General features: G+C 40.9%; 14 protein-coding genes across 28 annotated transcripts in view; 8 read left to right on the top strand and 6 right to left on the bottom strand.

Moving 5' to 3' along the window:
• Nucleotides 1-4068: 4068 nt before the first annotated feature.
• Nucleotides 4069-7432, bottom strand: dnajc12 (DnaJ (Hsp40) homolog, subfamily C, member 12). The gene is made up of 5 exons (XM_010734568.3): nucleotides 7097-7432; nucleotides 6381-6459; nucleotides 5905-6044; nucleotides 5674-5818; nucleotides 4069-4480 (listed from the first exon to the last, which is right to left on the bottom strand). The coding sequence occupies exons 1-5, from the start codon at nucleotides 7172-7174 to the stop codon at nucleotides 4398-4400; spliced, it is 525 nt and encodes a 174-aa protein (XP_010732870.3). The 5' UTR covers nucleotides 7175-7432; the 3' UTR covers nucleotides 4069-4397.
• A 454-nt stretch (nucleotides 7433-7886) lies between these two features.
• Nucleotides 7887-12709, top strand: sirt1 (sirtuin 1). The gene is made up of 9 exons (XM_010734566.3): nucleotides 7887-8323; nucleotides 8777-8899; nucleotides 9063-9298; nucleotides 9428-9580; nucleotides 9862-10009; nucleotides 10104-10183; nucleotides 11104-11287; nucleotides 11405-11932; nucleotides 12107-12709. Exons 1-9 carry the CDS (start codon nucleotides 7978-7980, stop codon nucleotides 12394-12396), a joined length of 2088 nt encoding a protein of 695 aa, XP_010732868.1. The 5' UTR covers nucleotides 7887-7977; the 3' UTR covers nucleotides 12397-12709.
• Nucleotides 12710-13678: 969 nt separating this feature from the next.
• Nucleotides 13679-16654, top strand: cacul1 (CDK2 associated cullin domain 1). The gene is made up of 8 exons (XM_010734565.3): nucleotides 13679-14588; nucleotides 14796-14922; nucleotides 15052-15154; nucleotides 15242-15337; nucleotides 15503-15605; nucleotides 15780-15869; nucleotides 15979-16117; nucleotides 16213-16654. Exons 1-8 carry the CDS (start codon nucleotides 14264-14266, stop codon nucleotides 16250-16252), a joined length of 1023 nt encoding a protein of 340 aa, XP_010732867.2. The 5' UTR covers nucleotides 13679-14263; the 3' UTR covers nucleotides 16253-16654.
• Nucleotides 16655-18387: 1733 nt separating this feature from the next.
• mypn (myopalladin) lies at nucleotides 18388-34970 on the top strand. 2 transcript variants are annotated; one of them, XM_010734575.3, is made up of 21 exons: nucleotides 18389-18700; nucleotides 20421-21524; nucleotides 25008-25183; nucleotides 25273-25324; nucleotides 25424-25874; nucleotides 25955-26029; nucleotides 26108-26249; nucleotides 26726-26749; nucleotides 27139-27255; nucleotides 27349-28105; nucleotides 28799-29920; nucleotides 30007-30139; nucleotides 30809-30886; nucleotides 31816-32037; nucleotides 32117-32266; nucleotides 32361-32440; nucleotides 32637-32763; nucleotides 32853-33060; nucleotides 33178-33343; nucleotides 33454-33587; nucleotides 33685-34970. In XM_010734575.3, the coding sequence occupies exons 2-21, from the start codon at nucleotides 20422-20424 to the stop codon at nucleotides 33861-33863; spliced, it is 5496 nt and encodes a 1831-aa protein (XP_010732877.3). In that variant the 5' UTR covers nucleotides 18389-18700; nucleotide 20421; the 3' UTR covers nucleotides 33864-34970. The 2 variants fall into 2 exon arrangements, with proteins under 2 accessions (XP_027131824.1, XP_010732877.3); XM_027276023.1 differs by lacking the exon at nucleotides 30809-30886 and having other exon boundaries at nucleotides 18388-18700.
• Nucleotides 34971-38191: 3221 nt separating this feature from the next.
• On the top strand, nucleotides 38192-39223 carry atoh7 (atonal bHLH transcription factor 7). The gene has a single exon (XM_010734574.2). The coding sequence runs from the start codon at nucleotides 38522-38524 to the stop codon at nucleotides 38951-38953; it is 432 nt and encodes a 143-aa protein (XP_010732876.1). The 5' UTR covers nucleotides 38192-38521; the 3' UTR covers nucleotides 38954-39223.
• Nucleotides 39224-41519: 2296 nt separating this feature from the next.
• On the top strand, nucleotides 41520-48677 carry pkd2l1 (polycystic kidney disease 2-like 1). The gene is made up of 15 exons (XM_010734564.3): nucleotides 41520-41852; nucleotides 42395-42508; nucleotides 43361-43488; nucleotides 43615-43868; nucleotides 43955-44179; nucleotides 44266-44494; nucleotides 44576-44746; nucleotides 44847-45028; nucleotides 45119-45239; nucleotides 45324-45422; nucleotides 45504-45625; nucleotides 45705-45822; nucleotides 45937-46070; nucleotides 46186-46297; nucleotides 46526-48677. Exons 1-15 carry the CDS (start codon nucleotides 41573-41575, stop codon nucleotides 46643-46645), a joined length of 2409 nt encoding a protein of 802 aa, XP_010732866.1. The 5' UTR covers nucleotides 41520-41572; the 3' UTR covers nucleotides 46646-48677.
• Nucleotides 48678-48679: 2 nt separating this feature from the next.
• Nucleotides 48680-56888, bottom strand: tial1 (TIA1 cytotoxic granule-associated RNA binding protein-like 1). Of its 3 annotated transcripts, XM_010734560.3 has the most exons (13): nucleotides 56611-56888; nucleotides 56108-56204; nucleotides 55800-55898; nucleotides 55608-55662; nucleotides 55429-55516; nucleotides 53437-53512; nucleotides 53039-53147; nucleotides 52168-52263; nucleotides 51971-52055; nucleotides 51624-51747; nucleotides 51335-51477; nucleotides 51026-51145; nucleotides 48680-49335 (listed from the first exon to the last, which is right to left on the bottom strand). In XM_010734560.3, the coding sequence occupies exons 1-13, from the start codon at nucleotides 56637-56639 to the stop codon at nucleotides 49332-49334; spliced, it is 1125 nt and encodes a 374-aa protein (XP_010732862.1). In that variant the 5' UTR covers nucleotides 56640-56888; the 3' UTR covers nucleotides 48680-49331. The 3 variants fall into 3 exon arrangements, with proteins under 3 accessions (XP_010732862.1, XP_019113616.1, XP_027131808.1); XM_019258071.2 differs by lacking the exons at nucleotides 55429-55516; nucleotides 55608-55662; nucleotides 55800-55898; nucleotides 56108-56204; nucleotides 56611-56888 and adding an exon at nucleotides 53959-54266 and having other exon boundaries at nucleotides 48680-51145; XM_027276007.1 differs by lacking the exons at nucleotides 55429-55516; nucleotides 55608-55662; nucleotides 55800-55898; nucleotides 56108-56204; nucleotides 56611-56888 and adding an exon at nucleotides 53867-54265 and having other exon boundaries at nucleotides 48680-51145.
• A 1943-nt stretch (nucleotides 56889-58831) lies between these two features.
• bag3 (BCL2 associated athanogene 3) lies at nucleotides 58832-64228 on the top strand. 4 transcript variants are annotated; one of them, XM_027276022.1, is made up of 4 exons: nucleotides 58832-59206; nucleotides 61223-61558; nucleotides 61704-62048; nucleotides 62154-64228. In XM_027276022.1, the coding sequence occupies exons 1-4, from the start codon at nucleotides 59009-59011 to the stop codon at nucleotides 62997-62999; spliced, it is 1725 nt and encodes a 574-aa protein (XP_027131823.1). In that variant the 5' UTR covers nucleotides 58832-59008; the 3' UTR covers nucleotides 63000-64228. The 4 variants fall into 4 exon arrangements, with proteins under 4 accessions (XP_027131823.1, XP_019113596.1, XP_019113595.1 ...); XM_019258051.2 differs by having other exon boundaries at nucleotides 58833-59206; nucleotides 62166-64228; XM_019258050.2 differs by having other exon boundaries at nucleotides 58835-59206; nucleotides 62160-64228.
• A 930-nt stretch (nucleotides 64229-65158) lies between these two features.
• Nucleotides 65159-77458, top strand: inpp5f (inositol polyphosphate-5-phosphatase F). Of its 2 annotated transcripts, none has more exons than XM_027276017.1 (20): nucleotides 65159-65670; nucleotides 67315-67395; nucleotides 67914-68050; nucleotides 68735-68863; nucleotides 69028-69195; nucleotides 69285-69341; nucleotides 69628-69826; nucleotides 69957-70136; nucleotides 70412-70479; nucleotides 70718-70842; nucleotides 70960-71037; nucleotides 71154-71274; nucleotides 71958-72086; nucleotides 72267-72384; nucleotides 72484-72682; nucleotides 72815-72886; nucleotides 72985-73058; nucleotides 73241-73369; nucleotides 73452-73539; nucleotides 73632-77458. In XM_027276017.1, the coding sequence occupies exons 1-20, from the start codon at nucleotides 65574-65576 to the stop codon at nucleotides 74791-74793; spliced, it is 3411 nt and encodes a 1136-aa protein (XP_027131818.1). In that variant the 5' UTR covers nucleotides 65159-65573; the 3' UTR covers nucleotides 74794-77458. The 2 variants fall into 2 exon arrangements, with proteins under 2 accessions (XP_027131818.1, XP_027131817.1); XM_027276016.1 differs by having other exon boundaries at nucleotides 69010-69195.
• Nucleotides 77459-77868: 410 nt separating this feature from the next.
• On the bottom strand, nucleotides 77869-84128 carry mcmbp (minichromosome maintenance complex binding protein). The gene is made up of 16 exons (XM_010734557.3): nucleotides 83932-84128; nucleotides 83116-83207; nucleotides 82890-83030; nucleotides 82739-82780; nucleotides 82558-82647; nucleotides 82314-82446; nucleotides 81981-82126; nucleotides 81706-81803; nucleotides 81456-81628; nucleotides 80243-80366; nucleotides 80032-80149; nucleotides 79784-79949; nucleotides 79488-79621; nucleotides 78602-78769; nucleotides 78325-78413; nucleotides 77869-78096 (listed from the first exon to the last, which is right to left on the bottom strand). The coding sequence occupies exons 1-16, from the start codon at nucleotides 83990-83992 to the stop codon at nucleotides 77970-77972; spliced, it is 1902 nt and encodes a 633-aa protein (XP_010732859.2). The 5' UTR covers nucleotides 83993-84128; the 3' UTR covers nucleotides 77869-77969.
• A 341-nt stretch (nucleotides 84129-84469) lies between these two features.
• sec23ip (SEC23 interacting protein) lies at nucleotides 84470-92159 on the top strand. Of its 3 annotated transcripts, none has more exons than XM_027276019.1 (18): nucleotides 84470-84587; nucleotides 85561-86066; nucleotides 86233-86440; nucleotides 86515-86708; nucleotides 86868-86957; nucleotides 87047-87167; nucleotides 87541-87630; nucleotides 87721-87862; nucleotides 88404-88612; nucleotides 88699-88790; nucleotides 88933-89094; nucleotides 89268-89363; nucleotides 89449-89625; nucleotides 89714-89869; nucleotides 90246-90348; nucleotides 90926-91108; nucleotides 91186-91354; nucleotides 91536-92159. In XM_027276019.1, the coding sequence occupies exons 2-18, from the start codon at nucleotides 85767-85769 to the stop codon at nucleotides 91615-91617; spliced, it is 2574 nt and encodes an 857-aa protein (XP_027131820.1). In that variant the 5' UTR covers nucleotides 84470-84587; nucleotides 85561-85766; the 3' UTR covers nucleotides 91618-92159. The 3 variants fall into 3 exon arrangements, with proteins under 3 accessions (XP_027131820.1, XP_010732857.2, XP_010732858.2); XM_010734555.3 differs by lacking the exon at nucleotides 84470-84587 and adding an exon at nucleotides 84594-84749; XM_010734556.3 differs by lacking the exon at nucleotides 84470-84587 and adding an exon at nucleotides 84617-84749 and having other exon boundaries at nucleotides 91192-91354.
• csgalnact2 (chondroitin sulfate N-acetylgalactosaminyltransferase 2) lies at nucleotides 91906-98296 on the bottom strand. 5 transcript variants are annotated; one of them, XM_010734553.3, is made up of 8 exons: nucleotides 98164-98296; nucleotides 95104-95946; nucleotides 94800-95016; nucleotides 94527-94628; nucleotides 94260-94438; nucleotides 94069-94163; nucleotides 93729-93810; nucleotides 91906-93645 (listed from the first exon to the last, which is right to left on the bottom strand). In XM_010734553.3, exons 2-8 carry the CDS (start codon nucleotides 95753-95755, stop codon nucleotides 93353-93355), a joined length of 1620 nt encoding a protein of 539 aa, XP_010732855.2. In that variant the 5' UTR covers nucleotides 95756-95946; nucleotides 98164-98296; the 3' UTR covers nucleotides 91906-93352. The 5 variants fall into 5 exon arrangements, with proteins under 5 accessions (XP_010732855.2, XP_019113613.2, XP_027131821.1 ...); XM_019258068.2 differs by lacking the exon at nucleotides 98164-98296 and adding an exon at nucleotides 96712-97103; XM_027276020.1 differs by lacking the exon at nucleotides 98164-98296 and adding an exon at nucleotides 96723-97103.
• A 1583-nt stretch (nucleotides 98297-99879) lies between these two features.
• ret (ret proto-oncogene receptor tyrosine kinase) lies at nucleotides 99880-120348 on the bottom strand. 2 transcript variants are annotated; one of them, XM_010734552.3, is made up of 20 exons: nucleotides 120067-120348; nucleotides 110000-110242; nucleotides 109474-109767; nucleotides 109090-109328; nucleotides 108776-108971; nucleotides 108487-108686; nucleotides 106989-107271; nucleotides 106560-106691; nucleotides 105816-105926; nucleotides 105553-105666; nucleotides 104603-104847; nucleotides 104369-104516; nucleotides 104143-104250; nucleotides 103845-104059; nucleotides 103232-103354; nucleotides 103076-103146; nucleotides 102645-102782; nucleotides 102394-102493; nucleotides 101640-101787; nucleotides 99880-100762 (listed from the first exon to the last, which is right to left on the bottom strand). In XM_010734552.3, exons 1-20 carry the CDS (start codon nucleotides 120134-120136, stop codon nucleotides 100605-100607), a joined length of 3336 nt encoding a protein of 1111 aa, XP_010732854.2. In that variant the 5' UTR covers nucleotides 120137-120348; the 3' UTR covers nucleotides 99880-100604. The 2 variants fall into 2 exon arrangements, with proteins under 2 accessions (XP_010732854.2, XP_027131798.1); XM_027275997.1 differs by having other exon boundaries at nucleotides 100655-101787.
• Nucleotides 120349-123275: 2927 nt separating this feature from the next.
• si:dkey-192p21.6 (heparan-alpha-glucosaminide N-acetyltransferase) overlaps nucleotides 123276-138711 on the bottom strand; it is an 18934-nt gene continuing 3498 nt past the window's right edge. The window contains exons 5-15 of the mRNA XM_027275999.1: nucleotides 136636-136712; nucleotides 135376-135406; nucleotides 135117-135277; nucleotides 131968-132080; nucleotides 131676-131797; nucleotides 130898-131021; nucleotides 130732-130818; nucleotides 129020-129097; nucleotides 125634-125704; nucleotides 124439-124551; nucleotides 123276-123457 (exon numbers count right to left, since the gene is read on the bottom strand). Of these exons, the coding sequence (XP_027131800.1) occupies nucleotides 123276-123457; nucleotides 124439-124551; nucleotides 125634-125704; nucleotides 129020-129097; nucleotides 130732-130818; nucleotides 130898-131021; nucleotides 131676-131797; nucleotides 131968-132080; nucleotides 135117-135277; nucleotides 135376-135406; nucleotides 136636-136712 (1159 nt within the window). The remainder of the gene's footprint in view (nucleotides 123458-124438; nucleotides 124552-125633; nucleotides 125705-129019; nucleotides 129098-130731; nucleotides 130819-130897; nucleotides 131022-131675; nucleotides 131798-131967; nucleotides 132081-135116; nucleotides 135278-135375; nucleotides 135407-136635; nucleotides 136713-138711) is intronic.

Raw genomic sequence — 138711 nt, 5'->3', positions numbered from 1 at the left:
TTTTGTGAATTTGGGCTATACAAATAAAATTTGATTCGATTTGATTTGTTTTGATTTATTCTTTAAATCTCACCTAGTGTAGCTATAATTTTCACAATTAAATGTCTACTTTCTTTTACTAAATTATGTCACACCGTGGTGAGGTCAAGCTGGGTTTTTGTTATGTCTTGTCATTTCCTGTTTTATTTTGAAAGATAACTCTCGTTTCAGGTCACTTGCCCTTCCTCGTGTGTCACCGGTCTGATTGTCTTCCCCGCCCTGATTGTTTCCACCTGTTCCCCATTACCTTGTGTATATATTGTCTGCGTCTCCCTTTGTCCAGTGCCAAAGTGTTTCGTCCTTCATAGCGTACACCAAAGCCTTTTTTCCATAGCCCCATAGTCACAGCGTTATAGCTCTAGTGTTCTTTTGTTTTCTCCTCGAAAGAGTGATTTTCTGTTCTTCTTAGTCTAGCCTTTTTGTTTCTTTGTTTCTAGCCTTGTGTGTTTTCAGCCTCGTTTTGAGCGCTTTTAGTTAATGTTTCATAGCCTTTTTGTTTTTCCTCGTTGAGAGTGATTTTGATTTCGTCCTGAATAAAACAGCTGTCCGCCTAACTCTGCATCTGAGTCCTCTTTTGAGTCCCGGCCTGACAAATTACTAATTTGATTATCTATTTTTTTTTTCACAAAAACCTACTGATCTTTAGACTGCTCTAATCCCTGCACCACCATCACAACCAGATATCTTTGTCACCCATGTTTTAGCGCATTGACATCAACATAAGGAGGGAGTGCATCCTGAGAAGCCTTGTCTATGTCAGTGAAGACCCAGATGTGTAAGTTTATTACAGTTCTTTCTCGTGTAGTATAATTGTAAACAACATAACGTTTGTGTTGTTTAGCGTTTTACCTATATTTGTTTGCTGTGTTGTTCAGTCCTCTGCAGCTGAGGATGCAGAGAGGGACATCGCCACCACAGTCATGGGGATTTACACAATCCAAAGAGATGGGTGTGAGGAGCCAGAGGACGTGGCAGTTGTGATTGAGGGCATTGAAGTCCTTAACAATGTTAGCAGTGTCATCATGGGGTTCATCATGCTGTTTGGGCTTTTTCATGATCTAGCCTTTACCGAAAAACTCAAGTACACCTTTGAGTTTTTCCAGAAGATCATTAAGAACTTGGATGGACACAAGCTGAATGCAAAGATACAGCAGCTGAAAACCAAGCTGTTTTCATAAGAGGCAAACACTCTGTCCACACAGTCAGCGACAGTCAGCATGGATGGTTTTCTTCTTCTCTATTTATATATGTATATATTTATATGAGTGAGTTTTTATTCATTTTAAATAAAACCACATGAACCTAATTAGTGTTCTATGTATCTGAAATAGGGGTCAAATGAAGTAATGAAAGAATTTTATTTTAGACCAACTATATTAGTTTGAGTTGTACAAATGTAAATCAGTTTAGGCCAGTTAATGTACTTATTTTATTTGGGCTGTGTTTGATAAAGATGAGTTAACCAATACAATTAAATCATATTACAAGGAGGTACTTAGTTCAAGTTGTCCTACATTATGAAAGTCTTAGAGAGACTGGTTTTGGTACATCTCGGACCTCATCTCACTAGACCCGCTGTAGTTTGCCTACCGCCCCATGGCATGTGGTGTGGTGTGGGGTCAACCACCTTATCTTGAATGTGGCCAAAACAAAAGAGGTGGTCGTGGACTTTAGGAGAACCAAGACTGCCCTGACCACAGTTTCCATCCAGGGTGTGGAGGTGAAGGTGGTGGAGGACTATAAATACTTAGGTGTGCACTGAGACAACAGGCTGGACTGGAGGTGTAACACTGAGGCTGTCTACAAGAAGGGGCAGACTAGACTCTACTTCCTGAGGAAACTCAGGTCCTTCAATGTGTGCAGCAAGATGTTGCAGATGTTCTGCCAGTCTGTTGTTGCAAGTTCCATCTTCTTTGCAGCCATCTGTTGGGGCAGCAGCATCAGAGCTAGCAACACCAAGAAACTTAATAAACTGATTAAGAAGGCTGGCTCTGTATACACACCTCAACAATCAACTGCAGTAAGAGCTCATAGTGTGCCATAACAGTCCAAGCAGTGTCATATCATTGTTTGTGCTAAGTAAAGTACACTTTGAAGCATCTATAATAACAGTATGTGTCTGTGTGTACAAGCTATATAGTACTGGTAGTACTGGCAACAGAATAATGATAGCTGCATTCCACACAGGGGAGGTCCTGCTATTGTTCTTGCTGGTTCACTGTTACTGGGACAATCAATGAAACTGAGCCATCAATGTTGTTATTAAGTCCACCTGTGCTTGTCCTGCTTTGACAAGTCAAAACGTCTGCTGTGCTGTGTGTGGGGTTAATAATGGATGGGTGGATGGCTCATGCAATATATTTTGTGAGAATCCTCTACAACTCATAACAGAAATAGTACAAACATGATCAGCAGAAATCAACAGTACATATGTGATTACACGTCATGCAAAAAACATTCATCTTCTGAACATAAACTGAACATTTCGACTTATTGAAATCTTTGTATCTTTGAAAATAATCCTGTTGAGCCTGCTCTCCTCCAGGTGGAGGCGCTGTAGGACAAACACACACAGCTGTTTTTTCATGGCAACAAGAAAAGAAATGTGCAGTGATGAAGCTGTTGAACGTAGACAGAGCTTGTTGTTGTCCCAGCTGTTTGTTGAACAGTACAAAGAGTGTAAAAAGACTGGGTCCCGCTGTGTTACTCAGGCTGCACTACAGCGTCTATTCACAGGCGCGATCCCACTACTGAGCGGCACGGGGGCTTTGACCTGCTCCGTTTCCGACCTGGACCGGTGCACCCCTCCTTAGACGACCTGGTGGTCCCGGGCTCCCCCGGGAGCACCATATCGATACCGAACTTAGTGCGGACACCCGATCGACATAGTCCGCTGTAGCTCAGAGCTCCTGAGCTCAAACGATCCGCCAGCCTCAGCCTCCCGGTAGCTTGGATTACAGGCGCGCGCCACCGCACCCGGCGAAGAAGACACGAGCTCATGGTCCATTCAGCCTGTAAAAACGTGACGTCACAAAAACGCACAGCGTCATCTAGCGGCGGAGAATTGTTGCTGCACTGTTGCCGTACACTCAATGCAAGTTATTATACTGGTGAAGATTGTAGAATGTTTGTGTGTAGAGCCTTTGAGAAATTATTCCTTTGATCAAGTATGATGCATTATTACTCATTCACCTACAACAAACTGCACAATGAGTACATTTGTTATTTTAAGGGGTTTTTTTTGGTAATACTGCAGGACTTTAACGTGTAACAGAGTATTTTTTACACTCTATTACATTTACGTAAGTGAAGCATCTGATTATTCTTCCACCTCTTCTATGTTTTGCCTCTGCATTTGGAAAATGTGTAGGGCAAGTGTAGCAAGAAAAATTAAGAAAAGGTCGTAGATCACCATGAAAAATTAAATAGCTTTTTGTCCACTTTACAAGTGTTATAAATGAAGATGACATAGAAATATAATGTGTAAATCAGGATTGGTAGAAATTGGTACACTGCAATCTATTTCAAATTTAATGAACAGACTCCAGCAGTTTCTATTAAGTTGTTGTGTTGGATTAAATCTCTACAATCATTACAAACATTATTTATGTCATCTGGTTTTCTCTTCTTCATCAGGCTTTCATCACTCTGAAAACAAAAGCTTCCTCCTCCACTTCTTAAGTAAGCAGGCTTCTCTGCCTTAGATGTTAGAGATTAAATTCCTAGCAGCCACTTTTTGCTTCGATGACAGCTCTGCACACTCTTGGCATTCTCTCAATTAGCTTTATGAGGCAGTCACCTGAAATTCTTCCGCTTTGAAGGAGTTCCCATATGTGCTGAATACTTGTTGGCTGCTTTTTCTTCCCTCTGCGGGATTTAAATTCTCTTCTTGTTGGTCTCCCTCATAGTTTCCCCATGAATCTATTTGTATAATTATATGTCACCATTAAACTGAATTGAAAATACTGAACTGAATTGACATTGAAAACAATAAATAGTACACATATTCATGACAAGTTTCTGTTTTATTTTTCCAACATTATAAACTTGGCAACACAAAAAGACACATTACAACATTAAAGGTACTCCAGCATCAAGTATGCTTATATCACCGCTGTGTGGTCATGAACAGAATTAACAAATGAGCAGGACCTATAACAAAATTAATTATACACATAATCTAATATGCAACTGTGTTTCACACTAGCAGCAGATACATTTAACAATATCCAGTTTATAGAACAAGTTTAGAGGAGGTATAGGTAAGACATATTCATAAGAACTGACTCCACAGTTGACAAGGACAACAAGAAGACACTGAACAGTATGATTTAAAGAAAATAAAACTGTTGATATATTTATATTTCATAATTTCTAAACCTCTGCAGCAATGTAGATGGTGAGTCAGCAGCCCAACGGAAACGTCGGTGGCAGTAATCACCTAAGCGATGATGATAAAAAGTCAGTGTTAATGTTATCGAATTCAATACTGTGTATACTTATGGTGGTACATAATAAACAATTAATGGGATAAAAACAGTTCAAACCTGCTAATGGAATACAGTGAGCAATGTAAATTATCATATTGTTCAGTTGTATATATACACATGCTCATAAAGAAGAGATGTATGATGTAACCAAAAATCATACACATGTCTGGAGAGGAATGGTAGAAGAAGCAGTCATGGTGAGTTAGTTAGATGAAGAGTTACAGGTGATATCCTGACACTATGGAAATGCAGAATTCTGAAATTGTCATATGTGCACATAGTGTCTGTTAACTAAAACAGAAAAGCAGCAGGTACACCAATGGCCCTCTGGACTAAGGCTGGAAACTAGATGAATTTCGAATGACAGCAAACCCTCAAAGAGGCCAGTTTGGAGCAAAAGCTGAAGATCATTCAATACAATAAATGTGTGACATACAGTATGCCTTATGTATTGAACAGAAAAGATGCTTTTTGTTCAATTCTCAAACTCCAGACTACTATGGCGGCTGCCTAAAGTGCAAAACACAACATTACACAAAAAAGGGAGTGGGCACACAGCCCTTTTTAATGAGTACCACAGTGCTCCTTTTTAAATATTCAATGGCACTAATGTCAAAGCACAGATGCACTTTAGTGGCCCACGTTCTTCCCCTAGTCATCTAGAGTGCTCCTCTAAATATTATGTTTCTGTTGTGATCTTAAGGGGATAGTTCAGTCTTTTTTGAAGGAAGGACGTATGTGGTACTCTTGCATACAGTGGACTGTGGTCAGTGCACTCCCAGTTTGAAGATGCGGACACAAGTCTCGGTATGGAAGTAGAGTAAAACATTGTTCTGGACAAGGCAAGCAGAAAAATGTGTTTTAGCCATATAAAAAAAAACAAAATCTATATCCATTTAAGTGTCTGCTATAGTGAGCACATTTTCACCACTTAACCTTGCATTCAGACAGCCCTAAAACATCACTATGTGAATAGAAGTTGCAAAAACTAATAAATTCTTGAATCCTCAAGCCACAAACACAAAGATGCTTGAGGCACTGTTAAAAACCAGGATTTCTATACCCTAATTGGTGATTTTCTTTTGTTCAATTTTTGTAAATTGGGTCTCTACACTATCCATTATTTTGATAACATTCTGCTTACTTGAGGATGGCATGGCATCATGTGATTCGATCCGTGGTGTTCCTTGCTCAGCATGAAGGTCCTCTCCTTGGGAGGTGACAGGGATTTCTGCTTTTGATGCCTCCAGCATTGGTTCCTTCTTATTTCTCACAGCCCAGTGCATTGACTGCAAACAGATGAATATATCACTAGGCTTTCTAAATTCTACAGATTACACTATTCTGAAAAATCTGTAACAAAGACATTACATACAGTTTTTACCGAGTCGTTCAAGCCTTGCCAGTCATGAAATGAAATAGTAACTCCACTTCTTTTCCAAAGGTCATAATATTTTCTTTTGGTTTCATTGCACAAAACTTCTTTGGCTTCCTGCAGTTTTTGGAAATCTTCCACTGTCAAAAAGAGAGAAGAGATCAGGGTCTACGATGGAGCATGATGCTTACCAAATTAGGTGAAATAAATTCTATCTACTTTGTATGCACTTGTAAGAAGCTCTTCAATTAACATAATTTGCTTTGAAGTAAAAACATCACAAAGAGGCATTACTATTTGGGGGATAAGTAAGAAAATTGAATTACAATGGCAAGAATATCATTTAAAAAGGTCATTCAATAAAAAGCTGACCTCAAATCACACTTCTGGATAAAATATTTCATAAAATATTTGTCAGAATTGGAACATTCATTTTAAATATACTTATGTGCCACAGCAATGGTCCACAAATGTACCTGCTCTTGGGTTGTCTAGGTGTTTGTCTGGGTGACATGCCAAGGCTCGGATCTTGTATTCGTTGAGAATCTGTTCAGTCTGCACAGTAAAAATATAGATAAGAAAATAATAAATATAAGGTGTGTTTGCCAATCTTAATATTCTAAATTCAGAAGTCAGCCACTATGGTAAGATGCATTATCTACCAGTCCACAAAACAAATCCAATACCACATTTCCATACAAAACCTAAGGGGAAAATTAGCCAGTGATTTCCTCAACATGGTCTATTTGATTAAATGAATTGTATTGGTCCGTTTATTTTGAGGCCTTTAAATTAATTCCGATAACAAATGTTGCTGTTGTCAGACTCTGTAATGACATGAATGTATTTTTTTCTGCTTTAGTCTTGAATATGTGGACATATTCAAGACTAAATTATTAAGGACAAATGCCGTAACAACCTAGTGGCACTGGATGACGCACGACTAGTCCCTCTGACATCTTTAGCTGAAGCATCAACAGGTCTCTGCTGGTTCAGACTAACCTCTGGAGTAATCCATGCATCTTTTAGTGGGGGTAATTTACAGGTTACTGTTTGTTAGCGTACATCCAGCATTTTATGTTATCTTCTACTTCTGAGCTCTAAAACCAATATGTTTTGATTTACAGATCTAGATAACCATTATGTCACCCAGTAAATAGGCTGATCCTCAGATACAGTGGCCAGAACTTACCGACGACAATTCATCACATCCTAATAACCCGTAGTAATCCTCCAAGTCCTCTGGTTTGCAGTTCAAAAAAGCCTCCATAAATATCGCTTATTAAATGTCTATGATTACTTGTAACGGAGCAGCTTCAGTATCCGCGATCCTGGATCACAGCTGTTCGGTCGCAGTCAGGTTACTTACTGATAGTATTCTCAAAGTTTACTTTATTATTTTGTAGGCTACCTTTGTACAATTAATGAAAAAAACAACTGCCAACTGGTTAAGGGAGATCTCTCCTGAGTTGTGGGGAGAAAAGTCAACGCTCCTTTCTGCCTGTTTCACCACATGACGTGTGCTGCATTCACGTGTTTAACTGCTGAGCTCCCACTCAGCTCGAAATTTCGAGTCTTCGCAGGGGTATGAACATAAGTGCAAAGGTAGGTTTACGTAATTAGAAAACATAACAAACATGTGTTTGTTTGTTTTGTTTTTTTAAATACATTTTTGATAACTGGGCTATCTATTATCGTGCATGTGTGGCTAAAACAAAAAAATACACTTGCATGAGGCGTGTAAATGAAGTTATAAATGAAATATCACCGTATATATGTTATACAAAAGTTACAAAAGATGTTCATTGACATGGCTTACATTCTATTACCGGGAAAAAAATGCCGTCTACATTTTATTCATGGCTGTTTGCAGTCATTAATGAGCGCTCACTTTTGCTCAAAATGAATCTGACAGCGTTTGAACGCATCAATATTTTGTTATGGTTTTATGTCATCGGCGTAAAAAGGGGAACTTCCGGCCGTGACTACTGGCGGAGAACGAGTCACGTGCTTTATGCAAATGAGCCAGCTGTCCGAGAGGAAGGATCTGCTCAGCGGCTCTGCGGGCTGAAGATGGCGGACGGAGAGAGCAGTCTCGGAGCGGCCTTTTCAGGCGCCTCCGAAATGGAAGAACCTGCCGCGAAAAGGTCGAAAATCAGCCCGTTGACTAACCACGGAGTTAAAGTCGCCAACCTAAAGCAAACATCATGCGTCGCTGGGGCCGCCGAGAGTCTGGAGGCGGCGGTGAATTGTGCGCAGCCAGCGGAGAAGGAAGCAAAGCCGGTGATGGCGGTAGAGCAGGCCCCAGCAGCGTTAGGCGGAGACAACAATGGACTGGGACTGCTGGTCTCTGAGCCGCACAAACCAGTTGTGAAACTAGACGACAGCGCTGTATTCGGGACAACCGAGGAGGCTGCTGGTAAGGAAACAGGCCGACATTTAACAACGCTCAGTGTATTTATGGGACTTAAAGTGAGCCGGCAGTGCTTGTTTGACCAACTTAACCGGCGAGTTTGTAACAGAAAATAAGTTAATGTTCGTTAGCTAATGTTAAACACAGTGAAGGTGCGTGAGTGTTAAGAGGTGTGTACTTCTCGAAATGGCAACTTTCGTTTTTCTTTAGTTCGCTAACAAGGAAAGCGATAACTGTCATTCAAGCAGCTTGTGTGAGTTTCACTATTGAACTCGTTTCTTCACGGTGTTGAACTTTACCGGTTTCTTTCCCACTAACTAACGTTCACTTAACGTCACCACACTGAGGTTGTTGTCATGGATAGTGGTTGTTATTGGTGATTGTAGTTCTGAGAGACAGACTCCACTGATCTCTAGTTTTATGTGTTAATTTTTTTTTTTTTTACTTTTCTGTCCTCAGATTTTTTTGGACATGACGATCTGCCCTCCAACGGTCTGGCTGTCACACCGGACCACATCAACGAGGAAGATGACAGATCCTCACATGCAAGCTCCAGCGACTGGACTCCTCAACCACAAATAGGTAACTATCGCTGGGTGAATTTCAGTAGCATTCAGCTAGAATCATGCCTCCAGCTGTTTTTATTACTTTCCCTCTGTTTAACAAGTAGAAATAAATGCACACAGTGGCACAGCATACACTGCACATTTTAGACAACGAGTCAAGATGGTGTGTTCTCGGACAGGGTCCTACAGCTTCATCCAACAGCACATCAGAGAGACAGATCCGAGGACCATTCTGAGGGATTTGCTGCCTGAGACTGTGCTCCCTCCGGACTTGGATGACATGACATTGTGGCAGATCATCATCAACATCTCAGAACCTCCGAAAAGAAAGAAGAGGAAGGATATAAACACCTTAGAAGACGTGGTCAGACTACTCCATGAAAGCAAAAGGATCCTGGTGCTGACTGGCGCAGGGGTATAAACTCTCAGTAGTAATATGTAGCCATTTTACCATTGTGCAGTTTTAATTACTTTTCGTTTGAGTGAGGACATTGTACGTTCATGTTATTAAGTCAGAATACGTGTATGCTTTTTTTCTTTGTAGGTGTCAGTTTCATGCGGAATACCAGACTTTCGCTCCAGAGATGGAATTTATGCTCGGCTTGCAGTAGATTTTCCGGATCTTCCAGACCCTCAAGCCATGTTTGACATTGAATACTTCAGACGTGACCCTAGACCCTTTTTCAAGTTTGCTAAGGTTTGTCCACTGTGTCCATTTGCTTTTGGGCATATCAGAATTGACGGTGTAATCATTTCAAACCAAGATCCTGGTGCCTGGTGTACACTCACATACACCTTCAGTTGGAAATTAAAGATCCAGTCTACGTGCTTATCCAGGCTTTAAATGTTAACATTCAAGAAACTGTTCTAAAGTTTCCGAGATCAAGGGTGCAGAGAAGCTAATACAAGGGTGATATGCATGATTATACAAGTTTTGGCTTTAGTCCAGAAGTGTTGAATGCATCCTCTTTGTTACAGGAGATCTACCCTGGTCAGTTCCAGCCCTCACCCTGTCACAAGTTTATATCTATGCTGGATAAGCAGGGGAAACTGCTGCGCAATTACACACAAAACATTGATACATTAGAACAAGTGGCTGGAGTTCAGCGGATTATCCAGTGTCATGGTAAGTGATATAGCTAATAAATAGGTCTTGCTTCTTTTATGTAGGCCTGTCTGTGGTGGTCAGTAAAAATTATTTTTATTTTATATTATTTCAGGTTCGTTTGCAACTGCATCCTGTCTCGTTTGTAAACACAAAGTGGATTGTGAAGCTATACGGGAAGACATCTTCAACCAGGTATTTATGCATAACAAACAGATAAAACATTTACACACATTCTTGAACATTGCACTGCAGTATTATTAAATTATTCCCTATAGCTCCTGAGGCCTAGTTAGATACATGTTTGGATGTATTAAGTAACAGTGTAAATGAAAGTGCACTTGTTGTCCTACAGCAACAGCCGACTTTCCTGGTTATTGAATGTCACAAATCTTGTGTGCTTTACACCTGTCAGCACTGGTTCCAAAACTGGAGCATTACAGAGCTGTTCCAGGAGTGGCAATCAACATAAACAAGTAAAGACAAACAGCAGATTCATATAATTTGTCATTCAATATAGTGTACACATTTCCTCCATGACAACTTTTCAAGCTCACAAATCTTTGGAGCATGGAAGCCTGACAGAAAAAGTCCTTTCTATGTTGTTACTCCCAGGACTACAATGTATTGTAAATCTGTATTAATATCATTAGTGTTACTGCAGTTAAAACATTGTGATTCAAAGCATCAACCAGTGTCATTAATTCTACAGCCAATTTTGAGCTCATAGTGGTGGAGTCACATTAATTATAATGGAAGGGTCTGTCTATTCTCATTATCATACTGTAAATAATGCTTGTAAAGTGTGCTCCTTCATTCAAATGAGCAGCAGGATATCTTAAATCCTTTGTATTCAACACCAAACACATTTGCTAAAGTGGATTCTATCAGGGGCAAGAATGTTTAAATGTGATGTGTGGTTTTCAGCTTCAGCACAAACAGACTGTATGGCAGAGAGAATAGAATGAAGTATGTTCCCCAAAGATTTGTTTGACAGTACAGTTTCCTATTTCGACTACCTAGTATTGCAGATATAACAGACCTGTAACTCCTATTGAAATATTCCTTTAACACAATAATTGTTATAATGCTAATAACATAAATTAATTCTGCAGGTTGTCCCGCATTGTCCACGGTGTCCAGATATTCCCTTGGCAATCATGAAACCTGACATTGTCTTCTTTGGAGAGAATCTTCCAGAAATGTTCCACAGAGCCATGAAGCAGGATAAAGATGAGGTGGACCTCTTGATTGTCATTGGCTCTTCACTTAAAGTCCGACCAGTTGCCCTCATCCCAAGTATGTATTTTTTTTTTCTTTTTCTGTAAGATTCATGCATTTACCAATATGTTTCCGTTGAGCTCACAGTAAATCCAAACACACAGTACTTAACCTTTTATTCCTCATCCCGTCCAGACTCCATTCCTCATGAAGTGCCTCAGGTCCTGATCAATAGGGAGCAGCTGCCTCACCTTAACTTTGACGTAGAGCTACTCGGGGACTGTGATGTCATAGTCAATGAGCTCTGTCATCGGCTGGGTGGAGACTTTGAGCAGCTCTGCTACAATACTGTAAGACTCACTGAGATCACAGAGAAACCCCCTCGGTTACCAGAACAGCTACCAAGCGACGCCTTGCCTGCTTCCAGCGATGCAGCTCAGGAGGAGCTGACGCAGCACAGTACAGACTCAGTATCTAAGCCTTCAGAAGAGAGGGAAAGTCCGAATGTCACAGAGACCGCTGGTAATAATGTTACACCTCCAGAGCCTTGTCCAAATGCTCAGTGTCCCAGTGAAGAAACGGCTGAGCCTTCAGAGTTATCTGCAGAAGACACACCAAAAGAGGAGGCCGCTGAAGTAAAGAGCCAAACCTCCAACCTTGAATTACGTAGACGATGCTGGATGAGTCGAATCAACAGGAGTCCAATCAGCAAACGCCTTGAGAGTAAGCTTTAGACCAACCTGCCAACCCTTTTAATGCTTTCCTAAACAGTATTGTTTTTTCTCTCTTATAGCAGGCGAATACACGATAATCCGAATGACCAGAAGCACATAGACAGACAATGATTCTCCTGATATTGATTCCATCACTGTAAGTTGTTTGTATTGTTTCCCACAGCAGGCCAGTACCTGTTTCAAGCACCAAATCACTATGTCTTCCATGGGGCCGAGGTTTACTCCGACTCTGAAGATGAGACGTCGAGCTCCTGCGGGAGCGACAGCGATGAGTCTGAATGCAGCGTGGAGGGGGGAGAAGAAGACAGCGAGCCGGAGGAAGCCGCCACACTTGCAGTGGAAGGAGAGACATGCCTCAGAGACACAATACAACACACTTTAGCCAACGAGGCCACATCAAGTGTGCAGACAGACAATACTTCTGAAAAGACTCAGAGCACCACACACCTTTAAATGTAAAAGTACCCAGTCGACAAAGCACTAATTGTCTTTTTTATATATATATATATATGTTTCGTATATTTTTGACTCATCAACCTTACTATTATTTTTCATAAAGTTGAAATTGCTTGACGACTTTGTGTGAATATGCAGCAAGTTTTTTTGATTTTTCTTTTTTTTCTGTGCCCATTTTGGTCACATGCATTGTGTCTGAAACGTCATACTGTATACTACTTACTAAATAGAAAGCAGTAGTAGCAGTTAGTTTTTTTTTTGTATTTCTTCCCATGTGCTCATCTCATTTTTCATTCACGTTTCTAGAAATGTAGCCGATGCTCTCATCCTCATCCACTGCGACGCACCACAAATGCAACACTAGATTAAGCTTTAATTCCTGGATTTCTGTCATTACAAGCAGACATCAAATGTCTCAAGTCCATGGTGTGATGTCAGCTGTGGTCTAATGATGTGTTTAGAGTTCTTTCATGTTACCATAAGGAAACATGTAAATATGTAAGCCTACTGCCTGCTAAATAGTGGGTACTATGAGTTTCAGACACATACATAAATCTTCAGATGGTTTACTTGAACGCATTGTCTAACTTGCAATATAAAAAGTTCAGCTCCGCCCTTTCATGAGGGTTAATGCTAGAAATAAGAAACAGTACTCTTTAATTTTAGACCAAAGAACACTTGATCAACACGCTCCTATGTTGTCATAAGCTTTGTATGTTTAACCTGTCATTTAAATCTTGGAAAAAATATAACTATTGACAAAGTGTTCCTCTGACATGTGGCAGCTACTTTTTATGGTCAAGCCTCTTATTTTTATACTCTGATGTGAGACATACTCATCAAAGGGTAGATGATAGGTTTTGTTTCTCTGTACAAAGTTATACTACGTTGTAATATTAAGCCTTAGGGATATATTCAATGAGTTCACATTGAAAATGGCACTTTTTTTCCATCTTCCAAGACCGGTTGTTGTTGCCCATGTCACTTTTCATAGAATTCTAAAGTTAAAACGGTTTGTTTATTATACAGAGGAGTCTGCTGCCTGTAAAGATTAAGTGTTGGTAGACATATTTGAGCCAATGTGATGGATAATGTCTACACCAACATTATTCACATACTGTTCAAGGTAATGTTTTGTTTACGGTTAAAGACATTTTTTTTTTTTACATCATTATAGTTATCTCTTCTGGGGTTCTCAGTAAAAAACAAAACAATGAACAACACTGACCATTTTTTCTCTTATTTGATACACAGTTCAGCCAGGTGTTCAAGTCAACAGCCTGAATGTGATGCTGCAGACGTGAGTGGTGCGCCACCTAGCGCTCACCATGATAGTTCCTCTTACTGGGCTTTCAAAAAGTGTAACTAGACTGGGGGTTTATACGAGAGGCGACAAAATCTACAGTTTATTATCGTGTGAGAAAGTGTCTGTAATAACAATACAGCACAATATGACTGGATTTAACGTGAGTAAGTTAGGACAAGAAGTGTGAAATACTGTTGTTATGCGCATGCGTAGCGTCTCTATCCTTAATTTAACTATAATGTCAAGCTAATAAACCCGTTACCCGTGGGTTCGTCAACATTAAGTGTTTAGACAGCTGTCAATAGTCGGACTGAATACGGTTTACGTAAATAAGGCTGAGGAACATTCGTAGTTTAGCCTGTAGTCTGTAGAACTACATTTCCCTGTTTTCTCTCGGCTGTCCTGTGATACGGCATGTCGTAAAAACTCAGTTAACAACAGCTAAACCGAGATGGACACCACCAAAGACGCCTGACAGTTTCTGTTTTTATCCTTATTTGTTCTCTGAAATGTTTTTGTAGCGACTCCACGTCTCAGCGTACAGTCTCGGTTGTGAACATGGAGGCCATGGAAGATGACGGTGGGAACATAAAAGACGACCATAACCACAACTATTGTGCGAGCAGCAGCAGCAGCAAAGTCCGCACGTATCTGAGCAGCCAGCTGTCGGATGCAGCGGCGGTCCCGCAGCCCGTCTGTCTACCGGTGCCGGGAGGAGAACCGGCGAGTCGACGGGGTAAAGTGTGGTCTGGGAGCTCCGGAGGGTCAAAGTTCATGGACTCGGATTCAGGCAGCGAGAGCAGCGAAGTGAGCGAGACGGACTGCACGGCTCCGTCAGCCGCGGTCGAAGGAAAATTCACCCTCGATTCTACTTCCAAGTTCCGTAAGTTCACTTAAAGCAGGCACCGTGACAGCAGGGCCTGACGTCCTGTAGTCCGTGAGCAGCCCGGCCCGCTGCAGTGTGACCGATATCTGCAGACTGATGATCTCTGCACCGACTGTCGCTAGTCTGTCTGTTAGACCTGAAGGTTTAACCCGGATTAAGTAGCCGGTACAATAAAACCTGACCTGTTCACCTCTTTTCACTCAGTTCTGAATGCAATGGCTGTAGAAGACTACCGGAAAAACCACTGGCCAAACCTGGAGAAGGCTATTGACCGCCTGCTGATTCAGAATCCCACAGACCACATCTCTGTTTCTTATGCACAGATATACAGGTAAGACAGCAGAGGTAAAAAGAGTGTGTTTAAAAACACACACCTGAGCCTGAGGAGCCTCACAAAGCATCATTGGTCAGTTAACTTGAAATGTTTCACTGAGTTTCTCCTTTTGCTTTGTTTCTCTAGTTACGTCTACAAGTGTGTTTGTCAGCAGCACTCTGAGCTGCTCTACAGTGATTTAACGTTAAAAATTATAAGCCATCTGCAGCAGGTTTCCACCCATCTACAAGTAAGCAAATCCAAACACAGTGAATGATTATGTACAGCACACACAGAAGGTCTAAAAGTTACTCACACTTGTGTTATTATTTTCCAGGCCAGTCCACCTGAGAACTTCATTGAAAACTTCAATGTTGCACTGACGCAATACACAGCGTCTCTTCAATGTATAGTTCCTGTATTCATGTACTTGGTAGGCATCTCTTTGTTAAATATCGACGGCACAAACTTGGGCTATGGAGTTAACTTTTTAGCACATTCCTTGCATGGCGTTACGCTGCTAGGGTGTCACTTGTATTCACGTTGGTGCATGCTTTTAAGACTCCCCCCCCCCCCCCCCCCTTTTTAATGTTTTCAGAACAAGTTCTACATCGAGTCAAAGCTGAACAGAGACCTGAGAGAGGATCTGATGAAGCTGTTTGCTGATCACGTTGCAGAGAAACATGTGAACACACTGATGCGTAAGTGTGCTGCTTCATTTGGAGCTTCCTGGTGGCTGTTTTGACATTCGACAACTGTGAACTAACTAAAACAATTGTTCCTTTGTCCAAATCAAGAGTAGATTTTGATTCAGGATGGGGGAAGGCAAATGACTTCTTAATATACGTGTTTTAATAATTTTTTTCCTTGCTCAGCTCTTCTCATCAAAGCTCATTCCATGCCCTTCCAAGTGCAGCCATCTACAATGGCAAGTGTTGTTAAAGGACTCTACAGCCTCCGACCAGGTGAGCTATGTTTCTGTTACCTGTTCTTCTACCAGAACCGTCCTGCATGTATTATCAGTTTTAACGTCATTTAGCTAATAAGCCAAACTACTCACGTTTCCTCTTTCAGAGTGGGCCCAGTTAGCCCCGGCTCTCTTCTCTGGGTTTATTCCCCAAATCAACCCTCCTGCTGTGGAGTCTCTGCTACCTGACTATGCCGCTCACGACCAGAAGTTACAGATGGAGCTCTCCATGAACGGATTTCCACGGTCAGTTTTCTGAGTCGCAGTCAAATCTAAATATAAACAACGCTTTGCACTGCACATTACTTAAAAATCACTGATTTGACGTTTTTGTCTTCCAGAGGTGACCAGTCTCGTAAACGGGCCAGCGAAGACTCCTGATAGCAGAGCCATCACCGCCGTTACCAGACCCCATTGCAGAACTATTACTGTGCCTCCCACATCTTTATCACAAAGTTGGCTCACCGCACTAGGTACAATGTTGGCGATATGTCAGTTTCATCTCCCTCGACCCAAGGTCACAAAACACTGTGAACAACAAAGAGAACCGGTTGTTGGGCAGAAGCTTACTCTCACTGCACTAAAAAAGCACAGACTTTCATTACGGTGCTTTCCTCTGTGCTTCAGTATTTGTGGGATGCTTCTGCGTGCGCTGAGATGATTTCCTTCACGTTCCCGTCACTTGAAGAGTGCCTTCACGGTGTCTGTTCTGATCGGATATCCCAATGGGGGATAGGCTGATGACGGTGTATTTCATTCCTAACCTTTAACATGGAAGTGTCTTTTTTTTTGATAGACTGGGCTAATCAAGACTTTCTATTGCTGCTAATAATACTGTCCATGTGATATTACTACAAATCCTACAGTTTCACCCACTGTGTCTGTAACCCACCCCTTCACTCAACACATGAAGTCATTGACCTCAACTATGATTCTCTTCATGTTGCCTTTACTGTGTTGGTAAACCGGATGGTAATTTCCTGTTACGCCAAAGAAGATTTGCAGTACGTGTTTATGTTTTCTCTTTTACATATAATTCATTGGATTCAAGTTGTCATTGTTTTGTTGTATGCTGTCTGAGTCACTGAGCCATTTAATTTTTTTTATACTAACAAGTTTTGAGCTTTGGTTGACCTGTTTTTGAGGCTCAGATTGGCAGGGATTGCCATGTGACACTGTTTGCCAGAAAGCTCAGACAACCACAGAGTAGTGTTTGACAGTGTCCTAATTCTACTTAAGTTTGTTTGACAACTTACATAAATCACACATTAACTGTAAATATATCAAGTTTGATGTTTTGCGGATTTTACAATACAAATATTATGCAAATATTGTTTTTGCCCGAGTCCGGCGTACTTCTCGGTGGTGCAGTGGTTACCTCAAAGCTAGAAGGGTTTGGGTTTGAACGTGCCATGCGGATGAGGCCTTTGTGTGTAGAATTTGCACGTCCTCCTCGTGTCTGCATGGGTTCTCTCCATCTTCCACCCACAGTCCAAGACATGCAGGTTAATTGGTGACTTTAAATTGCCCATAGGTGAATGAATGAATGAATGAATGAATGTTTGTCTCTGTGTGAGCCCTTTGATGAACTGATGCCCTGTTCAGAGTGCACCCTCCCTTTCACTCTAATGTCAGCTGGGATCTACTCCAGCACCCAGCAACCCTGCAAAGGATAAGAGGTTATAAGATAATGGACGGATGAACTGGCTTACTTTTGCATTAAAGGTTCCTAACATGTATAACCTGTTCATGATGTAAATGTTTTTTGTCTTTTTTTTTGTTGTTGTTGGATAGTGGTCCGTGTACACTAGCTTTTGTCACAGATGCATTTTTGTTAAACGATTCACTTGAATAGAAGTATTTGATACAAGGTCTTACACTGTTTTAAGTGTACCTAGATGCTCAGGCTTGCTTTTCGTTTCCATCGGCGGGTCTTGGAAATTGTTCTCGTCGTCTTTCAAATAAACTAAATTCATTAATCATGGGACACATGTGATTTTGTTTTTCATTAATGAAGATTTAAATTTGGACCTTGAGAAATGTTCTCTTCAATAAGTAGGGATTATTTTAAACCTAATGAAGTAAAAGGAAATCAGTCATTGCAGATGCCAAATACTGGATGTACTGTGTTTATTTGCTGAGATTAAATAACTTTTTTTTTTTTCCCTAATAAGCTGCAAAAAATATCCATGTTAAAACAACTGTGAATAAAATTCCACTTGGCTCAAATGCTGTTTCAGAACTGTTGCAAACAATTTTTTTTTTTCTAAAACCAATAAAACTCTTGAATCCAGTCCAGATGTTTTACCACCTGCATTTTCTGTAGTGTATCACACACACACACACACACACACACACACACACACACACACTCTAGTGCTATGACATTGATTATTGCTGTTGCTCTGCTGTGTTAACATTAGTGTGCGAGAGGCTCAATGAGGTGCTTCTAATTCTGTAGGATGGAGGTCTCTGGTGGACCACTGGAGGAGGAATCCCTTTACAGCATGCTCCCCCTGGCCAATGAGGAGGGACGCCACCCAAGCACATGGGCCAGGCCTCCCCAAAATAACCTGCGACTACTGCACTGAGAAATGTTGCTACTTGTACTGGTGACAAGTTACCCTAGCTACACGGCTCCATATTTTCCTGTAAACTCCAAGGTTAACTCTGTGCGATTAAAACTGGGAAGGCTGGGCAGCTGCCTGTGCCCAACGTTTCCCCAGGTGGCAGCAACCAGAAGACCGGAATCACCCCCTTTTGAGCACAGGTGCACTCTGAGGAGGATTTACCAGTCCTTCACAGGGGCCAGCTGGGTTTACACTGAAGGTAAAACACACCACCCCCTAATTTAATTGTTGTTCACAGTGTCCTGTTGATTGTCTTTTGGCACCAGCCTCTCGTGATGTATATAGCCTCAGACAGGCTTTGAATCTATTTCTGTTTGAATGTTTAATTGAATTATGTTAACCTGCCTGGATGTGTGGTGCTGTGTTTAGCTGGGGGCCTGTTCATCTGAGTGGGCTGTGACTCTGCGTCATTTCACTCACCAGTGGGCCGTTTATGATAATTATAGTTGTGTTTGTGTAATTTGATTAATGATTGTTATGGCTGTTAAAAATCACGATAACAAGGACACACAGTATGAGGGGGGCTTTGTTTTATTTATTTTCTTGTTGATTTTCTTCATGTAAACTGACCCCTCGCTATTATTAGATATGACTTGGTGAGCTTGGAGCCTGTTTGCAAAGGATTAATGTACACAACAGCTGCAGCCTCAGGTCTGTTGAAAGGGCATTACTGCGTCTCTTAATTGCGCTGATTTGAGTGTCAGTAGCATATGTGTACCCTATCTCGTGTCTGTATTCAATAACTTGACCATGCCGAGTGTCAAAAAGTTGAGCAAAGACTAAACGTCATATACGTGCTGGTCTGAGATGGACAGGCTAAAAAGCCTGCCGGTATCCCATCAGATCTGGTATCAGTGCATGAACCTGATACCCTGCCGAGGCTGAAATTAGGCTAAAATAAAAAGCTATTTTTACCACACATCCTCTGCTTTTAACTGCAGTCTCTGTATTCATGTTCTATCTTTGCACCGAATATTTCACAAGAGATTGTTTTAACAACACTGACAGCAATATTAATGAGTTATAACTAAGATATATCAGTACATGTTTTCATGAAGTCTTTATTTATCAGATCAAAACAAGATCTCAGTTGTTCCTTCTTTAGTTACCATAGTCATTTAAAGGTCTGTTAGACATGACTTAAAGGACTCTGTATGTTTGATCATACTGACTGCAAGTTGTGTAGACTTTACATTACTGCTTCTCAGGGCTGCAGTAAGCAATTAGAGATTAATCTCCGGATTAGTTTCTGATTCATTGATGAATGATCTCTTCTGTAAAATATTAGAAAACAGTGAAAAACTCCCTTGACACAGACCTAGAGACCAAGCAGACATCTTGATGTTTGCTTGACCATCTGAAAAGCAGTGCAAAACACACAGATATTGTTTTTTTTTTGTTTCCTTGAAGAAGCAGTAAATCTTCACATTTATGAAGGTGGAAACTGCAGTTTAGCCAATGTCTAAAAGACTTTGTTGCACTCAACTGTTAATTGGCTGATCGCTTCAGTTCTACTGCTTGTCATACTATTCTTTTAAATGTTCAATCCTCCAAACAGCCATTGGTTTCGATGGTTTACAGCGCAGTATGAAAATGTGCTTACAGAGAGCTTGGAATATGCGCTAGACAACTCCATCTATCACAGTGAACACTGAGTTATCATTTTGTTGTAATGCATTGATAATGGACTGTTGTGGGAAATTCAAGAAACTAAATTCACATCTTCCTTTTAATATATCTGTTTGGCCTCAAGATTTTGCTTTCCAGAAAGGGTTTTCCTTTCAACTTCCGAATGCTTGATCTCACCGCCAGAAATCGTTTGCTATAGCTATAGACACACCAGAAAGTCTAATGTAAAAGAAGTAGAGATTATTCTTCTTGATTGTTTGTGTCAAATACAATTGTGATTATTTCCACAGCATGCAGGAGAACACTGACCAGCCACCGTCACTGTCTCAGCTCTTAAGAGAGAGCTACCTGGCAGAAGCCAGGGCCCAGCAGCGCCACAGTGAGATGAGCCGCTCAGACGCGTCTTCCTCACGCCTTCAGATCTATGGGTCACTCAAAGGCAAGGCCGAGGACTCTGCAGGCCACAATGATCCCCAATTCCCAGATCTCTCTGCCTTCCTCAGCCAAGAAGAGTTGGATAAGAGTGTGAATCTGGCCCGCCAGGCCATCGGACATGAGTCTCGTGAGGAGAGGGCAGAGGTCAAGGCTTCTGTCACACCATTAACCCCCTCCAACATTTCCTCATCCTCCGTTTCTTCCTCTGAACCCATATCTGTTCCCTTGGCTAACCCCTCTCCTGCTCCTTTTGCTGCCCCCTCCACTTTGACCTTCACACAGCCAGCTCCTGAATTCAAAGAACTGCCAGCAACACACAACACAGCATTCACACCAGACAGAAAGATACACAAAGCACCCACACGTCAGGAAAACATGATCAGAAACAGCAGGGACTCCAGTGAAGGATTCAATGACTTTAACAGGTCAGGGAGGAACCCCCCATATGGTCTGGAGACCCAGTCCAAGAAGGAATTTCTCAACAAGGCAGCAGACTTCATTGAGGAGCTTTCCTCTCTCTTCAAGGCCAACAGCTCCAAACGGGTGCGACCAAGAGCATGCAAAACCCACAGGAGTAGGACCCAGAACAAGACCCAGAGCGATGGGACGGTTTATACCCTTAGCCCGGACAACAGGGAGCGCACTACCATGCCTGTGGAGGATGAGAAAGAGAGACCCAGCCCTGCTGTTAGTCACCAACCAGAGGTCCAGCTGGACTCTGGGATTGGGCATGTGGAGTTTCAGGACTGCAGGATTACTGAGGAGCAGCAGTACGACTCAGTTATCCAGGAGGCGAAGGAGGAGGCTAAAAGCTGTGCCTTGACAGAATCTCCTTACCCAGTGGAGCCTGTGTGTGAGCCTCCTCATTTCATCCAGAAACTGAAAAGCAGGGAGGTTGCAGAGGGCAGCAAGGTGCAGCTAGACTGCATCGTAAGAGGACTCCCTGTGCCTGAAGTCAGGTAAGGCAAACACAAACAAGTGCTGATATTAGTTGATTTCTTAGTTTTCTGGAGATGCAGTAAGACATTCTGCTTCCATGCTCTTTCAAAATGAGTCCACTTCTGTGTCACTGTAATGTAAAAGAGCAGAAAGAACAGTGTGGTTCTGTGTATGGAGCTTTTGTAGTGCACTGAAGAGTCCTGGACCTTTTATGAATTGTTCCAAGAACCAGAGTTTAGTTCAAGGTGTCAGAGCAGGGAATAATGACATGATATACCCTTTAAATTCTCTAAATTTATTTGACAGCTTTAGTTACTAGTTAAATTCAAATTTTACATTAAAAAAATATATTATAATATATAATACGTTATATTAACAATGCCATCTGGCAGGAGCAGAACAGTATGGTCCATACTTTAAATACAGAAATCTATATTTCTGTACAGAAATATAGGCTATAGATATTTTGTCCACCAGAGAGCACCAATGATTAAAAACCTGTTTTGGTGTTTGGTGTATATATATATATATATATATATTTGAGTTTTAACTCAAATAATGATGTGGATATTGGCCTCAAAATCTACTAATAATCAAACTCTAGTGTCTACATTTTTGTAAAGGTCAGTCCATGTGTGTACTGAATAATTATAAAGTGTTTGGAGAGGTGTGAGATAAATGCTGCTTTTTTCTTGTCACTACCAGACAGAAGTGACATGTGATGATAGCCAACAGCTGATTCTGAATGGCACGAGTGTGTGTGTGTGTGTGTGTGTGTGTGTGTGTGTGTGTGTAGGTGTGTGTGTGTTTGTGTAGGTGTGTGTTTATTGGTGGTCAGCCAGGGTCATGTCTGGGACAAAAGATAATCACATTAGGCTTTCTGTCATTCTGAAGAATAACAGCGGTCAGATTGTTACGAGGATGGTCGTTCTAATTAATGCCATAACCATCTACAATCACTATGTGCCAAAATATGGGAGGAATTTACACCTCTTATTAAAATCAGTTAACTGCCTTTGGCATCAGACTAAAGCAGAATTCATTCTGGAAACTAACAAGACAGTACTTACCAATTCACACTCTTCTGAATGTCAGGGTTTTTTTTGCTTTTTTATGAAAGTTTTGTTAGACTTGTTTGAAAACTCTGGCTGGACTTTACCTCCCAGGACAACAAAGCCTTGAACTGAAGTGAAGCTGGGGTGTCAGACTATAGTGGGCATGGGCTTGTTAGTCTTGCTGAACATTGTTGAGCCACTAACATATACTTGTCCGGGGAGAATGTAGCTCTCTGCCATTTTTAGACTGCACTGGCACAGCAAGCTGTAGTCTGATAATGGAGCACACGCTGAGCTCTTGACAGTGAAGAGTTTGGTAAGATACAGTTATTGCTTGGTTGATATCTTTATATGGTTTGTTTTTGTTCTAAGTACAGAAGTCTCAAGCTTTGGACTGTGTTTCTTACTTAATACGTTAGTTACTTAACATTGTATGACTTATTTTGTTTATTCTCTCGACATTAAGCTCTTTTGACTGAGTTTAGTGTGATGTCTGTGCTTGCCTCTCCCTGCCCATGCAGCTACAATGTGACTATGACTTAAAGGAGTCGAAATAGAGTTGTCAGGTTCATATTTCCCATCAGTCTGCAGTGGTGTACTGTCTCTAGTGTGTCAGGCTATAGCATTGTGTGTATTCTAGGTCTATGTTTAGCATTTTGCGTATGTGATTGGGTCAGCCAGTCAGAGCTCCCAGGCTCCAGAGGGAATCTCCTCTCTGGTTCTGAAATCCAGAGGGAAAATAGCCCTGACAGGTGCAGCGAGTGAGGTCTCTGCCTCACTGACCAGTCAGCTCCTCTACTACTCATGCTTTCAATTTAGACCCTTACTCATTAGAAATGATATATCTCACCTCCAGCTGAACATTGACAGCATATTCTAGCCTGTGTTGCCTGTGTTGTATCCAAGGAACAGATCTTCAGGGTCGCGTCATGTTTTCACTGGAAGCCGCACCAGGATTTTGTTTAAAATACCAGAGCTCAAATGAATTCCTCTCCATAAATCAGGCTCGTTGAAGAGCTACAGGGAGCCTAGTTTGTATTTTGAGAAATAGTTTCTTGTGTGAGTTGTTGACGTATGGAGTTTGGGAAATCCTCCGCTAGTGGTATAATTGCCTGCATATTTACTTGACAAAGCGTTCCATAGAGGTGATCCATAAACCTGGTGACAGGACTGTAAATGATATATGACTTTATGATGACGTCTTGCCAGATAGTAACACATCACCTCATTCCTGTTTGTTTATTGGCTGGCGTTTATAAAGTATCAAGCCTCATCTGCTCAAAATAGATGTACTTTGATGTAGAGGCTGCTGCATAAATTGCTGGTCAGGACAGGGAAAGTTAAAGGTTTATTCTTATATTTTCACAATGAATAGATATATGGTTGCCAACTGCAACGCCAATGTACTAGATGTTACTAAGTAGAACTAATGGCAGGTAAGTGATAGTAGGTAGTTTTTATTATAAATCACAATATTGATTATTATTATTGTCACCTGATTTGAGTCCAAAAGGAACATTTGTTCATTTATAAAGGCAAAAACTAATAAAAAGATAATAAAGTGCATACACATGTTTACTTCTAGGTGTCTTAAATCAATTGTTCGTGCTCATCTTCATAACATCAACAGCGCATAAAAGCCAGCCTCTAAACTGGTATGGCATGCTGCTGTTGCTTCTTGTCTTACAGGGAAAGGGATAGGGCTTGCTCATCAGAACGTTTTCCTCACGGCCTGCGTGATTCTACTGAATGGCACTAAGCCAGAGGCACCATTAGGGAACTGGGAAAGGCACCACATGGTACCGGCCTCATAGAAACAGTGTCAGAAAGTTAATAGAAGGAAAAAGAGAACTGAAAATGAAATAATATCACATAACTGTACTGTCACTAAAGTGGAAAAAGAAATAGAGACAGTTAACAAATAAAAGAAACTTACTGAATAAATATGCTGAGCTTAAGGGTTGCTTAAGGAGTGAGTGAGTATGAAAATGATTTGAATCATACGCTTTGGCTATCACAGTTAGCACATCTTTACCCAAGCAAACTCCAATTCAGTGACGTATTATGTTTGGGAGATTTTGACCAAGACCAAGACACTCATTTCTATACGTGGTCAGGGTGAAAAAGTGACATCCTGAATTTAACCATTTCATACAAAGACACACCATGTCCAGTTGCACTGACGCTCACTAAGACTGTCCCATAATATAGGATACTCTAATTCTTGTATTTCTGGAACTAGAGGAAAGTACATGAAAAAGCTACTCAGTTGGTGATCCAGTATGTTTATATTGCACCTAAATTAAAAATGGGGAAAGACATGGATCGATGGTGGAGCTGAGGCGGGCTTAATGGAGCCTAGGTGCTCAAACAAGCTGCCTGTAACAGCACCCACCTCTTAATCAAAGTGGCCACACTGTTAATTATACTGTATATTTTTAATTACAGGTGGTTTTGTGAGGGGAAGGAGCTGGAGAATAGTCCTGACATCCAGATCATCACCAACGGCGAGCTGCACTCTCTGATTATCGCAGAGGCGTTCGAGGAAGATACTGGACGCTACTCTTGCTTCGCATCTAATTTCTATGGCACTGACTCCACCTCAGCTGAGATCTATGTTGAAGGTGACGTTTCTTTCTTTCTTACTGACACTTCTACAGTCAAGTTAAACACTGTTAGTGATGGAGCGTGTGCACTTTGTACAAATCAACAGGTGCCTCCTCTTCTGAGTCTGAGGGAGAGCAACGCTTTGAACATGTAGCCCAGTGAGTTTGTACCACACTGTCATTTCAAAGAATTATTGTGGACCTTTAATAACAACAATAAATGAGATAAATCCTTCTTCCTTTTTGTAATTCTTCAAGGCTTCAGAAAAAATCTCAACCTACATCGTCAAGTCAAACTCTCTCTGCAAAAGAGGAAGACTCTCTGTCATCTCAACCTGCAGCAGCCACTGAGGAACCAGCAGAGCAGCTCTCCTCTCCACCAACTAACCAAATAATCCCAGAACCTCCTCTACCAGTCCAGACGTCAGCCACCATACTTCCAGTTCCTGAGCTCTTTAAAACACCTGTGGCACCCACAGCGCAGCCTGCTCAGGAGGAGACAACAGTGTTGCCCGTGCAGGTGTTTCCTACATTGTCACCTGGGGATACAGAACTTCCAGAAGCCCAGGAGGTGTCAACATCTGTCTCAGCCATATCCACACCACTGGCAACACAGACAGCCACTGCGACAACTACTTCATTGCCTTTGAACTCAGTGGTCTCTGTGCTGCCTGTCCTGTCAGCTCCAATACAAACATCCCAACCTGAGGTAGAAGAGGTGTTTCTTCACACTAATGATTAGTTTTGTATGTTTTTAACCAACATGTCTGCTGTGTGTTGTTTTTTCAGACTCAAACCTCCAACCACAACTATCTACAAGGGTTGAACGGGCAACCTATCATGGCTGCCCCCGTATTTACAAAGGTAGAGTCCTTCACATAAGGATGCATACTGCTACTGTCTATCATGTGTTTACTGATACAGCCTGTCTTGTCCCACCAGAGCCTACAGGACCTCCATGCGTCAGAAGGCCAGCTGGTGGTGCTAGAGTGCCGCATGAAAGGGGTGCCTTCACCTCGAGTAGACTGGTACAGAGACGGAAAAGTCATAGAAGACTCTCCTGAATTCAGGATCCTGCAGAAAAGTAAGCTCCACTTCTTCCACTACAGTCATGTTGGAAGTTTAAATGAGCTTTATGTTTTTTTTAGAGAGTTGTGTTTCCTTTGTTTATCCTGCAGCCACATTTGACATGCCTTATGTCATAAAGAGTATGGAGTGTTTGCAAATGCATGATTTAAAGACTCGGTTGCATCTTAAATTTAACTGAATTTATATCAAATCAATTTATTTACTATGATAGTGTCTTAAAGTCCTTGGCATGCAGATTTTGGAAAGCTGGAAATGTTGAAGTTGTAAAAGATTTGAAGGTTAAGGATGTGTTTCCATACATTTATACAATTTTTAATCTGTAAAAAGTATCATATTATAAAACAGAGTGAGTGTTTTTACAAATAAAAGTAATCTTGCATCAAATGATTGTGGTGTATGAACATTGATGACAATGATAAGAATTCTTAAATTTTATTGCCCTTTCTAATGATTTTGGTACTTCTCTTTCAGAGCCCAGATCTCCAGCTGAATCAGGTAAATCCTCATCAGTCATGAAAAGTGTTGACTGCACCAAAGCAGCTGCTTGCCTGTATATGATGCCGCACCGTGTACATATTACTCTACTGAAGTGTTTATAGCCCTTGGGAAAGGCTTCTGCTCATCTTCGCTACATAAGCCAGAGCTGCTTTTTCCCTGAGTCTGGACCATATAAGGTAGTCTCTCATCCTGTAGCAAACCACCATGGCAGATCACTTCAACCTGCCTTAGCTGCAGATAGACTCGGTGACACAAAGAAACATCACTGCGAGCATCTGAACAGTCATGTAACTTCCTCACTGTATTAAGTTTGTCTCTAGTTGTGGCATGAATATGACTCAGCTATACCAAACCAACTTATGTGAGTATCACTTTTTTAACTCTAGAGGAAATATGCACTCTGGTCATTGCTGAGGTCTTTCCTGAAGATTCAGGGATGTTTACTTGTTCAGCGAGCAACAAGTATGGAACTGTGTCCAGCACTGCTGCACTAAGGGTCAAAGGTAACACCTCGGCTTTTCTTTACAAACACAGCAGCTATTGTGTGTTCTTATTAAAATACACTGAAATGACTGTCATCTATCTCTGATTCTCAGGCAATGGCAGCAACAGCACCCACATGAGGCCTTTCACCAGTTTACCAGTGGAGCCCAGTCGAGTCCAAGAACCTTCTCCATCAGCTCCCACTGTAGAGGTTACTGTGACCAACAGCATCAAGCCCCACTCCAGCACTATTCGCCTAGACCCTCTTGTCTCTAGCACTTTACGACTGGACCCCTTAAGCACCAGCACCCTCCGTCTGGACCCTCAGAGCTCTAGCATGTTGCGTCCAGACCCTCTCCGCACCAGTCTACCCAGTCTGGAACCCTCCAGCCTGAGCAGCAGCTCCTTCCTCAACTCTTTCAGCACCAGTACCCCAAACTTAGATCCGTTCTCCTTCCACCAGGGTTTTCATGGATCAAGTGGACCACGTCCAGAACCACAGAGCAGTGTACCGGTGTTCTCACACCCAAAACCCTTCACTTCTCCTTCTGAGATTGAGACTTCAGCTGAGCAGGAAGTGTCCAGATCTCCAGTAACATCGCCTGACACGAGCCCCAAAGTTAAGGGGGCCTCAAATCATCAGAATGGGAGCCTTGTTGTGGTACCCCTACCTGATCCCCCTCCTAACTCCTGCCTGAAGACAGGCAACCTGACGAACCACAGAGACTCCAGAGTTGGTCTGCGTGTGCACTTCAAACTGCCTGAGGATGAGGATGATGAAAAAAGTGATGCATCTGGTCAATCTGATGAAGACCCCACTCAGATGTTCCTTAACAAAGAACCACCACCTGTGCGGGCTAAACCCAAATTGTGAGTAAAGCAAATAAAAAAACAAGTAGACTCAAATTTCACTGTGCAACACATGGCTGTCAGAATGGTCTGCAACAGAGATTACCGTGTATGTACAGTACTGCATCAAAGTGAATTAGATGGGCTGTGTTGAGAGGTGGGAGGTTCCTCCTCCACTGCCTCAACAACTAGCAGCTGTAATCAGTTGCAATTCATAAATGAATGCATGCAGACTTCAAATGTGGACCTTCCAGCTTTCTAAAACAAAGGATGGCATTTTCTATCTGTAAGTGTACTTTTGTGCATTTATGTTCATCTAATATTTCAGATAATGCTGTAACTGAAGTTTTGTATGATTTGAGGAACTGTTCACTGTTGTTTTTGTGCATGGCATCATAAGCTTAAAACACAGTGATAAATATGACAATGTCGGTCAATGTGGGTCAGTCTGGATATATTTGCAGTCATTTCTTGGTAAATAAAAAGAGGCCTGTTTAGGATGAAAGCTGCGAGAGCTTGGACAGTGTTTTGTTTGTAGGCCACTTGTTGGTAGCCCATAAAAGGGCAGAGTATTCTTCACGCTGACTTTGGCTCATTCCTGCTGGGGTTTACTGCATGGAGTTAATTTATGAGAGCAGTGCACTGAGCCTCTCTCATTTTCACCATGTATAGTGTCATTTTTTTGGTAGTAACTGGTTTTGCTTTGATCAACAGGGACCCAGCCCAGCTCCAGATTCTGCACAACCAAGTCCTTTTGGAGCAGCAGCAGGAGACCGAACCTCCGACCCAAACCCAAACCCAAATCCAAATCCAATCCCAGCCTCAGTCCCACCCTCCATTCCAGATCCAGATCCAGCCCGAGGTTCAAAGCTCTCATGAAGGTCTGCCGTGGTCCCCAAGAATGCACCGTGAACCCCACCCACCACCTTTCCAGCCCTACCATACTACCACAACAGCACCACAGTCAACAGCCCAGCAACAGACACCCCACTCTGCACCACCATTGACCACTGCCCCCCCTGCTCCCTCTCTGAACTCTGTTCCAGCACTCAACATGACCTATTCAGCCTTTCCCAAAACAACTGCTGCTCCTCCTGTGAGATCCCCTCCTCCTCAGGTCAAGACTTCCTCACTGGTGACCTCTCCTCCACCTGTACCGCACCTGAAAACAGCTCCTCCTCTCAGTGTAGCTCCTGTAATCCAGATGAACACAATCCATGCCTCCCACCTCAACCTGACTCCTGCTGCTCTTGCCAGCACTGCACCCACACCCCACTTTTTCCCTCCACCTGCACCGAAGCTTAGTACAGCCCCTTCAGATTCATCCCCGGCATTCATCACCTCTCCTGCTCCTCTACTGAGAAGCACCCACGCCTCCCTCATGAACCTCACAGCCACTTCCACTACCTTCAGCTATGCCCGGCCTAAAGAGTTCATCGCTGCTCAGACCTTCTCACCAGTCAGGAGTCCTTCCCCCACAGAGTCCCCAGTCCCTCTGCTCCAGGAGCTGGCTGCTGAGCTCAACTCCTCTGCAGCAAGCTCCCCTACTCTCCCGCCATTCTCCCCACCACCAAGGATCTTCCCCACGAGGGTGCTCACGTCTCCCACCAGCCCTCCATCCCTCTTGTCCTCACCCATACCTGGGTCAGCGGCGCTCATAAACAGCTTGTTCGCCGTACGAGCCCAGTCGCCACCCCAGGCCTCCTCTCCCACCTCCAGCAGCTCCACCCCAAGCCCCATTCAAAACCCTGTGGCGTTCTTAAGCTCCGTCCTGCCATCGCTGAACCCAATTCAGCCCACCAACTCAATGGGTCTGCCCAGGGGAGCTCCTTTAGGGTACGTCCTTTCTGACAGATTATAACTCTGATGAGATTAGTGAGCATTGACCCGCTCGAACACATTTCTCCGTTCTGTCTCTTCAGGCTAAAAAAGACCGCACCAAGGGTGCGCCTGCCTTCAACTGAAGAAATTCGTGAAAGCAAAGAAAGTCTCCTCCATGACATCGAGAAAAAGCTTCGATTTAAAGACGACACACCACAGTTTGTACATCAACAGGTACTAAGAGGTTTCCAGCTCTGAAGCTCTGATTGATTTCTCCTTCTGTGACTGCTTCAACTGCAGTGATGTAGTGGTGAATAAATACAATAACAATCCAGTTAAACAACAACTTTTTCAAAGATTCCACATGATTTAGCTCAGCCCAAATGGTGGGTCCACTGAATTATTTAAATATCAAGTTGATTCCAGCCTCCATTACATCCCTGCTCAGTAGGACATTAAACTACGGTGTGAAAATTAATGTCAATAAATGATCAGTTTGTTGACATGGAGGTATGTGTTCGCAAAGTTTTAACTAACCAACTGTTGCTATCTAGTTTTTTATACTCTGGACTGTATATTAACCAATGTCTCCAGCTTTCTACCGATGTGTTCATGTTAAGACGACTGTCCCTCAACAGATATTTTAATGTAAAGTCCTAAACACATAAAACAGACATAAAATCACTCCTTGTCTCAGAAGCAACGAGGACCTTCAGTTCAGGAGAGCATCATCCATTATTTCCTCCCCAGTCATTCACGGTTATTCATCATTGTTTGTCATTGTTTTACCGTAACAACATAGGCATGCTAATAACAATAGCTTGCGTGTTGTTCCATCAGTATACGTTTGTATGTGTGTGTGTCTTTTGTTGGTGTTCATCATCCATCCCTATCCTCTCATAGAAGCTGAGTATTGTGGGGAAAACAGCGAGCAGACCCCTTGGACCAAACATTCCTGCTACTGTCATTAACTATGATGAGGTACAAGGATTCTCCCGTCCCAAGCACTGCTTTGCTCGAGGCTGTATGGGTTATTAAGATGTTTCAGACCGAGGTTACCAAACTCTGGATATTCTCATACACTTATCTAAATACCGTGGTTAATCAATATCTCTAATCAAGCATTCAAGCTGCTGTTAACTAATATATAACCCACACTAATAATCTGAAAAACATATTTTAAGGTTAAAAATGGGTAAAGTGATCAAATGTAACAAATGTACTGTTGTGTTCTCCAGTTATCAGTTAACTCATTTTACATTTTCCCCACTGAAGCTTGCGGCCCCTTTCTACCGTTTGTTTTTCAGATTTTCCCAAAATGCCAACATGACAAAGTTCTTCATCTTCGCAAACAGCTTTCTGACCTTAACTCACAAACCTGTACACAGTACATATGGTTTTATCTTTCTGCTAGGCCATAGATCTAAAAAAAAGCTATAAAGTTGTTCTGCGTATGAATCAAATTAGGTGCTTAAATGTCAAGAAAGAGTTTTTCAACTCTGCTCTTCATCTTCCTCTGTTCTCTGTTTTACCTTCAGCCTTATTTTGTTTGGTCGGATGATATCTTTACCAACCAGGAGTGATCCTGTCAGAGAGATACCACTGCATGATCCATATCATCAAGTGGTTTAAAGTCACAATCTGTTTTTGTTTTGTGATCTAAGTTATAGATTGCTGCTTTAATACCACTGTTGCTACATGGGAAATAGTTGCACGCTCCTCTCGTGTTAATGCATACCTCTCCAAGTGCATTTGTTGCTTCTCTCAAAGCGTCCATGTATATTATATGCATGTTATCAAAGTCACCAGTTTCCAGGCAAATTCGGTGTAGGCGCAAAGACAAATGGTGCACGCAGTAATGCGACTTTGACTGTGGCGATTACTTTTATGTAGTGGTTTTCCTTTTCCAGGAGTACAAAGTGTCAAGTTTTGAGCAGAGACTGATGAGCGAGATTGAATTCCGTTTGGAGCGAACACCAGTGGAGGAGTCTGATGACGAGGTGCAGCACGATGATGTCTTCACAGGAAAATGTATCGCACCCATATTTGACAAAAAACTGAAGAACTTCAGAGCTATGGAAGGCGTGCCTGTCACTTTCTCATGTAAAATAGTGGGAATCCCTGCTCCAAAGGTGAGAGGTCAACAACTGCAAATAACAGCATGATTGTTCTTTTATATCTCTTAAATGTATCCTTCACATCTCTCATCAGGTTTACTGGTTCAAAGATGGCAAGCAGATCTTGAGAAAGAACGTCCATTACAAGAAGATCAGAGAGGGGGATGGGACCTGTGCCTTACACATAGAGTCCACGACCAATGATGATGATGGCAACTACACCATCATGGCAGCTAACCCACAGGTAATACTTCATGCTCAGCTTCCTGTTATGTTATTAATTCCCACCCCCCAGTCTGAAATCTGATTTGCTATTTGATATTTAATGATCACATCAGGGACGAATCAGTTGCTCCGGTCATTTGATAGTCCAAACGGGACCTCCCCGAAACCGAATGACACCTATTCACTCTCAGAGGTGAGCAGGACTGAGTGTGCAGTGTGATGTGCAAAGGTAAGAAGAATCCCTTACTGCACGAGGAACGAGCCAATTTATGCCCCCTGACATTTGTGCTAAAAATGCGAACACGCACCACAACAAAGACCGCTATGAATTAATATCCACCATAACACCGTTCCATAACATGCTCCACTCACCTCCTTGCATTTTTCAGGGTGCGAACCCGCATACAGGAAGTTGAAAGTGAGCAAACCCAGGAGCGCTTTTTTCGGCCTCACTTCCTCCAGGCACCAGGGGACATGCTGGCTCACGAGGGAAGACTCTGTAGACTAGACTGTAAGGTAAGCAGCAGGTCCTGACATGTAATACAATCTATAAAATATTATATTTTTGCCTCACCTTACTTTCAATTTTTTTTTTTGTATTACAGGTGAGTGGCCTGCCCAACCCAGAGCTGATGTGGTTGGTCAATGGCAGGCCAATATATCCAGACTTATTACACAAGATGTTGGTCCGTGAGAACGGGGTACATTCTCTGGTCATTGATCCTCTGACGCAGAATGACGCCGGCACATACACCTGCATTGCGAGCAACAAAGCAGGGCAGAGCTCCTTTTGTCTAGAGCTTAAAGTTGTGGGTAAGGACTTGATACAATCAATGATCTTACGTACGTACGAAAATCAGTTGAACACTTTAGTGTGATGCCCTGTGCTCTGTATGGAAGTTCCAGTAATCTGAATCATGTCCATTTTAGAGAAAGAGATGAAGCACCCACCTCAGTTCTCAGAGAAGCTGCAGAATATGGGTATTCCTGAGGGGACTCCAGTGAGGCTGGAGTGTCGGGTGGTAGGTATGCCCCCTCCAGTGATCTTCTGGAAGAAAGACAATGACACAATTCCTAGAACCAAGGATAGAATCAGGTTAGTAGGAGTCCTGAGCTTCTCCATGTAGCTTTTTTAGCACCGTGCATTGCTCAACATAATGGTTTCAAATACGTCTAAAGTAATCCTCCATTATCTGTTTATTCCAGCATGACCCAGGATGCAACAGGATATGTGTGTCTCCTTATTCAGCCAACAACAAAAGAGGATGCTGGCTGGTACACAGTGTCAGCCAAAAATGAAGCTGGAATTGTATCCTGCACCTGCAGGCTCGATATATATGGTTAATATTCTGTCTGGCTGTATAACTATCAGCTCTATTAAGACATGTGCCATATTTTTAGCATTTAGTAATACTAGCTATCTGCTGCACCCTTCAGCACAATGGCATCAGAGCGTCCCTGCACCCATGAAGAAGGCTCAGCGCACAGGCAGCCGCTATGCAGCTCTGACAGGCCAAGGGCTCGACATCAAGTCAGTTTTCCACACATCGGAGACCAGCCCCATTCTCTTCGCCAGCTCCCCTCCTGAAGCCACACTGGAGAGTGAGGAACTGTGAAAGGTCCAGCACAATGACCCTCAGAGGCCTCCCAGCATGTCATGCGACCTCCCTGAGGTCACAACAGTGGGAAAAGAAGAAGGAGAATGATGATCTGAGCAGATTGTCATGCGATTTGTGTGATGCATTTTGAAGTGATACATTCAGAATAGAGAGACAAAGAATTATTGTGTTAAAGCTATCTGCACTGATAGTGGGTTTGTCACCATTCCTATATACTCAAGTCATATGAAGAGTGTTTCACATATAGAAAACTGACAGATTTGCAAAGTCTTAGCTCATGAGCCATCAGTGGAGTTGAATAGTGTTCTGTGACAGGTTTGAATGACTCACGTTTTGTTTTCTACATTACATTTAGCTATGATAGTGAGGTTGTTGCTGAATGTTGGTGATCTGTTCTTAAATGGTAATCCTATTCTCAAAGTGGTACTTGCACCACTTATTCTTTTTATTGCAGATCATGTATACCTGTATTGGTAGTAATAGTTTCTTTTAAAGTTTATATTAAAAAGTAGTTATAAGTTATTGTTTATTAATAGTGAGAAATAGTTTAATAGACATTTGAATGTGCCATTTAGATAAGTTCATTTAAATGGCTCCAACAAGATTCTGTCTTCTTCATCACTGGTTCACATATTTGCACCATGTTCTTGTGCATGCATGCCAATGGCTGATGAAGATGAAATAATATATAACTTAACAAACACACTGTGCTGCTCACAGTCATAATAATAACATGCTGATAGGTTGGAGGAGTTTCATGGTTAGTGATTTAAACACAAACGTTTTCTTTGAATTTTTGTTTTGTTTTCAGGTAATTTCATTCATCTTTGCATTGACAAATTGTATCTAACAGTTTGAGATGTAGCCTCTTATAAGAGGAATGAGTCTGATTTGACTAAATGTTATTGGAAAAGTATTTTTTTTCTGTTTTGTGGTCAGGTGTATCCTGCAGAGAGTATTACTGAACTTTGAATAAGATAAATTAATTTGGAAAAAAAAACATATTTAAGAATAGTTTGAAAGCACATACTCAACTGATGTAAAGTTGCACATTGTAAAATAGTTTTGTCCTTCTCAGAATAAAGTTATATTTATTCAAATGAGCGATATGTTGGGCTTATTAGAGTATTACAGTATGCCTGGTATGAAGATCAGTCATGTGTGAAGGTTTAAGAATTTTCTGTACACTGCATTCAAATAGTTTAGTGGAAGTAGTTTTCTGCTAATGTGGGTTCAAATCTAAATTTCTGCTGTCACTGCTTGTTTTGACTATACTGTAATCAGAGCCCTGTTATCTTAAACTGGTGCCAAATTCAAAACAAATGGGAAAGCACAGGAGCCAATTAAGCATTGCTAATCAGTCCAATTAGAGGGGAAGGGAACTCAAATAGGCATAAAATTACATTCACCTTATGTGCCCTAATTAGACTCGAGGCTCATTTGACCAGCTGCCAGGCCTGCTTGTTCACTGGATGCTGTGTGTTGCTCAGTAGTAAATATCTGGGGGTTTGGGATGAGCTTTTTGTTTTGGTATGAGGTTTATTTAGTGGAAAAGGGATGTTTTTGTCCAACAATATCACAGGGATCGCACAAAGTCTTGCCTATTTTTATTAAAAGTTTAAAGTTTAAAATGTTTTCAGTGTAAGAAATATGCTTGCATTTGAATATATATATATATACTCCTTATTCAAAATAATCTGGCGTTCATGTTAATATGAATATCTGGTAAACTAAAGTGATAGTAGTCATTGATTGTTGTGAGTATAAAAGAATTTTGTAACTTCTTAAAAAATTTAGATTTATAGTAACTATTTCGATGTGACGTAAAGGTTTTGAAATTTGGTTTAGGTTAACTTGAAAGTGCTTGAAAAGCTCTTGAATATTACTCTTAAAAACCCTGTAAAGCACCCATGTTAAGTGTCTCACTATGCTCATTAAAATGAGTTATTAGCTTATTAACACTGCTCCTTTAAAAGTAATCCTGTGACAATAATGAGATTTATCCAGTCAAACCACACAGAGAGAATCCTTTCATACACTTTCTCTTGTACTGAAACATACGCTTTGCTTTGTGCTCTAATCTCCATTCCTCCATAAGGAGAGCTGGATTTATAAGGATACATGTTTCTGTCAGAGCAGACCGGTCACTCTTTAGTTGTGACATATGGCTTTTGACAGAGGACATGGCTCAGCCATCAGTGCTCAGACAAGCCAATCACATGAGGGGCTGCAAAAAAAAAAAAAAAAGGGTGGACACGGAAGGGCCGGGCCACGTCTGAGACAAGGTCGTCAGACAAGACAAGCAGCAGCTGGCAAACTACATCAATCTGTAATCAATGAACCAACTGGTAGATGGGATTATATGCCTAATTGCACAGCTAACCAGTCCATCCCAAAATGACCAGACAGCATCAGCTTGTGTTTATGACCCAATACCAGAGTCGGGCATTATTCTAGGCCTCTGACAGTGATTAATCATTCATAACCTGCCTCTACACCCAAGCTCTGAGTCTGTCAATACACAGTGACATGAGCTACATGTCCTTCCTGTCAAAGGAAACAGGGGTGGAAGAAATATTTATATCCTTTACTTTAGAAAGTGCATTACAAATCCTACAAGTTAAAAGTACAGTATTACTACTGTATATAGCAGTATACTAAGCAACTAAGTAATAAAAAAGTTTTATTAGTAGAAGTTTCATTTAAAGCATTAAAAGCAGAATGTCTCCTATTGTTATTGGTGCATCAATATTAAGATGCAATTAGGTTGTATGTTTTTGGGTAGTTTATAACAATATTTTAGTACCTCTTCATTTTGTATGTAAACATCTTTATCTGTAACACAAGAGTCAAAACAGTTATGTATTATGTACTCATGTATTATTATGTGTTGTGTAAGTAAGTAGAATCAAATTAAAATACTTAAGTACTTTATATAAGTTGTTTCCAAGAAATCAGTCACATTTAATGCAACTTTTTCTCAGATAAACATATTTGAATGTGATTCAACTTAAAGACCATTATTTGAATTTACAGTAAAGGCAGAGAACAGTTAAAGTACAGTTGTTTTTTTAACAGTGACAGTCAACAGTGTGTTTGAGTGTGTCACTGAGGAACGTGCTCCGATCCGTCCTCTTGAATTACAGAATTCGATGTGGGCAGATGGGACAGACAGACAGACAAATTATTCTGTCTGTCTCATTTTCTCGGACGACTACACAGATCAATTATTTATCTTTCATGTGGTCCCGGGTACATAAGGAACATTAATGCATCCCACATACTGTGATTCATTAAGGCCACAGCACTGATAAACACGCTTTGAGATTAATGTACTTTTAATATATTCTATAATAACATTTAATAAGTAGAAAGAGAAATTAATATTTCATCTGTTCACAAACTGCCCTGTAAATTTCAGATGGTTCAGTAATCTGTACACCATCTTGGCCCATATTGTTTGAGAGCCATAATCCCTCGATGTGCTGTTAAAATCCCTCAGGTTACAGACCGCACTTCCACTTGTGTTGCCTCAGGCTAATCTCAGATTATGGTTATTATCACAGTTACATGAGAAGTGAAAGGGAATTTTTGGATCTTATGTAATTTAAAAAACCTAATGGACTTTAAGCCATTTATAGCTATAGCTATTTATAGCCATTTAATTTATGAATATATGAATATAAAATAAATTGTAATACCTACAGATTTATTTCTGCAACATAAGATAAACATAATGATTAAGTCAGACATTTATTTAAACTTCCAAAATAAAAAAGTTCAGTTTTACAAAGGAAAAAACATTTAAATTTACTAAACACTGATTAAAAAATAGAAAATGTTTTGATACATGTACATGTACAAGTAAAATGTGAATTTCTTTCTTGACACAGTATAGTGAATTTTAAATAAAACCGGTGTGTTTATTGCATTTATTTGAGCAACATTTGTGACAGTGATTATATTCTATAATTAGTCAATATTCTGATGAATTAAAGCTTAATTCAGAGGTCAATTCTTAATAGTTCATATTCGGGTTTTTAGTGATTTGACATCATTGGTGGAAATGGAAGTTTAACTGAGAAATATCCACAACCTTTAAAGTTTGTTTGCATCATCAGCTGTGGTGAGTTGTGCTACCAGATGGTAGACTTTTGGTGTTTGTGACACATGGCTCTGAGTGAAGCCATGGCCAGAGAGCCCATGATAATTGGAATTTCATTAAGGTTTTGTTTGTATGTGTGTGTGCTGAGTGTGCGTGTATACGCATGTGTGTGTGTGTGTGTGTGTGTGTGTGTGTGCTGAGAGTGGGTGTGTATGTTTATGAGTCTGCATGGGTGTGTTTCTCTAAAAGCAATATTGAAGATGGGGGGGTTGAGGGCAGGGACTCCACCTGCTGCCACCTGTTCATCTGCTCTGTCTTATAAAAGCTGCTCCCTCACTGTCTCCAGGATCACAGACACCTTGGACTCTTCAGGCTGTCCAATATTCTGGACTTTCAGCACAGCTTGGACATCGGCCAGGCTGTAACACTGAGGGCACCTCTGCAGAACCCTGAAGCTGAAACTGGAAACTTCTCTGACAATCCTGTTGACTTGTATCCGAGTCTGTCTGATCTGGGGACATACGTCAGTTTGATTCTTCAACCAAAAATCATGAAGTCTCGTCGACCCAGCTGCTCTGACTCTGGATCTGAGTCCTCAGAACTAGACTCCAAGAGCCCAGAGAAATATGAGACTGCCACGAGGCGACGGATGGCTGCCAATGCCAGAGAGAGGAAGAGGATGGAGGGTTTGAACACAGCCTTTGATCGCTTGCGTAAGGTGGTCCCCCAGTGGGGTGAGGACAAGAAACTGTCCAAGTATGAAACCCTGCAGATGGCCCTCAGCTACATCATGGCTCTAAACCGGATCCTGACAGACGCCAGGAGGCACAATGCTCCTCACAGGCAGTGGCTGGACCTGCAGTTTGACTGTGTGCAGCCTGAAAACTACGCATGCCTCATGAGGTATGACTCTCAGACCGGACAGGAGTACATCGACTCTTCGTTCTCCTATCAGTTCGATGGCCATCAGGTCCACGCATAAACCGCTGCCATGTGGTAGATAATCAGTCATGTTGTTGGGTGTGAGTGACAATGTGAATATTTCTCCTTCAGTCTTGGAGACAGTAAATACATTTGTATTGCATTATTTTCTTTTTGTATTTAGCTAATTTTTGTATGACAATCAGAAAGACTTAATTTTTGCTAAGAAACCCAGCAGTGTTAAGCATCTTTTTGTTCAAGAATAGCAATGACAAGTAAATGCTAGACCTCACTGAAGATACAGGCAATGGTGTATTTTTTATCAGTTATTTAGATATGGCCCTAAAATGTTGTGCAATGTTCAATGGATTCTGAGAAAATCATTGTGTAATTACATGTTTGTAGAGTTGAAAATGTGTTATTTTTGACGAGCAGACCTCTATTTTGTTGAATTCTAGTTTTTTTTTATTAAAAATAAAAAATATTTTGTATGAAAAAACATTTCTCTTGTTTTTCATTGTCTTTTCTTTTAGGTACAGTCATAACCTCATTATGATGGAAAAATATAACAGAAAAATTGAGAAGTATATAATGTGCTTTATGCTGTACCGTATACAGCTAGTTCAAATATATAAAAACATTTACATTTGCAAAATATAATCCTTATATACTGAGAAAAGGTTACTTTACATTTACAGTTTAGTTTTACTGCATCATCAATCATCATCAATAAAAGCTCTGACATTTTAACCCCAGTAATCTCATTTTGTCTCGTTATCAAGAACAACTAATTTACAGCACTTCCTTTGTTTTCTGTGCGTCAAGTTCTTGTCATGCCGTGTCTGCTGCACTGCCTCCCTCTGCTCCCTGGGGAATAAATCATCCTTTTGTCCTGAGCTCCTGTGCTCAGAGATAAGACACTTTTACGTCAGCGGGGGAACCAAAATCTAAATGTTTAAAATAGCCTCTTTTTTTTTAAGGGAACCGTCATTGAAATATTCTATTCTCAAACTTAAAATGCTTTCTAAAAATAACACATTTTGTGGTTCAACTGATTCAGTTCTGTAAAAGCGTTGTCCATTGTAAGTAGAGACAAACCAGGATGCCATATGATCCACAACTGTCCATTGTTGGAGCCACACAGCTACAGATTTAAATGGCAATCATCAGCTACTGAAAAGTGATTGTTCCAGATTTGAAAAAGTTTGAATGGTGGCACAAGCCACAGCAAATTAAGGAAGCCTGTGTGCCAGATCCTGCCACGGCTTCAGAGGGGGAGCAGAAATTAAACTCTATTGTGTGGTAATGGCTGTGTGTAATCACTCTGTTCAGAGCCGCCGGAGCATGAACGGCCATAGCTGGACCCAAACTATCTGCATTAAGTTTAAGACATCTACAGCAGTGCATTAACTGTACTCTCCGACTGCTAATGATGCTAATGCAGTTCATTTGTTAATTTGGTAATATAATGAATTATTTGTTGTTATATCATCTGATATTCCAGTCTGTTTAGTTTAATGCCTCTAACTGCACAAAATAAACAAACAGATACAAGAGCTAGAGATGCAGAGATAAATACATTGGTAGATATCATATACTAAATTATAGAAAACAAAAAATGATAAACATCCATTAGTATTCATTAGTCTGCTTAACTGATCAATGATATTAGCCAAGAACACTTCACAAATACTCATGTTGCAGGGTTGGCAGAAGAGACTTGGCCTTGACGAGGTGCCAAACACTGATACAGATGGTCATAATGATTCATAGGCCACGCTGAATGTTTGCATGCCTAATAAACGCTTTCTGACAGTTGGCATGTCAAAAATTGAATAGATGGCAGAGTCAAAAGTGCGTAATGGTAATGAGGCGGAGACTGTCCGTGACACTGCAATTATCCTCTTCATTAATTCAGTCAGAAGCTGCAAGCAGAAAATATAATCGATGTGTAATGAATTGATTTCCTAAACAGGAGACCGTTATTGGATGAGTTGTTAATCAATAGTGACAACAATGTGCTCAGCATGGAAGTAATTGAGAGGGCAAAACAAATTAAAATGTCTTTTAACAGGACTGGATCTTCTTCATCAGACATTTCCAGCAAATAAATATGTTGACTAGTATGTGCAGCTGTATCCCCACTGTACAATGAAAGTAATGGAAGTAGCCTTTCACTGCTAGTTTGAAGGAGGGTTGTTAGTAAGAGGGAGGCACCTGATCTCTAATTTTACATGTTTTGTTTTCTGCTGATTTCATTTTATTTTACCAAATGTGTTGCCTATTGCTAACATGAAATTATTATTTTATTAGAGGCACATGGCAACAATCAAATATATAAAAAAAGCTTGAAACAGGCTAAAGACTAGACACAAGCTTTTATTGGTTAATTATTTAAATTATACCACTGACCAAATGTTTCCATGCCAAACAGGACACAAGTATGTCAATGTTGTGTTAGTTCAGAACACCATTTTATTACCTCAACGTGTTTAAACTCTGTATCAATCTCAAGACTACAAAAGGCCCAGCAGAGGAGCAGCAACTCCTCCCTCAACAAAGCTGATGTCATCCACTCTTTATAATCATCTCTCCAGCAGGTGTTCAAAAGCTCTGCTTCACTTTCCCTTCTGGTCAAAACACCAGCAGTCCACACAGAGAAACACAAGTGTCTAACAGCATGAAGTGCCTGAACAACCGTGCAGGCAGCCACCTGACCGGACAGGTGGAGTGTGAGTTGGACAGTGTGAGTAATGGGGCCTGGGTGAACCAGGGCTTCTGTGCCTCCCCACCGCCTCTGCCCAGAGCTGTAAGCACCATCTACAACCCCCAGCCCCTCTTCCAGGGCTCCATGGACAGCATGTACAAAGTGGACACACTCGGCCCATTCCCAGAGGAGCCACCATGTACTGACCGAAGCCCGGAGAAGAAACAGAGAGGCTGCTGCTCATTTATCAAAGGTAGGAACCCATTCATCTGAGTTTAAAACAGTATTTCTGAGTTATGAATGGATGACACCTAGCCAAGATTTTGACAAACATTTCTGTCCATGCAGACTTTCTTTGTTGTTTATTGGGTACAATCATAACCTCATTGTGATGGTAAAATATGGGATTTTTTTTTTTATATTGCAATGAAAAAGTAGAACTGTACGTGATTTGCTTTATGCTTTATTGACTATATGAAATTAGTACATGCTAAGTACATTGTTATACGAGTTTCCTTACTCACATAAATTTCCTTTTGCATCCTCAAAAACATTTATACTCGCAAAATATAACCCTGACATACTGTTTAGTACTAATACATCCTGGGCTTGTAAAATCCACCTTAGTTTTTGTGGACCTTTTTGTTGGGTTATCAAGTTAGGTCTTTAGGAGGAAATTCCTACTTTGCTACTTTATTTCACACCAGGATCAAAATCAATACACCCTCTGCATGAAAGCTCTTTAAAAACACAGTCTTGCCATAAATTGTATCTTATACTGTATTTTTTCTGTAGGCTTCTGGGGCACAACGCTGACTGAAAACACATCAAACAACAGGGAACTATTTGTACAAACCACGCTACGGGAGCTACTGGTCTATCTGGTGTTCCTAGTGGATATATGCCTCTGTAAGTATTCTACTTATATCATACAGTGTCTATTTCTGGTACCTGAAGGCTCACATTTCAAATAAAAAATGATGGTCAGTAACCTGGTCAAACAATATTTGCAAATAGTCACAAAACTGAGATACTTAAACTCAAACTAAACTTAATTTTACACCTACTTTTCAAAAAAATGTACAAAAAATACAAAATGTATTAAATACTTTCTTTGTGTTGAATTGAAGTCCAAATACTGTTATCCCAAATGTATGATTTTCCAGCATTGATGACCCATTATGTGAAGCGATAAAGAGTCTTTGGGTTTGATGAACACTTTTCAATTGGATGTTTTGTTTGATGTTCTTGTACCTGGAATCTATTTTACTATATTTCAATCAACTATTTGTTTGAAGCAATGCTGATCACTTGGATGTTACTGTATAGGGCAGTTTTAACCATTGATTTACCTTAAAAAGCTTCACAAATGCCCTCCCCACCCCTCTGCCTGAAAGCCATTGTCCAGCTAAACATTAAGAGTGAAAGGGACATAGGCATCTCTTGCCTTTTAGCGATAAGAGCATTTGGCCGTGTCCATTGTTGCTTTGTCTGGGTTAGATTTACATTGTTTGATGAGGCTATTTGCGTCAGACCAGCTTGCTCTCTCTTCAAACAAATGATGGCCTCTAATCTGGGTCTGTTTGACTGCAGTCACATAAACACAGCCAAACAACAAGTCTTCAATGAAGCTTTGCGTGTCTGCTTCTGAGTAGCCTTATCTTGGACTGTTGAATGGAGCAACATTTAGCAGTGAGCCTGAGCAAAGCCAGATAGGAATCAATGATTGAGCACTGACAATGTGATTTCGTTATCTTTCAGTGACATACGGTATGACCAGCTCAAGCACCTACTACTACACTAAAGCCATGACGGACCTGTTTGTGAATACAGCTGGTGAAAGTGGGGTTAGGTTTCAGTCCATTAGCACCATGGCCGACTTCTGGACTGTGAGTTTTCCTCTATGTTCATTTCCTCCATGTTCAGTGTGTTGAGAAATCACATCACTGAGAAGTGATATGCAATGTCATCTATGTTCAATTCAGAGCATTTCCACCCTTTCTTTATGTGGACAGTATGCCCAGGGCCCGCTACTGGACGGCCTCTACTGGACTAAATGGTACAATAATCAGTCCATGGACAACGGAGACCAGTCCTTCATCTACTATGAGAACATGCTGCTGGGAGTCCCTAGAATGAGGCAGATCAAGATCTTGAACAACTCCTGCAAGGTCCACAATGATTTCCAAGATGAGATCATAGGATGTTTTGATGTGTACAATGAGAAGAAGGAGGACGACCTTAGCTTTGGTCTCATCAATGGCACTGCGTAAGTATCTCTTTGTTTTCCTTACACAGGGTTATTTTGGGTATGCAGTTAGACTACAAAAACAAAATTGTGTTCTTCTTCTGCAGCTGGACCTACCACACAGAGAAACAAATCAAAGGTTCCTCTCATTGGGGATTGCTGACTACATACAGTGGAGCAGGATACTATCAAGACCTGAGTCAGACCAAAGAGGAGAGTGCCATCATACTGAAGGAACTGGTGGACAACCTGTGGCTTGACCGAGGTACTAGAGCGGCCTTCCTTGACTTCTCCACTTACAATGCAAACATCAACATGTTCTGCGTCATCAGGTAAAGAGCACCATTGACAATAGCAACTTCACCCATCAGTTGGTACCCATCCAATGGTTAAGCAAAGTTTCATTTGATTCTTTTAGGTTAGTGGTTGAATTCCCAGCGACCGGTGGAGCAATTCCATCTTACCAGATAAGAACAGTCAAATTGATTCGCTATATCACCACCTGGGATTACTTCATCCTCGGCTGTGAATTGGTCTTCTGTTTATTCATCCTCTATTATGTTGTGGAGGAGATTCTTGAGCTACGTATACACAAGTGCTCCTATTTCAAAAGCATCTGGAACATACTGGATATTGTTGTCATAATGGTGAGAAACTGAATTCTTATTTGATTCAAATATGTCCATTTCTCTGATTCAGCTTGGTCCTAAAATTATTCTCCTTTCCAGCTCGCCATCGTTGCTATTGTATTCAATGTATTCCGAACTGTCAAAGTGGACAAGTTGCTTGGCAAACTGCTGGAACAACCCAAAATCTACGCTGATTTTGAATTTCTGGCCTTCTGGCAAACACAATACAACAACATGAATGCAGTGAACTTGTTCTTTGCATGGATCAAGGTAAAGTATTGACATGTTTCGCACTAATATACGGAGTAAAATTATTTGGCTCTAACTTCATCCAAAAGATTGTGTGTTTTCTTCTTGTTCTTGTTCTTAGGTTTTCAAGTATATCAGCTTTAACAAGACAATGACTCAGCTGTCCTCCACACTGGGTCGATGTGCTAAAGATATCTTAGGTTTTGCCATCATGTTCTTCATTGTGTTCTTTGCCTATGCTCAACTTGGATATTTGCTCTTTGGGACAGAGGTTGAATCTTTCAGCACCTTCGTCAAGTGCATGTAAGAGGCGTCCAAAACAGTGGCTCAGAAGAAAATATTTAAATAGGTTTGACTGAGCTTTAATGAATCAATCCTTTCTTCTTTCTGCAGCTTCACACAGTTCAGGATTATTCTTGGAGATTTTGATTACAATGCCATCGACCGTGCTAACAGAGTTCTTGGGCCAATCTACTTTGTCACCTACGTGTTCTTTGTTTTCTTTGTCCTACTAGTAAGTTATTCTGCTACACCAGATGCTTGATTTTAAAAGCAGAAAAATTATTATTCTCATTCTCTTTATGTATTTGCCCCTCAGAACATGTTTTTGGCCATCATAAATGACACATATTCTGAGGTTAAAGAAGAGCTCTCATCCCAAAAAGATGAGCTACAGATTACTGACATCATCAAACAGGTAAAGGCAATGAGATTCATGCAACAATAAGCTAAAGTTTTACAAGAGATACAAACAAAATGTTTTTCTCTTGTTATTCAGAGCTATATGAAAACATTTACAAAGCTGAAGCTTAAAAAGGAGAAAATATCAGATGTTCAGAAGGCGCTACGATCTGGATCTGGAGAAATTGAATTCAAGGACTTCAGAGAAACTCTGAAAGAGTAAGTGATGAAACATTGCAAATATCATAAGCTAACTATAGTGTTAAACATGACCCTCACCACTCTGATGATCTTGTAGGATGGGACATGCTGATCATGAAATTTCTGCAGCCTTCTCACAGTTTGACCGTGATGGGAACCACATTCTCGATGAAGCTGAACAAGAGAAGATGAAAATTGAACTGGAGGAAAAGAGGGTTTGTGTTTCTATAACTTGACTTGATTTACAAGATAAATGTGATACCTTCATGTCACTTTCACACAATTGTAAGAAGATGTGTTTTCATGATAATGTTCCCATTTGTTGTTAGGATGCTCTTTGCAGTGAACTCAAAAAACTGGGAATGAATTATGAGAAAGAATTACAGGAGAAACCTCCTGTAACATCCAATGAGCAAAAGAACCACTCCTGTAATAACTTTGTGGATCGGGAACAGTTTCTAAGGTGGGTAAAAGTTTTTACATTCAATCTACGAAATGAATCATCTTGTCTACAAACAAGAGAAACAAATTTAATTACAATGGACGTTAACAACAAAAACTTTCTCTCACCATGAAAGACTGACCAGACAAGTTCACCACCTTGAAAGCTCTTTGGATGGCATCACATCTAGGATTGAGATGATTATGGAAAAACTGGCATTACAAGAAAAAGTTAAAGGGAATGAAACGGTAGGGAAGCATGATCTAAGTACGGATATAGGAAGATATTTTTGAACCTTGTATGCATGAAATGCTGTATTTTATTCTAGAGGAGTATACTGAAGGAACTATTGAGGCTATTAAACAACTGTGTTGTTAATAACGCCAAAGGGGCTGTAATGGAAAATGTGTAATTAGATAACGCTAGTTTTATTATTCTAGATACAAAACATTTCATTTTCGATTACCCCTATCCAGAGTGCTGAAACTGCCTCGGATGGGAGTGTCCTAGTTTGTGTGGACAGAGGGATGAAGGCTGAGATGTCATCAAGGAGATCAACAGTCCGTACCAAGTCCACACGCGATGGTCAAATATGATTAACCTCTGAGAAACACAATAAGTTAACTGGAAGTCAGTTGACACATGAGGGTAAACAGGTAATACGCTACACAACAAACAACAACTTTAAATGTCTGAAAGGCCTCTTCAGGTTGAAAATTACAGTTATATCTCCAATATGCTACTCAAAGTATGTCATGGCAATATTGAACACTTTGCTTCAGCTGCTCATTTCATGAAATATGTATATACTGTATAAACATGTTTTTTTGAAATTCTTTGCTTAGTAGATGACTGCAGTACTAGAGCTAATATAATAAACTGGTTAAAGTTTAAGCTCAGATATATACAATGTATGTTGTAGAGGAGGAGTGAATATAAATCTACATATTATTAGTGTTGTGCAATATACATTTATTTCAACAGTAGGTTAGAAGAAAAAAGTTAAGCAATATAATCTAACATTAGGCAGTGTATATGCCACCTAACATCTGACTAAGTGAATTCTTGCTTTGCTTAAGTCTTTGAATATCTATGAATGTTCATGTTTCCCAAAAATATGTAAAACGTAAATTAAAAACAAAATGCAACAATTTACAAATCATGTTCAACCTATATTCAAGTGAATACAGTAAAACAACAAGTTATTTAAAGCAGCTTTAAGGAACTTCTGAGGAAAATGAATTATGGTCGACCCAGTGGAGAAAAGCAGCAGCGTTTCCACCGCCTCGTTTTATTGATTTTGAACATGACCTGACTGAACGGCAGGCATGAAGAATACCTATATAAAAAGTCCAACCTTGCTGATGGTCTTGTTTGTTTATGCAGATCATATAAAGGCATCCGTATGAAACCGAGACAAATTCACAACCAGGTAAAAACTCATGATAGAACATGTAATAATCTCAACTGAATATACAGAGGGGTGACAAATTAAAGGAATAAATGAGTGTAGAAATGTAATGCAGCACTGCATAGTACAGTTAAGCATGACCTGTGGCATGTATAAAAAGGCTGATTTGATTCCGATTTTATACCAAGATGGCAAAAGGAAGAGATCTAAGTGACTCTTGAAGATGGTTCATTGTTGGGGCACGAATGGCAGGAGCTTAACTTCAATAGAAACGGTAACAAATGTAACATCTGCATTTAGAAGGAAGATTGAAATGGTACCTGTAAAACATTGGACATTGTAGTCGACAGCATACATTTGATGGCCGCTCATGTATTAGTGCGATATGTAATTAAAACAGAAGAGCAATTCTTCCTCAGATTATGGAGAATGTTAACGCAGGACATTGACAAGTACATATGAAGAGATATTATAGAAGGGTTACAAATGCATGTGGGGCGTACACCAAGTGAACAACGGTACAGGCCTGCATGATGACCCCTAGTGTGAGAGGGCTGTGAGGGAAACGTCAGCGCAAATCAATCCTAAATGAAACACTAACTGTGTTCATCCTTAGAGTAGAGTTTCACAGACTTGAATCACTGGAATCAATGTTGAGGAGAGCTGAAGCTGTTCTGGTGAGAAGTGTTGGCCCAACACCAAACTAAGGCACTTGATGTTTTTTTCTGTAATTGTCAATGATTTGTAGGTTGAAAGGATTTCCAATGGATTGTATCCTACTTTGATTTACGTTTTACACCAGGTCATAACTTATTTTTGGAAATGGGATTGTATTACAGTTGCTCAAAAGTTATTAGCCTCTTGACTTTATATGTAATACATAGTTCAATAATTATTCATCATCTTTTTTTGTTTTTTTCAAATATTTGATAAATAGTGTCTACAGCTCTGCATTAAACATATATTTCCATTACATTAAATATAACTGGATCCAATGGACTGGATACTCTTAGTCATCTTCACACTTTCTAACATTACTGCAAACAAAAAGGGTAAAATAGGTTTTGAGCAAATTAATAGAAAATACATGGTGTCTATTGTTAACATTCACTGTGTCTGTTAGAATGACTAAATTATTTTACACTACAATTTATGCTTTGTTGTCAGAACTTCTATGTAAAGCACAAATTATTCATGTCTAATAAATGTACTGGACAAGCAGGTTCAAATGTTTCTTTATTTAAAGTGACTTTTCTGTTGATTTCATCCTTTATTATTAAACATCGCTTCTGTTATTCAACTTAAATGTATTGTCATAAAAGCAAATTGCTATTACATTCAATATTTTAAGCAACAAATATATTACATGTCATGAGTTTGCAGTTCAAGCTGAAACATCATCTGCTACTTCCTGAAAATGGCACACAAACTTAAAAATGGGAAAATCCACAGTGGGAAATAAATTTAGATTTGTGATGCAGCCTCTGTAAATAACACAAAGTTTGAATTTACCGACACATCAATTAAGGCTTATTTCATAAATTATATTGCTGAAATTTAATGATGGCATTTCATCTAATAACATTCTACCTACAGTATGTACATTATTTCTTTTCTAAGTTTCATGGTTTGTGATCAATGTTTATATTTACACTCTTAGCCAACATGACCCTGTTTTGATGAACACCACCCAGCTCAAATAAACAAACTAAAAAAAACTTCAAATTCATCCATTCATCAAATTTGTCGGCTAGTACACCAGGAAAATTACAATAAGCTTTCAAAGAGTGTAACATACTATACAGAATGGCACATATGCAAATAAAATCCAAATGACAGGACGTCTTTGAGGAATCCTCTTCTTCATCAGTTTACCTGGAATATATATAAATATTATCCAAATACTGAGAAAATTCAGAACGCACAAAGGGATAGAAAAGGTGTCATATTGATGAAATGTCCACTTTTAGTGGAATAACATAAAATAAAATAGATCTGATTCGTAGTAAGCTTAAAAACATTTTGACAATTTGAGTTTACACAAGTGAGTGATTTAAGTACAGCATTTCTGAATGACAATAAAACATGATGCAATATGATTAGGGGCTGGTTTTGGTGCTAAATTCAGTCTACTGACTACATGACTACAATTTTACTTCAGAATTTTAATGACTACAAATTAACTAAGGTTATCAAGAGGAAGGAAAAGGGAAGAAAATACTAAAGATTCAACAGTTTTCTAGGAAACCAGCCCCAGAATCAGCACACACAGAGTCAGTTACCTTTACAAAGTTTGGGGGGTTATGCTGTTTTTACATTATTTCCTTTATATAGTAAGCATGTGCTATAGCCTGTCCGTTGAGACACAGGATTATAAATCAGTCCACTCTAGGCTACATTAAGGTTTCAACTAAAGTCCATCAAAAGTCTGCAAAAGAACATGCTGATCACTCTGATACAAAATATGAAAAACCTAATATATTTTTGCTTTCAGAGCCGTGTAGGTGAAATTTTGTTCGTACACAAAAATTTACCCAAGAGATACCACGTCCCATTTTAATCTCATTTAAAGCCACAGTTGTTTATACAAATAGTTGTTTCACATATACTGAAAAGGTAAACTACCGTTCCGGGGCCTCTATTCACAAAGCATTTTCCATTAATATATCACAAAAGGACTGAATATCTAGCTATGAGCTGAAGCTAAGCACAAACCAACTTTCAGCAGGTCGGTTCATTCTTGTGGCTCAGTGCATTTCGTAGCACAAACTCATGATGCCTGAACGTTCCCACTGGATCTGTATGACGCTGTCATCACTATATTCATTTTTAAAAACTGACCTATATGACAAAAGTGGATTTAATCGATGCATATAGTCTTGAGTGCAGTTTTGTCTTCTGTCAAAAAAATGCCCAAATAAACATTTTGACGAGCCTCTAACAATCAATTTTTCCCTGAAATATTAAAAAACACATTGGAAAACTGAGAGCAGATACTGCTATAATTTAGTACTTTAATATTAATGTTATAATATAAACTGATTTTTAAGCAGTCTGCTTTAACTCCACTGAAGTAACTTTCAGGGTATTCAGATGCATACAAAAATATGCTCAGATTTTTTTATGGTTTGGCCTATTGATTGACTTGCGTGTGAGAGAAAGAAAATGCATGATCGTCTGTGTTATCGGTCTGTGTTAGAACAGCTGTATCCTCTTTGTCACACTGGGTAACATTTTCACAAGGCCAGACAATTTAAGGGTTGGTACGTCCTTTAATATCCACTTAGACAGTTGGTTTGGCTTTACTTCAGAAGCCCAAGAGCACATTTCCATAACAAAACTATGAATTATCATCAAATAAACTTTTTTTAAAGTTTCCGAGTGAAATGTACACTGTTGTTTAAAACATAATTTGTTGTTTAGGAGCAACTATTAGCTACAAAGGCTTTGTGAATATGGCCCCTGCCCTTCTACCACAGCAGCTGTCCAGGTGAAAGAGTGCTATGTAGTCAAAAAGGGTTGACAGAATCCCCTTAATATTACACTTAGTTAAGCGCCAGCTCACTGCGTTTGGTAGCCAGCCATGCTGAAGTTGGTCAGATTGGACATGACTGGACCAGGCGGGGCTGCAGCCTGAGCAGACGGAGATCCAAAGCCTCCCATCCAGGCCGGTGACTGGGACTGCCTGCAAAGATGCCAAAATACTGAGTTAATTTAACAGTGTCACTGCATGAAAAGATCAGCTGTTCTGCCAGGCCGGTGATGAAGACTTCCTATTTTATCTTGTAGAAATTGTTTTAAAGTTAGAGCGTGGTCAAGTTACCATCCATTACACTTTAGAGACATTTAATGGTCTTGGTGGAGTAAAACTCACTCTACTCCAAATCCTTGCTGGTTCCACGTCTGACCATACATGTTGTAGGAGGGCACTTGCCACCCGTTGGTCACATACTGCCCATACTGCTGCTGTGGATTCCCGTAGAGTTGGTTCCACTGCCCCCACTGACTGTACTCAACCTGAATACACAGAGAGAAGAAAAGGGAATAAAAAGTGAATGTTCCATTTCTGTTTCACCCTTTTGACTCATCCTAATAACAAATTCCTATAATAATCTACTTTTTATAAATCATACTAGTTTCATTATCAGTGATGTTTTCCGTACCTGCTGTGGATTTTTTGCCATGTCAGGAGATTCTTTGCCCCAGAAGCACTTCACTATGTGTCCCTCAATGGCTGTGCCGTTCACTGAAACGATGGCATGGGCAGCACTGTCGTGGGAAGAAAACCTTAAAAGGAAAACAGCTGCTTAGCAGTCAGATTCATTAGACAAAATCTAAGGAAAATATCAGAGAATGAACAGTATTTTTCACTCATGATAGCAGCGAGCTGAAGACAAACATATCAGAAAATTCCAAAAAGTCCACAGACAATGAGTCACGCATTGAGTGATCACTAGTGTGCTTGTGTTGACCTCTAGAGGTCAAATGCTGCAATGGACTGAGGCATTACCTGATGAAGGAGTATCCCTTCTCTGGGAAAACACGGATTTCCATTATTTGACCAAACGGTGAGAAGGTCTGTCGCATTAGGTGTTCTAAAACAATCAAATGTAAAAAAAAGGTCAATGTGGTTAGTTTTTAGGCTTTTTGAGTGAAACGTTAGATTAATATTGCAGTGTGACTAATGGCTGTAACAATGACACTTGCCTGATAGTCCTGACTGGATTCCTCCACAGTACACGGTACAGTTCTGCGGACTGGACTGAGTCACTACATCATCGAACCTCAGATGCTTTGAGCCATCTGAAATAAAAACAACATTATATCCATATTACCGACGATACTGCCAGAATAATAACATTGAAATATAGGGTAATGTCTTTTCAGTTTAAGGATGCACAACCTCACGGGCGTTTTCGCTTATCCTAGCTGATTAGACCTTTTCTCTGGGAAACTATGTTCAGCTTTACATGAGATCACCGTATTACACGCACCAGTGAGAATAATATGTCATTTGTCCCACTCTGGCAGGTGCAACAATGCTAACAGAAGAGTGTGGGAGATGTTTAACATAGTCTGCATACCCCCACAAAATCCTGATGGTGCAGTCAGACCGAAGTCGACCTGTCAAAATGTACTCGAGTGGTGCACTAAAAAGCAGGGGGGGGCAGGAAATGGCGTGGGTTGGGTTGTAAACATAAACTGTGGGAGCTAGCACGGCTTGTGTGCCAACAACTGCAGAGTTGTGGATTATAGAGTGCTTTATCTAACAAACTCTGTCACTGTCCTCGCACTCATTACAGCCAAACAGCAACTCTCCCTTTCTGCTACTTGTATTGTTCTGCCTTAAAATATCCAACTCTCTCTATTTAATTGGTTGGACATTGGAGAAGACCAGATGTAGCAATTTTGTGTGTGGTGTGCAAAAGAGGTAGCCAAGTCATGACCAGAGGTGAATGCTTCTCACAAGATACAAATGAGAATTTCAGTCCAACTGTTCTGAGGAGCGCTCGAATCCAAAATGAGTTAAACAGCCTGTGTGGGTGCACGGTGGATGTGCATGGTCTTTAAAACTTACTGTCCTGGGCATTCTTTGGAGCTGGTGGTTTACGCGTTGCCCAGTTGGTTCTGATTTGACGTCCTCCAAGCCACTGTCCCCCCATGTTAAAGATGGCATTCTCTGCATCCTATAAATCCAAATCACAAACAGTTACTCCTTCTGGATTTGATGAATCTGTGAAGTTTATTAGGGACCATAATCAGAAGTCAAAATATACATTACTGTTTTTAAATTTAAGTAATACGGAAACTGGTGATGGCAAACAAGAAACTACGTAATGTTAGATGATTTAAGTTGTTGTGACTATGGGTTCAACTACGATTAATTATTAGTTATATTTTGATTACTGTAAAGTAGGAATAATAAACAGAAAATAGAAATAACCTTCAGTCTGTGTTCTTGCACTGGAGCCTTACCAGTTTGTTGTAGAAGGACACAAATCCATACCCCTTTGATTTGCCTGTCGTCATGTCCTTCACAACACGGGCATCCCTGGAGGGAAACGTTAAAAACAACTTCAGTGTACTTTCCACTTCAAACACTTCAAACTAAAAGGAACCACGCAAAACACACTGAACTGTGAATCCTCTACACTGTCCTACATTAATGTACATTAGCTAGGATGACCTGAGCACTGACTCGTAATATAACTTCAAAGCAACACTTGAAAACAAAAAAAAGAAAAAGAAAAACAAGTACAAATACATGCAGCCTAAAGTACTGTTTTTAAAATCATTTCAGATGTATTAAAGGATCCTTGCCACTAGAGCACCACTTCTCGTTCAGTCCTCTGAATAGTAGGCTACTGATTTAAATTAACAAAAAGGAACAGATTATATGGATTACCATGCATTCTTAAAATCTGCTGTTGGTGCTCTTCCTACAAATAGAAATATATAGAAAATATCAAAAGAGAAAAAAGGAATTAAAAGGCATACATGGCCTGTTAACAGATTTCTTTATTTTTCCTGGTCAATTCTTTACCACCACTATGGAGTATGGAGTTTGGGGAGCTGCAAATTTTGAGAAATTGACATTTTCAGAAATTTTGGAAGAGGATCATTGCACTACAAACAACACTATGCAAATCAAAAAATGAGACAATTTAAACAGAGATTTAGAGGAATACAATGAGTATTGGAATTTGTTAATCTAGGCTAGATCATGTTAACACATAGCATCTACAAATAAAGACATATGGAAAGAATGGAATAAATAGAGAAAAAAAAACTACATCTGAGTCTCCAGAGTGCACAGTTCCTTGCTGTTAGCCTTCAAGCTCCTGTCCAATCCTATGAGCATTTCTGTAAAATAACCAAAGTGCTATTACTTCACTGAGACCCACAACTAAAAGCTCAGGTTCAGGTTCATACACACAGCTTACATTTAGCTGACATACAGTTTACTTACCACACCCTAAATATGCAAAGAAAAGCACAAGTAGGCTAAAAGCTGATACTTCATAGTCATAGAAACAAAGAAACACAGTACACAGACCACAAGTAAGTAACTGCAAATAAAGTGCTTAACAACTTACAGGAAGTGTGTTGGTAATTAATAACTTAAATGAGGCTGTTCCAATCTGTTAAAGGTGTTTTCAGAAACAAAGCATTACATACGACGGCAAGAGGTTCAGTCCATTCTGATAATTATGTTCATTCGCGATATTTAAAATTTGCATTTATCGGTCCATCGTCAACTATGTTTACATGCATTAATGTAGTGTCTCTTACACATGACATGAATTTGACAAAGAATATTGAGATGAAAGAAAAATGATGCCGTTCTCCTGAACAGTGACATCAATGCTGACTCGTATCTTATTTGCATCTTTTCACAGGAGACATTCAGAGCAAAAGCACAGAGTTGCCCAAAATCAGCCTGTCTACATGATAATGTATTCTCTCTCTACAGTACAGTAGTCTAGGCCTCATTGTGTAATGCAAGCTCTTGTTTACCCTTTACAGTTTGTGTCTCTTTCTCAAATTCATTCTTGTGTTATTTCTGAATTTATTTATTTATCTGTTTTGGGAGGAAATGGGATGGGAGGGGCAACAAAGAGGTTGGTGGTTGCAGTTCATGAGTGGACTAGTGTTGTTTTTATCCCAAAACACACATTTATCTGAGATCAGATGCAGCTCATAATGTGGAGAGAAGTAACAAAAAAACCTTCAGGATGTCAACTGACCGGTGTCTAATCTTGAACTATTTCTTATATTTAAGTTAATACCCATCTTGTATGCATGTAAACATGGTCTAGATGGTGGTTTCAGGGCATAATCTTACAGAGGATTATTATGTTGGTCTTTTAATACAGCCCAACTTTAGGGAACTCAAGTTTCCTCACATTGTAGCATTCAAATGACTACACATGAAAAGTAATCAGAGCCTTCAGAGTGAAAACTTACGAGATTTTCCCAAAAGGTGCAAATGCAGCCTTGACGTCCTCGGTGGTAATCTCAGGGCTCAAATCGCCCACAAACACATGGAAGTGATCTAGAGGGGGAACACAAAGAAAGGAAACATTTACTGTTTTCTGTTCAACTTTCATTTCAGCAAATTAGAAAATCAATAGCTGGACACTTACTGGATGTGTCTTTCTTCTGGCTACTTGGAGTGGTGGCCCAGTTTACTTTGACTTCCTGAAAGCAGGGAGTTCACAGAAAGCATTTAAAAACTGTGACCTGAGAAACACTACGAACAAGGATCATGAGGGAATTCAGAAGCAGCGGCGTTACCTAACCTCGCTTTTAAATTTAGAGCAGGCAAACTGTCTTACCTTTCCTAATATCTTCCTCCCGTTCATGGCTGCGAGGGCTGCGGCAGCATCTCTGTGTTCAAAGAACTCCACAAAGCAATAAGGGTCATTGCTTGTATGCTGCGAAGGATAAAGTCAAACACAAAGAGTTCAAAGGTTGGCTCCACTAGTTTGTAGACAGCTGTGATGTTAGTTAAAGCAACAGATGGGATGGCATAATTACAGTTCTGCTTAACTTTTAGCTTGAAAAGTGGGACCGCAGATGTGAATGATAGATCAAGGGTCATTACATGACATATAGGGAGATTTAAACAAACGTGTCTGCTTACCTCTGTGATCATTTTACAACTTTTGCATGGCCCTATCTGGGTGAAGAGTTGCAGAATCAAAATTTCTGTGACATCCCTGGAGAGGTTTCCCACATACCTGCAGGGCACAGAGGTGAGTTTGGTGAAAGCTGTTACACACAAAATAAAGATGAGTCGGTGACGGAGAACGGACGGGCGTATTTCTGCTATTAATGTCACCTCATGCTCAGTGACTTGAAATGACGTTATTTACATTAGCTCGACATGCGAGCTGGCCCAGCGTTAGTCAGGGCTAGCGTTAATGTTAGACACTTGTTAACGCGCACACAAATGATACACACATAAAAATAACATTTATATTTCATGTGACCTTATGTTAACTAACTCGACGTCAGTGTGGCATTACATGTCAGTGTAGACAGTCAGGTTTGTGTGGACCGTAACTAGCTACGTAAAGTTAGCCACCGGCTCCCGACGGTCGCTTAGCTAACGATACCTGCTGCTGCACGCCTAAATTTACTTACAGGGTTTTCGGGTGGCTGTCGTCGTCCATGGCCGACGCTGACAGTGACCAGGGCAGAAAGCGTTAGTTACTATCTAGTTAGCTAACGTTAACCGACTCCGGTGTACACGGTTAACCACAACAAATAGCTAACTAGCTTAGGAGCTAGCTGACCGGGCACCGGAGCAGACGTCACGCGAGGAGTGCAGAGTGCGTGCGTGCGTGCTCGTGAAGAGCCCCGGTGAGGTCAGCGCGAGGTAACAAAAAGACACAATGTTACAGTTTCAGCCGTGGAAATTGTGCATTTCTCAAGGATACTCATGTATTATAAGTGAATGCGTAATTAATAACCACAAAAAAGACACATGCAGTATTTTTTTTATCACATTATGTGAGTGTGGCAGTGGTTTGCATAAGAGACTTTTATTTTGAAGTGGAGTACAAGGGTGCGTTTGTTTTAATCACCGCTGTTCGACGGGTCACGGAAGTGGCTCGAACTCTCGAGACCTTTCTGGAATCTGAGCCGCACATTTTGAATAGCACATTCATGTTTTGGTTAACAAATTATGTCTCACAGCACTGTTATTCTAACTGTACATTTGATAAAGCTGTATTCAATTCTATCTGACTAATGTATTGAAATGACAAAATATCAGTCTGCTCTGCATAATCAAACAGGATGTCCATTTAAATGACTAAATAAATAAATATTATTCATTTAAACATAAATGACAGGTTTTTCCAAGTCAATGGAGTTATTTTCTTTTTTAGGAAAACTGAAAAACATTTTTGTTTTAGTAACTACAGCGATGATATGATCATCAATAAAGGAACAGGAATTGTAAAATTGAATAAATAAATACACTGTAGCGCAGACAAATTGTCTATACTGTATAAAAGTGTATGAGAAAGGAATCATTTGTCTGGAAATGTATATTAATCTGTCTTTTTATATTCGCACGGACGACAACAATTTTAATGAGTTTTTGGCACGTGCTTTTTACAGTTATTTTATTAGAACACCAATAAGTATGATTTCTCCTGCTTTGTTATAAATATCTAGAACATCTCTATCAAAAAGGTTTTTCTCCAGGCACTCTTCCACCAAAGCTCAGTCATTGCAATTTGTGTTGAGCAACACCGAGGTCTTTAAGCCATATCAGAGAGGGGTCAAGGCAGGAAGGGCGGTGTGCAGTTACTGTACCAGATACATATCCATTCAGTGCTGGTTGATCGCAGATTGATTAGTTAGTAAGTGTCAGAGATGTCCCTTGGTCTTTACGTGCAAATATTCATCAACGTCAACATCATCACTGAATGAGGAATCTGATAATCATTTGTCATGTGATTTATCACTCCACTGACTAAGGACATCAATATACAGCTGAACAATGACTGACTGGAACTTTTCACAATAAGAAATGTGTGTCACTGGTACACGCCTTCTTGTCATTGGTACATGCACAGTTGGAGCAGATGATTATGATACATGTTCTTCTCCTGAAATGTGTCACTACCCTGTATTAACCTAGAAATTTCCCAATACTATTCCTGTTAAAAATATATTTACGATAATAATTCCATCAGTACACACCTGTATATTAAAGATAATGTCGTTCACACTTATAAACATTTGGCTCCACTGGATATATGATACAGGTTTTGTTATTGTCAATCTTACTACAATTTCAGGTATAAAAATCTATTTTAAAAAATATTTTTGTATTCAACTGCTCTATCCAAATGTGTGTTTGAACACCTCTACAAATCCACGTGGTGCTTTCAGAAAGTCTCCAGCCAAGTGAGGATGTTTTTTAAAATTATATTTACTAATATTTCCCTCGTAGTATGGAGCTTGAGTAGTCCTGTGATGAAGAAAGATCTGTTACTGTGTCCACACCGTACCACACCATCAGAATTACATAATTGTGTACCAAATCAAAGCAAACCGAGGCTGAGTTCCCTTGGACAAGATTTCTCATGTGGGAGTCCGAGTACATCTATTTTTGGGAACCTTTTATTGTGAAAAGGCTTTGGGATTCCCTTGTTTCATACACAAGACACTGCTCTCAAAGCGGGGTTCACGGCCGCACGGGGGGGGGTCACTGAGAGGGCTCCAGGAATATTAATTAAGGAGATAACATGACTGATATGACCAAAGCAGACACTTTATCCACAGCTGCAGCGGTTTCAAAAATCAAAACATCCTCCTGCGTGGGTCTTCCCAGAAAAAAATGTAACGCAGGTCGGTGTGCTGTGTGTCTATGCTGGGATGTCTGCGACATAACAGGTTTGGGAACCCATGCCACCGTATCCAGCGCTGTCCGCCCCCAACATTAACCCTGCTATTTCGAGAAACTTCCAGCCCACTTTTCCACGTCACTTCAAGGAATCTTTAAAGCGTCCGTCGCCTGTATAAAATGTTTCAGTACTCGACAGGCAGCAACATGAACGGCATGAAGACACAGTCGCCGACACTGACAATGGCCAATAATGACAACGACCCTCTCCCCCTCGGATGGGAAGTCAAAATTGACCCTCAGACTGGATGGCCCTTCTTCGTGGATCACAATAACCGCACGACAACCTGGAATGACCCGAGACACGACACGAAAAAGGTGAGAGAGCGGCGGCGGGATAAAGTTGGTCTGACAGTGTTAACGGCTAACGGTTGTGCAACTCTTTAACGGCTATTTTATAACGGCTCCGACGGTTATGGTGCGTGTTTGGTCTCGGTGCGCCGGTAAAGCGCCGCGCTACATCACTGTTAACGGTATATGTTAATCTTGTTGACTAGTGTAGGCCTTGTTTGGCACCGTCACCTCCCCCTCAAAGACAGCTCATAAGCCTATTATAACGGGTGATCAACCCCGTTATGTTCCCGTGTCATGATCTAACACTATTATTACTCGATGACTCACCCTGCAGTATGTAAAGGCTACCCATGAGCAGCTTCCAGTATTTTAATTCTTTCATGGTGGAAAACACTGCGACGTCCAGCTCGTATTAAACTTTTTCCCTTACAAGGATTGAGGCTGGTCCGGTTCACTTTGGCCTGTGGAGTATATTAAACTGTACGACAGAGGCGCTGGCTGCCCCTGCATATCATATTCAGCTGTGTTATAATACACGTTGTGAAAACATGCAGGTCTGCAGAGAAAAAAGCCGTGGGCTGAATGAAGTGAGCTCTACAGGCTGCCAGTTGCTAATCTTTCGTCTCAGAGATAGACACTGTTGTCCAAAGTTAGTGTCCCGAAGAATCTGCTAGAAAGACACAGCTGTCAGGGGATAAAATTGGTGCAATGGTGTTGGCAGCGTGCACTGTCCCATACTGAAATGGCAGAGGGCAAAGGGTCGTTCACAGCTATCTCCTAACTTTTGTCTTAGGGGGGGAAAAATGCCACTGGCTTACATATAAATACTTACACATAAACTCTCTATTAGTTTTCAGTGGCTGGAGGGAGATCTTTGATCACTTGTCAGACATATCATTGACAGAGTGCTCAACTATGAGTAGACCTGTTGCTTGCAGTCCTCCGGCTGTCATTGGCAGGTGTCTAGTCACTTGTTACACCTTCCGAAGAATAACAACACATACTTTGTCTACCATTTAGGGGTGTGCTGATAGTGCCAATGTTGTACTTTATGAAAACATTTTATTCCATGTGATGTCCTAATTATTTTTCTGCTATCACAACGACCTACTTTTATCATATTCTGGGATTATTTGCCTTCTTTTTTTATATAAGACGATACCAAGATGTGGACACTTCAGTCTGTGGAGCGCATACAAAAAATATTTCAAATATTGCCTCTGTCTTCTTCAGAGAAATGGCAGCAGAGAAAAAGTTCTCTCTCTCTCTGTGTTTATGAACATGTTAGTTTAGAGGGTGTGACAAACGGCTGTGAGTGGGATAGGTCAGGAAATCCAGCCAGAGGAATGATGTCAGTCTGATGGTCGAGCAAAATATCAAACATAAACACAGCAATAGTCTGATGGGAAATGCCCTAAAGTCTGTGGTAATCAGCAGTTAATCTGGTTCATCAAATACTCAGAGAGGTGATACTTTTGGCATCGCCCTGTGGAAATGTCACATTTTAACTTATAACCTTTGCAATTATCTCTCAGGACTGAGAGCACCCTCCTATTAAAATATCTCCAGGTTCTCCATTTGGTTAGCTGAACTTATTCAGATTTGTTGGATTTGTAAAGGTTTTTGTGTAGTTTAGAGTTTTGGATTTAAGTCTCTACGATCTATACAGTATGATGAAGTTAATGTTACTTCTTTTACTCAACTATAAGCAAGAATAGCTTTGTTTAAATTTTTATTAGTTTTAATTTAGTTTTAGTTTAGTTTAAATTAGTTTGACTTATAATTGCTTGAAATTAACCAATCACTTGGAAAAATATTTGATTTATGGATCAAGTTTGTAGTGTTACTGTAAAAGTCATACTGAGTGATAAATAAAAAACTTTAAACTTTAGGTAAAGGAATCAACACCTATTCAGCCTTTCTCAGTACTCAGAGTGGTTTTATTTAGTTCTTGATTGTTGATATTCATTGTTGTAAAGATATAAGTACTGGTAATTTGACATTTTAAATCATATCTATAAACTACTGGCTGTGTTTCAGGTCAGAGAAGTCTCAGCAAATGGACCCAACATACCACCAGAACCGAGCCCTCAGGAGACGCAGAAGACCTTTGTAAGGGAGATGAAGCACCCAATTCTTCGGCCGGGTTATGTTCCTATCCCAGTCTTCCACGAGGGAGCAGAACTGAGACAGCAACAGCATCCATGTTATTCCTACATCCAGCCAAGCACTGCACAGAATATCCGGACAGACAGACGGACACCATCCCCCACGCCAGGGCTGCACTGCAGGCCGAGATCACCTTTACACGGACCTTCAGACAGCTGCTCCACTGAGCCTGGAAAGGCCAGCTCGCCTGTTTCACAAACATCAGAGGTTGGGCTTGAGTAATAAATAAAAAACACAAGATTATGCATGTTGTAATACTGTACAACTTGCATGCAGAAATATAGAAGTTTATTAATGAAAATAAATATAAATATTAAAGTCTCACTGTTTGAATTTGTTGTATTTTTTTAAGGTTTACACTGTCCCACACCACCAACCTCCACGGCCCAGCAGCACTAGTCTTCAAGCGGGTTACATCCCCATCCCAGTGATCCATGAGGGCGGAGGAGGCCAAGCACAAACACAGACTCAGTTAAATCCCTCAGTTTACTCTCAGCGCGTCCCCTACTCAGAGCACCAGCAGCCCTTCCATCGCATTCAGACAGACGAATGGCCTGGCTACTCTGCAGCAATTCAGCCTCCCCGGGAAAGAGCTTCTCCGATACTGCTTCCCCAGCATCGCGATTCTATTCACCTCCCACCTCATATTAGGAGCCAGTCGCCTATTATAACGCAGGTGCTGGGAGAAAGGCCACAGGTACGTTTGTGTGGATTTATCTTGATATGCAGAAATGTTTGCTTTTCATGTCAGCTTGTGTTGACCTAGATTGTGACAGATCCTAATGATTTATTTTCAACTTTAAAGCAGCATCAGCAGCAGCAGCACATCCTCACAAGAGACCCACCCCAGAAAATTGAGCAGGAACAACAAATCACTCAGCAGAAACCCGAGAACACACAACTGCCACAGCCACAGCACACAGAAGCCGATGTCCAAAAGCCTCATCTGCCTCCACCGTTCCAACAGCCTCCACCTCAGCAACCTCAACAGTTCCAGCAACCTCAGCAATTTCAGCAACCTCAGCAGTTCCAGCAACCTCAGCAGTTCCAGCAGGCCCATCAGTTCCAGCAGCCACCGACTCCGACATCTCCACAGCCTCAGCACCCTGAACAGTTAATGCAGACGCAGCAACAGTTCCAGCAGCCCCAGAAGCCAGAGCCACCACAACAACATACTGCAGATATCACAGTGCAAATACCTCCAAAACCAGAGGCCCAGGACTTGACAGCTGTTCCCCCAGAGGTCCCGCCCGTAAAGGTAGAGCCTGAACAGGCTGCTCAGTGCCCGATGCACCCAGGCTTGGCTAAGGTACAGCAGATAGTTGACCGGGTCGCTAAACTGGAGCAGGAGGTAAAATGTTTTGATGGAAAGAAGAACGACAAGAGATACTTGTTACTGGAGGAGCTGCTGACCAAAGAGCTATTAGCACTGGACTCAGTTGACCCAGAGGGTCGTGTAGATGTACGGCAGGCGAGACGGGATGGAGTCCGTCGTGTTCAGACCATACTGGAAGAACTGGAGCAACTGGAGGAGCACCCAGCCAGGCCTGCCAGCGCCACCGCCATGGAGGGTGACAACCTGACACAGAAGGGAGAGCCCAGCATGTTCACCAAGGAGAATGTTGAGCTGTCAAAAGAGATATCATAATGACTGCACACTTCATAATGAGGAGCAGAGAAGGATAACCTGCTGTATATTTGATAGTGAACAAGTCTGCTCCGGCTAACTCTCCTCCTCCTCCTCCTCTATCTACAGCATTTGTGGAAGTTGCATGCATTGATTAACAGTGTTGGTATTTCCTGCCATTCTGCACATACTTGATGGTAGCTCAGTGCAATCATGTTTTCAAGCCAATGTTGCTGCCTTCTATGTTGTGCCAATGTCTTTATAACAAGACAGCTGTCATGATCGAGGTGTTGACAACAATTTCTAGTCGAATTCAAGTTTGAATAAGAGGCCTTGGAAGAAAAGAAGAGAAGTATTTTCTTAACTGTTAACTGTAGTTGCCTTTTGTCTTGATAAAACATAACGACACGATATATGGAAGCTTTTCTTAATCCAGTCAGAACATCGCTTAGTACACGAGTGCAAACATTGGGGCTTTAAAGCAGAACTCGCTGCAAAACTCAGTCAACAGAAAAGCATTTTCCCCTTTATAGCCACATGGCCGTGTTGGAGCTGCTTTGTCACAGAACACAGTGAATTATGTTTATTCGATGCTGCTTTTTGGTGCATTACTGATTTTGCCGTCTTTGCACTTTGCCATCATTGAAATGTATCATGCTGAAAGGTCAGCAGCACTTCATTTGAAATATATAAGTTACACGAGTTCTGATTGATGTGTTTTGAGTGTTTGTATGTGCATTGGTTTACTTGTTATTTCGAAACATTATATCAGTATTTATATCATTATATAGTATTTTGGTACATTGATGAATGTGTAATGACAAATGAAGGTGAGATGTGTATCTTACTTTGAGATGTAAGACAATCAACACTTGTGCTGTCACGATGAAAGATTGTCAGAATGTTCTTGTGTAATTACAGCAGCTACAATCTGTAATAACACTCACACAAAACGGCCTAAAAGCCTTAAAAGTGCCAACTGTGAGAAAACGCCCTGTTTATGAATCAGATGAAGAAAATCTCGGTCTGTTATTTACAAAGCCCTGACTTTACAATTACCCTAATTGTTTGTGTAATAATTTATCACTATAACATGATCATAAGCCATGTGTAAAGTAGGGTCACTGTCTAACCTTTATGAATTGTGGAGTGTGGCTTAGTGTTGATCACAGTTTATGAGTAGCAGGCTGATGCATTGTTGAAAGCAAATCACGTTGGTATGGTTGAAAATAAAATGTATTTGACACAAATTTTGGCATGGATTCTGCACAGTCACTGTATACTGATTTTCATATTTTGGAACACCTATTTAGAAATTATATTTTAGTGATGTATAAGTATGTGTGCTCCACCTTTGTGGCAGAATACATCTCCCTGACCCAGCCTTTAGATGTCTTAAGTCTGGCTTAGTTTTCCATTGAAGAGTTTTCAGTGGTAAGATTAACAGTTAGATCTGTCTGTCTGAGCTCAGCTGCTCCATGCCTTCAGACTGAGTCATAATGGAGAACATTTATGTCTCCTTAGTACTAGACGGGTGGAGCGTTTTGTGCCTTTTAAAGACATATAATACATATATGAGTCTCGCCTGTAACAGATTGTGGAGTGAAAGGTCCAGTGTGTAACATTTAACGGGATCTATTGACAGAAATTAGATATAATATAAATAACTATATATATTTTTTATGTATAATAACCTGTTAATAAGAATCATGTTTATGTCACTTTAGAATGAGGCTTCTATATCTACAGAGGGAGCAGGTCTATACAGCCAAGAAGGAAACACTCGCTCTACATCAGGACCTTTCGGGTTTTTTAATGAGTTTGGTGGTCACTGTAGTTTCTCTTTGAATGCTTGAACCTACAGGGGGAGGTGATGGGTATTCAGTTGGTAACAATCTAAAACTCCACCACTAGCTGCCAGTAAATTCTACACACTGGACCTTTAATTACATATGGTCGGTGATTGTTTTACATATAATACCTTAAATCTTCCCTCAGATTCAGATTCCTTGCTGTCACTGACAAAGAGACGTTGTATCCCAATAAATATTTTATTGTATAAAATGATAAAATAATGGAGTGGGGTCAACACGGGGTTTCTTCAAATTAGAATGACATCATATAATTGATCCAAAAATGACTAATCGTTGAGTAACAGCACCTGTACGCCGGTGATGACGGCACAGGTCACGTGCTATTGTTTAGAGCAGGAAACTGTCGCTGGTACGTCTTGACCCGCACACAGCAGCTGACTGGGACAGCTTTCTCACTCATTGACAAGTATTTGGCTTTGATCTCTCCAGCATGCCCGCGGGAAGGGGATGCTTCTCCGGTAGGAAGGACGTGTAATGATCAGTATGCGTAGAAGCGGAGTAAACAAACCCGACACGCATCCAGCTGCTGCCGCCGCTAGCTCGCTCGCTAGGTAGCTAGCCACCGTCGCACAGCAGCCTGTGGGGGGACGAGCTAACCGTGGCTAGCCAGTCGCCGTCTGGCTAGCTACAGTTAACCTCCAAGACGTGGAAGTTGATAATTACCCGTGCCTGGCTGGTAAGCCAGTTAGTTGCCGACTTTTGTGTCACGTAAAGGGACAAAATGGAGCTGTTTCAAGCCAAAGACGAGTACATTCTTCAGAGCGGGGACCGAGCTCTGTGGTGCAGCCGAAAAGACGGGACCATGACCGTCAGACCTGGTACGTACTGGATGACAGCTTTCCCTGCCTGGAGCCGGCCATTTACCTCAAACTAACGTTTGACCTTATTATCTATTCGTGTGAAACAAAAGCTCTGTATTTAAGAGTCAACTGACGTTATTTTTACTGTATGTTTTTGTCACCATGTATGAAAAAAACGCCTCGGCGGTTTAGTATGATCTCTCATTCATAATTATCGCCCGTTCGTATTTGAAATAAACGTCGTTGAGTCGCTCTGAAACTGTCAGACAAAACGAGTCGTTTGGTTTAAAAAAAATAAAAAATCAGGCTTGAAATCATCGTCCTAGCTTTCATTCCGGGAGTGCCAACACCCCAAACACACTTCAAAGTTCTTACTTTGCTTCTTATGTTACACACTGAAAGGTAAATGTGAGCCTTCAGCTCTCCTTTACACCAAACAGACATGTTACAGCACTGTAAGAAAGACAAATGTAGCTTTCGTGTGATTGTTGCTTTATGACAGCTTATAAAAGATGAATGCACAACAAATACAGACTGAAAGCAGCATGTTAGTGTCTGTAAAGCAGCTCCTGGTTGTACACCTTGATCACATTGCAGAAGTGAACACTGCTCCTGTTACTCATAGCTGTGACACAAGAACTAGTCATCCTCTTGTAGTAGTAGAAACATGTGTGCCATAGGAAGGAAACACATATTCCCAGCAGAAGTGAAAGAACTAAGACCAAACTTTCATTAGACTTTGTCAGCGTGTGTGTGTGTGTGTGTGTGTGTGTGTGTGTGTGTGTTGTTGTCAGTTGAAGTTGTATGGCTGTGCAGCCAGCCTGAACAGGTTTTTAGTTGCACCACTGTTTCATTATTTAATTGGAAAAAAAGTGTTTCCACTCCTCGCTGGGTTTCCACTCCACTCCTGTGCACACGGTGAAGTATTTCCACGATATTTGACATTCTGAGTGAAGTTGTGGTGTTGTTTTTTTATTAGTATTGTATCATTTTTTCCTCCCCTGTGGGGCCCTCGTGGCTGGTTGCTCCTGTACATGAAATTCTCTGGAACAGGAAGAGTCATTGTGTGAGCTTGCCTACAGTTGATGCTCTCCACCCATATTCACGCCCTTTTACATTTTTCCAATTTTCTCCACTATGATGTTCAATGTGTGACCAATGCTAAGCATTCCAGTTTGTGGATTGTCACAACTGAGATCATCCTAGTGTATGAAAATGTTGGTACTGGGACAGGATTGCTTGTTCTTTAGTCACAACACACTTCCTTCAATAAAATGACACCAGATTGTGTAATAGCTGTGCCTTTTATGCCAAACCTGCATAAATAATGACCTACAAAAGATGTTTATTTCTGTGGCTTATTACTGCGGCTGCATACCAAGCCTTTGAGGTTAAGAATGTTTCACAGGGTATTAAAAACAAGTTTATATGAGGTGACAGGAAATCACACAACTGTGTCTGTTTTTAAGGCACTTTCTGTTTGGTTAACTCGTAGTGTATGTATATTTAGCTGGCTTGAGGCGCCACTAAGCAAATGAACCTTTACATCCCTGTATCTGCAAATATAATGATCCTGGTTGTTTATCTGTCCTAAAGCATATTTTGCTGAGCTGTGTCCCTACACCACCATACTAATGTTTCATCTCCATTTTCTTTTTTTAGCGACAGACCTGTTATTGGCTTGGAATCCAGTGTGTTTGGGTTTGGTAGAAGGTGTCATTGGAAAGATACAGCTTCACACAGGTAAGTGGAGAATGAAAAACATTTCACCTCCAGCAGTGTTTTTCTGTCTGTTTTGCAGAGAGCACGCACTTTCTTGCCAGTATTTTCCATCTGTGATCACTAGACACTTCAATCATCGGATCTTCCCGTGCTTATTATGTTTCTTACTCACAAGGGAAGGTGTGAAAAATTGTGTAGTTATGAAGAGGAGTGAGCTGATGGTGATGATTCAGATTGATGATAAATCTAATTTGATGATAGCGTGCCTCTGTGGTGTTCAGGGTAGGAAGTTTGAGATAAAATATTACACCTTTGACAAGCAAATATAGGAACAGTTACATGTAACTATGTATGTCATATTCTTGGAATTTTAGATACGCATGATTTAAATATTTATTTAACAGATGTCTTCTGTTACCTTATTTTTAAAAAATTGGCTTCATGGCTGGCGTGCAGCTGCTTTCTTCACACCTTTTTAGAATGTGAGGAATTCTGCACCCATGACACAACTCCCCCATCTTTCTTTCTCCATTTGGCAGATCTTCCTCTTGGCCTGGTATTAATCCGTCAGAAAGCACTCGTGGGCCACTTACCAGGCAACCACAAAGTCTACAAGATCACCAAGATAGCTGTCATTCCTCTGTCTGACGAGGAGCCCCAGGAGCTTGAGCTGGAGGTGTGTGTAATGATGCGTGAGAAGCAGTGTTGATGTGTTTGTGTTTTAAATATGACATTCAGTCCCCCTGACAATCAATATAACTGTGCTTGTGAGAAACCTAATTTGTTGTTTGATGTATCCAAAAATACCCTGTGAGCGTATGATTCATCTCTTGTTAGGCGGTCAGGGGTGCAAAATGAGATGTGGACGTTTTTATTTATTTTTTTATTTTATTAAAACATCAGTTTTATTTTGGCCCACACATTTGTAGTGAAACTTTGATTTTATGTCTGCATTTAATTGATCGCAAAGGAAGTTGAATAAGATTTCAGTCTTTCAGGGGAGCTTCATGGACGGTGAGACAGAATATTTTCAAGTGAGTAAATACGGAGGAGGACGATCGTCCCTGGATAGGCTTTTAGACTCCATCCTGTTGTACATTGTCCTCGTACTGCAGAATGATCATTCCACCCCCTTTTGTGCCTAGAAATCCCATAGATGAGTGTAGCTGTTAGACTGTGTTAGTCTCAGGAAATGAGAATCATATAGAGCGAAGTATAGTTTTGGTTGTTTGTAGTGGGTAGTAATAGACTTTTTGTTTACTTGTTGTTTTGAGAAATCCAAGGTACTACTGAATTTTGTTTATCATGTTTATGAGATTTGTAAAATTGCTTAAATTTGATGGAGAAATTTCTTTTTCAGCTTTGCAAGAAACATCACTTTGGAATAGACAGACCAGAGAAATTGGCCCAGTCTCCTGATGAGTCCAAGTTCTTGATGAAAACCTTCAGCCAGATCAAATCTAACGTGGCTGTGCCCATCAAGAAAAAGGTATTTTAAAAAAATAGTGTTATCTTAAAACCAACACTGTACCTTTCCTGTCTTTCACACCTTTAACACCTTTGACGTTCTCAAAGGATTTCGCTTTCTTTGCTTTGTCAGCTTATCTCTCTTCTCTATCTACCTGCCCAATCCAGTATTCCCCTGCCTTCCAGGTCAAGGAGAACAAAGAGAAGGAACGTCTGGAGAGGCGGCTGCTGGATGAGCTGTACAAGATATTTATGGACTCAGACTCCTTCTACTACAGCATGACCTACGACCTGACAAACAGTGTGCAGCGTCAGGGAGACTCGGATAAGTCCGGCTTACCCCTCTGGAAGCAGGTTCGGAGAGAAACACACCTCACAGCTGGTTGGAATAAAAAAAAAAACCCTTGCATCTGAATGATAATAATTGTGACTCTTTGTGAAAGGTGGATGACCGTTTCTTCTGGAATAAACACATGATCCAAGACCTCATCGACCTTCAGGTATATTATTTTGAAGTGGCGCTGCTTATCGTTTTGCTGACACATTCGTAGTGTTTTTCTTTGCAGTCGTCAGCTCAGAGTACAGCTGGCTCTGCTGTGTAAGCGTGGTAGTTGTATTTGCTGATAACTGCCAGAGCATTATCAGAAGAATATGAAAATACAATATAAGGCTCTGAGTCATGAAAGATTATTCACTTTGGATACTAGGTGGATGCAAAGTGCTTCCTTATCAACATGTAAAACAGTATTTTAATTCTCTTTGTTTTACACTTTTTGAATGCTTCAGGCGCCAGAGGTGGATTTCTGGGTGACACCAATCATCCAGGGCTTTGTACAGGTGGAGGAACTGGTGGTAAACTACAACGAGACATCCGATGAGGAGAGGAGCAGCCCCGAGACACCACCACAGGAGATCACCTGTGTCGACGACATCCATCCACGCTTCACTGTGGCCCTGATCTCCAGACGTAGCCGCCACCGTGCAGGTAGAGCTACGGTTACTGTCAGCTTGGCCTAAGGTCATGCCTGAACTGTGATTCAGTTTTTCATTCTCTTGAAGTATGATCTGTGATATAAATAATCTAAATGGTGTTAATGCATTCTCCTTGTCCAAAGGGATGCGGTACAAACGCAGAGGAGTGGATACAGATGGTCGTGTGGCTAACTATGTGGAGACAGAGCAGTTGATCCATGTGCACAGCCACACTCTGTCCTTTGTGCAGACTCGTGGCTCTGTGCCTGTCTTCTGGAGCCAGGCGGGGTACCGCTACAATCCCCGGCCACGCTTAGAGAAAGGTCAGTAGAACAACATTATCTTGCATACAATATTATAGAGTGTTTCCCAGAGGCTTTTTTTGAGTATAGTGAACCTTTCGCTTCCAGTTTTTTTTTTTCCGGTTGTATCCTTTTTTTTTTTTTTTTTAAAGACAGATTTCAGTGCCAGTATTCTCTGTGTCTCTGTAAATAATTGTTTTGATAATTGCAAACTTGCAAACTAGATCTCTTGACATGTTTAGCAGGATTCATTTATATGGAAAATATTGTGTGCGTATATTTTTCTAATGTTTCAGGAGAGAAGGAGACCATGTCTTACTTTGCTGCTCACTTTGAAGAACAGCTTAAACTCTACAAGACGCAGGTGTGTTTGCCTTGCCAGGGTGTATGTTTGGGTTTGTGCTTAGCATAGTTATTGACAACCTGCTTGTATCAGTCGTGTGTTAGTATTGTTATTTAAAATGTATTACTACTGCATTTTCTTTTTGCCACCTAGTCTAATAACCCTAAATCTTTGTCAACCTTGTCCCTGTCCAAAAGTCCAAATTTAGTTGCCTTTTCCACACACGTTACACCTGACAACACTTTACTTTCTTCTTTAGGTCATCATTAACTTAGTGGATCAAGGCGGACGGGAGAAGATAATTGGTGACGCGTATTTGAAGCAAGTCCTGCTTTACAACAACCCAAACCTCACTTATGTTTCCTTTGACTTCCATGAGCACTGGTAAGACATAGACTTTAGTCAGTGGTTAAACGTTCAATGAATATATTTAAAACTATTTTTATCATTATACCACAGTGCATTTACTTCATCTTTATGCTTGTCACATCCTTTTTTCAGCCGAGGTATGAAGTTTGAGAATGTGCAAATACTGACAGATGCGATATCTGATATCATCACTGACATGAAGTGGGCCTGGTAAGTGTCACATCATTATTTTGTCATTTTTAGAGAAATGCTTGAGAACATCAAACCTTTGTTGGTTTGTTATTGGTTAAAGGTTATAATGCTATGAATCTGTCTTCCTCTGTCAGGGTGGATCAGGCTGGAGTCATTTGCAAGCAGGAGGGTATCTTCAGAGTCAACTGTATGGACTGTCTTGATAGGACTAACGTGGTCCAGGCTGCTATTGCTCGGGCGGTGATGGAGCAACAGGTAAGATCTGTTTTTTTTGTCTGGATTTAGGGAAAGAAACTAACATAAATTATACAGAACCGTTGTTATTCTGTATGTGCTCCTTTTCTTTATTATTTCCTGTACCATTGACCTTGAACACTTGATTAGACTTGAAGTTAAATTGTTCCTAATCAAACTCATATCCAGGTAAATTACCTTACTAACTAACTAACTGACTAACTGACTAACTGACTAACTAACTGACTAACTAACTGCCAGATTCATTTAGTTTAACATGGTTTCCTTTGTGTCTGCTACTGTAGTTTGTAGAGGCAGCTTACTTTGTATTTGTACAGCAGATTACTGACATCTGCCTGTATTTGCTCATCAGATCACACACAAATGGTAGACTTTTGACGCTTGTACAGTGCTAAACTGCAAAGATGGTGGAACAAATCTTTAGTGCACACAAACACAGACATTTTTATACACCCATAATCTTTTCAGTTTTTTTTTTGTTTTTTTTTAATCCAGCAACTCCACCACACCACATTAACCTTGGCTGACATTTAATAAGCAAATACAAGTATAAATTGAGTAGTTAATAAAAATAAACATAAGCAGATCTTTCTTACCTATGCAATGTAAACAGAAAGTGAGACATTGTACCGGGATCAGTTTTAACAGCATAACCATGGACAAAACATGCCTGTCTTCTGCAGCTGAAGAAACTGGGTGTGATGCCTCCAGAGCAGCCTCTGCCTCTCAAATGCTACAAGATTTATCAGATCATGTGGGCTAACAATGGAGACACCATCAGCAGACAGTATGCAGGCACAGCAGCGCTTAAGGTAACATTATTGTAGATAGTTTAAAGCTATAAGACATAAGCTTTCTCCAACAGCAGGACTCACAAATCAATAGAGTGGTGCAGTAGATTAAACACATCAGAATGATAAATGTGGACAGAGGCCTTTTGTAATTACAAGTAAAGTCAAAAGATCAGTTTAACACAGTTTGATCTATTTTAGGGAGATTTCACCAGGACTGGTGAAAGGAAACTGGCTGGTGTGATGAAGGATGGTGTGAACTCAGCCAACCGCTACTATCTGAACCGCTTCAGGGACGCTTACAGACAAGCAGTCATCGGTATGAAAAAACAGATATTATAGCTGTTATAGCTCTGTGCGTCCGTATTGTTGTTAGTTCTTTCGCTGCCTTTTCTGAATGCTCTGGCTCTCCATGCAGACCTAATGATGGGCCTGCCAGTGACGGAGGACCTGTACTCCATCTTCAGTAAGGAGAAGGAACATGAGGAGAAAGAGAAAGAGAGCCAGAGGGGAGCACAGGAGCAGGTCAGCCTCCTGCTGCAGACCTACATGCAGCTTCTGTTGCCTGATGATGAGAAGTTTCATGGAGGTTGGGCTCTCATCAATTGTGACATGAGGTAAGTGGCTAGCTGCCCTGATTTCTTATTAACTTTATATCATTTGGGATATAGATGATGAACTTATGTGCTATTGATACAAAGGAGTTTGTGAAGTGTTCTTTTCATGACACCTCTCTTATTTCCCTCCAGCCTTGTTGATGCAACCAACAAAGACGTGGATGTGCTGCTGCTTCTGTCTGACAAAGCATATTACATTGCTTAGTAAGTCAGACTTTAAATTTGCCAACATTGTTCTTTAGAAATTGTTCTATAGCTTATAAATTTACAGATTCACTTATTATAGTATTGTTTTCTTGCAGCTACGACGAAGAAGCAGATAAAGTCAACCAATACCAGCGCCTCAACTTAGAAGGTTTGGAAAAGATCGAAATCGGTGAGATGTTAGACTTAAAGCAGAAGTGAAGGTTCTTGTACTCACTGAGTCACCCGACACTTCCTAAAACTGTGCTTAACAGTTTCTCAGCAACCTTTTAGCAATATCTCTGTTGTTTATGATTCATACACAGAAAGCACAACGCTGAAAATGGAGGTTACAAGTTGAGTTTTCTCTTGCAGGTCCGGAACCTACTCTGTTTGGGAAGCCAAAGTTCTGCTGCATGCGTCTGCATTACAGGAGTGAAGAGACGAGTGGATACTTTCACACGCTGAGAGCAGCCACACGAAATCCCGAGGATGATGGAAAAGGTAGGAAGTAATTCTACAGTTAAGACTTTTTAGGTCATAAACTGCATATTTGGGTTGAGACTAACATTGTGATATATTTCAGACACGTTACAATGCATAGCTGAGATGCTTCGCATAACTAAACAGGCCACAGGGCTGGACCTGCTTGTAGTTGAAAAGAAGTTAGAGAGGTGAGTACTAATTAGCATACATTTTTCCAATATTTCAATCTAATGAAGATAAACTTTAATGTGTACTTATGTTGTTTGTATTTGTGCTCCAGGCGGCAGACTAAACCTCATGAGGATATAATGGGAATCCAGAACAAACCTGCTGAGCAGGTCCAGGGTAGTTCTGGTCTGGCACAGGGTAAAAGTTTCCTCCTTAACAAGTTCTCCTCTCTCAATCAGAAAGTGAAACAGACCAAGACGAACGTAAACATTGGCCCCTTCAAGCCCCTCGGGAAGCTGGGCAACTTTTCTAAGCCTGATGTTAAAGTCAATTTCCTAAAGCCAACTATGCATGTCAACCTTTGGAAGTCGGATAGCAGCTTGGAGACATCAGACAACAATCCTGGCACCGTCCTTAAAGATCTTGGTGATGAGCACTCTGAAATCTCCTCTGACTCTGACTCCTATAATTCTGACCCAGAGCACCCGTGTTCTGGTTCTTTAGAAAATGTGGACTATGTCCTGCCCAGTTGCGGCATTGTAGCATCAAACCCACGGCTGGGCAGTCGCTCCCAGTCTATTGGTAGCGTGGAGCTAAATATCCCCTCTGTAATCCGGGTTACTGGCTGTGATGGGAAGCAGGAAAGCCCCTCTCAAGTCAGTGATGACAAGTCCCCAGGGGCAGCCTCAGTGGCTGAAGAAGCCATTCTCATTGACTTTGGCACTCCAATTGATGCCTACTGCCACCAGTTTGTCCACGATGCACAGACCCAACCTGTCGAGGTGTTTGGAGAGCTGCCGCCAGCTGCCGTCCACCCACTCAACCCTGCAGTGCCTGTGCAGAACAAAACCACAGCAGACTCAGACAAGCAGCCAACCTCCCAGCCGCAGCATCAGCAGGAGGAGCCCCAGCTCCCCAGGCCATCCCAGCTTGACGTCGAGTCCACTACCTCCAGTTCCAACCTCCTAGCCGTCCAGAAGCCAAGCTCTGCGGCATCAGGAGGCTCTCAGAGGAGTCTGAGTTCACAGTTGGAGAGCAGCCTCGGCCCTTCACCTGCTGACAGCAACGGCAGCCGAGTGGTGTCTCCCTTTGCCAAGATCAAGAGCTCCATGGTCCAGGTAGCCAGCCTCACCCAGGCGGGACTTACCCAGGGCATCAACTTTGCTGTGGCAAAGGTACAGAAGAGCCCAGAGCCAGACACTGTTAATGAAGCCCAAGAGAGTGAGCTGAAGGCAATGTTTACACAGTGCCAGACCAGGATCATCCAGATCTAGTGCTTTCCTTGTAGCAGGATTTTGTAGTCGCACATTGTGTAGAAACTTCCTGTATGGTAGCAGTAGCAAAAAGCTTGCACATAGCGTCACTACTCAGCCAAAAGAAAAAGCGCTCTTAAAATTTCCCCCTTAGTTAAAGTTGCCCATGTTGATGATGACTTGTACAGAACCTACAGATATATACAAAAGCCCAACATGACAGTGATCATGTTTACATGCACATAATTATGGATTCCCGCACTGGTTTGATATAAAGATGTTTAGCTCATCTTTGCCATCCAACCTTGCACACTGGTCTTCTTTCTTTTATGGGTTAATAATCAGTTGTCCCTGTGAAAATAATGGAGATAGCCTGACATTTGTTTGTAAATGTCTCAGAACACCGGTACGTAGTACCAAGGTTTAGAATAAAAATGGTATATAGGAAGGTATTTGAGGAATCTCTTATAGTTCCCATGTGTCAATGAGAACATTGATGGAAATCCTAAGTCACTCCAGAAATACTGCCACTGTTTATGTACAGTTTTCTTTATCATATATCAGTGATATTCTCATTATGATTACCTTAAGAGACAAATAACGAAGACATAAGAAGATATTGAGGTTTCAGTGGTGTGCTGAGTGTTTTTGTGCATGTAAACATGTCACTATCCTTCACCCACAGTGCTTGCATGTGAGGTTAACGGTAACTGACATCGACAAGGCAGGTAAACACGAGCTGCATGTTGAAAGACCAACTCTGACTTTTATCATGTACTGTACGTCATCCTGTATGTGCAGGTCACTTATTGGCGTTTGTGATATAGACCTCGTAATAACCTTCAATTTGTAACAGTTGTTGTAAACTCCAACCAAATATCTTTTGTGATTCCCAAAGGACAACTCCATGTGAACTGTTACCCTTTGTATAGCTATCAGAAACTAGCCAGACGACATACTGTACGTAGTTATCCTATGTAATATCAATGTTGTCAAGTGTAACTTAGAAGATATACCGTTCTAGACATAATGACTACACAAGACCTTAGTAAGAGTATCCTGGTTGTTGATATGTACAGTGAGTATTGTATGTTTATCTGTTCCCTGAGTAGAGCCTTCCCTTAAGCTTTTTGTATTAATGGTAGGATGGCAGTTTGTTTAATAAGGTATGAACATTATATTTTGAAAAGAACGCCCAGTACTGTCATTGCTAACCACGATTAACCAGAAAGCCACTGGTTGGAGTTGTTTTTGATAGATGATACGTATTGAAATCACTATTCTGCTAATGGTTGTACTAATTAACTATGAGGGTTTGTTTGAACTGAGTCCTCGGCCAGCGTTGTGCATTTGACGTTGCATGTTTGATAAAGACAGGAGCATATAGTAAGTATATATGCAATTGCACCCACCCAATTATTAGAACACTGACGCGTTATGCACTCCCCAAACTGAAAGCTTATTTGCCTTAACAGGGAATTGAAGTGGGATTATGTATATCAGGTATTTATGGCAAAATCTACCTTTTTAAGTCCATTCTAACATGTTACATTTGGTGTACTGTATAAAAGATCCTGTTCAGGGTTACTGTATGTCATCGAGCTTTATCTTGGGATACTTCATCTACTGGCATACATTCTCCATGGAAATGAGCAGGTTCTGTGTGTTGGCTGTGTGTATGTGCTGTACAGTATGTGTGAATTTGTGTGTTAGAGGATCCCTGCTGCTGCTGGTATTTAGGAGCACTCGCCTTAGAGCCCTAGTCATATCTATGCGCTATAAAGTCGTATACATTGTTATATTGCGCGTTAACCTCAAGAAGTGAGGTTTTGCCTCGTTAGTCGCCCGTTAAACTTTACAGTTGTCAGAGAACTTTTGAGAATCTCCCACTTGACCTTGTTACAGTCCTTTTAGAAGTCACCTCATCGCACTGCTGTTTATGATAAATAATAATCTAGTTTGCTCTGAGCTGAAATATCCCAAGATAAACTGTCACACATTTCATATTTTTGTGTTACATTTTCCTGTTTTCAGCTTGCTCACCAGCAGATAGGATGTGGGATGCTTGTATATTTTATCTGAATCTGTTTAGGTGAGACATTATATAATTATTAAACCTGCTGATAGTGTGTGGTGCTGCCAAAGCTTTATGGTAATAGCTGTAATGCAGAGGGTTAAAGGTGTTTTTTTTTTGTTTTTACATTTCCTTCAGGATTGCAAACACTGGAGTAGTTCTCAAGCAGAACAGAAACTTAGTGTCCTAAAGTGGCTGTACGGAGCTAAAAGGAACAGTAATCCTCAACATTCCTGATAGAGACCACAATGCTAGAGTGTTGGTGTCTGGTTTTTATATGCAAAAGCTGGCAGTTCTATTTGATCCTATATTTGCTGGGTGAGAGTTTTCTCCTTTTCTTTTGTTTACACTAAGTGCTTTTGAAACCACCTCTTCATTTGTCGTCTGTGGTTGTCCTTCCTTCCCATTAAGACCCCAGACCATGACAAATGATCATGCGATTAGAGGTCTTAAGACATTTGATTTGCACTGTTTAAGCACATTTTCTAGCATTAGTACCATTCCATCCGAATGTCTGTGGTCATATTTCTCCTCTTTAACAACTGACTTGTCATTGTTTTCCATGGTGTACTGAGATTGTATTGTATATTAAAAGTATCCTATTTATTCTTATCCTCTTTGGGTGTGTTACTTGACAACAAATTGCACTGTACACTTTTTGTTTAGGAAGATAATCCATTGGAATAAAAAGTATATGAGTGAATGAGTGTTGCATGAGGTTTATTGTCAAATCCATTAACAGAGTCTGCCAGTATATCGAACACTGGCGGCTGACTAAATGTATGCTGACTCAAAAGAATCCATTAGAGGAAATTATCCTCCAGGCCTCATTACTCCATATTTTCAAGGTTAAAAATTGTTTTTGTAAACAAACTTTGGTCTGCAGTAACACTGTCATGAACCCCAGAGCAGCCTGTGAAACGAAGGCTAAAGATACACACTGAGATGTTAATGTACATACAAACCACAACCCATTAGGAGAAATTGTATCTCTGTACAGTAGAAAAGTTGAACACGACATGTACTATTTATGGCATATGAAAAAGATCTTTATTACAAACTATTTTTTTTAGGTATCAAAAGGAAAAACAAAAATCCATCTCATCTCGTTCGTCTCTGGTGATCACGGCTCGTTGCCGTTCACACACTTGTGCTGCTCCATCCGGCTCCTCCGCAGCATGTCGATGTGTTTGGCTCTCAGCCAGCTGTCTCTGGACAGAGAGGTCTGTCCCAGGCTCAGAGACAGCAACCTGCACACAGAGTCTCAGTCAGCGACGTCCCACTTGTTTAAACACATCTCAGCTTGATTAAATTAACACTGCAAATACTGTGATGAGAATTTGGTTGCTGGCATGTTCAGTGTTGGTCATTATGACTTATTGTTGTGTTTATTTAACACTTTGCCTTTTTAAAGAGAGATGATGAAAGGAGAGGTGTGCCGAGGAAAAGAGCTTACATAAACCTAAATCACAGCTCACCTCGCCACGACGAGCATCCTGTGGAGGTCCTCGGCAGATACACTCTGGGGGTCGTCCTTCCTCATGTCTACAAAGTCCTCCTCAACTGACTGTGGAGGAAAAGCAGTTAACATACTCTAATGCTCGCAGATGAAAAAGACTTCTGATTAAACAAACGCGCACACACACTTGAATCATGCCAGGTTCATGAAGGAAGAGTTTACTGACGTAGCTTTTACATTTAACTCATTCATGTGTGTGCCACTGGGCTCAGACTGAAGATGGCCGCACGTCTCACCTTTGTCATTTCATCAGAGATGTTGTAGTCTAGCTGGCGAGCCATGCACAGGTAGATTCTGAACTTGTTCAGCTGTGACGAAGACTGCGGATGCATGTGGATGCTGCTGAGATACTCCTCCAGTTGGGGTGCGGTGACTTGAGACTGTAGGTGTATCTGACAGTCTGACTGCGGAGTTAAAGAGAAACAGAAATATTGACACTGACAGAACTTTGTACATACAGAATGCTTTTTTTTTTCTTTTTTTTCACTACAGGTGTTGCTATGCAGAAGTAGGCTCTGCCTGCTATGTGCATGGCTTGTTTGGCAAATTCTCAAAACTTCATGGCACGCCAGACAGGAGCAAAGCCTTGGCGGGCTGACCATGGAGCATCTGATCATCTTGTCCCTCCAGCTGCTCAACAGCCAATAGTTGTCCAGCATAAACACAGACATCTACTGCTGACTTCTAATCAACCCTGGTAGTTGTTTACAGTGAGCTGCCCTTCACTGGAGGCCTAATAGATGGCTGAGCCTGACGCCTCTCCCAGGATTGTTCCTGCGGCACACAGCTGCCGCCATGGCAACCCATTAGACCAACACACAGGAATAGCACACAGCGCATTCCTTGGGCTGTTCGCAACTGAGCGCGACTCGGACTAAAGCTGCCGGACGGAGGGGTTGCTGTGTCTGACCAATGGCAGCTGAGCTGACAGCGTGACGCTGGATGGAAACAACCTCCAGCGTCAGATACGGCACGGCCTCAGGAGAGGCGAAAGGAAACCTAACCCCCTCCCTGGACATGCTGGGGGCTGGGAGTGTGTGCGTATGTGTGGAGGGGGAACAGTAGTGAGTGGCGGTGAGTTTTCGCTCTGCGGTTGCACGCTTCATCCCTCTTTGTCCTCACCGGCAGGAGTGAGCGGCCTTCTGACACGATGAGCACGTTAATATTGCAGGGGAATTCCATCTGGTGGTAGTTAAAGTCATAATCAACCTTCTGCCACGAGATCAGGTTCCCAAGGGCCGTGACGTTGCGCACACCTACACAACAAAAACACAAACACACAGAAGGAGATCCTAACTGGTTAGTGTTTGCTCAGTCAAATCATATAGTATCAACAGTGTGTACAGGCCGTGGGAGGGGTATTAACATCTTAGTTTATGCTCTCAGTGTCGTCCCCTGGTGGTTTCTAGATGCCTCACCTGTTGTGTCCAGCTGTCCCTGCTCCAGCTGGGTCTCATCCAGGAAGAGGGAAGTGTTTCTGGCCAGCTGCAGGGCTCCACTCACTAGCCGATTTGCCACATAGTCCTTCTTAGGCACCAACCGCATCTGGTTCATGTTCTGGAGGCTCATGCCCAGATAATACGACTGCAGGGGGGGAAACAAAGTTTATATAAATAAACCTAGCAACACCGGTGTTTACTGTGTTGGGGTGTCAAAGCTCACTCACAGAAGGAACGAGCTGCTGAATGATCTGGTAGAAGCGTTCGGTGTACGAGGCGGCAGTAGGACAGCCACTCAGGTTCAAGGTGAACTTGCCCAGCGGGAGAACATCCCGTCTAGTGTACCTACAAGATAATCAACCAGGCAGTAAATTAGAAACAGCTCCTCTGGGTTTAGCATGCAGCCACACAAGGACTTCCAGGTTGACCTTCACGTACACGTTAGAAATGAGATGCAGAATGAGGTACTCAGCAGCCAGAGCGTCCCCAAGAAGGATGTGAGTGAAGTATGCGAGCAGCTCCGCCCTGACAGAGGCCATCTCACTCAGGCTCGAAGATAAAACTGAGGACAAAGGACAAAGAATTAAAAAAAAAAAAAAAAAAAAGTCCCTATGGCTACTGCAGGAATATGTGCCATGAAGGCTTCGTTCTCTGCTTTATTCCTCTTCTTGGAAAACACACAAACACAAATGAACTTGGAAATAATGGCTCCTTTTTCTCTGCTTCCGCACACAGCTGAAGGGCAACATAAAAATGTGAGTGGAGCTAAGGTTTATGTTGCCTTAGTGAACACATTGTATCAGCACTAAACTAAATGTGCCTGCATTATTATACATAAAGAGCTGAACAAGAAAAACACGTTCTTCTGTAAAAAGACAATTTGTTTTGTAGATAACTTCCAGCTATGACGTTATTTTTAGCTTGACCTGACAGGCTTGGCTACTGTTTATTGTGTAGCATCTACACAGTGTGATACCGCATGACAAAACGCGAAAACAGGGCGCTATGTATAGATTTTTTTTGACTATGTTGTCATTTTCTCACCTTTTAGTTCTGCTGGATTCATGAGGCATCATGTGTGAGCTCGAGGACAGGGACACTGAGGATCTGCAGCCCTTTATAGACACTGCAAACTTGTGTTTGTCCGTGTTTACCAAGAAGTCCACTGATAATATCATGTATCATTAAATATAATATCAGGAAGGCCTGTTATATTTTCTTTTCCGTTTGCAGAAATAGTTCAGTCGAAGGAGTTTTCGCCCACATTTGATTTTTCTTGACACATTTAAACATTAATTTGTTTTCTGAGCTGACAGGATCAGATTACTCACACACTCTTCCTCCCGTGGGATGAATACACACTTGAACGTGTGCAACAGGTGTCAAAAACAACCCGGCATCAGGTCTTACTTAGCAGCACGTTATGCTAATCAGGTGAATTGAGGCTCGGCTCATTTACATCCGTGTGAAAATTGTTGTGAAAATTTTGTGCCCTTGAATATAATTTGCAGATGGCATACTAAATATTACCCTACGCGTCTACTGACAGCGTGTTCAGCCAGGCTTGGGTTTGGACATCGCTTCAGCACCAGCATAGTGCAGAAGCCTTCTATTCAGTAACCAGCATTTATAGTCCACTTTTAGTCCTTACAGGCACTGTTGTCCTCCACGGTGGTGCAGGGCAGCAGGGGGTTGTTGTGTGGCAGAGGCCTGGCGTAGAGCATGTGTAAGCGAGGAACGAGCGAGGCCGGCGGGCTGTGCACTCTCTGCTCCTCTGCCGTCTCCATGCACTCTGTGGGGTCCTGAATGGATGAGGAGGTGTCTCTGTGTGGACATGGCAAGAATGAATACACGCAGATCATCACCACCGGAGGGAAATTCTGTCTTGAAATGTGTCTTACTTCTCGTCAGCCAAAGCACTGAGAGCAGGATTGACAGAGAGGATCCCGTAGACCTCCAGTAAGTCGTTCAGTTTGAAGCTCTCCCAGTCCTCGTACACCTGCCGACAAATTGCATCTTTTAGCTTCTGTTTTATAGTCTGGCTCATAATGGTGCTTTCATCTCTGATATCACCTCTCAGAACAAACATTTGATGTGAGACAAATCATACAGCAATAACATTGTTAGAAATCCCGGTTACAAGAAAAACGACAGCACTGTTAGCAACATAACACACCTTCACTAGGCAGGACGGGCCTTTCTCTCCCGGTAGGGGGAAGTTGAGGTCGAGATGGGAAGCAGATGCCGTTTGGTTGGAGGGAGCTTCGGTCTCCTGCCGCTTACAGTCACCATTACCGTGATGTTCTGTGGGGCTCTGAGGACCTGCAGCGAGAGGACGGAAAAAATCCACACTTGGATATGTGATGAAATTACAGACATGTAAAATATCTCTATGCGAAACAAGACTAAATATGACTCCTATCTACTGAAAGTAATAAAACACTGTGTGGGCAATGCTTCTGATTTGCATTCAGCTACACATTTGTACACCTTCATGAACACCTCATACCAGCATGTGGCTCTCTCTGCTTTTGCGGCTGTGTGTCCATGTCATCGTCGTCTTCCTCGTAGCTGCGCTTCTGTCTCGTCGGCGCATACGAAGTGGAAGGAACCACTCTCGCTTGGCTAGTGCTGGCATAGCTGTGCAACAGGATTAAGGAACACTAGGGAGCAGCATTTAAAACGCACGTTGGTTGCAAAGAAGGCATGATAGTTCAGCTGGGTATGACATAATCTAGACAAGATGAGGATATCTCTTTCACCCAGGGATTTTCTCCAGGAATTGGCACACAGTAGAAAGTCTGTCTCTCTGCAGTCACAGTATTGCTGGAGTTAAAATCCACCTGGAGTTAAACACACGTCACTATTAGCTAAGGAGAAGCTGAGTTGAGGTATTTATGGAGCCTGAGTGATTCACAGCAGAGGCGAACTTACCCCACACTCTGTCACATCTTTGTACTTCCCACAACGCAAAACCTGGGGACAGTCAGACAGGTGAAATAAGGCGATACTGTCACAACACACTATCAATTGCAATGAACACACATGCAAATATCTGCACAGGAGTGAAAGAGGAAGCGCTCACTTTAGCCTTTGTAGATGGGTCAACAGTCTCATACACTCCCATGAAGAACTCGGGATCGAACATGTCCTGGATGAAGCAACGAAACTTCACCAGGCTGTTGGGCTTCAGGTAGTGCAGAGGGACATCGTTCAAAGACGGGACCTGCACCAAAAAGAAAGTGGTTGTCATTTACTATTGTGCATATCTGCAGAATTTGTATGCTTAAAGGATCACAGGGCTACTTTACCCAGGTATGAGCGTCCTTCTCTTTCAGCTGATTCTTAAAGAATTCAACTGCTTTCGCCTCCCAGCCAGAATTTGGATTGTTCTGGGAAGCAGCTAAAATAACAACAAGAGCACACCTTTAAAGTATGAGTGTGATAAAACGGTTTATGATAAATGTATAAATAGGTGGATTCCTTGAAAACTTTATTCAGTTTTATAAAATAGATATTAGAAATGTTTAATTAATTTAAATTTAATTTAAATGATTTACCTCTTAAGTGAGATACCTTATTGATAACAGGACATAGCGTGCATCCTCAGGTACTTTAGACACTACTGCTTGACTAGTATACATGTTAAAAAACTAATGATCAGTCAGGTACCAGCTCTTTTCATGCATGTCTTGACAAAGAAATAAAACGTTTTAAGGACACAAATGCTACGTATATCTAGATCTGAACTAAGTGAGACTATTCAGAGAAGTTAGGTCAATTTCTAACAACTTGAACAGACTTAAGGACCCGTGAACGCATCATGTTGTTACATTTTCAGTGTGTCTGTGTGCACTGTGTGTGTTTCAGATCAAACTGAACTCACAGCCGGCACTTCTTCTCCAAACTTTATTAAAAGTCACGCTGCCGTGCACACAGGCTGCAACAGAGCGGTGTCGACAACAACAACCCACAGAAACCTTGTTATTCGCCATTTCTCAGGCACAGGCAAAGGCAGCACGCTCATCACATGTATGTTAGCATTGTGCTTAGCCCTCCAGCTAACTAGCCTCGGCTCACGCGTTAACATTAGCTGTCAGGGAGTGAAGTTCCGGTGTATCTCTTACCAAACATCCCTTCAACGACACCGAGGGGGCAGTTAATCCAGTCATGTGTGGAAGGCATCATTGGCCAGTGACAGTGAACCTCTGACAGATATAAAATGTAGCAAAGTCAACTCTCTGTGGTGAAAACACTGTTTTGTTAACTTTCGCACACACACACACACGGGATAGCAGAAGTGAGGGCGGGAAATTTGCGTCACCGGTAGCGGAGCGTGGTGCGTTTGTTTTGAGTGCAGAGACCAACCGGAGCGCAGCACTAAGCACACCGGCTGAATTATTTCTGTACTTCTTCATACTGGGCGTTTTTTTTTTAATGTGATATGAGGGAGGTGGTGTAGTAAAAAGAAAAACATTTTATCTTTATTTTAAGTTTATTATCCATTTAAAAAACAGCGTGTTCGTGTTTAGGCTCATTAGAAACATAACACATCACACAGTAGATGCGCTGTGCGGCCTGTAGGTGGCAGTACTGACCCGGACTGTTTGTTTTCCTGCCACCAACGAGCTGCAGTCTGTTGAACCTGCGCGGCTTCAGTAGATCTACAAACGATGTGTCACGCCTTCGTGTGTTTGCTCAGCCGCTGCTGATGCTTTAGAGATCTGCGAAGTCAGAGGCAAAGCTGAGTGGAGGACTGAGCGTGTGCTGCCTGCCTGCTCCGGTAGTGGCTACGTGTAATTCTAGGGGAAAATGGCAGATAGGAAAAATAACAATGTTCCCAACAGCAGTGCAAATTTGCTCTTCAGCGGTGCTCCGGAGTTTAATTTCAATTTGCCTTTCATGCCAGTGAGTCAGGCCACTGGTCCGGCGGTGTTATCCGGAGGTGAGACGAAACAGCGACAGTAGAAATGTCTGAACATTGTCTGTGTCCTCAGGAGGCTAAGCTAGCGAGCTAACCCAGTCCCTGCTGCTGTCAGCTGTTATTTAGTGTCAGAGACACAGAAAGAGAAAGAGACTGTGTGTCTGCGCTGACAGCCGTCTGTCACACAGGTTAGACTGAGAGACAGGGATGTGTTTAGGTCAGACTGTCACCTGTGTGATGTGTTGTTACGTGTAGAGGATGTACAGGTGTCAGGGAGGAAAATCTCAAAATATGTCACGTGAGGTCTCAAAGTTGGCCACATCTTTAACAAAGTCAACAAATTGAAGTCTGTTTTAAAGCTCTACTGCTGTGATGAACTGTGTTTTAGTGTAACCTGGGTGGTCTTTTAAAATGGAGCATCCTCAATCTCAGGACTTTGTTGTGATGAGCAGTGACATACATTAATAAAGAGCTGAAATAACTGGCTGATTAATTAATACATTCATAGAAAAAGCACAAAAAACTGCTTATTATAATTGTTAAATCAAGTGTCAAGGACTCTGGTTTCCCCCCCTTAAGGATTTGTTGCTTCTCTTGGTTTCATATCATTGTAGATGGAATATCTTTATATATATTTGGATTGTACACTTTTGGTCAGACAAAACAAAACATTTGAAGATGTCACAATGCACTCTGGTAAATTTTATAGGGTATTTTCTCATTTTTTCCATGCCTACTTCCCCTGTTGTGTTTAAATGTGTCTCCTGCAGAGTCACAAATAAATATGCCCCGTGTTCAAACTTCAATGTTTTGCTCTGTTGTGATCCATCAGATGATTCCACTGACGTTGGAGAAGAAGACAGCTTTCTAGGGCAGATCTCTGGGAATGGACCAGCCCCCTCTACTTTCAACTACTTCTCCAGTCCCGTAACCACCAGCGACCCGTTTGCATCCATCTGCCAGTCGCCATGCCCACCGCCAGCCCTCTCAGTACCCCAGACGACAGCAGGCCTGGTTTCTGTTCCCAGCAGTATCAGCATGGCTCCCGTGCCTCCTCCAGGCTCACAAATGAACCCTGCTCCTCCAGCGTTTGGCAACGCAGTGTACCAGAGCCCAATGGGGCGTCACACTCCTCCCCCCACCACAATGACACCACCACCTCCCCAGATGCAGCCACAGAGTCATAACCCGTACCGACACACCCCCATTAGCAGCAGAGCCAGTCCTTATATTCCAGCTCCGGAAGTCCTGCCGCCAACACACACGCCGCAGCAGAACCCGTACTCTCTTGGCTCTCCGCCACAGACATTCCCGCTGTCAGGACCCACATACACTAAGGTAGATTATAAGATAATCAGTGACTGTGTCCAATTTGTTTGTCATACATACTTAATTAAGTCATTAAGTTACTGAAGTGACTGTTAATAGCACCAGCTACATGACTCAGATGCAATCAGTTAATGAAGAGGACTTTATAATCAGGATCTTTTCCTTCTCTCCTCAGCCTCCTCCCACACAAATTCAAGCCCCTCCACCTCAAGCCAGCACCGCTGGAGCAATAGTTCCTGCTAATCCCATGATGCCGTACAACTACAATGTCTATGAACCTGTTCAGCCTCACTGGTTTTACTGCAAGCAAGTGGAATCAAAGAGCATGTGGCTTCCTTTCAGTATCATTGACTCTCTTCAGCTAGAGGAGACGTATAACTCAGGTAAGACGACACACTGCGCCCGTACAGAACGTCATGAAACCGCGAGCTGTTTATAACACTTTTTGTTCTTCCAGTTCAACCAGACCCAGAAAATGTGATTGTACGAACAGACGGAGGGCGCTACGACGTGCAGCTCTACGACCGCATACGGACTTCTGTCTACTGGGAGGAGGAACCTACAGAAGTCCGGCGCTGCTCTTGGTTCTACAAAGGGGACACGGATAGTCGCTTTATTCCTTACTCTGAGGAGTTTAGTGACAAGCTGGAGGTTTGTCTCACTACTATGTTTACCCAGAAATAGATGTTCTAATAAAATGTGTCACACTGCTTCTTCCAGTCAAACAAATCTATTTTTCATCCATTCTCCCTCGACTCTAATGTGCAGTTTATGTGTTGTAAATCACTGTTTCTGTGTCTTTAACTTCAGGGAGAGTATAAGAAAGCTGTCTCAACCAACCAGTGGCACCGTAGACTGGAGTTCCCATCGGGGGAGACCATTGTCATGCACAATCCAAAGGTGAACCATTGCCTGATTAGTGTTAAGTGGTGTTCCTGTTGGGATTAATCCCATTAGTTTGACTTAATGTGTTCTGTCTGCCTCTGTAGGTGATTGTGCAGTTTCAGCCCTCCTCCATCCCAGACGAGTGGGGCACGACTCAGGACGGGCAGACCAGGCCCAGAGTGGTGAAGAGAGGCATTGATGATGACCATGACGAAGTTCCTGATGGTAGTCAATTTCCTCTGTACACAAGTTAATTAAATCTTAAGTGTAGAGACGTATGGGGGGAAAAAACAACAACAACTCAGCTTGTTGTTTCAGACCCACTTTGTAAAGTCCATTGATCCACACAGAGAGCTCGGATAGTATTTTTAGGACACTATAAAGTGAGACGAGTCATTTTAAAAGACATTAGAGGGAGTGCCAGCCACCATAATCCGTTTTATGAGGGTAAATAAAGTCAAATTTAACTCTACGATTAAATGTAATGGAGCTGAACACAATTCAGGTTTTATGTGCACATTACCATGTAAAGAATAATGTAGGTAATAACTGACTGTAGATCAGTTAGTAAACTAAAATCCCACACATCCTTTTCCAGGTGAGCTCGCTAAGGTGGATCATCTCGTGTTCATGGTTCATGGAATCGGTCCCGTGTGTGACCTGAGGTTTAGAAGCATGGTCGAGTGTGGTGAGTACTGTGCGATACATGCCAGTATTAGTGCAGATTCAATGGTGATGTTATACATGAAATAAACTGTAAGAATCCTTGCGCTTTCAGTCGACGACTTCCGCAGTGTGTCACTGAAGCTGCTGCACAGTCACTTTAAGAAACCGCTGGACGAGCACGCCATCAGCAGGGTGGAGTTCCTGCCTGTCCAGTGGCACACGGCTCTACATGGAGATGCGACAGGGGTAGACAGGTGAGGCATTCAAAAGTGCAAACAGTACAAAAGAATTGTGTGTCTCACTATTTCTGACTTTCCTGTGGTGTCTGTGGTACTCAGCCCCAAGTGCATTTATTCCTAATAAACATGTAACTCTTTAAATACATAAAATATAGTTTCAGTTTCAGTAATTGGCTGCTGTAATTTTTACTTACCGCGACAAGAGGAAGTAGTGCACTTGTGGGGGATTTTAAGCTGCGGTTTAATATTTATTTGGTGCTCTAGTGACTTTATTTCCGGAGCAGGATGGTGTCTGTGGTTTGACTCGAAATAAAATACAGTGTGTGTGTTTATGGGAGTGATGCAAGAAAGTGGTTCACTGAGGGTTTTTTAAATAGTTTTTGGACAACAATGGAGCTCTGTGGCACAGAGGAATAAGATACTCTATATCAGGCTTTGGATACACAGACAATACATGTCAGAAGATGAATCTATTGTTAGTTTTGGTATTTCCTAAAAAGAAAACTATAGAATGTCACCAGACTTAAATTAATCACAGACATGTTTCTCTTTGTAGGAGGATAAAGAAGATCACCCTGCCCAGTACTGGACGTTTACGTCACTTTACAAATGAGACTTTGTTAGATGTGCTTTTCTACAACAGTCCCACCTACTGCCAGACCATTATGGACACAGTTGCCCAAGAGATTAATAGACTTTATGCCCTGTTCAAGAAGAGGAACCCAGACTACAGAGGAGGCATATCAGTGTCCGGACACAGCTTAGGTAATAAACCAGTCAGTTAGCTTCTACACCATGGGCTTTGTTTGCCCACTTTTTCACCAAGACTGTTTCTCCTTTTGTACCTGCAGGTTCCCTGATTCTCTTTGACCTGTTGTCAAATCAGAAGAATCCTGCAGCAGCCACACCAGTCATACCTACCGCTAATGAAGACACCAAACAGGTTAACGGTTCATTCACTTGCTTAAACACATGCAGTAACAAGTCATCTATTATCCTGCCCCGTCATTAAAAAAAACATTTTGCAAACCAAACACAAAAATAATGTTGCAATACATAATTGTAAATTCTGCCTCTGTCATCAGGTGACCGCCGCCGTCACACAGGCAGTCACTCCTCCAGCTGTGGAAGAGGAGCCCAAAGAAGACGGGGAAGAGTTTGAGGATCTTTCTGCTGTGCTGGAACATCTGGGCCTGTCTGAGTACAAGAGTACCTTCGATGAGGAGAGGATTGACATAGAATCTTTTGTAAGAATAATACTTATTATAAATGTCACCTAAAATCAGTCCAGGGGGAGTTTGTGGGCTACAAAAAGGCCAACAATGTAAAACCTATAAACACTGCTTTACTCAACAAATAGTATCATAGCCTATTTTATAGTATAGTGGTGGCTGCTTCACTTTGTTTCTTTTTCTTTCAGCTTATGTGCACAATCGAAGACCTGAAAGAAATGGGAATCCCACTGGGTCCTCGGAAAAAGATCGCCAAGTTTGTCAAAGAAAGAGTGAATAAGCAGGTATGTTTATCTACCGAGTGGCTGTGAGGCTTGCAGGACCAACACTCAATGCCTCTTTGTGTCTCTGTTGGTTTCATGTACGCAGGCTGCACGTCAGGCGGCGCAGGAGAAGAAAGCGGAGGTCAAAGAGGTCAGTCAGGTTGCAGCGCCTCCACCGGCAGTTGAAGCTCCTCCTGATTCCTGCGTGAAGAAGCTTCCTGTCGGCAACACTGTCTCCTCCGTCCACGTCAACTACAATTACTTTGAAGTTGGGACTGGACAGGTAAGCATGACTAAGGGATGATATTGCAGCTGTTTTGAATTGGACTTGATATAATAACTAATAAGAATCTCATTGCCTTGCTCTTCAGGTGTCGGTGATCTACCACACTCTGGACTTTGAGCCAGTGAATTTCTTTGCCCTGGGTTCTCCGATCGGCATGTTCCTGACAGTTCGAGGACTGGAAAAAATTGAAGAGAGCTACCAGCTGCCCACGTGCAAAGGATTCTTCAATATTTACCATCCGGTAGGCGGCTCTACAAAATCTGTACATCCTGAAGGAAGTACTGCTGATTAAAGGCATAGTTAAAGTGGGGTACTTATGTATAGTCTTTATTATTTGCTTACTTGCTTTGTAGCATTCCATTTATTGTATTTTTTTATCTGCACAGATTATTGGAGTGTGCAAAGGTATTTCATTCAGCCAGCTATAACTTTTAAAATAGTCTTTTTCACATGTTTAGTAAACCTAGTAATTTCCCCTTAACCCTACGTGCCCACACGAGTTACTGTGCATGAAAACACAAACATAGTCGCTAAAAGTATAATCAAAGTGTGATGAAAGCGGAGTCCCTTTATGTGTTACTATGTGATGGCTTTAGCAGTGATTCATTTCCTTTCAGTTGGATCCAGTGGCGTACAGGATTGAGCCCATGATATTACCAGACTTGGAGCTGAAGCCAGTTTTGATCCCACATCACAAAGGGAGGAAGAGGCTCCACCTCGGTACGACGCTCGCTGATCATTTTCTCATAAATATCTGCTTTCATCACCCCAAATACCCCGACCACTGTTGTCATTGTTCATTTTGATTAGTAGTAACAAGGCTACAATTATGTCATGAGTTAACACTAAATGCCAACACAGTTACATGTCTTCATAAGAGCCTCGACTGAGTTGTTGGTCTAGCAGCAGGCATGCTGTGTCCTCGCTTCAGGACTCTCTGCCTCTCATGGGTGGAGTGCCCTAATTTGTGTGGTGGCAAAATACAAAGACTCTGTTCTCACATGGAACTCGCTGTGGTGAAAGAAAATAGTAGCAAAACAGGCAGAGCAAACATTTTTCACTTGGTTTTGCATTTTTGCAAAAATGTAAGCTGACGGTCAGAAAAAAATTTTTTAGACTGAAATTTTCAACATGGACAGTTAGTCTTTTGTTGTTGTCTCATTTTGACAGCCAGTCAAGTAATAAAAATTGTCAATATTTCTCTGCATAGATGCAGAGATGCATGTTGTGATGCCAGCCATTAGCGTGGCTGCTTTTTCATGCAGACAGATTACTGATGGGTGTCTTTGTGTTACAGAGCTGAAGGAGAGTCTCACCAGGATGGGCTCCGACCTGAAGCACGGTTTTATCAGCTCCCTTAAGACCGCTTGGCAGACACTCAATGAGTTCGCTCGCGCCCACACCGCGTCCGCCCAGCTTCAGGCTGAGCTGGCCATCGTAGCCAATCAGATCGAAGAGCAGGAGAAGCAGGCACAGGAGGGTGAGTTTCTTAAATCAACTTTTTAAATCAAGTCATTTCTGTATTGTGTGAGACTCATTAACTTTTTTTCTGGTTAGTTACAGAGCATAAGATCCCGGAGAGCCTGGAGATACAGAAGGAAGAGGAGCCTCAGGTGAAGATTGGGATGCTGAACGGAGGGAATCGCATCGACTACGTCCTGCAGGAGAAGCCCATCGAGAGCTTCAACGAGTACCTGTTTGCCCTCCAGAGTCATCTCTGCTACTGGTACAGAGAACATCACTACACTCATGATTTTAAATTTAAGAATTTGTTCATTTTATTCTTTACACCTCTACTTTTCCCATTGATAAAGGCCCAAGCTCTGGTTAGCAAATAAAGTTATATCCTTAAAAGTATATAAAGTATATATAATGTTTTTTATATAAACACTTGTTTTGTTTTGTAGGGAGTCTGAAGACACAGCTCTGCTTCTTCTCAAAGAGATCTACAAGTCCATGGGGATCCATCCAGAACAGCTCACACATTAAATACAATGAAGTACCTGAGATCAAAATACGCCGTCTGAAACCTTCCCATTGCTTTTATTTCATGTCAGCTCTCCTGGATTTTGATCTTTTTCTTTTACTTTCTATTCATGTAGTTTACTGTATGCAGATGAATAATACAATTGTATTATGCCATTTGTCTTAAATTAAGAAACATACGATTATAAGAAATGATACATTTGATATTACATTTTTATAGTATAAATTATAGAGCTGGCCACGTTTACTGAACATACATGTTGTCATTAAATCAAATGCTAACACCAGAAGTGAGTGCAGCCTTCTGTAAGTTTTATTTCATGGCCAAAATGTCAAAATAAATCATTTCTTTGCACAGGATCTTTCTGATTGAACTGTTGTGTACCGCTGAGAGGAAGACATGTAACATTTCTCCTGCAGGATGACTATCTACAAAAAGCTGTAATACTTGCAAAAACATTGAATAAAAATAATTACAGTACATGATGAGATGCAAGAATAACCTGCTTTCATTCTGAGAAAAAAAAATAAAAAAGCATGTCCCACCTGCTCTGTGTGCGGTTTGACCGCTGTACTCATTAACGTAACACTTTCAGCTGTAACATCCTCTCTCATTATGAGATGGAATAAAATTATCCGGCCTACAGCTGTTCACATGACACATCTTCAAAACAAATCTCTTCATGTCACTTAAAGCATGTAGGCACGCATGACAAAAGTATTCAACTCACATGTATGAAACAGAAACATTAGAAAAATATTTACAAGAGTGACTGTAACATTCAATCTCAGTCCAGTATTAGAAACAATAGTGCTGTGAGTGATTCTCACCGGGTGTCAATGACAGATCTGTTATTTAAACAATTATTACTGGTCCACATAGACCTGATATCATAACACTGCATGCTATAAGCACATCTTTGCTCCTGGCTCTTTAACTATTTATTCAACATGCTTCTGTTAAACTGATCACGTAAAAGATGCCACCAGCAAAGAAAGATGGTGACTGTCAGTCACATAACACACAAAAAAAAGGTCCCTTTTTAAAAACCACATTCGGAAACAACCTATAAACATAATACGAAAAGAATGGTATGGCTCCATACATGACCGCAGATATACTAGAAAATGTTTGATTCTCAACTTGCAGACAACTGGGAATTAGTAGAAACGTACTGGTTCTTGTGGGGTCGACTTCTTTTCAGCTTCCATTTTAAGAAAGTGCAACTTCTTATTCTTCTCTTTGTCACCAGTAAATGAGTAGTTGTATAATTTGAGCATGTAACTGCTTTTTTTCTATTAAAAAGCCATTGTAAATGTTGACAGCTGGTTGTGTTTCATACCTGTTTGGAATGCAGAAATCAGAAACTGGTTGCAGGTAGGATGGCTTAATGAGATGTTATGTGTCCCCAGATATTAACAACATGCTTACTGAATTGATTTTAACTCGTCAACCTAAACCTAAAGAGATATATTAGTTGTTTCACATGTGCAAGTTTTCCATCAGCAGATTATGGATTATAAATTTGATCGTTTATTCATGTTTGATACTGCTGTAGCTGTTCAGTAAGACTTGTACTGTGTTGTGAAGTTTCACATTGATCAAAGTTCATTTTTGTACATTCATTTGTCTACAGCTGTGCGGTGAAATGCAGAAGGACCCATGTAAACATGTCTTTGCTGTAGTGTGTCAATAATGTCAGCACCTTGCAGTCTTGTCACGTTGGAAAGACGTCGTTCACTCCTCTGTTTTGCTCTGAGTCTTGAAGGCCTGCTTGCGTAGGTGAGCCTCGATCTCCTCACGGAAAACCAACATGCCCAGGTGAGAGTGGGAGGCCTCGTTCATGGCTTTGGACTGGATGCACATGCGGTACTGCTCCGGCGTCAGCTCATCTGCACACTGCTTCTCGTGCCACAGGTGGAAAAGACTGGACACGGGCGTCCGAGTCACTATCAGGTCACTCCGGAGATACTTTCTGTATAAGTGGACGTCTTCTACCCCCCAGCCTTTGACTTCGAGATCGAAACCACCTGGAGGAATAGAATAAAATTGCACATTGTCAGTCAGTGGTGTGTTTATTAGTATATTATCATATGAAGTAATCTGCACTTACCAATATTTAGGAAATCAGAGCGATACTGACACGTCATTCCAAAGCCAAAATCTCTCCAGAACCCAGCATCTTTTTTGTGAATCTATTTGAAAAGAGATTTTTTTTTAATCACAATAAACAAGGAAACACCCAAATGTCACATAAATACATTAGTAGGGTCCACTTCCACTACTGTTCCCAGTTCAGATTGATGCTGAACTTTTTGTGAAAAAACTAGTTTTTCCAAGCAGATGTTTTTGATGTCTTAAAATATGCCTGAGCCTATGAACTTTAAACAGTATGAGTGCAAAGGGGGATTTAACTCTATTCTTAGAACTAAATGTGAACTCTCAGTCCTTACCAGTTGGAGTTCAATAGGTGGAGCCAGCTCCAAATTTCCATAGACTATGGCAGGATTGTACAGACTGAACACCACTGGATAGAAGACTTTTTTGTCTACAAAAAGAAAAATCAAGTACAATTTATTATATTTGTGACATCAGTAAACAGAAGCTCAATAATGAAGCTGAGCGATAACGTGTAAAAACCCACTTGGAGCACTGTGGAGACGACAGGTGTTGAGGAACTCCAGGTTAAAATGGATGTCAACATCACAAAAAAACATTAAGACGTCGCCTTTCGTCCACGTGTGAGCTCCAATATCCAGGCCCCGACCTCGAGAAAACTCCTCGTTCACTGGGATCAGAGTGTAATTGGAGAAGCTCTCCTCCCTGAAAAACAACAAAAACGCAGAAGAATGAAAACTCACATGACACGTTACCATCAAAACAAGCAAGCAATGCCAGTGAATGGACGGACCTTGACATTTTTTCCAAAGATGACTTCACCTCTGGTAGGCCATCCTGCCCAAAATAAACCACTGTGAGATGTACTCGTCTGTCCTGCTGTATGCACACCTCCCTAAAAAAACATATATTATGTTATATCAGATTAGTTCAAAGGACATTAAGCTTGTATCTTATTGCGTAACAATGCTGAATACCGGGCAAACATTGTCTGCTTGATGCACGCTAGAAGTGAACATGCTGAATCATGTCTGATAGACAGCAACAGTTTCGGCTTCATTCTCACCTGAAGTTGTGTAAGAACTGTGAGAATGTTTCTACTCTGCCCGCCAGCGGCACAATGATGTTAATAATCATTCCTGATGTTTCTACAGATGTGCTCCTGACTTTCATTAAGGGGCCGAAAGGCCTGAAGAGCGTGACGTGACGGAAGCTGCTGGAATCCTCTTTAGCAAAGAACAGCTCGTAAAGTGTCCCTTTGTCCCGCTCCGTCCTGTACAGTCCTGGGAAACGAAAAGAATTTGAGAAACACTCTCAAATCAGATACAGACATCATTCATTAGTCTGCTGTCAGGCAGTGTAGATCTTACCTTCGGAAAAGTGACCCTCTGTGTAGGTCTGCCTCTGCATCGGCATGTCTTCCTCCACGCCATCTTCCTCGTCTGGGTTGTTGATGATGTCCAGCGCAGCCTCGATGACCTCCACCAGCTCGTCCCTGCGGTCTTTGCGGACAGGTTTTTCCTCCGGGTGCCGCGTCAGCCCCATTTCCAGCTGGTACACCTTGGACGAGGTGAAACTCTCAAAGGGAACCAAAGCGTACTCACTGGGAAGGCGGGCCCCCGTGTTCACCTCCGCCTTGTCGATTTGAGAGTGGAGGTACTCCAGCAGATCTCCCGGCTCTTGGTCTTTCGTCTCGGTCAGGCCCTGCACCCCAGGCAGCTCCTTTTTGTCCTGCAGGAGCTTCAGCTTCTCGCTCATTTCCTGCAGCTCCTGCTTGAGCTGGGCTATCTGGCGTTTGAGACTGGCAGCGCGGTTTAGGTGGCGCTCCTCCTGTTCCTGCAGCAGTGCCTGGTAGTACTCCTTCCCGTAGTTCTCCCCTGCTATGCCGGGCAGGGCCAGGCTGATGTCTGCTGGAGGGGTACACTCCAGGAGGTATGCAAACAGCAGTAGCACCAGCAGCAGGAAGAGGCCAAGGAAGAGCCAGCGGACCCGGCCCTGGAGCGGCAACCCCCGCCTGGGCATCGCGCTCACATACAAGCTATAGCTGGCAAGTCTGCATTCCCTTTCCCGTCTGATCACATTACTTACAATATGCTTCTGCACGCCATCTTAAAGATTTGATTATGTCATTTCACTGTGGACGTCTTCTTTTTTGGCTCAAACCTGCCAATGTCTTTATACATTTGTCCTGGATAAATCCATGCGATGATCATCTGGGGAAAATGAAAAAAATAATGTGTTACTATACTTGAAAACTTCAGATTTAAACACACATGAGCAGCTATACAATACACTGTAAATGTGACATGGGGACAAAACACTATAAGATAGATATAATAATAATAATAATAATAATAATAATAATAATAATAACAATAATAACAATAATAACAACAACAACAATAATAACAACAGCCACAGTATTCCTGATTATTTTGTCACAAATAGATCTCACACAAAGCCAGCACACAGTCACACAATAACACTTGATAATACAATATTGTGTTACCATTCAAGCAACCTTACTAAATACATCAACCTGCCAGTAACAAATCAATTCAGTGGGTGAATAAAACATTTTTCTGTCCAGATTCTACCGAGATTTTAGCGACATTTTGAATTATTAATTCAAACCTGGAGAAACAGAGAGCTGGCTTCACCTGGAGAGCTAGCACACGACAGCTAAAGCTTAGCTCCCAGCTAAACAACAGCACAGAGGAAAACTGGTGGGCGAGCTCCACGGCAAGCTGCTGCAACACACACTTCCGGTTAAACAGATCCCCTTTCAAAATAAAAGCGCTCTACAGAACACCTACACAATAAAGTGTGGATTCAAAATAGAAACCTTGTGAGATTAAAGTAGAAAGACAAAATATTTTAATAGGCACAGTGTTTCAAGGACTATCTCACACAAAGCCAGCCAGTCTTTTTTCCAGGCAGGAAACCCTCAGTATGCAGCCTTTAACACTTTATCTTACCCGCCACATACCACGCACGATTGTGTCTTGAAGGTCACCACGCCGTCAAACCTACAGCTCCACCCCTCAGCGCACAGAGAAATGCTGTTTTCCTCCACCTCGCCTCACAGGTGTAAATCAGTTTCAAAGCAGCTGTAATGAAAACCAGCAGGTTGTCCAAAGGGTGGGAGCTGGAAACCACGGCTCTGATGTTTGAAGACGACTACGGTGTTATAAAAGTGTTTCTTCACAGCTTGACGGGAAAGAAAGAGGCATTTTCCAAACACTTCCTTGTCTTGCTCAAAGTGCACAGCTCTGTTTTTCTAGCCTTTTGTTTCCTTCTTGAAAATGAGTTTCACACCCGCCTCACACTGTGCAACACAGCAGTTTAACGCCAACACGACTTTAGACATTTCAAAATCCTAACTGATCATGGGGCCATTGTGCTGATTAAGTCTGAAGGTCAACGAGTCGAGAAAAGGAGGAATCAATTTAACTATGCTCTGTGAACTCATGTGACAATTATGTACGCATAATTTAACAGAGCTCCTTCACAGCTTCCAGAAAGGAAGTTCAGGTTTACATGTTGTGCATGTTTGTCCCACAGAGACACAAACAGAGACAGACATGAAGCGTACACAAGTTCGGTTCTCTCAATTCATTAATGAGAGAAACATAAGCACAGCATGCATCAGGTCTGTAGTCTGCTCAAGCCACAGCTACCTGACAAATGTTAGTAAAATATGGAAAAATAACTCACTCACCAGCCAAAAAACAAAAACAAAAACAAAAACATGACACTGGTAAAATAACATACAGACAGTTGTGGGTTGTCACGGATCACTTGTAGGATCTGCTCACTTGACACACAGCTTGGTTTGTGTCTAACAGTCACATGAAACTGCTGCGAGTCACGACTTTGACAACAGATAACAGACGTTCAGACCATTTCCTACATTTATCTTGGACATGGATGAAGATAAAAGTGTCACGCTGATATGAACTCAAAGATTACACATGCATACATCATCAGGGGCTCATAACCTGCAGTGAATTTACTAAATTGTTACTTTAAAATTGGACTATTTAAGTGGGTGGGTCACATCTCTCAACATGTCATTAAAATGATGATTTGGTTACTCTTGTGGTTCAATGGGATCAGATGACCGGTCTGTCTCCGTGTCCAACTTCACAGTGAGCTGTAATTGAAGTTTGGCTTTCAGTTTTTGTCATACACATATTTTGGTGACTGTGCTGTACGTTGTTGTGCGCTGCTCTATAAATGTGACATCTGTTTAAACCTCTGTTAAGTGAGATTATCATGGACACTTACTTTGAAAACTCCAGACCGGATATCGACACGGTTCTGTAGCTAGCTTGGCGATATTCGGAGATTCAATAGGCTTTCAGATTATTTTAAATCTGTTACAGAGTCTGCTAGGCACGGATAACAGTCTAAAACCAGTTACTCACCTGTTCCCGTCTTTGTCCATGTCTGTCTGTGCTCACAGCCGCTGGTCTGGTCTGAAGTCAGCGGCAGCAGCGAGCCTGTGGACCAAAATGCCACGGAGCAAAGAGAAAAGAGTGGGTCGTAGTCTACTTCCGGTCGACAACTAACCAATGGGGGCTTTGCTAACGAGTGTCGTCATCAAACACGCTGGAGCCTCCTTGTTCATAATAATAAGTTATTAATTGTTTATAAATTATTAAACGGTTATTATTATCATAATCATCATCAGTAGCAACAGCATTATTAATATTATTATTGTTGTTGTTATTGTTGTTGTTGTTGTTGTTGTCTGAATGTCTAATAAATGTATATTTTTATGACATATATATTTAATAATGAATGTGCCTATTATCATCATTGTCATTAATACTTATTATCTGTGACCGCTTATCCTTATCAGGGTCACGGTGGGCTGGAGCCTATCCCAGCTGACCTGGACAAGTCGCCACCTCATCACAGGGCACATAGAGACAAACAACCATTTACAATCACATTCACATCTACAGATAATTTAGAGTCACCAATTAACCTGTTAAGGTTCATGTCTTTGGACTGTGGGAGGAAGGCAGAGTACCCGGATAGAACCCACACAGACACATGGAGAACATGCAAACTCCACACAGAAACTTGTTGTGAGGCGACAGTGCTAACCATTGCACTGCATATATTTATCTTTAAAAATGAATGAGTGTAAGTGTAATTTAATACAATATTATAATAAGACCCTAGATATTTTTGTTCTTCCTCTTATTAATTTGTTTTTCATTGGCGGTGGTGTTGGGGCGTTCTCTGTCCTAACTGCTAATGAAACTCTCTGATCATTGATGATGCACTCGCTGACATCTCTGAATTGAATTATCACTCTAAAGGGACACAGATCACTTGTCTAGTGTTCAAACGCAGGATCATCTGTTATCGTTTTGGCGCATAGAGCAGGAAATGTTCCCATGAGGTTCTATTTTTAGTCATTTATTCATTTCCTTTATTAATTCCTATGATGGGTAGCAAGAGTCTGGAGCCCATCCCAACACACGGTATGTGGACGGCACTGAGACACCATGGACCTGTCATAACTCAACTGTCACAGAGCTATTTTCAGCAACAATTTCAACAGATTTCTCTGACAGATTCAATCAATAAGGAGTCACCAACGCATTCAGAACTCTTAAATTAACAGAGTTTATCATTGTTGCCTGGAGCACAGTCAAAATTCTGATAATGGATGGAGGAACGGATGATGGGTATAATGTCTTGATGAGTCCTACATCCTGGAACAAACATATCAACCTACTTTGTCTACTATGTCATAAACAGCAAATCAAGCAGGCTTCTGAATAATATGCTTAAAATGGCCTTAAATTACACTGAAACACAAATATCTGCCTCTAAAAGTCTAAAACAGTTTATCAGAGTTAAGATTTAGTGAAAATGGAAAAGGCACCAAAAATCTGCCAGACCACTACTGCCAATATTTGCTAATATTTTAGTAATAAATGTTTCTCAAAACTGGAGCTTATAATGAACAAATCATACCCGGAGTGGACTAAGGCAATATATATATATATATATAGCTTGCTATCTATGAGGTGAAGAGACACACAGCACATTTTTAATGTTATTTATTAATTGGAACGTAATCAAATAATAACAACATAACAATGATAACACTTATTAGTTTACATAATCATACTTTTTCCACAAAGATTGCCATTACAGTGAATCAAAAACTGTAGTCTGACACAGGACATGGTCACAATCTACATTAAGTCTCATGTCCTTTACACTGGAGTAGCACTCACTAGTTGATATTTTTCATGTAAAAAAACAGAAAGAAAACAAGAACAAAAGCCAGAGAACTGTTCACTGTACATGTCTGCGTTATTTCTCTTTGGCAAGAACAGTTTTGAGACATCTTGAGGGAGGAAACACAAAAGGAGAACAATCCTCTAAAGTAGAAACTTTACATTTTCAGAACAAGTTCAGCATTTTGCTTTTGTCCTCTCAATCCCAGCTGTCTAAAACAGGTGATGGTCGTCCCCTTTAATTCCTGGGCTGGAACAAGATCTTCACAGTCGCACATTAATAATTGGAGGCTATTGTAGAAGCGGCACAGGCACTTAAAAGACATTGACACTGGCATACAATCTGGTACAATAGTCATGCAGTGGTACAACTTGGCCAACATGACCTGTGAGGTAATAATTAACATACTGAAGAGCTGAATGAAGCGTGGTCTATATTGATCCAGCCGCTTTTGCAGCAAAAGACCCCAGTTTGAAATGTTGAATACCCGTGCAACAGAAATAAAAGGGAACCAACTTTAGTATCAGATTGTATATGTACAGTCTTATAGAAATATACACATCTACCAATTAGTCATCTTTTCTACAGGGTTGGTTTGTCTTTAGCTATCAAGCTTGTCCACAGCTTTTGCGGGTGAAGGCAAAGCCATCCAGTTTGCATAAACACTATCATTGGCATATCTTGTAAAGACTGGATTAGTGGCATCATGTCTGTTGAGCGGTACCGGGCTCTTCTCAGGCCAGTTCGGGTATGACATGCCTAAAAACGAGAACATATCATTTTTCTGCACTCAGTGAAAGATAAACAGCGTGCAGACAGTAAGGCTCTCAAATCAAACTCTGTAGTGCCTGCCTCTGATTTGACTCTCAGAGGTTTAAAGTTATGGTTTGTGTATGCTACATAAAGTGAAATATCATACAATTTGTTATGTATTTGTTTTTGTTATTGTACCAAGGCTAAAATGTTGCTCATGCCTGTATATTTGACCTATGGCTGCTTTTCTGAACAGTTACAGAAAGAAAGATTAACAACAAGTGACTAATCCAATATGTCACCTGAGAGTTGCGTTCAAAAGCCTTACTGTTTCTCTGTACAGTATTGTGAAATCATCATAGATTAATAGCCAATATACACTAGAAAGTCAGGAAATTTAAGACAATCAGGAATTAAAAAACGACAGTGAGTGATTGTTTGAGCGAGGACCTGTTTCAAATGTTACACACTGTTTCTTCCAATGCAAACAAATGATGAAATGATGACAAATGGAAATGTCATGGAGTGAAAAAATGGACTATCTACAAATAAAATGCACATGAAGCATGAGTATGAGCAGTCCCAAATAAATTAGAATGAATTTTATATTCAGTATTTACAAATGTAGCATTTTTGGTCAGCATTCATGTACATTAGAAGCAGGTCCAAATAAACCAAAACAGTCAAGACACAAGATCTTTTTTCACTGAGCCTCTCATTTACGATGAAATGGGAGATATGTCAGCAATAATCAGCAAAAGGCATGCCTAGATCACAGTCACACACACTTGACTACGGAAAAGCCAATCACAACTTGCCAAAAAAGAGAGCTTGTGTTGTGTGTCCTGTTTCTAAAATCTAGTAAATGCATGGGAGATTCTACCATAGAGCTTGTTTTCAATCCATGTGGAGGGGAGGGTTCGAGGGAGAGGGGCGTTATTACAGTCCACTAGTGGAGTGTCCTCTTCAGAGAGGGCGTCGTCATACAGCAAGGCATCAGCTGGCGTGGACGCAGCCAGGTCCAGGTAATCCTGGCAAGAGCAGATGAGGGCGTGATTAGGCTGATTACTGAGGAGAGGAGTCACAGCACGTTAAAAGGCTGAGTCATGATAAGGGTCTGACACATGCAGTGCACTGACGGGTAAATTGTGCTAATACTTTAGTGACCAAGTGACATGCCCACTACCTCTATCTGATAACAGTGAAGAAGTAGCCCGCTGTATTCTGAGATGTCTGCATTCCCCTGTCCTTAAATGCTCTATATTTAGCCTCACTTCAGCAGCAGCAGTCTGACTGCTATGCTCTGTGATTATGCTGGCCGAGGCCACATTTTAGGGCTGCTCTTCAAACTCTAATTATGGTATCTAAAGCATTTTGGAAGAGTGATATATCCTACAGTGAAGCAGCGTACATGTTGTCCTACAGAAATGATAGAGTGCTCGCTTTGAGCCAGCTGCAAAAAAAAAAAAAAAAAAAAAAAAAAACTTTAACATCGGACTGTCAGATGCATCACCAGAGTTTAGTCAGCATTGCGCCAGTAATGCATGGAAAAAGGCTGATTAATAGCATCTCCTAATTTCTTTCCTGTGGAAGAATATGAATAACTTATTATGATGTATTGTATAGCTTAACCATACCCGACTTTTCACCATCATCTTTTCCAGCTCTTTGCTGATATCTGAGAATGTTGGCCTCTTGTCTGATTCTTGTTTCCAGCATCGGAGCATGAGGTTATACCTGCAGAAGAAGAAGTTTAACAGTGGGTGAGAATCATTTAATCCCACCGGCAGTCATTTTCCACAACTGAGTATTCTTAATGTGGTGGAGGAGAGTTATTGCACTCAGTAGGAATAAGGAAATGCTGTAAGAGTAACAGAGCAGAGCTCACATTTCCTCCGAGCAGTTCTCTGGTCTTTCCATCCTGTAGCCAGTCTTGAGTAGGTTAAAGAGGCGTTCAGGAGCGATACCTGGGTATGGATTTCCTCCCAGTGTCACAATCTCCCATAACAGCACACCAAAGGACCAGCTGGATGAAAACACATGAGCTCATAAGAATATTTTAATAAATAGAGAAGGAAAAAAATCTATGTAACTGATACAAGGAAAAGTTCAACATTTGGGAGGCAAAAGCTCACTAATGTAAAGGACCAGTGTTTAGGATTTAGTGGCATCTGGCAGTGCAGTTGCTAAATGCAACTGCTGATTGTGTAATATTTATTTGAGTGGTATGAATTATCTCATCTAACTCTTGGCAAGAAAGTAAATAAGGGTATTTCCCAACATGACAAACTATTTCCTTCAAATGATTATTGTACTCACACGTCACTTTGTGTTGTGTAAATGTGATCAAACAACGACTCTATTGCCATCCATTTAACAGGTATACGGCCCTGGAAAACAGAGAGAGACCTTGTTACATGTTGTTTGAGAGGTTGTTGTAACTACACAGAAATGTGTCATTTTCTCTTCCTTTACCTTGCTCCTCTTAACATATGAGTCCTCTTCATACACATCTCTGGAAAGGCCAAAGTCTGAGATCTTCATCTTTCGTCCTTCAGCTACAAGGACATTCCGAGCTGCAAGGTCCCTGTGAACGAGCTGTTGGACCAAAATGCTAATTTAAAGTGCCGTTCAGTGCTTGAAGAACTAAATGACAGTTCAACTGCATACAGCACACACACACACACACACACACACACACACACACACACACTTGAAGTGGCTACAGCTCTTCAAGTGTGCTCATTTAAACTACTTTCAGAAAAAACACATTCAGTATTTGTATGAGTCAGAGTGTCAGCATATAAACTATTTAGATGTGTGGTTTTATGGTTTTAAATGTTCTTAAAAAATAAAAATAAAAATACGACACAACACACTCAACTCACAATAAGACCTTGAAAACTGGGTGCTGGGTCTTTAAAGTCAAAGACGAGGACAGCACTCCAATTTTACTTATTAATATTGCCACATGGGTGATCTGGGCAAGGTGCCCTTCTCCAGCCTGTATTCTGGAAATTTCAGTGTTTAAACAGCAAATTTCCAGCAGCAAGAACAGAAACATAACTTTTCCTAGTTTGTCAAATACCTTCATTTCAGCCAGGTATTGCATCCCTCTGGAGATCTGCCACGCAAAAGAGATCAGGTCGCCCATGGTGAGTGCCCTGTCGTCTGGGTTCTCCAAGTAGCTGGAGTTTCTGTTGGCGTCCCTGCCCATGTAGCTTGGGCCAACTTTCCGACTCTCTCGCAGGAAGTTGCGAAGTGACCCATACTTGGCATATTCCACGATCAGATACAATGGACCTATTCAAAGAAGTGCAGAACTTTAGACTCCATGTGCAACACACATGCCCTGAGGGAAGATGTCAGGAGGACTGAGGTCTCACCGTCTTGGCTGCATGCTCCATACATCTTTATGACGTGTGGATGGTTGACTTGCTTCAGTAAAGTAAATTCTGACAGAAGGTCTCGCAGCTCACTGTGGGAGGCATTTTCTGGTATGGAGGAAAAGAGAGGATTGTAATGATTAAACCATCCATCTTTTCAGGCATTCACTTCTCATATATCACTATTACTTCCCCAACTTGTCCGATCTCTCTCTGCTTGTCTTACCTTTAAGCATTTTCACAGCCACAGTGGTGTAACCAGCTTTTCCTTTCAGCCTGAATGCTGTTGCTTTGACAACTTTCCCAAACTCCCCTTCTCCTAAAGTCTTGCCAAGTACAAGGTTTTTACGAGGAAACTCCCACTTAGGATCCTCCTGTTGAATAAATGTATGAATAATTTTTGACTTCTTAACCAGTTCAACATATTATGCTGGAGAAAAGGCTTAAGGATGCAGCTTACAGGTATTTTAAAGGTGTCCGTCTCAATGGATTCCTGCGAGCCCCGGCGTAAATTGTTAGCAGGGAAGCTGATGGGGTAAGCCTGAGCTGGCCTTCGGAAAGTCATCTCAGCAGAGGCGATCGGGGGCTTGGGTGAGTTCTTGTGGTATCGGTGGATGAAGTATGAGGACAGGAGGATGGAGACGATGAAGGAGAGGAGCAGAGCTGTGGCGATGATGGTCTTACACATGTCGTCACATATGGGCTCTAGAGGAGAGTGTTCATTCATTCATTCAACCTTTATTTAAGACTTTCTAAATCATTGAGGGTTACCCTCATTTACAGTGAAGCCATGCAAAATACAAATATACAAAATCAACGAAGAAAATCAGGAGAATCAGTTACAGACTGGTAATGGATGGTTATTAAGTACTTTCCTACAGTGTCCAAGACGTACTATGTAAGAGTTTAGATCACTTTGCAAGAAGTTCCATGAGTCTGCTGCACTAATTCTAAAAGCAGGCTTTCCAAAATCAGTCCTAGCAAGAGGTACCTGAGGAACTGACCAGTCTGGAGCGAGTTAAAGCATTGTGTTCCAATATGATAATTGTTGGTCATTTTCTGACTAGGGCTTTAGAGGCACCAATGCTTACTGAAGAAGAAGACCAACCAACCTCATCATAGAGGATACAGTTGTAATTTAGCTGTCACCAGTAATAAACCCCAGGGCTTAGTCTAAACAGTTTCTAAGTGTGGAGGCAGCAGTGTGTATGTCCAGAACAGAAGAATTTATTCAACAATCCTCTTCCTACAAATCAAAGGAAAGCAGTTTTATTTCTATGTAAAAAGTCAATCTTTTGGCTTAGTTTGCAGGTTCTTGACGTGGCACAAGCAAATTTATCATCAGTCTAGATGCCAAGATACTTTTTCTCTCTATTTCACATAATTACAAGTTGATTTATGACAACTCACCCTCAATATCTTCCTTCTCACAGAAACACCTCTCAGAGTAGCAGTAGCAGGTTCCATATCCAGCCTGAATTCCATTCCTCAAACCTCGTTCATGACCTCCAGTGACAGTTTCCTCTTCAGAGACAAATAAATTGTGAACATGGTGAATATAATAGTCAGAATGGTCTTATTTACCATATATATATATATATATATATATATAAATCTTTAAAGTTGCACAGAAATCCATCAGTGTAATAAAAAGCAAGGCACGTGTTTCTTACTCGTACAGTCTTGTGGGCATATTGATGCATCTTTGCTTTCAACTGCGTCACAAAAGCTATCTGGACACGTCCGCAGGTCAGGCGAGCAGGTGGAGTAATTTTCAGATATTCCTGAAATGTAAACACAAAGAAAAACCAAAGTGGGAAAATATTACCAGATGGCAAACAAAGCTTATCTCAGATGTCCTTCAAAGTTAGGAATTTAGCAGTTTAAACATTGCATCACTTTGGTGACTTTCTTTAGTCATCATATGGTGTTTGTGCAAGCATCATCAAAATGAAGACCACATTTTCAATGACTCTTGTTGCTTCCTGTTGCAAATAGGATGTGACTGAAAATGATACACATGCTGGTTCTGGTCCTTTAATTTGTTCCAGTACTGTCATTGAGGGAAACATGTTCACAGCGGTGTAAACTACTTTAAGGTCTCATAATTACTATGGGCATGGTTCCCTGATGTTAAAATGGGTAACACTTTATTTGGATAGTCTGTCTACAGACAGTTTACAGAGTATATGTAACATTTCGACTGTTTTGATTTGTCTGTAAATGTCTAGAACGTTATCTATTGTATCTATTGTGAAAGGGTTCAATTGCTGAATCTGTGTTAAAAAGTTATAAATATTCTATAAATTATCTGTAGGTGGACTGTCCAAGTGAAGTGTTACCTTAAAATAATAAATGATTACAAAAATCACTGCTTTTATCTGTTTTGTTCTAAACATTCATTAAATATAGTGTACCTTTTTCACTGCCTTGCCTCCACTGGCATCTCCCCGTTGTTGCCCCCAGGCCTCGAACAGACTCACAGTCTCCTCGCCGTCTGTTTTCTGCACATGACAGGAACTGCTGGTTCTCTTGACTGGCCTTGTTTGCTATGTAACAGTGCCAAAAACACACATAACCAAATCTTTAAGAGACATTTGGAAGAAGGAAAACTGTTAAAAAGTATGGAGTCAGTGCTCACAATGGTGTGTGTGGTGAATTACTCATGAAGTGAAACACAAAGTGTCTCCAAATGAGCAACGAGTGATCACTATAACTAAGATCTTTTGCCTCTAAACAGGAGCATGCATTGTTCAACTATCATTACAATATGATAAGAAGAATTAAACCAACTTTCTCTTTAAAACCTTGTCAAATGTAAAATGGATGTTGGCTGACAGTCTCACCTTCACTGTCTAGTATGATGTGGATCTGTGTGCTGGCCTCTAGCTGTGTGTGCTCCTCCTGAGCTACAACAAGGTACTGCAGGTCCTGGCACTCAGGCCTATGTAGCGCCTCTGTGTCGTTCACATAGAGCAGCCCCCACATCTCGTCTGGTGCCTGGGTGATGCTTATGGCTGAGTAGCAAGTCTGCATGTCAGCAGACACGTTCTTATCTGGCACCTCGAGCCGGTATGTGACACTGATGCCATCGAACTGCTGGCAGTTTTCCACACAGACTCTGCCAACCTGAGAGAAGACGGAACATTGGAAATGGACTGCTGTATTAAAGAAATGCTGACTAATGAATTACAGTTGTTTTGTTTTTTGTTACTGAGCCAGCAGGTGGCAGTCTCTCAGTATATTTTAGAGTGAGTCAGCAGTATGATTTCTATATTATGTAACACCATTAACACTAAATAACATTTCAATACTAAATTCTCTTATTTGGCCATAAAAATCAAAACTTTGATATCACTGAACTGGCACTCCTGGCTAATTGATTAAGGCAGGTACTGGACTGAATGTTCTGCAGTGAAATGTTTATCCCTTGTTGACTTTTTGACATCTTTAAACATTGTGTCCAAAGCTTTTAGTAAGGCTGGGCTTCCAGGAAGAAACTTTATCATCTTGAAACAAGTGATGCCAGGTGCAGTTCATCCAGCACAGATCTTTTGACATGAGTTACTGCATGTACTAAAATGCCTAAAAACTGAAGTAATATTAATTTAATTTATCAATTTTCATGTGTAGTCTTTAATATCTTTGCTTCATCATGTGATGTATTACATGAGTGCACTACAATGAGAAACATTATTCTGGTAACTTGCTGACTGAACATGGGTATGGCCCGTGGCAGAGTTAAGCATATCAAATTCTCCAGTTCTAGCATCAAAATGCATCAAGCTACGACAAATGAATTGTTTTTAGTATGAAATTTCCTCTTTGTGTTTCTATCCCTCCACCATAGTTTAGTAAAAACATTGCCTGTTGACATAAGAGGAATCCTGAACCACTAACTAACTTTTGGAAATTCTTCCTTGACTTGAGTGTGTTGTGATATGACACTTCACATCATCTTGGCCTAAACTTTTCGAACACATTTTTGTTTCATTGGCCAAGAATTCAACAATCTATCAAAGTTGCTCCCTTTGCCAAAGGGAGCTTTTTGGTGCATAGCTTGGGCATTAAAGAAGGAAAGACTATGTTTTATGTGTATTTGGCACATGTCCTGCGGTTTCGATTATAAATTGGGTGTGCAGATGTTTTCATCTTTTTTTTTGTGCCCATCACTTACACTGAAATTCCGTTCAGAAGGGACCTCATGGCCAGTTTGTTGAAGAGAAACAATTACACACCCTTGGGCATGTGAATAATGTTTATGATTGACTTGACTCTTTAAGACACCAGCAGGTTATATAGTGAGGAATAGACTTGTACAGTATATTTAGTAGGCACAAGTACCTGTGCATAAACAGAAGCTCTCCGTGTCAATGTGAACATATGTGTGATGTTGGGGAAGCGGATGTGGACTGGTAAGATAGTGACGTTGAAGTGCAACAACACTGTTCCCTCTAGGCCGGGGTAGGTGGTGTCATTGACCAGGTAGTCCAGCTGCAGGGTGCGATTCTCAGTCACATACAGGTTCCTCTTCAGGACAAGCTCTGAAATCAAATAGGAAACATGGGAATGTGTTCTAGAAACTACAGTGTCCATTCAAACAGATTTTTTTCAACCCTCTGTATTAACTTACGGTAGTCGTGAACGGTCATTCGAATGCCCCCAAGAGCAGCTTTCTTTTCACTGAAGGTGCCTTTTATGGCAAATGTCTCCTTTACCCATGGGTCACTATTGAGCAAGGTCCCCACATATTTATTGTGACTCTGGTCTATGGGGTAGATGGGGGTTAGATCCCTGTCAAAGATGAACAAAGTTCCAAAGGAACCACCCTGGAAGAAACACAAGAAGGTGAGACATTTGAATCCTAATATAAAGAGATAGATAAAACGAGCCAACACTGTGTCATGAAACAACCAAAACTGTTCATTGTCATATCAGTCTGCTCACCTTCGTCCGGTTAAAGCTGATAATAATATCTGCTGTGTCTGTTCCATTCACATATGGTGCGTTATCGTCCTCGTCATTGACAAAAACATCCAGTGAAGTTTCCACCTTGGTGATGACCGTTTCTGTCCGGACTGTGCAAACCAGCAGCAGTCTGTAGCGCTCACTCTCCTCGCGGTCCAACGGAGCAGTCACCACCAGCTCTGTGGTGTTCTCATTGACAGCAAATGGTGCTGGGGTATCTATAGATGAGAGGAACAACAAAAATCAGGTGTGTTGGTGTCTTCAGCCACAAAACTGTATTTAATTAAGCAATGGTACATTTTATTGCTCAGGGTTTAGAGAATAGTGTTATTTCAAATGTTATCTCTCTTTAATGCCTCCAACCTGGGTCCACATTGTAAGAGATGGTGTAGTTGGGGCAGACGTTGAGTCTGGTGAGACGTCGGAGTTGCCGTAGGGGTCCAGGGAACCTGTTCTCCATGATGTGGGGGTTGGAGGTGTCTCTGTGCGGGAAGCATAGTTCCTTCATATCTGTCTGAGCACACTGCGGCATTGTGGCATTGACAAAGTCCAGGGTGATCCGAAAGAAGCTTCTGCTATTGCACTGGGGCTTCTTGGTAAAGTAAGGTAACACCATGGCTTTCAGGGACAACTTCATCACAAACGGTGACTTTTGATCTAATGGGACACGCAGACAAACAAAAACATTTTAATCTCAGACATTGCTGTTTTTTTGATGACTGAGCTCTTTTTTGCTTGTATGCAATTACATTATCATCCTGAAGGCAGAAATCTCATTGGTATGCAAAGAGCATAAACATCGAGAAACTAATTTACTTTTATGTGTAGAGGATACCTGGCACAGAAATGGGACTATACATTAACATTAAAATGCTCATATCCAACTCACTTAGCAAGGCGAAGTCACTCTCCTCCAGGGTTTTGTTCAGAGACAGTATTCCAGTGTTGATGTCAAGGTTGAACCAGGAGCTGTAGGGATGTCTGTGAGAGATTGTCCAGCACAGGTAGAAATGCGGCCGCTCAGAGTCACTATCCAGCATGGCGTGGACCTGGAGGATCGGCGTCCCTGCCTGCTGGCCAACATACACTGTCTCAATGTACTCATTCTGAGGGAAGTACAGCCCTGTCGCTCCTGCAGAAAGAAGACAAGAAATAACCAGATGTTTAAAAAAACAGGCAGCCAAGTGAGTCATGGGGGGATTAGTTACATTGTGATAACTGCAAATGAAGCCCTGATATTACTGCTGAGATGCTGTCTTATTGAAGACGGGAAAAAAACCCCAGCAGTTATCACACATCTCTCTTTCTGGATATTTAACTGTGGGCACAATGCTCACTGACAATGCTGTCTGGTCACTGAATGGAAATTAACACATACATGGAATATGACAGGTCCAGTTTTTTTCCTCCTGTGATACGTCTTTCATCTCTCCCTTTGGCGGAAATTGAAAGGACGGCTCAAATGACACTTATGCAGCTCTTTTAATGAATCTCTCATATGGTCAATAACATGTGGTTTCCGATTCTCCTTGTGTTCACCTTGAGAAGTTTAATTACAAGGGATAACATGATATGGCAGGGAAATGAATCATTACCTGCCAGAAGGAAGTGTGTATGTGTGTATGTGTTGGGGTAATCCATAAAGAGCTACAGCAGGCTGTGTGTTTTACAGGAAAATGGAGATGTGAGTGTTCCTCCTGTAATTATATCCCTGTTATGTTCCTCTTTGACAACGGTAGGCGACCATTTAGGGAACGCACTAATGTCATTAGCAGACAACAAAACTAGATTTTCTATTTCTGTTGGTGCAGTTGAGGCCTCGGCTCTGGTTTCAGACATTGATTTAATTTTGCGGGGTTGGATGACAGGAGGTCGGGCTGATGGATAAAATGTGGCCGTCCTTCCTGAAGGATGGAGATACACTCAGAGACGCTGCAGCCCATTTTATTAAAAGTGTTCCAGGGACAACAGCAGGCTACTTGTTTGTTAACCCTGCTGGGATGGTGCCGGTTTCATGACTCAGATTTTAGAGATGACTTTTTCCACAGTCAATCACAACCAAATGACACAACCAGTATGAGCATGCCTGAAAAATATCTTGAGGTCTTTTTTGGCTGAGGTTTGTGAGATCTTTTTTCTTCAGTTTGGGAATACTGAGCACAGTTAGGGATATAGATTTGTGAGAAGCCACCCAAAATGGTTTTATTATTGTGCAGGTGTCGAAAGAAAGGATCACAACTGCTTACTAAACACTTCCTTTCTTATGGGTGTGTTCTTACGGATGGATCTTTTTGTCTCAAACTGTACAATCGAAACATAAAATATTTGTAACAATATACACTTGGAAAGACAAAATAAAGGCAATAGACTAACTGGTTTAAAGAAATATGACAACAATAATGAAACATAATGAAATAATAAGAATTTACAGTCTTTCATAAAAAGCAGCCACTAGAATAGCTCATTTATCAATTTGATGATTATCTAACTATTATACCTGAGTGGACTTTTGGACAAAAGAGAAATGATTTGCAGTAACAGGTGTGATGTTTACCCACGATTAAAATGAGGTTTAAAATGAGGTTAATTCATTTCTCTACCTTTGTTTCTAACTGAGCTGAATTTGGGATGTTGCCAAGCAAGACATCAGGAATTCATTTTCTAACCAGACCACAAGACCTAAACTTTCCTTTAGGTCTCTGCAGAGACTGCAGACTAATGACATTTTATTATTTCATTATTACAAAGTCTGGCTTGGAGTGCTCTATGTATTCATTCTGTGGTTAAAGCCACAGGATGGGGAGAGACAAAGACTGTTTATTCAATGACACACACCACAGGTTGTTTGACACCCCTGTGTCTGATATAGAGCCACTTTGGGCTCAAAACATTCTACTTTTTCTCATGTGATAAGATAGTATAGTTGCAAGGTTTTGGTTGGCATAAACAAAATAGTCAAACATGGATGCATGGGCCTGTTAAACGTTGTGAAAATACTTGTAAATAATGTAACTCTCAGCATAACATGCACTCTGAATTTGCTGGAGGTAACTAATAATATACAGGAGCAGTAAGAGCAGAATAACACAGAATATGATGGTTTTAAGAAAGAAGTAAATGAATTCACTCACTCTGGATCTCCATCTATGTATCTTAACATGACCATTAGAGGGAGCCATTATCTTACTAACACGAGCACAAAAAGAAGTTCAGCTTAATCATTATAATACATTATTAGACTAATGCCTGTACTAATTTGATAATATGCTAAAGATCCTGTATTCATTTGTATCTTTACAAGCTAGAAAAATAGTCCATGTTCTACAGTCCTTTATTAGATAAATAAAGAACATTAATTTAATTTACAGATATCATGCACATGACACCGTCATGAATCAAACAGAGCAGATGACAGCAGCTTTACAAATAAAACTAGAGGGTCCAACGTGTTAACCAGTGGGAGCTGGACACATTCATGAATGCTGGCTTTGGCACAAAGCCACGGCAGCTGGACCCCATGCAACACAATTTGTTTATATCATTCAAAATTCAATTTCTTTCCAGGACTGAAGCCAACAAGAAGCAAGCAGTTTATATCAAAACTAATTAATTGAATGGATCAAGCAGGCCTCTCTTAGCAAATGGCATCTTTGGTCTGTGAAACCATGATGGAAGATTTTCCAAAAGCATGACTCATTACCTTCGCTAAATGGTGCACGAGAATGACGAAAATACAGACAGTAATGACATTTTAGCTCTTATGACTGTGCACAGATAATGGTTTTAAAAATAAGTATATAAAAATGAGTGTAGTACAGGTTTGGTTTCAGCTTCATGTCATGGGAACACAAAAAATTTTTCAGATTTTGATATATATACATGGAATACAAGCTGTTTCTGGAACAGCCTTGACCTCCCATAACTCAAAGTGTGTAAATATTACCATCATAAGCAGACCTTTTACAACCTTCAAACACCTATAAAACTGATGCTGAGCTGCCACACACACACACACACACACACACACACACACACACACTGTCATTTCTTCAAAGCTGGAGTAAGTAATTTTGCAAACAAAGCCAGTGTTTGAACAGGAGGACTCTTGTAGCAATCCGTGTTTACAATAGATATCATGTACTGCTGAGTGGACAGTGAAATTGAACTCATACATCGTTTGTTTTGTGAAACAAACATCAATGGAAAACCTTCTGACTCATCTACACACATACACTCTTCATGGTACACTTTGGCAGTTTCCTTGAGTTAATTATGGCTTTTTGTCTCATATTTTAACTGTGAAAGGACAAAAAGGACAGAAGCTCATCACAAAATCTGAGACCATGTGCTCAGTCAGCCACAGACCACAGCGTGTCTAGGACTGGTCGGAGCTGATAGGATAGGACGCCCTCTCCGTCGTCCCAGACAAAGACAGGAACTCAATTAGCTCAATGCGTGCTTCGGCTGATAGATTTACCAGCTATGAGCTCATATGCTAGACTAACCCACAGGCTTACTAATCTACCTCTCTGTGAATTTCCCTCTAAGTGAAACAAAACGTGGATCTCCCACCCAGACGTCCTTGCTGAGCATCCTTGTCAACAGCACGGCAGATCGGGAAAAGTGACCCGGCCTGGCTGCTCTATGATTCATTCCCCCACTAATCTTGCTTGCAGACTGGAGCTCCTGCGGTGAGAGCTCATCCCAGTGCCCCTTCTCTCCCAAGGTCAACATGCACTGCATCTGTCCATGGTAACGACCTATTGGAAAGGCCGTGTATCTGGCAGCAGACCAATCAATAACCGTACTAATCAACAGTGATGCTGATTGTTTTCCACTGATGAGACAGACAAGGAGAAAGGCTGATGGCTGCATGTGTCCAATCATGTCCGTTTCACATAATATGGACCCACTTGTTTAGCTGCATAGCCACAGAAATATTACATCTACTGAACAGGTTTAATTTCACAGCCAGCTCCACAATTTAGTCAATCAATATTCACGTTTTCTATTACAAAGTAGCTGTAGCCAGTGGCAAGAAGGAGCATTTCACCCAGTTATATCATGGTGATATAAATACAATAAATATCATAATCACTCTGGAACCTATCACGATTACTCTGACTCCAAAGATGTAACAGTTATGGGAATGGTTCTCTTCATGGATTCAATTAACTAAAAAGCTGCACATTGAGCTATAATTCCACTTATGAAAGCTATTATTGATCATAATGTTTTGAAATCTCTCTCCCTCTTGGTTTCCTGTGCCAGTATGCATGATTGCTTCGTCATATTATAGTGGATCCAGGACCTGGATTTAATATAGTCCTGATTGTGATGCTTTCAATCTCTAAACAATGAGGGGTAATAAGGAAAGAAAGTCATTTCCTGTCATGATGACACAGCTCATCAAACTTTTCATCAGAGTAATATGATATCTGATCTCAGTTTGGTAGTCAGGCTCCAGGTAGATTACTCAGTTTACTGTGATGCATACATACCGTAACATAATAATCAATTACCCCCATAGTGTAATCCAATTAGCCCTCAGAGAATACACGAGCTGAGATCCAACGAACCGTGTTCATCAGTCATCAAGAAATCTAATAGAACATCTCCTTTGGGATTAGCTGCAAGTACAAATTCAGTTTAAGAATTCCTGCGGGAATGACGGTGGCATCAAAAATTGAACATGTGGTCCATCATAGAGCTCCAGACTTTTGAGAGATTTTGACGCAGTAGTGATTAGACTGCTTAAATAAAACATCTTTACTAACTACAGTGGTGGTAAAAGCCATCAGATTTTCTGATATGTACACACAATTAGGCAAAGACAGTTAAAATAAAGGAAAGTCGTTTTTATTTGCATAAATCATTCACTAACACAGCTTTCATTCATCTTACTACTATAGATGACTGATTTAGAGATTCAAGGGCTTTCAGACCTATTTATTTTTAAAATGTCAGTTTTACATTTGCTTCTACTAACAGCATCCAAATAAAGAGAATCTGTGCAAGCACTGCCGACAGACTGGTGAGAGAAACAGACCCTTCCCAACTTGCTAAAGAGTCTATAGTCATGCAGCTCCGTGAGGATATACTGATGCACATGTGCGTGCCAAATGCTAACATCAGTAATTCTAACATGATAACAATAGCAACGCTAACAATGTGATGCTTAGCAGGTTTAATGTGGCATGTTAGCATGCTAACCTTTGCTAACAGTACAGCCGACTGTCATTAGTGCTGCAATATTTGTTCGTAAGTATTGAACAGATTCAAATGTTGGTCTAATGAAGATGGTGGATAAAAAGTCAGGGGATCATTTAAGTCACCAGGTTTATCCTCTGGTGACCATGAAGGTCTGTGATGGTCTTAAGTGACCAAAGAGGCTACACATAACTGCATATTAACTTTGTTGTTGTTGTATCAGGAGGTCCGTCATGCTGAAATAAACACCCCAAAAAATTGATAGAAATTTAAAATATATTAATTGTGGCACAATTTAACAATGCAATGTAGCATTCGAACATCATTTAATGTTTATCACTTTAATTCTGAGACATTAACACCTAAACTAAAAGAAGCAATATTTGATATAGCACTATTAGCTTGTGGCTGCTTGTTTCACTGTGATCCACCACATCAGGTGTTACAGTAAATCTGATGGATTACATTATGGAAACAAAGGCAGCGGATGAAGGACACTGATCTTCCAGCACAAATGGAAGCGAAGCTTTCAGAGTTTCTGGCACAGGCAGGTGGTGGCAGAAGTGAAAGCCCGGTGGAAAAATAATTTCCAACATGTTTGCCCACTTCAGTAAAGTGAAGGATCAAACAAATGGACACAGAGCGATGCCAGGGTGGGGCGGGTGGAGGAGGGGCAGGCAGCAACATTCGCTTTTTGACAAGAAGCAGCTGGGTTTCAATGAGGTTTGAATTTAGAGAAAATGTTTGTTTTTTTCCATAGTAATTTAAATTAATTTCTAAATTACACTGTCATATTTAAAGCTGGTACACCTAGCAACTTTAAAACTGCATAATAGACATGTTCGCCCACATACATGTCTACAGTGTCACACGGCCACGTGGAATCAAATGAGCTGAGCTCCTTCTTTGTTTCGTTTATTGTTGTAAATGATGGGTCAAACACAGCGTGCATCGCTAGGCGACTGGAAAATAACTTGTCAAGACCCATGTGAAACGAGAGGACTAAATGCCCTGAGGGCGAAATTTCAATCAATGTCTCCTTGTCCTTTCACCATAGCAAATTAGATTCTACCCGTGCATGAGAGTGAAGCGTGACCCTGAACTGACTAGAGGATCAGGCAGAGAGCTTTGACAGGTACGAGCAGCATCCATGCAATGCCAGCAGAAGCAACAGTCCAGAGTTAGAGACTGGAACTCAGACTCACTGCAATAGAAGTAATAATGAAGAGGGTGTTGCCCCTCCATCAGAAATTGTATTTCAAAAAACACTGGTCCAATTTGGACAAAAATTTTATAGGGTGATGCATTTTTTGCCAACATTTTACTGATTAAAATTTGCAAAATTTGGCAAAAGGAGGAGCTATAATTCAAAGTCAAAATGAAAGTGCTGCATCACTTCTCTGATCCTGATCAAACTTGGAGGGATGACGCAATTTTTCACTGATGGTCCAAATTCGATCTTTCGCATTTGTGGCAGACAGCACAGTTACTGTTGCTCATTAACTTCTTTTGATTTCCCTTTAAAAAAATGTTAATAGCTTAGATTTATTGTCCTTTTGGGCATTGAGAGGGTGGGAGTGAGATTGGTGGAGGAAAGCTGAGGCCAGATGGTTGCGTTTCTGTATCGCATGGCGAAACACGTGTTGTATGCCACATTCTTTATAAAAAAATCAATACACTCGATATAACTAAAGACCAAAAACAAGACTTCTTTTTGCTCGTAACACCTTCGACAAATCACAGAGAATTGACTTTTTTCTCCTCTTTTTCTGCTCTTTACACAATTTTATACATAACATAAACTCTACAGCAAACAACTCGTATTATGATGTTTTCCAATTATACTAAAAGAGAGGTAGTGACAGCAACAGTGACAAGATTTATAATGCATCCATAGGCAGCACAAGACAGAAGCTTTACTAAATCATATAATGCAATAAGGAGCTAAATCAAATAGCAGCATGTAACAAATGAGATTTATTGGTCTGGTCTTTCTCAGAAGCAAAAGATGATGAAAATGATCGTTCTAATGCAAGCAGAAGAAGGAGCAGCTAAAGAGGGCCCACACATGGCCCCCTTTGGGATGGTGGGGTCATCACTGAAGATGACTACTTGGTTATGGTTTCAAAGGTCAGAGGGCAAAGCAGGGTCAAAGCTACTGTAGCAAGGTCACGGTGGAAGATAAACTGATCAATGCTTTTATGTGAAAACATCTGTGGTTTTTCATGGGGAGGTGATGGATTACACAGAAGTATCTGTTAAAAGGATTTGGTTCATTTCAATAAAGGCTTTTGTCAGGGTTAGTCACAAAAGCAACCATTTTGTTTAATTCTGGAAAGCTACCAGTCCATAATCCTACGTCATTTTCGTTAAACCACTCTGTCATGAGGTCATTTTTTAAAAATTCAAACAAATCAAAAGTAATTTGAAAACGCTCTCTCGATGCACATTAACGTGTGTTTCTCCAAGACATCCAAAGTTCAAATCTCATAAAAGCCGCCATGACTGACCAAAAGATTTCAGCACCTTGGATCTGCCCAAGAAAACATTTTTACATCCAAGCTGCAACCGATTCCGTAATCTCTAACTATATAAACAAAGTACTGTCCCAGCCTACAGTTCTCTCTAATTTACGTCTTGAACTGCTCTACTTCTTCGACTTAACTCCAATTGTAAGTGCAGCCACATTTAAAAATGCTGATTACTCTTATAGTGAGCTCTGATTGCCAATTTCCTTTGTTTGATTACCCCAGCAAGAAACACTAAACGAATCAGTAACCTGTAACCTGAAACACTGCTGGTGTGAATTACCAAACATTTACTATTGCATCTTTTGTTTTCTACAATCTAAACAAATAAGTTAACCATTCTTTAGATTCTAACAAATATTAAATAACTTATATGGTGATGAAAACTCATCTAAGAGGCCATGTGATACAAAATGTGCATCACAACATGATTAACTCTTTACAAGATGAGTGTAATGGAGGAAATGGTTAGATAGTTAACGGTGTCAGCAGTCAGAACATCCTCCAAAAGTAAAATAAAATCATCAGCTTCAACATGATTTACAGTAAAATCAAAGTGATATGTCATTTTGAGAGCAGTTCTGGTCCGACATGCAATCTGAAAAGGTGTGCACTTGTATAACAGGCGTATTTTCCTAAAGAAAACAAACAGCCAGTGTTTGCCCAGAGATAGGAGCAGCTGCTGCACACCTGCCTACGGCTCGCTTCTTCTCCTCCCTGAACAAGTGTAGTTCTTTTGTTGCAACAAACAGGCAGGTGATGGGCGCCGCGTGTACGTAGGGTGTAGATTTCAGCACCCATTTAATTACCATCACGTCCTTGACATATGAAATGGAACCAGACCAACTGCGTTCATCTATAAATATCAAGAGAAATGCCTGCTTCGGTGACAATACATGCAGGACAAAGCAGAACTGAGATGTAAATGTGTGTACACTGTGTGATACTGTAAGTGTGATGTGGATTTACATCTCTCAGCCTCTGTGCTCTGAGAACTACATTGTCTGCCACAATGAAAAATAACCAAAGAACATTACATATAACTGTGGCATTTAAAAAATTTCATTAATCATTTTAACAACATTGCTGGAAACTGCTCCCATGGGTGATTACGTAGGGCTGTAGTTTCGTGGCGTTGTAGCACTTTTGCAGACATAATATAGCACTGGCCTATTCACATGAAAATGAACACATTTTTCACATCTTAATCACGCTAAAAGATTATGATGATAATCTTACTGTCTGTTGAAAACACTGATAGTAACCTCTGTTAAGACTAGTTCTAAGTCCAAAAACAAATTTATAAATTCCACACAATGGCCTATATTTGTCCAAGCATCACATCTGACATACTTGCTGCACACTGAGATTTGCACACTCCCGAGCTATGAGAGACACTTTAAATATAGACTGCATGTGAGGACACAGTGTTGGTACAGTTGGGCTGTGGGATTGTGAATGGGATTATAATATTATGATATATGGCTGTATTTATTTGACTCTAGGTCCAATGTGCCATACCATGCATAACAACCATTGCACAATGAAAGTATCACTTTCTGCAGCATGAAACAGTGCTGGCATTGTGTTCGTGATATTTCTTGGAAAAAGCCTTAAAATTCACTCAGCTTCCAAAATGTTGCAATTTAGAAAAGCAATTTAGCTTAACACACGAGCGGCCAATTTCATGTGAATTTGTTAGTTGCCATCTAGACCTCAGTCAGGTCCACTGGCTGTGTTTGTAGCAGCTCGGAAATCTCTTTCCTCTCTGCATTTCTCTTCATTTTCTCTTTTTCTTTCCTCTCCATGATTGTCAATCCGTTTTTCAGGGAATCATAATGTTTTTTTTGGTGAATTTAAAATGCATCCCAAACCAAACATATTTTAGCTCATGCTGTGCTCTGCTCACACCACAAGTAATTGCTTTTCTGACTGACAGGAGTGCAAAAGATGAAAATGATGCTTTAAACAAAAACTGATGCTTTCAGATTGACAGATGATGTCTTTAACAGGTCAGAGTTATATTTCAGATGCATAAATAAATAGTTTCAAATCTTCTCCTTTAGATTAACATTTTTTTCTTTCTATTTTTTTCTACTTAAATAGATCAACACATCAAACATACTAAAGTGAATCAGATCCTTAAAATTGCCTCCAACTTCTTCATCGTGCGTCCCTTCAGCCTGAGTCTAACAATAAAGCTGATGATGAACCTTACCGTCCAGCAGCAGCAGCAGCAGCACCACCACAACGATGTTTCCCCGAGAGAAACCACAACTTGACCCCATATTCGCGAACCATAAGTGAAAGTTTCTGAATGAAAATGAGCAACAGAAAAGTTCCCTTGAACGACGAGTTAAAAAAAACAAAATCAGCCAAACCGATAAAATAAACGAAGGCGTTGAATAAACCAGCGTGTGTCCTGTACGCGCGGCTCCGGGCTGCCAGATGAAGTCCTCAGTGTCCCATAGACAGGCTGCTGTGTGCGGCTCCCGTGGCTGCTGCCTGGCTGACTGGCTGGCTGGCTGACCAGGGGGAGGAGGTTCACTGCTTCACTACTCACTGCCCCGTTGCTTCCGCAGTAGCAGGCATCACAGCATCCACGGGAAATTTAAGAGCATAATTTAACAGCAGGTCAGTCATCTCATTAACACTCAGCGGGTGGAAAAAATTATTAGCAATTATCATTAAATGTGTAATGGTGCATTTTAAAGGCACAGGCACTGTTTTTAAAAAAAGGGCACAAGGTGTGTTCATTTGAATCACTGCTTCATTAAAAAAACAGACTTGTAATCATTTATGTATGAGTTTTATTTTGAAATAATCATTACTTCACATAATAATCCAGCAACACCAGTGACATTAATATATGGAGTTAAGTGGACAAGTGTTATTTGAGAAGGTTTCAGTCAGTGACCCAGTATCAAATGAACTCCTGCCAATGGGGAGGTAGCAGATTTTTGGACAACTAAACTACAACTTTAAACACAATATGGATTAATAACACTTTACTACTGATATGCAGTGTGTACCTGCTCATAAATGACACTTTAAGTGCCAGAACAGAACCAGCTAACCACGATAAGACCAGCTGGGTGACTCTGTTCAAGCTCAGTGGGACCTTTCCCCTGTTAGGTCTTGAGAGTGTGTCCAAGGCTGAAGGCTGTGTTACAGTGAGGGATCTCTGTGTGACTGGATGGTGTGCAGTGATGCATTGCTGCAGCCTCGGGGCAGGACACCAGTCACTCACACAGCAATCGCTCTCCAATCAATGTCTCTGCATGGAGCAGAAAACATTGGAGCTCACTGGGCTGCAGAGAGGACAGCATGAGCTTCTCTGGAGCTCCAGCAACTTTCACCAAGTGGTAGAAAACATAACATCACAACTCTTATTATATCTGCACCTGCTGGCTTTGGTTTACTTGGCTTTATCATTTTGTATCAACAGGGCTAAAACAAAGGAGTGTCTTTTAGTTTACAACTGAAGCAAAGTTAGAAATTGAAAGAAGAAACAATAAACTCTCTATCAAGAGGAATAAGCAGGAGATACAAGAAAGAGCTTTATACAATACCTTCACCTTTAATACTCATGTATATATCTATATAATTCTTGGCAGTTTCAGGAACACACCAGTTTAGCCCTGTACCTTATTTAAAATCAAGTTATTGCTTAGAAATGTCCAAGAAAGGGTCTGTCCCCTTCAAGATATCATGTTGCACTTCTATGGATACTGTACTCAAATGTTCCCTTACACCGTATAGGAGAATAAATGCTGTATCAAGGGAGAGTGTGGGGATCATTATGTGATATGAGAAGCTGAGCGGTCTGCTTGAGAAGATGTGGGATAAAGTTTCTATATGACAGACTATAGGTATCCTGAGACATATATTCTCAATGAGAATCAATAGAGACGAGGAAATGTGGTGGTGTAGTCATGGTATGTAGAACCACAACTGTATCTTATGGGCTTTTTTAGACCATGGTAGAGTGACAGCAAGTTTAGAGCAGTATATAGTGGGTTCAGCAGAAATTCAATCTGAAATATAAGCAGAATATTCATCACTTCCACCGTCTGAACATTGTCATTTCTACCGTCTTGATCTTTATTAACAACTGCTTGTGGCGTTTAATGGATTTTGAACTCATCACGCTGCAGTTACTGTAAGTCAGAGTGAGTCAGCTAAATGTTTGTATTTAAATAAAAGCTTCATCATTGCATGAAAACATACAAAGATATCTTTAGACCTCCGCGGTGAGGCTGTATTGATTTCATTTTCATCTCATGAAGATGCAGCTCTGTGTTTCCATTGCTGGCACAGAAGTTTATGAAAGCAATTATGGACTTGAGTCCTGTTCAAGAAGGCAGGATGCACCTGCAGGGATTTGAACAACAACTTCTGTTCGTAAGACAATTAACCAAAACCACTACACCATATTACAAAATGTTATTACGCCTACTGAGGAATGTGTAATCTGATTTCACTCTGGAAGAAGACCACAGTGTTGTTTCATTTCATTAACTAGATGGTCATTTCATGATCGACACACCACCTGACCTGATGTGTGAGTGTGCTCAACACTGTCATGTATATGTTCTGCAAAGAAATATCTATAGATCACTCAACCTGATTGTCAACCATGTGGAAATATTATAATCATGTAAAAAAAATAAACCTGTTTCAGTAGGTAAGCTTTGTTCATTAACTATGTAAAATGTAACGCGTGTAAAAGGGCTCAGGCTCCTTGAGGGTGCTCGTCTGATAAATTGGATTTGTGTAATTTCCTTGATTTTCTAATACAATGAGTGCAAGAGGTGTCTGTCCCATTAATGACACTTCTTTGTGAGCTGTGCATCTTGACCCCTATTAAAGTACTGTCACTCGGACAGCAGATGGTACACACACACACACACACATGCACACACACACAGAAAGAGAAGGAGTGGCCATGGCAACAGACTCATAATGGCTGGCCTGGTGTGTAGTGGAATCACTCGGCCTAATTTGTTAAGTACCACCTCAGTATATTTGATTTAATCAGTCTATTCAGTGCACAAAACAAGTGGCATCAAATAAATCCTCAGCTGCCCACACTGACAGCAGATCAGACGTCTTCTTTTAGAGTAGGAACATTTTCCCCCTGTGCTGCTGCTTGTGTAGGATTAAAAGTTTATTCCTCTGAGCTGCTTGATTTTTCAGATGGCTTGGATATCAGCATTAGTACAATTCATTCAGATGTACGTGGGTTGGTTGTCCATCACTGAAAAGTAAACTAAACTGATACGCCAAGAACAGTCGGACAGATTTTTTTTAAATCTCCCACAGATGTTATAATAATTTATATACCTGAGCATGAATAATGTTTGTTTATAACTGAAAAATAAGATAATCTACAGAATAAAAAAGATGACAGATGATCATGCTGGTTTATATTTTGAGGAAGAAGTTTTTCCTGTACAGCATGTAAGCAATGAGCACCCACAGAGCTGTCCCCCACAGACTCTGGAAGAGCCACTCCCAGTGGCTCTCCTGGAAGCGCATTTCCCAACTGAACGGAAAGTAGAAACCCAGTAGAGAGTGGCCAACATATACAAAGATGGAGTTCATCCCTGAATGGGAAAGAAAAAGAGACAAACAGAAGTCATTATTGAACAGGGCTGTTTAAAAGGAAAATAGAGTTAGCCATGCTAGTTTGCGCTCACTCACCCTACAAAACAAACACATGCTTTTACAGTTTTGTAACATGAACCCATGCAGCTTAATCTTACAGTATATAAAATCATGGATACTAAAAGTTTGTTATTACAGAAGATGAATAAGCAGTCAGCTTGGTTAGTAAGTTAGTAAGTTGCCATGGAAGTAGATCCCTGTTAGCTACAACAGATAATCTGTCAGGGTTTATTACTGTATTTTTCTTAAGTTGGACTCTGGCAAGTATTTTAAAATGAATTATGATGTGAAACTGCAGTTGGCATGTTTCCTAAAATACTTCAGTGGAGGTAGTGAGTGCAAAGTTATCTTAAGACATTGTCAAGACGGCTGCAATTTTGAGAATAAGAGATTACACTGATATTTTTATCATCTTTAAAGTGAAGACACATCCAGAAGATACGGCGCATGCGAATGCAGGCTCAATAGTGTCTCTCTCTCTGTCTTCTGTTTTGCTCTCTGCTGACTCCTGAGGTAAATATCTGGCTCTTTAGCTGCTAAATGCTCCACTACGTTCAACAGCTAAATGCTAACTAGGTCGGCTGGGAAGGTAGCACACAGTAGATATATGGAAATAACATTTATGAGAGGGGTGAGACTTAACCAAAACAGTAATGTTTCACCCTGGAAAACCAAATCAATGAGCTGAAAGACAATAAAATGCTTAATAGAGCTGATTAGAGCTGCAGTGTAGAGCGATAATTCTTTGTGGGTTCATTAAAATGTTAATATAAAATGTTAATTATTGCCACTTTAAGAAATTAAACACAATGATTGACAGGTTTAATGTGTTTAAAGTGTGCCAATCAGGTTTTTATTATAACCAAAGTATATACACCACTAAAGCACACTGAGCTATTTGAATCGTGAGTAAACAGTACCTGGGTATATGAAGGGCTGTCCAGCCCACCAGCCCTTCACATCAGTGATAAAGTACATGCCTCCCAGCAGCAGGAAGGAGAAACAGCCCATACACATCACATAGGACAGCGACCTGGAGAAACAGATCATCAGCCATACTTCACAACAGCAGTATTTGGGAATCACTAAAATGTTAGTAGTGTGGTGTGAACAAGGGTGTAAAAACACAGGGTATCAATCTTGTTCTGCAGATAAATAACACCCAGGGGTCTCGAGCCAATCCAACAAACTGCAGGACAGTTTGCTGAATTGGTCTAAAGCATCAGCAGTGGATCCTTGGCACGTGCCCCATGGAGCCGTGCCAGCCAGTCATGTCCCTGTCTGCTCCTAAGTGCAAGAATGTTTGATGTAATATCATCTGATGTAAAATGGCTGCCTCCCGAAGCCTCCTAGCAGTGGGCTTTTTTATTTTTTATCTCAGCTGAAGTGGGGGCCAAAAAGGACTCTTGGCTGGGAGTTAATTACTTCTAGACATCCAGGCAGGGACTTGTACTCAAGAGCTCAATAACCTGTGCATGATGAACTGCCTATAAAAGCCAGGCAGGTAATGGCGAGGGATGAGCACAGCGTTAGTGGGGGCCCCTGTGGAACATCATGAAGAATTTGCTTACACATCACAGATGAAATGGTATTCTTCCTGCTGCAACATTAAAATGATTCACATCATATTAAGGGGAATGTGGGAGTGGAACAAATGCACAGGTCGTAAAGTAATCTGTGTCTGAGGTAGTAATTGTGCTGTATTTCATGCAAAATCATTGCAAACATTTATCAAGATGCCATGTCTTGTTTTTCCAAAAAGGCACATGATATTTTCAGAGCGGTTAGACTACTCTGTGGTTATATAGATGCTTTTCCCAGAGCCTGATCCCATTCCATCACACAGAGCTGGTAAAATGTGTAGTGAGTGCTCCTGGGGTAGGGAGGATAAAACACCCTTTATTTTGTTGGCCATAAGGAAGAATGATCATGTTGGGAGGATGTATAACCGTGCCACCTCACACTCCTGAAGGCCTGGGTGATTATTTACAGTCGTAGCTGTCATTAGAGGTAAGTAAACGCGTGTTTTAGCAGCCTTGATTTGTGCCTGTTGGAAACCCATCCTTTCTTTTGTGAGGAAAAGTGGCTGGATTTAGAGGGTCAGGAAGCACTTACCAAAGGTTTTTATTGACAGGTATAAATCCTCCGTCTCGTGTGCACTTAGAAAGGATGGCTGCAGAGATTCCCTGAGGGTGGAAATGAAACAGATTTCAAATCGATGGAGGGCGATAAAGCAAGCTGTATTGGGCAGCTAAAACGTGAGGCAACAGAATCAAGCGAGTCCGGCAGATTAAACGATTATCTGGGAGTCAGATGAACAAGGTCCATCAAGTCACACACACAATGTCGAACTCCAGTTTGACCATCCGAGCTTGGATGTTGTGCTCTTCAGAGAGAGCCACCTACACAGTCAAGTTGACTCCACAGCCTTAATAACCATAATACAGAGGAAATGTCTATGATCTGATGAACTCTACGTCAATAAAAGCTTTTATTCTCTCATCTGTTTACCTTTACATGTGATTGAGATACTTGAGGAAACATTTTGTGCTCCACAGAGAAACCCAGGGCAGTGGTTCAGAATCCAAACATGCTTGTTAGGTGGATATCCATCATGTGTATAGATGACAGAATCGATGGTGTGGAAATAGCCTAGCCGGGGCTGGATTGAGCCTCCAGGCTATCCAGGCAGCAGGATGTGGGATGGGGCTGGTATGTGGGGCAATCGCTCAATTTCAATTTCTCACTTCTGGAGCCTGATCGTTGGACTTTAATTAACAGGGGCTGTTGTTTGTTAGAAAGAAGATGCATGGCCGCCTCTGAATATCAATCCACCACAGAAATCACAGTACAGTGAACTGTAGTGTAAAATCTTGTTCTTTACTGTATCAACACATTTCTGGTTCTTTGTAAATCTCCTGTGCATAGTATCAATCCTGTGGTTGGGTGCGTGCAGAAATGAGCTCCCTCCTCCACTGAGGAGACCTCCTAATGTCAAGAGCACATGTCTGAAACAAGAAGCAGTTTGGCTCTGCTTCCTGCCTCCCCTCTGAGGTGAAATCGTATTTAAAAAAAGTCAATATCAAGAGCAGACCGATCACTAAAACTAATTTTGCTTTCTTTGTCGGTGAAAACACTTTGTGGGACTAAAAATAGATTCAGCAACAAGATTAAAGAAGAAACCAAAGCAAACATACATCAGCAGAGTATGTGGGATGATTGTTTGCCGTATTCATACTTTACACGTGGTCTGTCTGTTCCCTGAATCAATAAAAAGGGCTAGCTCTCCTCTGTCAACCATTGCAATGTGAGATATATAAACTCTATTTCAGTTAACCAGGATTTTAAGTCCTTGTATTGATTCAACACTAAACACTTTATGTTCCTGACTATGACATCTCTAACATCACAATGTCATAATCTTAAGTAGCACCCACATCATCTATGTAGCATCAGCCTGGGAACGATGAGATACAGTACAATGGAAAAACAGCCTAATGTTTATTTATTTCGTCATGTGTTACTTTATCACTCTGTGCCTCTGGGAGAAGCCAAATGGATCTAATTTATTTCACTTCCCTCCAGTTGCTTGCTCCACAGTGATAGTTAATAAGATTCAACACCAGGAGACATAATGGGGAGATTTGTCATTTAGGAATTGAGGTTAACGATCTCTAATTCTCACAACAGAATTTCAATTGATTCTCACATTTTTCCTGATTAACAAAACAAAATATGCATTCCTTAGACCTCTTATATTGGAGTTACTATGTTAATATTGGAGTTACAGTCCTATTGGGTCATAATACTGTTGTTATTTTGTGTATTTCAACAAACTTTTTTTTTTTTTTGTAATTGCCAATTTTTGCCATGCTAATGATCCAAGCACTATCCACCTGTCTGACCACCACTTTCGTCCAGACTGAAATATCTTAACAACTACATCCCCTTACTTCCTCTAGTAGTGAAAAGTGTTGACAACCATTGGATTGATTGATACAAAAGTTAAAACAGACATTCATGCCCCCTTCAGGATGAATTGTAACCACTTTGACAATCCCCTGACTTTTAATCTAACACCATCATCATCGTTGGTTTATAACCAAATAACTGCTATATGACATTTACTGTACAAATAATAACAAATACTGTGAATTTAGTACTAATTAGCAAGCACTAAACTACAATTATAGACATAATAAACATTATACCTGCTAAACATCAGCATGTTAACAGTCTTCTCAGAAGCTTGGGCTCCATTGTGATATTAGCCTGAACACTTAGACTACACCAACCTGTGATTGGGCTACACAAATAAACTTGACTTGATGCAAGAAACCTATGTGACAGATGTCGTACTGATAAGATAAGTTAAGTTGTTTCCATAATTTAAACAACCTTCATTGTGGTTTAATCACATTAGTAAACAGTGAAGGGACTAGAGAAAAAAAGCACAGCACATACAAACGACTACAAAACTTTAAACTAATGGGATCTGTCTGTCCCCTGGCCCCTTCTTTTCATCCAGCACAGTTTGATTTCAAAGACTGAGCGATGCAGCCAGCTCCTACAGCTCCATCATCACTCCAGGTCAAAGGACTGCCAGTTCAGGATGTCTGCCTCCACAGCACGCAAACTCTCATTAACCCTGTTTTGCAAACGGGCTACTTCTCTGCATCTGCACTGTACGTACATGAAAACAGTGGCCAAGCACAGTTCAGCATCGCCTGGCCTTTCTACATGTAAATCTCATTAGTGCAGACTAACGGCCTCATGTCACAGGTTTAGAAATGCAAAAAGGGCCATCTCGTATAACACTATGCCTCTCCCTGTGGGACACACTCTGAATGAAATAGAGGCCAGCTTGCCTCTTTTTATGTTTTGAGACCACCCAGAATGAACAGAAAATAAATATAAACAAATATAACCTCAAATACTATCTGAGCAGAATTATGAAGATACATGTATATATATTTATATTTATGCTGGACAATCTATTTCTAGATATTCTGTCATATAATTGGTCTGTAAATGTATGTTGGGACTTAAATAATAATTATTTTCCTCATCAGATGCTACTGATTACAGTAACCTGTATATATGCACAAGTCTTCTCATATAAAACCACAGACAGACAGACAGGCAGTGAGAGACAGTGTGTATCCCCCTGAGGCGCCAGATACCCATGTCTGCCCGGAAACACAGTCACACATGGATGTTGTTTAATTGTACTCAAATCACACACGTTCTCCACTAAGTCCTGCTAATGAATGGCTTCGGCAGGCAGTGACTAATACCACAGTGACTGGAAAACACATTGCAGAGTTTACCTACAAGGCGAAGTACAACAGCAAGAACATAAAAGTGCTCAGCTCTGTGTGAGTCATTGAAGCAGGAAGACGTTTTAAGTAATTTGTTGTCTTGGTTTTAAATTATCAATTGACTTTTGTCTTCATTTACTTTACAAGCTGTGTTTAAAAGCTCCACGTCATGTGACGTACCAGAATGATGGCCCACACTAGGAATCGACAGAGGATGTGGAGGTTCGCCCCCTTGTAGAAAATGATAATTCTCCCAGCCTGCGGAGAAGGAGGCAGAGATAAGCACAGTCACCACAACTCAATCATATATTTAATGAGAAATACCATGTAAACACCAACAACCAATGTGTCTATGTGTTGCCCTTGGGTAACTAAATAGGCCTGGGATGTGGGTGTCAATGCTGTGTCCCTGACGTGGCGGTCACATTTCTCCTATCCTGTTGAGCCAGATGTGGGACGTACGTCATCTGCACCCTCTGATTAATTTGGTGATGAAGAATATGTTTCAGCTGAGGACATTAGCATGGGCGAACACAGAGGAGGGCAGCAGACACCTGGCGTGTCGTCTAAGACTCGCTGACTGAAGGGCTCAGTGCTAACCGCCCACTGGGAATTGAGCAATGTGGCTGCTTTTGGATGGCAACTTCCCACAACACAAATGGTTATAAGTGACACTGTCGCCATCAGACAGAGTTTTAAAGATCCAAAAGCTCTGTCCTCACTTTCTGACAACATTTCGTCAATAAAGAAGGGCAGCTGTGCACTTACAATGAGGCGGGAAAAGTCTTTCCCATAATCTTCATTAGCTGTAATCTAGCTATATATTTTTATTAGCAGTTAGTATTGGTCATCACTGATCCTCTCAGTAGAACCTCTGGTATTGAAAAATTTAAATCTTCCTGTTTAATAACACGTATATATGTTAATGAGTAACAGTTATTTTAGAGTGTTGAATCTGCTGGGTTTTTTTTTTTTTGATCAGTAAGTCTTCACAGAGCAAGTTTGAATTAATCTGAATAAAAGAAGCTGCTGCTCTCAGCCAATCAGGTGCCAGTATTTATATTCTAGTGGTGTCTAGCATGACATTTTAAAAATGCCTAGATTTGAAATGTCAGATTTCTGTCACCATTAAAGAACAATAGCAGTGAATAGAATATTGTTTGCCGTATTAAAATAAAGACATTTATGAAACACATTCATTTTCCAAAAGGTTTTTACTTTGTACTTAATATTTATTCCCCATGAAAACATTTTTAGACTTAGAGGGCTCTATTCACAGAATATGTCAAAATTGAAAGATAATATGGATAACTATGTTTTCATTAGTGTATAATAACCTGAAAATAAGAGCAGTTATGTTTTTGTTACCTTAGAAGGAGTCTTTTATATCTACAGAGGCAGCTGGTGCTCTTTCATGATGATTGCCATGTTTCTACAGTGGTACAGTAGCCCAGAAAGGACAAACTAAACACTAGCTCTAGATAGGGATTTTTTATGGGTTTTTTTTTGTTTGTTTGTTTTTTTGCAGATTTTGTGGCCAGCATGGTTTCTCATGAAACAAAGGGGTTGCTATCTATAACTACATCACAGGATTGCCACAAAATCCTACACACTGGTCCTTTGACATTCATTCCCTGAGCATCAAAAATAAAAGCAATTACAAAGCAATTTAAGGGTGACTTGAACATTTAATTAGCTTTCATAATTATTCAATAAATATAATTTTAACTAAGCCAAACTACATATTTTTGCAAAGTACAGTATCATGAAACATTACTAATTTTACAAGCAATAGGAAATTGGGAACTAAATAATAAAATAATATGGATACTTTTATTAGCAATACTCCTGCAGCACTTTCTCTTGCAGGAGAAATATGTGATCCATCTTACCTGCATCCCCAAGAATCCCATGACAATGGAGTTGATTGTACCCAGAAGCCCCTCTGGGTCAAAAGGTTGTGTGGTGTGATACATTTCCTGGAAAAAGCAACATGGATGAGTAAAGTTGTTTTAATGGTGTGTGACTCTAATGACCAGTGTGTGAAAAAGATCTTACTTTGCATGTGGGGTATCGATACATGTTATCACCAAACATCCATCTGTCGACGTACCCTGCTGCGCCTCCAGTGCAGTTTGGGTAAAGACCGTTATCACCGATTCCACCAGCTCCCAAATACCCTCTGATAATAAACAGTATAGAATAATCAGTATTAAAAGAATAAGACCTTTCATAGCATTTAAAAAGTAACAACACAATTAAGGATTAAAGGCTGTAGAAGTGAATTTCAGGAACATGAGACAGATTTAATCAAAGGAAGCTTCTCATGAAGGTTTTTCTAACTGATGGCAAAGCTCACCTCCTGTTTTTATGCTTTGTATGAGACTTATGTTCACCACACATCATCTCACAGTCTACATAAAAATAGAAAACAATCATATGTTGGGGAAAAAAACCCCACAAGAGCTGTGGGAAAAAGCGCTACAATTTGAACTCACTGTATTCTAACACTGATGCCATGCAGGGTCACAGAAAAGGGGGAAAAACCCCCACAAAAGCAGCACAGAGCAGGAGACTCAGAGCGAGGAAGATGGATCCTCTGCCTGCACACCTCTTATTGCACATGACAGACTGAGATTGGCTAATTATGCCCTCTGAAGCATCCACCACAGGCCCATAAATCATAACACCAGCAACACAAGGCGCACACTAACACCTCTGCTGCAGCGCAACAGCCCCAACTGGAGATTATCTCAGCATGGAGAGGTGATGGTGAAATTCACACTTTTAGCATATGTGCACAGCGGATTAATGAGTAGACTTTGCTCGTGCTTACGTGGGGCAGTTGGGTACAGGCATGAGAAATGTGATGCAGAGCCACAAAGTCTCTAGGAGGATGATAATCAGCCACTGTGGCCAATAAAGGACCACATCCTGGACAGGGTTCCACCAGTGATGCTGCATCACATAGGACACAAAACAAAACTGTTTATCTTTTTGACATTTTTAACTTTTTATTTTGGTGCATGTTTGGTCAGTTCCAGCACTAAGAGAGCTGTTTATAAATGTGTTCTTTACGTTGAACTGTGTTAACGACAGACTAAACTGAACTTGACAGAGCTGCTCACCGCTCTCAGTGGGATTTCTTTCTGGCCCCAGAAAGTCTGCAAGAGAGACAGAACAAAGTAGGTGAAGCCAAGACGCTGTAGCACTCCAGGGATCCTCAGCCAGGACCAGGACACTGAAACACAATCAACAACACACTCACATGAGCCCATGATTAATACATGAACTCAGCTACAAGTACAGATATAACTCAGTGGTGTAAAGGTATTCCTGCTGATTTGAGCAAATTATAAATCAGGAAACTGATAAAAATCGAACATGAGAACATCCTCTCAATCATTCCACTACTACTGCTACTTCCTGAAGGACGATGATGGACAGCACGACACACTGGGAAATGGTGTCAGCCTACAGGATATGGACCTGTCAAGAATGTGGGAAGCTAATTAAAGATTCCCAGTTATCTCTCAGTCTCGACAAATTGGGGGGACAGGATTGGCTTGTGGTTGAGAGATTGATGGTAATCTACACATTAGTTAATTGAAAACCTCTTTGCAGCACAAAGTGCAGTAAAAAACAGTCTAATCCCAATCATTGATCGGGACAAATCAAATCAAGGAGGAAATCTCTCCTTTCACAGGAAAAAAGGAAGTTCTTACTTATGACACATTTGTGAAATCTGCAGGTTACACCCCCCAACTAAGATCATTTACACGATCTGTCCCCCACAAAATTGTCACTTAAATAGAAATCACCCTGAAAGTCACAGTTTGAAGGTGAACTGCTGAAAACATCTCTTGCTTCACTTTCTGTAGGTTTTTTGTGTGAAATTGAAACCCCCTTTTGACGTTCAATAACATTTAAGAAGTGAAAGCTCTGCTGTCTGCTTCCCATCTCTGAGCACTTTCAGCAGTAGATTGAATAAAATAATGATCCTATGGTGGAAGTGAGCAGAGCTGAATAAAGCCATCAGAAAGTAGAGCAAATAGCGGAGCCAGGAACTTTTCAAAAGGAGAGTTTTTTCTTTTTTATTTGACCATCCTTTAAAAGCTATTCAAAAGCGAGAGTGTGAATCTGACTTTCTGACCTCATCTTCATGTCACTTATCTTTTCTTGTAACTTGTCACAATCCAAAAAATAATAAACCCTGTCAAACAGTCAGCAATAAAATCTTGAAAACACAATGTCACCTTAAACAAAAGAATATTTTTCTATGTCAAAAATGTCAACCTTCGAGGAGCCAAGAAAAGCAGCCATGTTTTTAACTTCACCACAATGGATTTTTGAGTTTATCTAATGGAATCCATCAAACTAAATATTTTATAATTGTCTTAACCAACAAAATAGAGCGTAAGTCTCTCACTGAAGTGAGGAAAATAAAATAACCAAACTTGGAGTTTTTAAGGTCTTTCACACTGCTTTGAGGATTATTTGGACATCTAGTCGCAGCAGCGTTTATTTGAAATGACTCATAGTTGATGTCAAAGGTCTTCTCTCTCATCTGACATTGAAATGTTTCAACATATTGAACTGATATGACTCCATTCTCTTATTAGATCAAACCCTGGGACTGAACTGTAGAGGACGTCCTTGGAGACAGAGGGCAAAGCTGCAGTTTATGGTAAAAGTCAGCTCCAGCAGCAGCCTCTGCAGCAGCTGCATGGGGCTGAAGGGTGTAACACTATCTGTTTATAATTGTCCATTACCGCAGTGGTTGTTTTTGCTCAATCTGCCCCTGTTAAACGTCCCCTGGTGCTAGATTTTGAGACTGCACACACAATAACAATATTTTTGTTAACCCAGTTACACAGACATCCACCCAGGAAAGTCCATTAGCGCTGGGGAAGGCTAATGTGTGAAAGGCTCCCTGTGCATCCCCAGGTGGACAATGAAATGGGGATTTTCAGCCTGCCTCTCATCTTTGAACCCCGATACAGCTTTTATCACAAATCTGAGTCCAAACACATTTTTCTGACTTTCGTAAATATCCTTGTTATAAAAATTAGGATTACACTGGGGTTCAGATGTTTTAACTCATATAATGTGTGTGTTTCCTGTTTTTTGCATGTCTCGTGCACTTCCCTTATTTTGGACTGTGTTTTACTGAGGATGGCAGGGAGAGATAATTATAAATCAGTAGTTCAAGGACAGGAGAGACAAGGACTTGAGAAACAGGCCTGAGAAGTGTCATTTTGGATAAGAAACATAATGTTCATTACTGAGCAGAAAACCAAAAAAGGAAATTATCAGTGGGGAGGTGTCCAAGACAGTCCATTTTAAGAAAATTTTACAAAAAACAACAGTTAAAGCTTTCTCTGTAACCCCTTTTGTGTATTAAACAACAGTTAAAGCTTTCTCTGTAACCCCTTTTGTGTATTGCACTGTTAAACACTCCTTTTGTACAAAAATAATAAATTCAACTTAAACTTTGATAATTTGAATCCAGTCTTCCTTATTCAAGGATTTTTCTTCAAAAATTCCCGTAACAATCCTGGATATAGTCAACATTTGTACAAGTTGGATGTTGACATTAGGGCTGCAACTAACAATTTTCATATAACTTTTCATACGATTATGATAATTTATTTTTATAATCGATTCATCAATTAGTCCTTCAAAACCGTTTAAAATGCTTGAAACCAAAGCCAACATTAACAAATCAATACCTTCAACAAAAGCAAACACTATTTCTTTTTGTGCACATATCCAGGGTCTTTATGCAGAGCTTAGCACAGATGTAGTCCCAGTTCCCCTAAGAAGATTAAGCAGAAGTCTTGTTTTGTTCAAGCAACAGTCAAAAGTCAGTTTACTATAATGTAATACAAGAAAAAATAGCAATGTATCACATTTGATAAAGTAAAGTCATATTTTGCCAAAAATGACTGAAAGAATGAATCACTTATCAAAATTGTTGCTTATTAATTTCCTTTCAATTATGTAAAGGACCTTGAAGATACTTGGCTGCAGAATCTGTGTCTTTACTGTTCGACACAGAACATCAACACTGTTTAACTGAGCAGTATTTTCCACATAAACAGGTGCATTAACACTAAAAACCTCTTTTTTTCAGTTCTCCTGCTTCAGTATGTGTAATGTGGACATATTATTAGACATGCCAGAGCGTGCGTTTTAATCATTTCCCCCAATGTAAAACAAGGACATCCACATATGATGTGTTGGTTCCATGCTATACTGTATATTTTGCACGTACGTGGTCCGTCCCTTGGAGAGTAGTTGATGAAGCAGAAGCCGAGCATCAGTTGGACGACTGTTCTCCGGGTGATTTTACGCAGAAGCTCTCCGCGGCTAACTCCTTTCCTCAGGATGGATTTGAAAGCCAACACCACTGAAGCCCCGATAAGGAACACAAACCTGAAAGAAATATCAGTGTATCTACAAAAAAAGGCATATTTGTGCACTTTAAAAAATACAAAAAAAAAGAGCTGGACAGTCCTCCTCACCAAACCTACCATGGCATGACAAGATCTGCCACAGTTAGACCTGCAACAAATCCAGAGGCATAAATGAATATCAATGGACACACAGGTACTTGAATTTAATGCCATTATACTGTTCACAGTTCTTGCCCTTTTCTAAACACTGCAATCCAAAAGGTCTACAAGGTGAATTAAGAACAATGTTATGTCCTTAAAGTGCTGCTTCCATCATTAACTTTCAATTTCGGAAAGGTGTGATTAATAAATATCTAGACTCCTGTGACAGTAGCGGCCTTGCAGCAAAGAGAAGATAAATCAAACCACCTCTGAAATCAATACACCCTTGTAGATGTGGCAAAGAGCCTATTATAAAATTTCAATTTAGAAACACCTCTAAAAGGTGATGTGGACTTTTTTTCTTCTTCAAAACTTTCATTATAATTATCCCCAGGTCAGAGACACCTTGCTCACTTTGCAGCCTCAACAATGGCTGCTGCAGCAGGCGAATGCCACTCATTCACTGGCCCCTCCCCTCCCATACTCTCCCAGCTGCCATTTAAACACTCAACCCTCCTCCACCTCATCTCCTCCCTAGTTGTTAATAACAATAAAAATCTATGGATCGTGCCTTTAATTTGGCTCCTATGAGAAATGGCATCCTGTGTTTGCTCTGAGGTGGCATTTATCATAATTAGTGACAACAGGTCAGAAAACGTTGGCGACATGATGAGGACAATGCTGCCTTTGAATAATTGCTTTAAGTTCACACATTAATTTCCTATCGGGCTTAATGTGAAAGAAAGCGTACATTGACATGAGAAGTATCTGCCCCTCTTGTGAAACAGATTGACCACTGTGAGCTGCTGCCCCTTTCAGATGTTAAATCTGCTTGAATAGCAGACATGTTGGGAAACAAAAGGGTGCAGGTTGTATTATACAGTACTATAATACTACACAGACCTCCAGCATTCTTCACCTTTGTTCAGCCAGGTGGCTTTCTTACCAGGCTCCAAGGGTTTGCACTGAGCTGAACAAAAAGCCTACTTCTGCTTTCCTCACTGGATGTGGAATATTCTGCAGAGCATACTACATTTTAATAATCCAGACCCTTTGGAGATATTTAAAATCATGTTAAAAGTCAATGTAGTCCAACAGCCTTATTTGAGCTGGATTTAGTCTCTTGGTATGGTGTCATGGTCAGACCTCTCTCTAGAGAGATTTCAGTTTCAACAGGCTTCCTGGTTAAATAAAGATGAATTTCTTTTTTTATTCAGGTTTTATACTTTACTTAACCATTCCATGGGGCATGTTGAAAGAACCAGTAGCCTCCTCCACCATAGTTCACAAAAACCATCACCGTCAGGGCGAACCTATAAGGAAAATACAATGAGTAAGCACTATAGGTATAATATATGCCAAATCAGGAATAACTGGATTAACCTTCTTGCAGTGGAGTGAGAAATGAAAATATATGAGTGAAAATGGTAAACTGCTTTTAAGCTGTTAAAAACAAATGAAATACAGAATCAAACATCCACATCTGTTTTCTTACATCTAACTAAAACATCTGATCCAAGATTAACTTTTGAATTCAAGTTAAAGAGACCAGAGTAAGGGCCTTTTATTCTGTCACACTCCAAATGCAAGGTAATGCAATCTAAGCATTATGAATCACTCAGGAAATGAACACTTGTCCTTTGGATCTCCTCAAGCAGGAGTGCTGACTAAAGACTTTGCATCTAATATATGATACACTTTATACTTTAGCACTGGCCAAGGCTGCTGAAACACAGCACACGTGATGGAGTGCTTCACTGAATCAGACATTGGAGGGAAAAAGGTGTTTGCGTTGCATGTCAGAAAATGGGCGGGAGGCCATTACACAACACAAACTTGCGGGGGAATGTAAATGGCTGCATGGTCAAGTGGCTGCAGAGGTTTTCTCGGAGGCAGATTCCGTCCTTCCGGCTTCCTAAACACTTGATTTTATGCTTATGATTCATGTGTTATTTAATCAAAAAGAAACAAAAAATATCATCAGGGGGTCTTTAAGAGCCATAACAAGATTAGTACAACCTCTAAGAACAAGACTGTCTGATAAGGTGCACTGTATCTACCTCTGCCTCCTCTTGTTTTTCTGCCCAGATTCAATTAAGAGGTGCACCAAAGCCATTACTGCTCTTTTAGCCCCAACCTGCTGATACAAGATTTTAATCGGCCACTATCATCTCAAAAGGGCTATTAAAGCAGAGTAAACCCTGCTGCATGTGTCTATGTACTCTCTCTCTCTCTCTCTCTCTCTCTCTCTCTCTCTCTCTCTCTCACGCATGCTGGCTATCATTTAAATTTTGACGAACATATCCATTAGTCGCCATAGTGACAAAGACAGAGGTTAAATTGCTAGCCAGATGAGACCTGGTGAAAATCACTGCAATATCAGGTCTTTAGGCCACTTTTTAATCAAAACACTCTGGGTGTCTGTGAATAAGAGCTATGTTTTAGGCAGATTGCATTACAAATGCCACACACATGTGAAACTAGAGGGTGCTAATTATGATTAAGGGAAACTGTAAGTGCTTAATTTATATGATGTGTACTGAGATCATTTTGTTTTATGTTGCACAAAAGTTAATGCAAGATGATGTCCAGGTTGAGGCTCCACAGACTTGTGTCTTGGTTCCTAATCAGGTTGAAGTTGTAAATATCCCCATGAAGCCCTCCTCTGAACATCTGTCACTTCAGTAATAGATTTAATTCATGTCTGGAATCAGTATTCATGATTTATAGCTAACAGATTAGAAATAGACGTGTCTTTCTTGCAGCAGTGACAACTGGTTATGACTCACTGATAGACACTGATGGACTTCTTTGATTCGAATCACTGTACATGCATTACCAATTAGAGTGTTAGCCTAGTACATTTCCCCGTTGCAAATGGATAGTTACACTCTATCACTGAAGAGTATTGAGTTACCTACAGCGCTGGACATATCAAGTAGATGGACACCAAATCTAGTCATAATAAATTGGTACTTGAGTGGAAATGCCAAGGTTCTTTCTTTGTGGCGAAACTTCTGAGTATTTGTGAAACTGAATCGGATGAAAACTTGGAGCTTAGTCAAAATAAGGCTCAGAATGAGTCAGCCACCTGGTGTTAAACGGAACTGACAATCCATTGTTTTGCAGTAATAGTTGTTCCCTCTGTTGTATAGCACTACTAACTACTGACGGTGCGATTTTCCACAGTAAGGAAACCGACGACAGGCTTTTAGCAATGCGGCACAAGATTAAAATCCAAATCCTTTTAGAAAAATTAACATTCAACCATACCCTACTGTTCTCTGTATATCATGTCAGTGAAGCCTGAGC

Source organism: Larimichthys crocea, unplaced genomic scaffold (assembly GCF_000972845.2).
Source record: "Larimichthys crocea isolate SSNF unplaced genomic scaffold, L_crocea_2.0 scaffold271, whole genome shotgun sequence".
NCBI classification, from domain to species: domain Eukaryota; kingdom Metazoa; phylum Chordata; class Actinopteri; family Sciaenidae; genus Larimichthys; species Larimichthys crocea.
This window is presented reverse-complemented; position numbering and strand designations above follow the sequence as displayed.

Coding starts and splice junctions, on each gene's coding strand:
- sirt1 (XM_010734566.3), top strand. CDS start 7,978: ATGGCGGACGGAGAGAGCAGTCTCGGAGCGGCCTTTTCAGGCGCCTCC. Junction 8,900..9,062: donor GACTCCTCAACCACAAATAG/GTAACTATCGCT, acceptor GTTCTCGGACAG/GGTCCTACAGCTTCATCCAA. Junction 9,581..9,861: donor CCTTTTTCAAGTTTGCTAAG/GTTTGTCCACTG, acceptor TCTTTGTTACAG/GAGATCTACCCTGGTCAGTT.
- dnajc12 (XM_010734568.3), bottom strand. CDS start 7,174: ATGGAGGCTTTTTTGAACTGCAAACCAGAGGACTTGGAGGATTACTAC. Junction 6,460..7,096: donor GATGTGATGAATTGTCGTCG/GTAAGTTCTGGC, acceptor TTTACTGTGCAG/ACTGAACAGATTCTCAACGA. Junction 6,045..6,380: donor CCTAGACAACCCAAGAGCAG/GTACATTTGTGG, acceptor TCTTTTTGACAG/TGGAAGATTTCCAAAAACTG.
- cacul1 (XM_010734565.3), top strand. CDS start 14,264: ATGGAGGCCATGGAAGATGACGGTGGGAACATAAAAGACGACCATAAC. Junction 15,606..15,779: donor ACATGTGAACACACTGATGC/GTAAGTGTGCTG, acceptor TTCCTTGCTCAG/CTCTTCTCATCAAAGCTCAT. Junction 15,870..15,978: donor ACTCTACAGCCTCCGACCAG/GTGAGCTATGTT, acceptor TTCCTCTTTCAG/AGTGGGCCCAGTTAGCCCCG.
- mcmbp (XM_010734557.3), bottom strand. CDS start 83,992: ATGATGCCTTCCACACATGACTGGATTAACTGCCCCCTCGGTGTCGTT. Junction 83,031..83,115: donor AGAAGGACGCTCATACCTGG/GTAAAGTAGCCC, acceptor TTTTTGGTGCAG/GTCCCGTCTTTGAACGATGT. Junction 78,414..78,601: donor TCTCTGATGAAATGACAAAG/GTGAGACGTGCG, acceptor TTTCCTCCACAG/TCAGTTGAGGAGGACTTTGT.
- ret (XM_010734552.3), bottom strand. CDS start 120,136: ATGGGGTCAAGTTGTGGTTTCTCTCGGGGAAACATCGTTGTGGTGGTG. Junction 109,329..109,473: donor CTCTTACAATGTGGACCCAG/GTTGGAGGCATT, acceptor TCTCATCTATAG/ATACCCCAGCACCATTTGCT. Junction 100,763..101,639: donor GATTGAAAACAAGCTCTATG/GTAGAATCTCCC, acceptor TCTCGTTTTTAG/GCATGTCATACCCGAACTGG.
- bag3 (XM_027276022.1), top strand. CDS start 59,009: ATGTTTCAGTACTCGACAGGCAGCAACATGAACGGCATGAAGACACAG. Junction 59,207..61,222: donor CGAGACACGACACGAAAAAG/GTGAGAGAGCGG, acceptor GCTGTGTTTCAG/GTCAGAGAAGTCTCAGCAAA. Junction 62,049..62,153: donor TGCTGGGAGAAAGGCCACAG/GTACGTTTGTGT, acceptor TTTTCAACTTTA/AAGCAGCATCAGCAGCAGCA.
- sec23ip (XM_010734555.3), top strand. CDS start 84,617: ATGGCAGATAGGAAAAATAACAATGTTCCCAACAGCAGTGCAAATTTG. Junction 89,364..89,448: donor AAGAAAGAGTGAATAAGCAG/GTATGTTTATCT, acceptor TCATGTACGCAG/GCTGCACGTCAGGCGGCGCA. Junction 91,109..91,185: donor GGAGAAGCAGGCACAGGAGG/GTGAGTTTCTTA, acceptor TTTTCTGGTTAG/TTACAGAGCATAAGATCCCG.
- atoh7 (XM_010734574.2), top strand. CDS start 38,522: ATGAAGTCTCGTCGACCCAGCTGCTCTGACTCTGGATCTGAGTCCTCA.
- inpp5f (XM_027276016.1), top strand. CDS start 65,574: ATGGAGCTGTTTCAAGCCAAAGACGAGTACATTCTTCAGAGCGGGGAC. Junction 70,843..70,959: donor TTTGACTTCCATGAGCACTG/GTAAGACATAGA, acceptor TCCTTTTTTCAG/CCGAGGTATGAAGTTTGAGA. Junction 72,683..72,814: donor CTCATCAATTGTGACATGAG/GTAAGTGGCTAG, acceptor ATTTCCCTCCAG/CCTTGTTGATGCAACCAACA.
- mypn (XM_010734575.3), top strand. CDS start 20,422: ATGCAGGAGAACACTGACCAGCCACCGTCACTGTCTCAGCTCTTAAGA. Junction 26,030..26,107: donor CTGCCCCCGTATTTACAAAG/GTAGAGTCCTTC, acceptor TTGTCCCACCAG/AGCCTACAGGACCTCCATGC. Junction 29,921..30,006: donor CCCAGGGGAGCTCCTTTAGG/GTACGTCCTTTC, acceptor CTGTCTCTTCAG/GCTAAAAAAGACCGCACCAA.
- tial1 (XM_010734560.3), bottom strand. CDS start 56,639: ATGGACGACGACAGCCACCCGAAAACCCT. Junction 55,899..56,107: donor GTTGTAAAATGATCACAGAG/GTAAGCAGACAC, acceptor TATCCTTCGCAG/CATACAAGCAATGACCCTTA. Junction 52,264..53,038: donor TCCAAAGAATGCCCAGGACA/GTAAGTTTTAAA, acceptor TTTTTATTTCAG/ATGGCTCAAAGCATCTGAGG.
- pkd2l1 (XM_010734564.3), top strand. CDS start 41,573: ATGAAGTGCCTGAACAACCGTGCAGGCAGCCACCTGACCGGACAGGTG. Junction 43,489..43,614: donor CCATGGCCGACTTCTGGACT/GTGAGTTTTCCT, acceptor TTATGTGGACAG/TATGCCCAGGGCCCGCTACT. Junction 45,029..45,118: donor AGCACCTTCGTCAAGTGCAT/GTAAGAGGCGTC, acceptor TTCTTTCTGCAG/CTTCACACAGTTCAGGATTA.
- csgalnact2 (XM_010734553.3), bottom strand. CDS start 95,755: ATGCCCAGGCGGGGGTTGCCGCTCCAGGGCCGGGTCCGCTGGCTCTTC. Junction 95,017..95,103: donor AGAGGGTCACTTTTCCGAAG/GTAAGATCTACA, acceptor TTCGTTTCCCAG/GACTGTACAGGACGGAGCGG. Junction 94,439..94,526: donor TCTTTGGAAAAAATGTCAAG/GTCCGTCCATTC, acceptor GTTGTTTTTCAG/GGAGGAGAGCTTCTCCAATT.